This window comes from Cyclopterus lumpus, chromosome 8, assembly GCF_009769545.1.
Source record: "Cyclopterus lumpus isolate fCycLum1 chromosome 8, fCycLum1.pri, whole genome shotgun sequence".
Taxonomy (NCBI): domain Eukaryota; kingdom Metazoa; phylum Chordata; class Actinopteri; order Perciformes; family Cyclopteridae; genus Cyclopterus; species Cyclopterus lumpus.
In genome coordinates, this window is record NC_046973.1 from 4,320,272 (window position 1) to 4,460,556 (window position 140,285).

General features: G+C 44.3%; 9 protein-coding genes and 10 non-coding genes across 33 annotated transcripts; 16 read left to right on the top strand and 3 right to left on the bottom strand.

The window, feature by feature from the left end:
- Nucleotides 1-28,202: 28,202 nt before the first annotated feature.
- Nucleotides 28,203-34,232, bottom strand: arf2a (ADP-ribosylation factor 2a). 2 transcript variants are annotated; one of them, XM_034539146.1, is made up of 6 exons: nucleotides 34,122-34,219; nucleotides 31,078-31,232; nucleotides 30,874-30,984; nucleotides 30,639-30,763; nucleotides 29,903-30,110; nucleotides 29,204-29,422 (listed from the first exon to the last, which is right to left on the bottom strand). In XM_034539146.1, the coding sequence occupies exons 2-5, from the start codon at nucleotides 31,220-31,222 to the stop codon at nucleotides 29,949-29,951; spliced, it is 543 nt and encodes a 180-aa protein (XP_034395037.1). In that variant the 5' UTR covers nucleotides 31,223-31,232; nucleotides 34,122-34,219; the 3' UTR covers nucleotides 29,204-29,422; nucleotides 29,903-29,948. The 2 variants fall into 2 exon arrangements, with proteins under 2 accessions (XP_034395036.1, XP_034395037.1); XM_034539145.1 differs by having other exon boundaries at nucleotides 28,203-30,110; nucleotides 34,122-34,232.
- A 1,216-nt stretch (nucleotides 34,233-35,448) lies between these two features.
- wnt9b (wingless-type MMTV integration site family, member 9B) lies at nucleotides 35,449-40,100 on the top strand. The gene is made up of 4 exons (XM_034539841.1): nucleotides 35,449-35,611; nucleotides 36,186-36,439; nucleotides 37,909-38,174; nucleotides 39,639-40,100. Exons 1-4 carry the CDS (start codon nucleotides 35,526-35,528, stop codon nucleotides 40,098-40,100), a joined length of 1,068 nt encoding a protein of 355 aa, XP_034395732.1. The 5' UTR covers nucleotides 35,449-35,525.
- Nucleotides 40,101-50,534: 10,434 nt separating this feature from the next.
- On the top strand, nucleotides 50,535-53,759 carry gosr2 (golgi SNAP receptor complex member 2). The gene is made up of 6 exons (XM_034538664.1): nucleotides 50,535-50,688; nucleotides 50,866-50,930; nucleotides 51,338-51,446; nucleotides 51,940-52,072; nucleotides 52,348-52,488; nucleotides 53,021-53,759. Exons 1-6 carry the CDS (start codon nucleotides 50,660-50,662, stop codon nucleotides 53,180-53,182), a joined length of 639 nt encoding a protein of 212 aa, XP_034394555.1. The 5' UTR covers nucleotides 50,535-50,659; the 3' UTR covers nucleotides 53,183-53,759.
- Nucleotides 53,760-53,939: 180 nt separating this feature from the next.
- gpatch8 (G patch domain containing 8) lies at nucleotides 53,940-80,658 on the bottom strand. Of its 11 annotated transcripts, none has more exons than XM_034538658.1 (9): nucleotides 80,443-80,489; nucleotides 75,414-76,396; nucleotides 72,043-72,061; nucleotides 69,190-69,262; nucleotides 61,658-64,082; nucleotides 60,086-60,172; nucleotides 59,809-59,952; nucleotides 59,562-59,692; nucleotides 53,940-59,130 (listed from the first exon to the last, which is right to left on the bottom strand). In XM_034538658.1, the coding sequence occupies exons 5-9, from the start codon at nucleotides 61,682-61,684 to the stop codon at nucleotides 55,176-55,178; spliced, it is 4,344 nt and encodes a 1,447-aa protein (XP_034394549.1). In that variant the 5' UTR covers nucleotides 61,685-64,082; nucleotides 69,190-69,262; nucleotides 72,043-72,061; nucleotides 75,414-76,396; nucleotides 80,443-80,489; the 3' UTR covers nucleotides 53,940-55,175. The 11 variants fall into 11 exon arrangements, with proteins under 11 accessions (XP_034394549.1, XP_034394545.1, XP_034394548.1 ...); XM_034538654.1 differs by having other exon boundaries at nucleotides 61,658-61,725; nucleotides 76,319-76,396; nucleotides 80,443-80,482; XM_034538657.1 differs by having other exon boundaries at nucleotides 76,319-76,396; nucleotides 80,443-80,482.
- Nucleotides 80,659-82,258: 1,600 nt separating this feature from the next.
- map3k14a (mitogen-activated protein kinase kinase kinase 14a) lies at nucleotides 82,259-92,782 on the top strand. Of its 4 annotated transcripts, none has more exons than XM_034538448.1 (16): nucleotides 82,259-82,387; nucleotides 86,676-86,955; nucleotides 87,044-87,125; nucleotides 87,213-87,435; nucleotides 87,719-88,108; nucleotides 88,191-88,325; nucleotides 88,410-88,539; nucleotides 88,773-88,901; nucleotides 90,326-90,430; nucleotides 90,529-90,686; nucleotides 90,808-90,958; nucleotides 91,251-91,550; nucleotides 91,650-91,759; nucleotides 91,929-92,067; nucleotides 92,164-92,264; nucleotides 92,363-92,782. In XM_034538448.1, the coding sequence occupies exons 2-16, from the start codon at nucleotides 86,691-86,693 to the stop codon at nucleotides 92,522-92,524; spliced, it is 2,580 nt and encodes an 859-aa protein (XP_034394339.1). In that variant the 5' UTR covers nucleotides 82,259-82,387; nucleotides 86,676-86,690; the 3' UTR covers nucleotides 92,525-92,782. The 4 variants fall into 4 exon arrangements, with proteins under 4 accessions (XP_034394339.1, XP_034394341.1, XP_034394340.1 ...); XM_034538450.1 differs by lacking the exon at nucleotides 82,259-82,387 and adding an exon at nucleotides 82,411-82,517; XM_034538449.1 differs by lacking the exon at nucleotides 82,259-82,387 and adding an exon at nucleotides 85,076-85,240.
- An 800-nt stretch (nucleotides 92,783-93,582) lies between these two features.
- On the bottom strand, nucleotides 93,583-96,979 carry LOC117734463 (apoptosis regulator BAX-like). The gene is made up of 6 exons (XM_034538452.1): nucleotides 96,714-96,979; nucleotides 95,935-95,983; nucleotides 95,693-95,848; nucleotides 95,249-95,384; nucleotides 95,018-95,122; nucleotides 93,583-94,918 (listed from the first exon to the last, which is right to left on the bottom strand). The coding sequence occupies exons 1-6, from the start codon at nucleotides 96,742-96,744 to the stop codon at nucleotides 94,820-94,822; spliced, it is 576 nt and encodes a 191-aa protein (XP_034394343.1). The 5' UTR covers nucleotides 96,745-96,979; the 3' UTR covers nucleotides 93,583-94,819.
- On the top strand, nucleotides 96,978-99,228 carry LOC117734464 (40S ribosomal protein S11). Its single transcript, XM_034538453.1, has 5 exons — nucleotides 96,978-97,109; nucleotides 97,592-97,732; nucleotides 97,961-98,036; nucleotides 98,518-98,647; nucleotides 99,029-99,228. Exons 1-5 carry the CDS (start codon nucleotides 97,011-97,013, stop codon nucleotides 99,150-99,152), a joined length of 570 nt encoding a protein of 189 aa, XP_034394344.1. The 5' UTR covers nucleotides 96,978-97,010; the 3' UTR covers nucleotides 99,153-99,228.
- LOC117735741 lies at nucleotides 97,803-97,886 on the top strand. The gene has a single exon (XR_004609934.1). It is a non-coding gene; the product is annotated as a small nucleolar RNA SNORD35 (small nucleolar RNA).
- LOC117735728 lies at nucleotides 98,338-98,421 on the top strand. Its single transcript, XR_004609922.1, has one exon. It is a non-coding gene; the product is annotated as a small nucleolar RNA SNORD35 (small nucleolar RNA).
- On the top strand, nucleotides 98,842-98,926 carry LOC117735720. Its single transcript, XR_004609915.1, has one exon. It is a non-coding gene; the product is annotated as a small nucleolar RNA SNORD35 (small nucleolar RNA).
- Nucleotides 99,229-100,317: 1,089 nt separating the features above from the next.
- On the top strand, nucleotides 100,318-103,808 carry LOC117734728 (40S ribosomal protein S11-like). The gene is made up of 4 exons (XM_034538990.1): nucleotides 100,318-100,332; nucleotides 101,138-101,359; nucleotides 103,037-103,112; nucleotides 103,594-103,808. Exons 1-4 carry the CDS (start codon nucleotides 100,318-100,320, stop codon nucleotides 103,791-103,793), a joined length of 513 nt encoding a protein of 170 aa, XP_034394881.1. The 3' UTR covers nucleotides 103,794-103,808.
- On the top strand, nucleotides 101,430-101,513 carry LOC117735718. The gene has a single exon (XR_004609913.1). It is a non-coding gene; the product is annotated as a small nucleolar RNA SNORD35 (small nucleolar RNA).
- On the top strand, nucleotides 101,915-101,998 carry LOC117735738. The gene has a single exon (XR_004609931.1). It is a non-coding gene; the product is annotated as a small nucleolar RNA SNORD35 (small nucleolar RNA).
- On the top strand, nucleotides 102,450-102,534 carry LOC117735722. The gene has a single exon (XR_004609916.1). It is a non-coding gene; the product is annotated as a small nucleolar RNA SNORD35 (small nucleolar RNA).
- On the top strand, nucleotides 102,878-102,961 carry LOC117735717. The gene has a single exon (XR_004609912.1). It is a non-coding gene; the product is annotated as a small nucleolar RNA SNORD35 (small nucleolar RNA).
- LOC117735740 lies at nucleotides 103,414-103,497 on the top strand. The gene has a single exon (XR_004609933.1). It is a non-coding gene; the product is annotated as a small nucleolar RNA SNORD35 (small nucleolar RNA).
- A 143-nt stretch (nucleotides 103,809-103,951) lies between the features above and the next one.
- On the top strand, nucleotides 103,952-104,036 carry LOC117735723. Its single transcript, XR_004609917.1, has one exon. It is a non-coding gene; the product is annotated as a small nucleolar RNA SNORD35 (small nucleolar RNA).
- A 344-nt stretch (nucleotides 104,037-104,380) lies between these two features.
- On the top strand, nucleotides 104,381-104,464 carry LOC117735719. The gene has a single exon (XR_004609914.1). It is a non-coding gene; the product is annotated as a small nucleolar RNA SNORD35 (small nucleolar RNA).
- A 24,010-nt stretch (nucleotides 104,465-128,474) lies between these two features.
- Nucleotides 128,475-135,471, top strand: lfng (LFNG O-fucosylpeptide 3-beta-N-acetylglucosaminyltransferase). The gene is made up of 8 exons (XM_034540410.1): nucleotides 128,475-129,049; nucleotides 132,730-132,778; nucleotides 132,958-133,060; nucleotides 133,140-133,293; nucleotides 133,405-133,490; nucleotides 133,645-133,810; nucleotides 133,928-134,013; nucleotides 134,168-135,471. Exons 1-8 carry the CDS (start codon nucleotides 128,648-128,650, stop codon nucleotides 134,232-134,234), a joined length of 1,113 nt encoding a protein of 370 aa, XP_034396301.1. The 5' UTR covers nucleotides 128,475-128,647; the 3' UTR covers nucleotides 134,235-135,471.
- Nucleotides 135,472-140,285: the final 4,814 nt, after the last annotated feature.

Consider the following 140,285-nt stretch of genomic DNA (forward strand, 5'->3'; position numbering starts at 1 on the left):
AAAGTGATTATGTGTCAGAAACGTAAGCGTAATGCGATGATCGCGATAATGACGGTGGTGAAAAACCAGACTTGACTGTGTGAACGAGGCACAGGTGCAAAGCGAGACCCCCGGGAGGCTCCGTCCCGGAAGCGGAGGGGGTTTGTTACCGTGCGGGAGGGGGGGGGGGGGGGGGAGTACATTACCTAAAAATATATAATTTTTACTTAACAGGTGATATAAACAGAGATATGATATGTTATGAATTTAAATTATTATCAGGAAGGCGTGATTCATAGGCCGTCTTAAACCCGATGATGCTTCATTTATATCGATATAAAACAGAAAGAAACGGTGGAACCAGCAAATGTTCAGCATCCTGATGATGAATTGATTATCATAATGATATTCTTGGACTGGCTCAACGAATTATTATCTAATCATTGCAGAATAATAAAATGAAAGTGTGAAAAGACTGAGCAAAAAAGGCGAATACAATTGCTCGGATCTTAAAAATCTTTATATGCTTTAATTTAGAATAGAAAATATGTATATTTACAATACTTTGCTAAACGAGGCATTACAGAAGCAATGCATCAACCAATATTTCCATCAATCCCTGCCTCTAAAAACTGCCTCTCTGACACGTATTGACTACAAAGTGACAGAAAGCCTCACTTTTGCCTCACTGATTTCCCCGACATGACACGCAGTTCTTTCCTATCCCGGCCGCTCGGTGCTGCTTTGTGTGCCGCTCCCCACAACTCCCTACAGACTCCACCATCTTGCAGTGCTGGGAACGTGCCGATCGCTTCTCCCGGCTCACGGGTCGTAAAACGCACATTAAAATAAAAAAGTACGCTTGGCTCGAATCTCGATTCGAGTAACTGTTTTCGACAGCAGCCATTTTAAAGTCCATTAGTGCGCCGCCGAATTTACACATTGTCCCACTGTTTAATATACATGGACTTCCAAGGCGGTCAGTGGGATATATCTCTTAGATTTCCAGGCACCCTGCTGCTCCGGTGCAGAGTGCTGACCTGCGGGCCCACTGTGACCCCAATATGGCGGGCTTTCAGAGGGCGTGGGTCAGAGCGAGGACGTGGAAAAAGTTACAAAGTCCCACAACAACAAAGCCTCGAGTGTCCCTGAACTCTTCCTCCGTCAACAGAGCGGGGGGGGGGAATCGATACCGACTCACGCTACGCCCGGGCAGAACCAGGTACGTTCGACCGTGGAGACTAAAAAACAAGAAAAAGGAGGGGGCAGCGATAGCAAAGGAGGAGAGGAAGAGAGGCACTTTTTGAAGGCCAACGCTGCTCCCTATTGTTATGAGACAGCTCCCCAGCCTCCCTCCACTGCACAACGCTGATGTTCTTTCCGCCCGTGACCTTCTTCTGTTAGATCTTGTTGCACTCTCTTTCCAAACAACTAATCTATTGAAGAGCGCCGGCAGAAATGATTAATCTGTTTTAATCTGGTCCACGTATTGCTTTCAATCACGTCCAAAGTGTCATAAATTACCATAACGGCGCACAAAGTTAGAAAGGTTAAATTAAGTCCGGAACAAATGGGGAATTAAAGAAGTTGCTGCACCGCTTGGCATTTTCACACAAAGCTTCCGTGAGTCGTGAGTCGTGAGAGCGAGAGATGTGCAGGTGACCAACATCCCCGAAGGGCTGAGTGACACCTAAAGGGCACAGCTTGGCTTCCGCGAGACATCTGCAGCACGTCTCATTAGTATTCTGCTATGAATCATTCACAGCCGGCTGTCGTTATCGGCAGAAGGAAGGGGGGACACACGGCGAACCCACACACCCACACAAAAAAAATATATACGAGACAAATGTTCAAAAGAAATTCTGCACAATTATGGATAGTAAGATGCATCTGTGTGCTGCATCTGAAACGGCTGAAGCACACAGATCTCAGCGGAAAATTCATCACGTCTGCCATTTTTTTCAAGCAAAAATGCCAAAGATTCGCTGCTTACCCCCATTTTACATAATTAGAGATTTTAAATATTTTGGTCTTGGGCAGTTGGTTGGAAGAAAAGAGTCTGGGCTCTGGGAAATTGGGGTTGTAATCTTTCCCTATTTAATGACAATTTTGAGACTAAATGATTCATTAAAAATATATATATAATCTCACGATATGTTGATTGATTTTAAAATGATCCCTCAACTATTTCCTCGATAAACCATTTTGTCTATTAAAACATCAGAAAACTGTAAAGATCGTTGATTACAACTTGCTGGAGCTTAAGGTGACGTCTGCAGCAGCAATTAACCATACATTTCCTTTATTGATTAATCAATTGTGTTTTTAGTGAAAAAGGTCAATCACAATATTCTAAGATATCAAATGTCTTATTTGGTCCAACCATCACTCCAGAATCCAAAGATATTCTATTGATGTAATGCAAGGCAAGAACAAGCACCACATGACCTCACAGGAAGCTGAAACCATCAAATGACATTTTCTTTTTTTTGTCCAAACAACAAAAACATTCACGAAAAATATACATTCACTTCACGCTCATGGAAAACTAGGAAAAGCATCAAATCTCTTATTGTTTAGGGGTGCAGACAGCAACCCGCTGGAGAGCAACAGAGAAGCATTTAACACTCTTTGTTTTGCCGACAGCAGGTGAGACCTCGCTCCTCCAGGAACAGTTTGTGGTTCACGTGCACGAGAACCGAACCAGAACCGACTGCTAATGCGGGGACGGATCAACGTCAGATGAGATGGGCAAAAACTACAAAAACGCCACTTTGCGTCCTCCGCGTTTCACCGCCGCCCTCGACATTGATCGTCTATAGGCTCGCACTTTACTAAGGAGAGCTGCTGCGACAAACAACAGCTCGGTCGATGGTAACGTGGTGAGTTGAAACGGATCTGTCGATTTGTGCCGGACTCGGGCGCCGAGTCAGCGTTTACCCACCACTCAAGTCCACCGAGGGCTCTATTCACTTTGTGTTTTTGCGTGCCATGCAAAGTGAGCCAAAGAATATCATTGTTGTTTCATTGTACACACACACACACTTATGTGAACACACAGAATTATCCTTTCTCCTAGCAACGCTTCAAACTGTATCCACGGGTGATTTTTTTTCTTCGCCGTTATATAGTTGCACTCGACACGTGAACGCAGACGGTGGGAGAGAAGCAAAGTGAGCAGTCGTTTAATTTCAAAGATAACAGCGGGGAAGACACAAAGCAATAAGGAGGAGTCCACAGTGGCTTCTGCCAGCTTTTCCACAGCACGTCCTAATGAAACTAGTAAAATACAAACTGCCCCACAATGCATTGATGATTCTTACGCAGATATGAATATTTGAAGCTTTGTTTGTTTGTGGGTGAAACTAAAAATGAGCCGATGCCAAGACACCGCCTTCACAACCTGAGAAGAGGCATCAGATATGGGAATAAATGGATAATAAATACCGTATACAATATTCTTTATAAACACCGACTTATCTCTGACACCCGGCACCCATTTCCATTTAGAAATGATTTCCCTGCACGGATAGATTACTGAACAGGTCACACACAGAGAGAGAGATGCAAAGCGTCCAAAAAGAGACACAAAACACGAATCAGCAAGGCCGGTGTATTATGAAGTCATGTAAATGTAGAAACCGAAGTACAGAAATACCAAAGATGTTTTGAATCAGTCTTTAGTTTGGAGTAGTCAAAGTGACGAGTTGTGGAGTGAACTGAAAAATGTCCTACGTGTTACATTTATTGGTTGCGACTGAACGAAGTTGGTGTGTTATGGGCTGTGAAAGGAAAATGAATATTGACCGATATATTACCAGATTTAGATGCTCAAATGCTAACATTGCCATCTGCATCAGTCAGGTTATAACAACTACCAAGACCACTTCTACACGTCCGTGTCCATAATCTGCTCATGGAATCTGGGCGATATGCAACTCAATGAACAAATCCTCCATTTAGGACAGCGACCCATCTGTGTACCCTCCTCCATCTTCAGAGCATCTGTCTGGAGCTTCTCCCTGCAGCTCTGCAGTGGTGAGTACAACATCCCCGATGCCATCTAGAAGGTGGAGCTGATATTGCACTGTGACGGCCTTTGGCACCCTGGTGTGCCAAGAGGTAAAGGGAGGAGACAGAGCTGCAACACTGGACCGGTATCCATCCCACAGTTCCCGGGCCAAGCAGAAAACACATCTGCCAAAACAGAAAGGAGCCGGCTTAAGGAGCCAAACTACCACCTCTCTGCACGCAGTAATAATGGCCACGGAAATCTTGCACGAGAACTAAAATAAAAGGCAGGCAAATACACATTTATACGCAGATAAACATGCCAATGCACGTTGGCGTGCATCCACAGGGAGACAGAGGCCCAAGATCGCTGCACTGTGACTCCAAACACCTGGAAGATGAGCCGGGTGCTGCAACATGCATGTGCAATGAGGTTCATACGTGGGCACAAGATGAGCGTGAGTCGACACCGTCAGAGACGGGGAAGGTGTGTTCCCAGTGGGCAAAACATACGGAAGGATTGCAGAGTTTAAGAGCTTGTGTGTACATGAGATGAGCTCACCGTCATTAAGGGAAGCGTAAGTCTAAAACAAGAGAGGGAAGCACGCGCACAGGGTGTCGCGCGTCGTGACGCCAGTGATCTCTTTAATGTATGCAGGATCTAGCATTTGCACAGCCTGTAACCCCAGAGCCTCACTCCTCATAATCACGTTAGCGCTCGCTGCCGGTCTGCTTTCCTCGCAGAGACTCCACAGACTCAACAACCGGCTCCGCGAGCCGCCCGTTTCCTAGTAACCGTGGGAGAGAAGTGGAGGGCTTGATGGGCGGAGGTGCTCCTCTAATCGTCGGGGGGGGTCTTCACAGTTGTGTGTGTGCGTGCATTGATTTCTAATTGATTACATCAGTACGTTTGTATACATGGGATTTTTCTTCATTTTCTTCATTTTTCATTAACATCTATGGGAACTTGGGAACATATCCTGTGTTGCCAGCGTACTAGATAGCTAACACAAAAGCAATAGTCCTGCAATGAATTCTAGGTTATGCTGTTCACTTTATGTTTAACTGCTTTAAAGAGACGTTGAATGAACTGTATGGTCATGTTGGCAGCTATAGTTACAGTGCTGTTCAATTATACCGCTTTATCATGAGAAGTGCTTCTGATTTTGTCCACAGCATTAGCATCAATAAGGGTAGACTTTATATTAGAAACACCGTTCAGTATTTATCGGCCAAAATGTCTGCACAGTGGAATGACCACATCTGGAAATATTATGACATTTACTAATTAATTCATCTTTTCTTTATTGCTGGTTCACCTAATAAACTTGTTCATATTATTTATCAAATATATTTGTCAAACGTAGGAGCTCGTCGCCATGGCAACCTTCAAATGCCCTTGTAATAACCTCCAGGCCCGAGCTCAGACTTCAGCCGTGATTACCTCAGTGTGCAGCGCTCAGCAGCGCTCCGGTTATTGACCAAGGTCAAACATTAGCAGGCAACTCCTTGCTGCTGAAATTATGACCACCGAGTGAGTCACCACAACCACCAACCACAACAACAACAACAACGCTTCGCATACATCCAGACATATTCCTCATTTTCTCCTTATCATCCACTGCTCACTACAGTCACAGAGCCAATCCATCCTCACACTTTCTCTGCTCACAATCTTAGAAAATCTGCGCACAGTGTCCATATTTCTCCTCTTTCTGTTGCACACTGGCTGTGCTTCACAAATGCCAATGTCCTCACGCACCGTGCTGGTGCTCTTGGTTTCCCGATAATGCTCGGACTCAGGAGATGGATGCCACCCAGCTAATCGATCAAGGGACACAGGCAGCATCGGATGAACTAGTGGCATACAAGTCTGTCTCAGGGGGTACAAAAGAAAGAATAGAGATGACCTTTTCATGCTCCCCGCTCTAATTGTTCATGGCTCATCCTTGGGTTTCACATGCAATGTTTGCTCCCTATCAAAAGGAGGAATTCTTCTTTTCAGCTGAGCCGAACTTCGGGATAATGCAAATCCGTATCCGCTTCCCAGCCGGTTACAAGCCATTACATGTATATTAGTGGGCGATAAGGTTGGAATTGGTTTCCTTGTCAGAAGGGGAGCTCCGAGTGGGGGGAGAATGAGGAAGGAAATGAAAAGCGATCCACCAGGTTGCAGCAGAGCTTAGCCTTTTTCTTTTACTGCAGAGCACAGGATCCTCACGCGAGGCCGTGCTCAAACAAATGAGTGATTTAAGGAGGAGCGTACCGACGGTAAACACGATTGGGCGGTTTAAATGTTGATTGAGGGCAAAAGATGGGAATCCAAACTGTCGCCGAGCTCCGAAGCGGTGCAGACACATTTGAGGCTTCAGTTCGCAAAGTGATGCAAAATCTCTCATTACGGTTTGATAAATCAACCTTTAGTCCGGGAGTGGAGTGTCAAGCAGAGAAGAAGGGCCGATAGGGAGATGGCGAAGGACTCTATTGAGACCGAGGCCAGAATGAGATGAGGGATATTTGGATCCAGTCAGGAGCGGAAGGAGGCTAATCGGCCTAAAATCAGCGCTGCCTGCTTTGTATTCCGGTCTGAGCAGCTTGGGAATGGAAATCAGAAGTGATGGGAGGAGAACGTACGAGGAAACGGTGGGAAGAGACAAGACCATTGCGGCTTCTTCTAGCGCCATCTTTATTCACTCTCCCCACTTTCTTCGTCGCTCGCTCTCTCTCTCTCCCTCTCGAAGTTTTCAGGAAACGACCGTTTCTCAGTCGCTTCACAGCTCAGCCTCTTTGTGAATGAGTCTTTAGCCCAGAGGCATCTGAAATGGAAGCTAAATCCGGCTCTCCGCCGTAACAAGTGCACTCAGGTGTTGCCGTGTTTCTGAAAGTGATTCACCTCAACTCTCTCTGACCCCTTTTTAAAGCATTCAGCTGTCTTTAAATGGATATTAATAATCACACACACAACAACATACGTCTATGTAACCAACACAACCTTGAGGGAAGGAGAAGAGTGCAACGTGATCTGCATCTGCTATGTTTAGACTACCGATGTCCCGTGAAGGGAGGAAGCAGATGTACTACTGTGCCCCATTTCTACGGAATATTCAAAGCAGAGTGTGTGTGTGCGTGTGTGTGTGTGTGTGTGTGTGTGTGTGTCTGTGTGTGTGTGTGTGTGTGTGTGTGTTTGTGTGTGTATGTCTGTATGCGTATTGCTGACAAAACACCAGGTGAGGCTGAAATGGACGTCAGCCATCTTTTTTCCACCAGAGAGAGACCGGTTGGTTGTCCTCGTATGGACGCATTGGAGAAAGTAGCGTCCCGGTACACAAACTGAACTCATTAGTCTGGGGGGCAAACAAATAATTAGGAAGAAAAGAAATGTCTGTTTTGTAAGGCCCCCAAAAAAACATGCCTTTAGAAATTTTTTTAAATGACGACACTATTAGTATTGAAAAGTGCTTCTGATGTTTTTTCCTCTACATTTTAGAGATAAAGATAAAGAGGTTTTTATTGTCATTGTTATTATACAACGAAATTTCGTTTGGTGGCCCACATCTAGCCAGTAGCAGCAAACAACAGAGGTAGACAATGTACAAGATAAAAATACACAAGAGGAATAAAAAACCGTACTAAAGTAAAATGAAATGTGTGCGTTTGTTTTGATAGTGCAAGAGTATAAAAACACATTTTAATATGATGCAGTCCAACATTACCTGTTTTAGATTAGATTATACTTTATTCATCCCCAGGGGAAACATTTCTTTACGCAGCAGCAAAACATTTTTTACAAAAATACAATACAATAAAATATTCTTCTTCTACAACAGCACCAGCTGACACCTCAATGTTAAACTTACAGTCGCATTAACACCTTTCTGACAACGTCAACAGAAAAACTGTCCATTACAATCTTTTGTAAATGTAGAATTTGTGGCAGATCTGCTGCACTGGATTACATTAAATTCCACAGATGTAATAAAGAGGCCGGGAGTGCGCTTCAAGAAATCCTAATATTGCCCTGGGATTGTATTTAATTATGATATCTTTTCTTGGGTTGTGTGTGAATGAAAATTAAGCTAAAAGGAAAGCTGAAGAGCGAGAGAGCTGTTAGCCTAGCTTAGCATAAAGAATGGACTCCTGGTTTGACATCATGAGTTTCAGAGTTAACGAAGCCACGCCAGAGTGGCATTGATCTTTTTCTCTGCTAAAAAGTAAATAAGTGTATTTCCCAAACCGTCAAACTATTCCTTTAACCTGAATGTAGTCGAATTATTGAACTGACAGTTTAGTTAATTACAAGACTAAAATAAACGGTTAAAAAAAAAATTCTCTACACACACACACATTCTTCAATGAGCAGAAAGTCAGTTTCTAAAACACCGCGGGCAGGATTTATATGTTCAGATTCAGGAACGCTACAACTGTGTGAACATAAATAAGGAAGATGTTACCATCCGGAAAATACGTGGGATTATTCTGCATGCTGTTAATCATCTGTCTGCTGTGGAACGAGAGGAGAAGACGTTCCTATTTTAACATTTACCAAAATCACAATGTCATCATCTAATCAGCCTCACACAGCCTGGATTTTGTAATAAAAGCAAAGATTTTCACTTAAATAAAGTCTGTTAAGTCACGATCGAGCTGATGAAAGCTCTTGCTTTTGCCGTGTCACGGATGCCTGTGCCAACATTCTCGGGAAAAATCCCCAAAAAGATCATTACCCCTTAATGCTGCTGATGCCAACGAGAACCAAACGGAGATCTCGGAGATTGCAACTATAAAAGCCTTTTGTGCAGAAAAACTGACATTTCAAAAATCTGAAAAGGGCAGGAAATGTCATCACTGCAAAAAATAACTACCTCTTGACGACCGAATGTGAATATTTACCTCATTATCACCCAATGGTTTCACAAATTGATCTGCGCTGTAGCAACTGTCACGAAAGCAGAAAACAGATGCCGCTTTCAAATACAGCCCGGACGTGTTGCGATTACTGGTGGGCTACATTTCATAAAACGCATAAACTGTCAAATAGTCACACAAATGTTAGTTAATGTAAGTTAAATTGTTGTCGTTTACAAAACAACGCCACAAATAAATGTGGAAACTGTTCCTCTTCTTTCTCCTGCACAGAGTGCACAGTCAGCAGAAAGCTCCTTTTTCGATTTAGGGCCCATTTTGTTATGCCCGGCTACAAAACAACTTAATACGCGACAAGTTGTTTTTATGACTCACGCGCTGCAGCTTTCAAGGAGCACATTAGAGCAGCGATACTTTTCCAACAGATCGCCGAGGACCAACTGCAGCTTCGTGAGCCGGGAGAATCGAGAGGATAATCAAGTAAATATTGGCCTCCTGGACCCACATTGCAATCACTTTAGGATCGTGTTATACAAGCTGCTGTACAGTAATTACTACATTACATTCTGCCCTTTTTTGGAAGTCTAATCACCCAGATGCAGCCTCCTCTATGCGAGAACACAGGCACAGAATATTTACCAGCAGGCAAGAATATATTTTATATTCTTCTGCACATTCTTGCACTGTGTTGATTGTTGTTGCTTGTTTAATGTTATTGTTCAATGCTGCACCAGCCGCCATGACAAATTCCCTGTGTGTCAAAATATACTTGGCAATAAAAGGTTCTGATTCTGAAGTGAATGTTCCTGATAGCAGCTGGAGGAGAGCAGTTTTCTGGATGTTATTCGTCTTGCAATAAGTTGAAAGTGAGCCGAAGGCCGCAATCAAAATATTCTTCCTACATGTTTTTGTGAGAGACCAACAACCGGTGCCCTCGAAGAGCCCCGAGCGGCCATTGTAATTACGACAGGAGCGAAGTGTTATAGACGGACTATGTTTCCATGGGAAGAAGGAAGTCGGGGTGGACAAAACACGGCACATTAATTAACACACTTTGTTGTTGTTTTACCATGACGTGATCGTTCCCTCGCCTTAACCCAAGGGCTGTTATTGTAGGAAAACCAGGAAACTGAAATGCTCAATTTATGAAGTAACACATAAAGGCAACGTGAATAACGATGCCGAAAAGAACTACTGCATGTTTTTTCCTTAATCAAAGTGTTTTTAAGAGTCGTTTTTGCATGTTTGACTTGATAATAGATGGATAATAGACTAACTTTAACATTTAACAGACCGACCAGTGTGCTTTTAGAGGACAGAAGGTCAACAGTAACCAACTCAAGACTCTCTCTCTTTCCTTTGAAATGTTCTCTGAAAAGGTTGAACTAATTGAAACTGGAGGAGAATTATATTTAATTGTATCAGAGACCAACCAACCCTGTACCACTCTTTTCCCCATAATTTATACATCAATCACTTTCATAAAACAAGCTTTCTTTTCTTTTCTTTTTTACACGAACGGCTCATATTATTCCGCCCGTCATTATGCAGACATCAAACTCGGCCCTGCACGTAACCGTTACGCGGATACAATGACGTTTGATAAATGGATGCAATATTTAAAACGCTTGCATCATTAACGACCTTGAGGGCAAAACTAGTGCGATTACCACTGCAGCATCGAGAGGCTCGTCGTCGAGGCCACAAACCACCGGAGAAAGAGATCAAACCATCCGCAAAGAGTTGGACTCGAGGAATTTCAAAAGTGGAAAAGAGAAAAGACTCTCGAATGAGATGTGATCATTTTGATCACAGAACTATGATGTTCTCTGGAAGCGTGCCTCCGTCGGTTTACCCCCAAGACGTTGGCTCCTCTGTTCACCGTCACATATTTGCACACATACATGCGGCTGCACGTATGTGAGCCAAAGCCCTGGTGCATTTACTGCCTGCCGTGACAAGGACACTGCATGAGGCAAAGCTGACATGAGGACCGGCTTTGCTGGTTTGGAAAGAGAGGGCTGGCGTTTGCCCATCGCCATGCGCTCGACCGCCTTCGTTGCATGTGGGGTTGCGACCCCAGAATGCGTCCATCCTGTGCATCTATGTCACTATTTTGTTTGGTAGATTTACTTTATCATCTGATTCCGTACAACTCTGACAACGCTATATATTCCCAGCAGGGTCAATTTACTTTCGGAAATGTCCTCAGAACATGCAGCTCCTCCTCTGCCACGAAACATTGCATCATCGCCAGCCAATCACGAGGCGGCATTCGTGGGGCTTTGTGTGGCACAGCCGAGCAGGTGCGTAAGTGCAAAACATTGACTTCACAAACACACCGAGCTCCACACTGCCGTCAACGAGAGATGCTTCAAGGATTCGATCAGCTGTGGACATTTACTACTAAAAACTCTGATGTTATGATATATTTTATGACACGTGATCTGATCCTCATTTAAATAGACGTCGACCAAAAGGACACGACATGATTAGTTTGAGGTTGTGTCCTTGCATTAAAGATAAATGTCACACAGGACCATGATGACATAACCAGGGACAGTCCACCTGTCTATTGTTTACACATATTATCCTCTGTAATGAAAAGATAGTGAACAGGGTTCACTATCTATCAGGGACTGGGTTTCCAATCTATTATCCTATCTGCTTATCCTCCGTGATGCTGTCTTTGTGTAGCTTATAAGCAGTTGGGTACGAAGTATTATGACATGAAAATTAATTCATCAGTGTCAGAATTATGAACTCACGAGACAGAGTCTCCAAAGGTTTATCCTCCTTCATCCGTGCCCCTACAGTACATCCATCCGCAGTATTAAATGTGTCATCGTTTTGTGAACATGTCGGAGTCAACGCAAAGACTAAATCCACCACATTTTCTTTAAAATTAAAACATAAGATAGAAAATACAGCGAGCCACTGAGGCAAAGAGGTCATCACAACACCTCACACACTACGTTCAGCCTCAGTCCGAATGTTACAGTTCATATTTAGTCAATCCCAGCGTGTTACCGTACAAATACATCCTATTCTTCATCGCGCCGTCACCTAACACCCACACCATCTGCATGTCTTGGCCAGTGTTCTCCTTCCACGCGGTGGAACATCACCTCACCGTGCAGTGAAAACGGCCTCTCGCTGCCAGACACGGCGCTGCCTTCGCCTCGCCAGAGAGGATCAGCAGATAGATCGACATGTGTGTTGACATAAACCTCGGCTGAACATACGAGGTGTAGCACGGGGGAGGCATAAAGCTACCAGGATCTGCCGTGTCTGCAAAATGGTGACATTACGATAAGCGTTGGCTAATGCCGGGCTCAACGCTTGACTCTGCTTAATCTATTCTCTACGGTTTAGCCTATCAGTTCAACTCTAATGGGCTTATAAAGATGCTTCTTTTGGCTGTGATAGGCTGTGGTTAAAACCAGACTTCTTCACTGGCCAACTTGGCAAAGCTAAACCTGGACTGGATGACTCCCCGGTGGCCTGAGATGAAACAGCTCACACATCAGCATGGCCTTTGGCTGCATTAAGTTGAATTAGTACCACCAACAACATCCTGCATACCACAGGTCCGGACAGGTAGAAATCTTTATATGGTAGAAACCAATTATTAAAAACTGTTTGTTCTTTGATACAAATTAACTCAAGCTTCAACATTCGTGCTACTCCATTCCACACAAATGGCTCAGTATTCAGCCTAATCCACGTCTAAAATAGACATTGACGACAGACAGACCTCCAAGCTTTACAGTGATGAAGCAAAAATAAATCCAATAGACACACAGACCTCTGGCTTTGTGTACAAGGTCTCATGACACTGCAGCTTGTGTTTGCCTCCACCTGAGCCTTGAAACCTCGAAGAGACCTATAAAACAAGTCTTGGAGAATGAAAAAAAAGCCCAAAACTGACCAAAGAAGTTGAGGACATCAATATTCTACTGCAACCACATCTGAGAAGAGGCTCACAAACAAACAGGCGTAAAGAGCCGTTTACTATTCCACTGTTGAGCCTCATCTACACTCAAACACCGATCAAAAAAGAATGATGTTGCTGGCCGACCTCAGCGTCGCAACTTACCGATCCATCTACGAGCCAACCCCTTTTTGGTCTTTTGTTCTTTCACACTTCCTTTCATTCTCTCCCCCTTTTTCATATCCTCTATTTCTCGCCCTGGGCCCTCTCTCCCCCCCCCCCCCGATATAGCTACCAGACTGTCCCTGGGTGAGAGGCAAGCGAGGGACGAGGAGGAGGAGGAAGAGGAGGGGAGGAAGAACAGAGGGAGGAATAGGTGAGGGAGAATGAAGAGATAGTGGGGGGAATTGAATGTTGATGAATTAATTCTGAAAGCTGTGCGGCGGCTCTGCCCTTTTCTCTGAAAGTGAGCGTTCGCCCCCTCTCCCCTCATCTTTATTTCTTCGCATCTTGATAGAAGATACTCTTCCTCTGTTGCACGTCAAGATATATACGCCTTTCGACCCCGGCAGCGTTTCAACACGCCTCATGTATATTTCATCTTTCTCACTTTAACCCCCCATGCTCTTTGCACTCTTTTCTTATCGTTTGCCTCCACGCTTACACTCCCCCTCTCCCTGAAAATGCAGGTGTCACACATGGACACCGATATATACAGTGTAGCGAATGCAGAAATATAGAATATGCATGTGTGCATCGAGCAGCAAATATGCCTCTCACCAGGAAACAGAGACCGTCAGTGCATTTAGAAGCACAACATTGTCAGGCTGCAAGGCTCGCAGCTGGTAGTTAACAAAGGGGGTTGTTAAAGAGAGTGAAATAGAGAGATTAAAATACAGATACAAATAAAAGAGGGAGAGCGAAAGAGAAAGAGATTGGTTGTGGGGCCCCGAAGGGAATATAGAGAGAGCATCAAATGAAGGAGTTGACCCACCCGATAATCATTTACAATATCATCCCCCATTCACTCAAGGCAAAGCTGCCTAGTTCCCTCATTAGGCTCATCGTTAAAGCTACCAATTATTTTATTTGTCTGACTTTATTTCTTCTCTATCTTGTTCTTTTTCTCACACACACACACACACACACACACACACACACATACACACGACCGCTTTGCTTCCAAGAAGTCTTCAATGTGGTTAACAGAGGCAGTTTGCAACCACCACTCCATCACACACAAATAGGGAAGCACAATCACACCTATCTCTCTCTCTCTCACACACACACCCACACACACACACTCACATCCACACCCACAAGCTCCACCTGCTTCACTGATGGTTCTTCTGCTCTACACGCCTCCCCCCCCCCCGTTCTCATTGCTTCAACAAATGGTGCTTCCACCCAGTGTTTCCAGCACCTCATCCTCCGGCCGACTCCCTATTAACCGATGCTACCTAACAGCACCGCTCTCCTTGAGCGATGCTGTGCTCCCCGAGCCCTCAGCCCAACCTCCATCGCTCTGCTCTCACAGAGTGTAACAGGAGGGCAGCCGGCTGGTCGCGGCAGCACAACACGCAGAATCAAACAAGGTACCTGCTACACAAGTATGCAAGGAGAAAAAGGGTTGACATGCCTTGGGATGGTGCATTGCCCATGCTGCGACACGGACCGCTGCAGCTGAAAGTGATCGCGTTTCCTGTTCCCCCTCCTCTTTTTTTTCCCTCTCTCTCTCCTCCTCCCTCCTCCTGTCCCTCGCTTTCTGTTCTTCACAAAGCGCCGGGTCTCTCCTTCCTTGTGCCGGTCCCCGCGCTCCTATTCGTTCCTCTCCTTCTGCCGTCCTCCTTCCCCTTTGTCTCTCTCTCGCTCTGGCTTTCTCTTCCCCTCCGCTGGAAACCTCCTTCGCGAGATGGCTGTGGTCCAGCGGCGGCGGCGCTCCTGACAGCACTGCGCGTGTGTGACTGCGAGCACGTGCGTGAGTGTGTGTGTGTGTTGATGCGGATGTGTGTGAGGGAGAGGTTGAGCGGGAGAGCCTTGAGAGTGTGTGTGAGAGAAAGAGAGAGAGAGATATGGGCGTACTCTTCAGCAATATGAGCCGTGGTAGATTGTGCATGCCGGTGCAGGGATGCTCAGCACACAACCAAGAATGAAGCACACATTTTGCCCATGATAAATTCACACTCCCTCACCCACTCTCTCTCCCTCTCTCACTTGCTCTCTCCATGCCTTATTTCCTCCCCATTACTCATTATATTCTCTCTCTCTCTCTCTCTCGTTCTTTCTTAAAGACACAGGCGGCGCGCTGCATTGCTACACGCCTAGGGCACATCTCATGATATGGTAATAAAGGGGAGTCCAGGGACATGGTCCTGTGTGGGGCTAGGCAGCTGAGCAAGCAGGGGGGGGGAATGCTTTAAGCATCTACTGTACCAGGAACAGGGGGAGGGTGGGGGAGGTTGGTGGTGCAAGGAGGAGAGAGAAAGTGGAAGGGGAGAGAAAAGAGTGAACACTTGAAATATCCCCAGGTGACAACAACAGCTAATGACGAAGCCGTGTCGGGCCTTCAGGCGAGGTTGTAACAGATTGGCATGGCAAGCGGAGTGGCAGGTGAGACCGGCGAGGACGCCGCCAAAGGAGGGCAACCTCAGCATCCGTGTGCCCCCCCTCCCTCTCTAGATGTTTGTTTGTAAGCATAAATTATTGCTCTTGTGAATCCCGACCGACCATCACCTGCGCTCACCAACAATCACACTCCAGCAGTAGGTCAGAGTGCGGCGTTGAGTCAGCTGTTCGTGAATGCCCTTGAAACACAATGAGGAAAGATCCATACCGAGATCAATCATGTGCTATACTGTATCTATACAGTATACTGTATCTGAGAGAGGACAGAAAGGAGCTACAAGAGGCTCAGGGAAGCGAACAGATGTAAAACCCAAGATACATAGCGAGGGTCTGCGCTGTGTTGTGAATGAGAGAATCTTTCTGTAAAACAGAGAGGCTGTTCTTAGCTGTATAGCTCATCGGTGCTGATGAATTAAGAGAGCAAGGGGAGGGGAGAGAGAGGGAGAGAGAGAGAGAGAAAATAAAACGCCAGGAGATGGAGAGATAAAAGAGGATGGAGGTTCTCTTCATGAGGAGAGGGATGAATAATGTATGGTGGGGCTGCACATGACTTACACAGCACCACCGGCCCGTCCGTCATGTCCAGCCGGCTCGCAGGAAGAGGAAACATCAGCCTGTCAGCCGGCGCCGGTCCTCTTGAGCTTAAGAGCAAGTCGGCAAAACCTGCGACGGCAACAAAATGTACACGTTATATTCTTAAGTTGAGTGTTGAGGGTGAAGTTTAAAATACTCTTCCAGATGTCAGTGTCTACCCAAACAAAGACGCTACAAATATAAACACCCCTTTGTTTACAAGCGTCGTGGAATGCATCCCAGCTGATTCAAACCTATAGGTGATCCATGTAATCCCAATCGATTACATGTATCTATAATGGCGCGTGTCTGCTCCCGGTGAAAGCATTCATTCCCTTCGGGGAACGAGCTGCAGCTGTAAAGCCCACGATCCTCGAAGTGTGGAAGTATTTCAGACAGAGGCTCCATAAACTCTGCAACTGCTTTAGAAAGTGAACTACATCGTGAAAGCCCGAACGATGTTCTGAGTGCTGAAAAGAAAATCTCAAAATGTCTTGAATCAAATTAGATTTAATGTGGCAACAAGTTAGATTTAATTTCCCTTAAAGAGGGAAATTAAGTGTTTGCATGGGGCTAATAGGTTTCTTGATAAGTACCTTAATTACAGAATTGGAGGCTATGCTTGGGACAGTCTACTCCTCAAAGGTCGTAAATCTACAGGTATTTACTTACTGCACTTCTTTCTAAACCGGAACCCAATTTCCCCAACATCAGAAATGCTCTTCACTAATCGCATCATCTTGCGTCAGCACTCTTGCACTCTTGCAGTAATATGGCATTCAGTCACAGTTGAAGGAGCCGATGGCTCCGAGCTGCTTTGTCAACACTTTAAAAAGAGAAGCTTCTCTCAGAGACCGAAACCAATGATGCCTTCAGGTGATCCTGGTCAAAAAAGGTACTTGAGTGTTCCCAATCAAGTTTGTCTGATTCTGACTCTTTTATATTGCATATTCGCCGATACCTAAATCTGTTCACTTACAGCGAAAGATATGCAATGTTGATGAATATCTGGACATTGAAATAAACAAATAAGTGCAGCCTACGGACTTTGACACACTGTGTGGCAGTAAATTGCAGCAGAGGTCACATCCTGCTTATGTGCACTTTGACCTCTTTTGCTGGCGGACAACAAACCAACATGAAAAGGTTGCCGCCACCTACTGATCTGTTAGCTATGAGGCGGCTAACACAGCTAGACGGCAAAGAGCCGCGATTAACTTCGTAAGAATACCGAGAAGAAAATACATATTTAATACATCTGTAATGCAAGCAGGCTGAAAATATGAATAAATATGATCTTTTTTTAATCCCTAGCTTCCATTACTTACTTCATGCTGTGGCTCGCTCATTGGTCACATCCATGTCTGTTGACGTTGAGCATGTGCACTTGGCAAGCAATATATATGCCAATTTAGAATTTCATTACATCTCATATGCCATGCTGTGAGGCTGCATTTCATGCTATATAGCCAATAGCCAACAGGTCGAATAGATGATCGGCCCAAGGAGGAAATCGTTGTCATATTGAGATAATTGCTACAATCTGCAGCATTAAACAGCACATTACTGTCCGATACATAGTTTAGGAAAACGACACTGGAGACTGTGCGGTGCTGACGCTTTGCCCGTAGGCTTCTATAGTTTACCAAGAACAACGCTGCTCTTTGCAGAGGTACGACTTGCTGAGTAAGAAGCTTCTGTGGAGCCGATGAGCATGCTCTGCCACTGCTTTCTAATAAAATGACATCTGCTGTTTTATTGTTAGCTCCGGAGCTGACCGTATTGCAGCGTGAAAACAAAATCCTTTTTTTAGATATCATTTTTACAAGTTTTATATTCATGGTCTTGAAGCTATGGTTTGCTCGTCCCCGAGGACACGAAGGGACCCAGTTCATCCTGGTTGTCCTCCTTCTTTCTCTCCATCTCAGCTGTGAGAGCTCATCGACCCAGAAACACTTCAGCACAGTCTGTGGCACAATAGATCTGCCCTCGCTTCACTGGAATCTGGCCATCTGAGGTTATTAGAGGGAGGCAGGGGAGTTGGGAGGAATGTCAATGGCAGCGTGGCTTGGGCTCAGAGAGACAAGACAACCTGGCCGAGGTGTTCTTACTGTATGTGAGACAGCAAAGGTAACCGTCGACCAAATAATAAATAATTAGTCTTTATATTTAAAGCTGACGGTTTCAGTGGGTGGTCGTGGTTTTCATTTCAGGAGATATTTACACTTAGGTTCCCCTAAAGCAGTGGTTCTCAAACTGTGGGGCTCGCCCCTCTAGTGGGGCACAAGGGGAAATGCAGAAATACCTTATTGAGAACTTCACATATTACAAAAGTACACAGACATAAAACTAATAAATACACTGCAAAGTGCCTGTACCTTCGTGTTTACTTACGCCGTTAACAGGTTACGCCTGCGCGACGGACAAGATTCTTGGCGACTCGCCAGGTTCCACCTCCATGAGATCGGCTTTTCTGCTGTTGCCCTTCAAAACAAAAGCTCAACGTTGAGCATGAATTGAGAGTACAGGTTGCACGTTATTGTTGTTTTGAAAAGAGACGCAGTGTAAAACTCTTTATTGACAAATATTTGAACTTGTTTTGTTTAGTTTTTCACAGGTTGCACTTTTTATTATCTTGAAATTATATTTAGTGCAGCCCCAATAAGCAATTTGTTTGCCAAATATTATTTTTTACACATAGTTTTTTGTTCTTGTTTGATGGAGAAATCTGGCTTACTTGAAAGTGATTGTACTTGAAAAGCACAAATGGAGGAGTCACAAAAAGGGATTTCAATAAAAAAAAGTTTGAGAACCACTGTCCTATGGGGTCCTGGTTCTGTTTTGCTCTCCTCAAACCTCAAAGCGCGATGGCAAGGAGGAGGTGAAGTGCAACCGCCACCTCCCTCCTTGTCACCTCCCTCCTTGATGACCTTCGTTAAAGCATGATTGTGTGCTAAAAGTTTAAACATCGTTCTTTGGATCTGGGATCTGTTTACACCACAAGAACAAAAAGCAGCTGCGCCTCTTTTACTCATCTTATTTATTTTTTTTAAAGGACTCATTTGTGCCCCCCAAGAAAAAAGAACAAATTAAAAAGTTTGATTCCAGATGTTACTGCTTTCTGAAAGCAAAAATGTAAATGATTCAATCTTTATTTGATGGTAAACTTCATATCTTTGGGTTCTGGTCGCATAAAACCCCTAGTCTGTCTTTTTGTTATACATATTATGTTTAACATTATTCAAATTAAAATCTTTTGGCTTCCACCCATTATGAAAAAAACAAGATAATTGAGACAAACCTCGTCATGTTTACGATGTGTACTTCCAATTAATTTGTTTACTTGAGCAATAAGTTCTTAATAGATCGGCCTTTGTTCAAAGTAAGTATCGGAGAGAGAAAGGCGATATATTTGATATTTGACTCACCAGTGAAGAGTCCGAACGCACCACTTGGACCTGTAGAGGTCGTACAGGTGACACTCGTGCTTCTTAACCGGGCATCGAACAGTGGAGCCTCCTGAGTCGTCGTCCTGATCGCCGTCTTCCAGCGGGCGCTTCCTCTTCCTCGACTACGTTTGCACTGGAAGACAAAAACACAACAAATAAAACATTTACAAACATTTATTTAATCGTCTCGGATTGTTATTGAAAGGCTGCAGATAAAAATAGGAAAATATTGTCGATTAATTTGATTTAAGCGCTGAAGAAAAGTTGTTTTTAAAAGAATTGCCTCTGAACTCCAACTTATCAGATAATAAATGAGACATTACTTCCTATGTGGAGGTAAAATAAACAAATTTATCAGCACTTTAAAGTCATAAACAGAGCAGATAAATACTTCCACAGTCTGACTACTTGGATTAAAATGATATATATAAATAAATATCAGAACAAATGGATATTATTTGGAAAACTTTGAATTCATACTTGTTTATTATCTTCTTCCACAATATTTGATACCAATTCTATTCACATTTAATCCACCGAGAGACAATAATTTATCAATCTATCAGTTTGTTTTTTGCACAATACATCAAAAGCCCGGTGTGCACCAGGCCGGCGGTGATCCTGAGAGATGAAGGCGCGCGGATGCAGACGGCGGCCTCCTTGGTGACAGGATGGACGGTGTCCGGGCCGTAGACGTTGGCGAAGGACAGGTGGAGGTGCCGGCTTTTCCACAGACTCCGCTCCTCCACCCGGCCCCTGCAGGAAATAACAGAGGGGATTAGAGATGTTCTCTCTCTTGGTGTTGGTTCAGGACTTCTTTCTGCAGACTTTTAATGACATGCTTCTGGGTAACATTAAACTAATTTCTTCAAACGTTTTTGGATCAAAATTAATCACATTCGCACGAGAACTTTAGTCCTCTAGCATCAGAAATTAAATTAACACAAGTGCACCAATGTAAACTTGTATTTTATTTTGAATGTTAAAATGCACCATTTATGACTTAAAATCAAACCTACAGTGCTCCATGTTTGACAGGCTGGACGGATATAGGATTATGGGGTGGATGTATTTGTCTTCACATTAATTAATAGTATACATGCAAGTATGTTACAAAGAATGTGTATTTATACATCATTACTGTTGTTATTTGTTGCACTGAAAATGTTTAACTATTATTATTTTTATAAATACATAATTTTTTTATTTCAACTTTTTAATTACATTTTTATTTCTGACGTGATTTTTTGTGTGTAAATAACTAGACGTTATTGAGTCTTTTGAGTGAAGTCACTAGAATTCGGCCTCCCCTTCACTGCTAGGGTGTGTGTGAAGGGCGCTCAGTCGACACGATGCCAGCAGTGAGAGAGCTGTATTCTGGTTACGGCTCCAGGTGACTGTTAGCACGGCACCAGGGGTCAGCTCAACACAGGAGGGGGTGCTTCCCATTGGAGGAGTGCCATTTTGACTGAAGTTGTTAGCTTAGTGGACTCAATTACCGAATCTCCTCCGCGAACTGCCACCTTAACGTGGTGGAGGAGTTTGAGTGGCTCAGTGATCCCGAGAGCTATGTTGTCCGAGGCACCTAATTAATTTGCAGCGCTTTAAATAATAATAATAATGCATTTGATTTGTAACGCATTTTTCACTCAAAAGAATCTCAGAGTGCCACCGAGCCAGTAAATAGTTAAAACAAACTCTAATAAAAAAAGAAAATAGCTAAGCTGACAGTGATTTAACTGTCACAAAGTCAAAAACGCCTTCCTGAATAAAAAGGGTTTTAGGCCAGTCTTAAAAGAGTCCTGTGTCTGTGTTGCTCCTACGCGGTCAGGGAGCAAAAGGCCCGGTCACCCATCGTGCAGAGCTTGGTGTTGGGGACCCGGAGGAGCGAGCTGTTTGTGGAGCTGAGGGTGCGGGTGGAGGTTTGGGAAGTAATGAGTTCTTGTAGGTATGGAGGTGCATTTATGGGTGAGTAGTAGGACTATGTATGTATATATACATACATACATATACATACATATGTATATAGATAGATAGATGCATAGATAGATGTATATAGATGGAAGAAGTGTCACCCATAATCCCAACATAGATACAGTCAAACACAACACATCCATCATCTTTCAACTCTGCCCCTCGTAACATACCACATATGCATGGACAAGCACTAATGCACGCAGTTGCGTATGTGTAATTGTAACCTTCAGAAAACTACCCAATGACAATGTATGTGTAGAGCTACCAGTGCAGCATGTAGGTCTAGGTACAAAGGGAACCGGTGAGAGGTAATGTGAAGGTCAGGTCTAAATGTCCACAATGATGGATATCACTCCAATACACAGTGAGCCAAGACTTTTCCAATTATGTGACCAACATTTATCATGTAACCATTTTAAACGTTGCAGAAATTCAGCAGAGTTACTGCTACTAAAGCACTTTATATGTCATTTTGTCCAGTGGAGACGATGGAGAAAAATTGTTTATTGTAGCCAATGAGCCATATTCAGTCAACCAGCTCACAAAGAGCCATAATAAACATCTGCTATTAAACTGCATTAAACACAAAACTAGACACCAGATATAATGTGGAATCTATGATTGGCCAGCGTGTCGACTCCTCTGTGGCCATTCCTCTGCACCCCTTAGGTGGGGTGGGGTGGGGTACGAGGCTTAACTGAGAGACCTGCCAGCTTGCCCGGGTCAAAACAAATTTCACTTCAGGTTAGTAAATCTAGCAACTCACTCGCCCGATTGTGGTAGAGCTGAACTGGTCCCCGATCTTTTAGCGGTCCGATGACACGGCTAAGCGTCAACCAACTTAAGTTTTTTTATTTACTCTGTTCCGTCCCGTCTAAAGAAATGGTGTAAGCCAGTTCCCACTGCTATTTAACAACATAACTGCGGACTCTTAGTGAGACTCGTAGTGAGAACATAGCACAAGGGCTGAGCCCTTTTCGCTTCCCTCTTAAATCTGTTGAGGGTGGCACATGGGCAGTACTGATCGGACACTCACGAGAAAAAAAGTGGCGGGTTAAGACAAAGCTTGTGAGCCGAAGCGCAAGCAAGCACTTCAATTACTTTAGAAACAGTTTAATTTACTTAAATAAAGATTAAACAATGGTCATTGTTGTTTGCATACAAAGAAAATTAAAAAAATATTGCGTTTCAACGGCTCTCAACATGGCGACGCCCGAGCCAGCAGCGTGTAGCTAACGGTGCTAATAGCACAAACTCAATCAAACGCGCCGACAGAGCTAACGGGGTTCAACTGAGGGGGAACCAGGAAGATGGCTAGTGGCTGCTTCGCTTACCGAGGTGAAGCTGTCGGTCGGGACAACGTTATCAGTTGTAACCGCCGGATGAGAGCAGTGCAGTGGCGACCGTGAGCGAACCAGTGGGGCACAATCATGCACTAAAAACACGCCTGGCCGGCCCGGCAATGTCAACCAAGTGAGGAGGAGATAACAACACACACATAGAGGAGATCAACACAGATAACAAGTGGAGACCAATGTTTTGCCAGCGGTGTAATGCAACTATGTCCAGATCTGGGACGACATGTATCTACACATTAATAGTACAACATCTTAAGAGATTTAAGTTGACAGAATATAAGAAAACATTGTGATGCTGGTTTTGTTCAGATTAACTGATGCCACGAATTATAAATAGATTTAACGGTCCCACCTGACAAACAACATTGTTAATTCTGCCTTCATGTTCATGCATCAGTAAACATTATTAAAAGGGACATTCTGCTAGTTGCAATTTGCTGATATTACCACATACTTTTCCTTTAGTTAGATATTAAATGCAGGGCTTTTACTTGTAATTAGGTACTTTTACTTTACTTTAAATCATTTAAAAACAAGCAAGTAAAATAAATAAATTCACAATTGCTAAAAACTCAAATATAAGCAAGATAATAGCAGAAGCTAGCATACTGATGTTAGCCTTATAGCTCGCTAAGCTAACGTTAATTTGAACTGTTAACATAAAAGCATGAAGACGTCCACGTGAGTAATGTGACAAACACTTAACTTAGTGTGTTGTAATTAGGTACTTTTACTTTACTTTAAATCATTTAAAAACAAGCAAGTAAAATAAATTAATTCACAATTGCTAAAAACTCAAATATAAGCAAGATAATAGCAGAAGCTAGCATACTGATGTTAGCCTTATAGTTCGCTAAGCTAACGTTAATTTGAACTGTTAACATAAAAGCATGAAGACGTCCACGTGAGTAATGTGACAAACACTTAACTTAGTGTGTTGTAATTAGGTACTTTTACTTTACTTTAAATCATTTAAAAACAAGCAAGTAAAATAAATTAATTCACAATTGCTACAAACTCAAATATAAGGAAGATAATAGCAGAAGCTAGCATACTGATGTTAGCCTTATAGCTCGCTAAGCTAACGTTAATTTGAACTGTTAACATAAAAGCATGAAGACGTCCACGTGAGTAATGTGACAAACACTTAACTTAGTGTGTTGTAATTAGGTACTTTTACTTTACTTTAAATCATTTAAAAACAAGCAAGTAAAATAAATTAATTCACAATTGCTAAAAACTCAAATATAAGCAAGATAATAGCAGAAGCTAGCATACTGATGTTAGCCTTATAGCTCGCTAAGCTAACGTTAATTTGAACTGTTAACGTAAAAGCATGAAGACGTCCACGTGAGTAATGTGACAAACACTTAACTTAGTGTGTTGTAATTAGGTACTTTTACTTTACTTTAAATCATTTAAAAACAAGCAAGTAAAATAAATTAATTCACAATTGCTACAAACTCAAATATAAGGAAGATAATAGCAGAAGCTAGCATACTGATGTTAGCCTTATAGCTCGCTAAGCTAACGTTAATTTGAACTGTTAACATAAAAGCATGAAGACGTCCACGTGAGTAATGTGACAAACACTTAACTTAGTGTGTTGTAATTAGGTACTTTTACTTTACTTTAAATCATTTAAAAACAAGCAAGTAAAATAAATTAATTCACAATTGCTAAAAACTCAAATATAAGCAAGATAATAGCAGAAGCTAGCATACTGATGTTAGCCTTATAGCTCGCTAAGCTAACGTTAATTTGAACTGTTAACATAAAAGCATGAAGACGTCCACGTGAGTAATGTGACAAACACTTAACTTAGTGTGTTGTAATTAGGTACTTTTACTTTACTTTAAATCATTTAAAAACAAGCAAGTAAAATAAATTAATTCACAATTGCTACAAACTCAAATATAAGGAAGATAATAGCAGAGGCTGGCATACTGATGTTAGCCTTATAGCTCGCTAAGCTAACATTCATTTTAACTGTTAACAAACAAAGCGTGAAGACGTCCGCGTGAGTAATGTGACGAACACTTAACTTAGTGTGGTGAAAGTCCTCGTGCCCACTTGACCGTGGGTTTGATGCTGGTTTGAAGCTAACATGAGGGGTGAACGGAGATGGGGAGTGAATAAATGTTAGCAGGTGAGCTATACAGAGCATGAGTCCGAGTGGGGAGGTGTGTTAGATTTATGTTACGGGGTATACCGCATGTCAGGTGAGGGGTGACTTTTTTATATTTATATTTTTAAAAATCCAAACACTGTATGAAATATACAAAATCTGAAATAGTAATATTTTTCGACTGACATTTTATTAAAACAAAATTTGATAGCAAAAAAAACCCAGATTTAGACCCAATTCTAAATGGAAATAAATCGATCTATAAGCAAAGGGTTTGCATGGATCAATTCAACTGGACCCCAGGAATTTAAGGATTTAGTTCAATTTAGGAAGAAACTGTTTGTTTTTTTGCATTTGCAGTTTTGTATGAACAAAGACCACACCATTGGGAAGAATAATATTTGGTTTATTTATTTTTTGCAAAACCCAGGTAATTGAGACGCAGAGTGCAGGGTGAGAGGGGTGCTGATGTTGTCTGCATTGAAAGAGAGAGGGAGAGGGAGAGGGGGGAGATAAATTCAGTATTTTATTGGTCATATTAGATATTTTTTACATCCATATATAAAAATGTGTTCTCTGCATTTAACCCGTCTTTAGGTGCAGTGGGCTGCTGTGAAGCGCCCGGGGTGCAACTGGGGGTTCAGTGTCAGACGACCACTCTCCCCATGAGCTACAGCCGAGCTTGAAATAGAATTAAGAAGAGAGGAAGAAGTACAAGTACCTCAATATTATATATAAGTACAACACTAGAGGGAACGTACTGCGGATGGCGGTGGCGGCTCTTTGGGGTTTAGTGCCTTGCTCAAAGACACATTCATGTGGGAACCTGAGGAGGCAGAGATCAAATCACCAACCCTATGATTAATGTGTGAACTACTACACACTCACAAGTCGAATCAATTGTGTTCACACATTAATACCTCAACGAAAGGATGAAGGGAGTACAGTGAAATGTATATACACCGTGGTAATACATTTGATAGAGTCCAAACTAATACAATACAATGGTGTACTGCGTTTATTGGCAACGATTTATTCATATTTAATTATGTAGGGTTGTTATTTTTTTGTGCACACAGCAGACATCTTTCTCAAACTTGCAAGACCACAGAACCGTGATGAAATGACAGGGTTCTTGGCCTCAGCGTCACTCCACTGCCAATCAACTGGACAAATCCTGTGTTTCCATGGCGATGTGAACTACTAGAGATGACTTGCCTTTATGGAAAGGTGCAGTCACGGGTGAACTCTTTTTTTCCTTTGCCGTGTGTGGGTGGATGGACAGGATTTAAAATACCGGCTCGGCCACCGGCGCACTGCTGAGCACCTTCTGTGGCTTCTGCAAAGCCAAGTAATAAAACTACGTTGCACGCGCTTGTGGATGCAAGATGTTCCAGAGAAAAAGAACAGATCGACCTGCACTGTTGCAGTAAAAGGGACCACATATTTATATTAACACGCATAAAAACCCAGTGTTTTGGTCATTTATTCTCCTCAACATTTACCCCAATTTGTAAAACTGATAAGAGACGACGGAAGACCTTTATGTGGGACTACTTCTTCTTCTTCTTCTCCCTCCCACCTTTTTACAAGTCGTTACCAATGTCCCTCTGATTGATCTTCACGTGGATCGTTGATGCAGCTGGTCGATGGAGAACAATGGAGCTGAGCCTCCGCTCCCCTGGGATGGAGGTCATTGCTGCTGGAAGAAGTACACTTATTTAAGTAAAAGGAGCACTACAACAATGTCAAAGTATTCCACTACAAGGAAAAGCTGTATTCCTAAAACCACGACAGCGGATTTGTTTCATGGATGTAATACTCGACCTTGAAACTGCACCCAAGTACAAGTACATGAGTAAATGTACTTGATTCCTTTGCACCACGGGAGGTCACGGAGAAATACTAACAATTTGAGTGCAAAATGGGGTGCTGAAAAATCGACATCATGATGGGGTGAGCGGAGGGTTAATGTGCTGTAAAGTCACACATCAAGGTGAGATTCAGGGTAAAGCAGCGAACACCTGCTGACAGAGGTCAAGTGTAGCGCAGTGTGTGTGTGTGGGGTGTGGGGGGGGAGTGTGATTCCACATATCCTATTAGAATTATTTCAGGTCATTTCAGCTTTATTTGACGCGTGAGAGAGTGAGGGAGATTATAGCAGGAGGGATGTGATGGTGAATGTGTTGAAGCAGTGAAAGGGATTCAGATCCACGGCTCAAAGCAGGATCTTTCAAATATAAATATATGACCAGATCAGGTCATGGAGCATTGTTGTAATTCCAATATAAAAGGGCAACCTTAAGCTGCTGCAAGGTGAGGGATGATGTGCCTACAGGGAAGTGATCGTAGGATGCCTCTGTTCAATCCAAGAGCCTCGGCAAAATAAAAGACTGTGTCCCCAGAATGTTTGCTCCTATCTGGACGGAAACCTGCATCACCTACATCACAGTCTTGTCTCCATGCTCACCCTTCTCCATGACTACTCAGTTGCTCTCTATAAATACATAAGGTGCTGTTTCCAAGGTAACAACTCTATGGAGAATTGGCCACCTGAAATCTAGATGGGAGGGGGGGGGGAGGGGGGCAGGGGGGGGGGGGAAAGGGCAAGCAGCGGTCTGCTGGCTATGCGATTATTAGGAAAAGACCGTGCAGCTCTGTGGCCCCATCAGTCCTCATTAGCCCAACATGTCATCCTACAAGCTATACCTTAGACCTGAGAGAGAGAGAGAGAGAGAGAGAGAGAAATAGAGAGAGGGGGGTGTCTAAAAATGACTCCCATTAGTATCTGGTGTAATATTCCTGGTCTACCTTGCATATGTTGCCTTCATCATCTGTATTGATAGTAACTGTGTCAATAAAGAGCTGTCCAATCTACCATGTGCATGATAGTATATTATTAAAATAACTAGTATAGCACTACTTTTCTGGTATATGCCTTTTCCTCTTTTGGTTGCTTTATTTTGAAAGTATATCCCTCGCTGCTTCTCCTCTCAAATTACTTTAGAATCATAACTGTTTGCCGCCCTCCAGTGGTTACAGTCAAGAAATGCAAGACAACATTACATTTGTGCATAAAATATATACATATATAAATAAATGTATGTAATCTAATTGTTTACAACATTTTATTAATGTATTTATGTTAGAAATGTAGAGCCTTGTCGAGGCAAGTTGCTTGAGTGAAGAAGTTAAATGATCATCATTCTATAGAGGTATATTTATATAAATTGTATCTGTAAAAATAACCCTGATATCAAACACTATATGTAATACACTCCAATAAACATTGTGGAACAAATACACTCTTTGTGAATCTTTAATTGGATCTCGTTTGACATACTTAGTGGCGGACAGAACATGAGGAACATGAGGATGTAACATCTCTGCACTACTGGAGAGATGATGGTGGGAAACAGAACATCTTCCCTTTGGTTTTGCACGGTCGAAGCAGAATGACTACGATGTTACTGCTGAAATTACCCTCAGAGAAACTAATCATCACAGTTAGTTCACCAAAGGAAGAATGAAATGAAGAGTGAGAGGATGACGACGTGTAAATACTCGACTTTTAAAAAGCTACAGATGCTGCCAGATTATCGTCTCACTTCAAAACAAACGTTCTCATGAACAATCGCAATGTGACGGTGGATTTATCGATATATAACAAAGACAGAACTCTTATTGGAAACACCTGAGGACAGATGTGGGTTGTTTTACTGAGCAGGAAAACAAGACCCGAAAAGGAAACTTACATCTTCGATAATGTCGACAACATTAAGAAAAGAAAAGATGGCTGATTAAACCTAAACTCAAAATTTAACAAGCTTAACAAAATAAAAAATATATAGAGAATTTCACTCTTAAGTATCTGCACAGTGACAAAAGTATTTTCCTAAATTCAAAATGCATTGAGCCCCAATGTCACGTTTCTTTTTTTATGTGAACTTTACTATAAAATAATTTTAAAGGATTATCTGTCAAGGCATTTATAATAAATGTTTTAGTCGAACTTTGGGAGGGGTTATTGTCCACGGGGTCGTTGCAAACGCTGACGGATTAACCGCGTGTTGTGCAAATTAAGGTTACATAATATAAATAAGTGCAGGGGACGCGCCCTAGCCACATGCGGGGGCGGGGGGGCGGGCGGGGGGGGGGGGGGGGGGGGGGGGGGAACTGCTCCGTCGATCTCAGCGAAGCACAATTTTGATCGAGAGCACGTTTAGAAAACACGGCAGGCAGCGGCCTCACGAGCATTGCACTCAAAAGACTGCATACCCTAAAGTAAACCAGTGTGCGTCAGCAGTAACATAAAAACAATTTAATAAATCAGAAAACAGAATCAAAGAAGTACAGACACTAGAAAATAAGACGACTAGTACATGCAAAGAAAAACTCCATTTGGATGCAGCTGAAACCCGCACAGCACCGCGAGGACGCACCTCCATACATGTAAACATACACTCTTTTTATTGGCTTTTTGACACCCAGTCATGGTGGATCTTTGTATAAAACACAAGGCCACCTGAAAAAAAAAAAGAAAAGTATACAGTTATAAAAGAGGGATAACTTGGGGTGGGACTGAATTAATTTTAATTTAAAAAAGCTGGAGACATTTTTTTACGGAATGGTGGAAAATATAGAGTATAAAGCATCTAGTGTTCACTGCAACAGTCGGAACTTAAATGCCCCAAAAAGCATAATTTTCCAAAGAATCTGTACCGATCTGGGACGTCATGAGCAGACGTAAAAACCTGAGTGAAACAGGACTCAACCTCCCGGGTCACTCCTTCCTTTGTGGAGACCAGCGGTTCTGGATGTGCCAACACCGGAGGAATAAGGTGCATGAACGTTACCACAACATGGCTGCTCCCTCTCACGTTCACCCATCCAAAAGTACACACTCCCACAGGACGCTGATGCTTGGGAGCACTGGCCAAAAGGTCAAAGGCTTCAGAGGAAAGAGAGGAAAGGAGAGAAGGAGACCAGGATCAGTGCAGTCTACCGTCACACTGCAGACAGAGGTGACAGGCGGGAGGCGGAGGGACGGATCATTTGGATTTCTTGAGCTGGGCGGAGAGCCAGTCGAGACCCTCGTAGAGACCGTTTCCACCCGTGGCGCACGTGGCCTGGATGTACCAGGAACGCAAGCGCAGGGTTTGCAGACCCAGCTTTTCTGTGACCTCAGCTGCGTTCATGGCGTTGGGAAGGTCCTGAAAGAGCAGCAAGCACAACACTAGATGAACAACAAGAGAACAGAGCAACCGGTATTCCCCCGTTAGCATTAGTAACAGGCCACCTGTTAGAGGCCACCTGCAATCAGCCATTGCTTCATTAGTATCATGAGCATACGACTGATCCCATATACTGGATTTGTATCAGCGCTCATTGCAATATTGCAAATTTATAAAAACAAATAGAATCAGTACTTGTATGTAGATCCAGGCTAATGCTATACAGATTATTATATTTACCTGAATATTGATTAAATATGTATAGATGTAATATCTGACACCATGTGGCCGACTAAGGCTCAAACAACTTATTTTTCAGAAGTTACTAAAAGACATAAATATATTACGTTTATGAACTCAGATTATTGACATCATATGACAGTTTAACAGAGAGTACGACTTCTGAAACTGACGAGGCGCTAAAGAGAAGACCCATCCCTTGATCATAGATCAATGGCTGATTGATCGTCAATAGGTGTCCGGTTCTCCCAATAATAATCAACCCACCTGTTTGTTGGCCAACACGAGCAGCGCCGCGTCATTCAGCTCCTCCTCCGCCAGCATTCGCATCAGCTCATCCTTCGCCTCACCGATCCGCTCCCGGTCATTACTGTCCACGACAAAGATGATGCCTGAAAAGGGAAAACAGGTGAGCTTTGTATGAAGGAAGAGGATGAAGGTCTCCAACCAACAGTGGGCTTGAATACCAGACTTTGACCGGCTACGTTGGGAAGTCTCTCACCGTCTGTGTTCTGGAAGTAATGCCTCCAGAGCGGCCTGATCTTGTCCTGACCGCCGACATCCCACACTGTAAAACTGATGTTCTTGTACGACACCGTCTCGACATTAAAACCTGTGGAAGGAAGGGAAGAACAAAGGAGGTTTGTCATCTTGGCATTGGGGAGTGACAACTCGCGAGGACGAAGAAGAGGAGGAGAGCGCTCACCGATGGTGGGGATTGTGGTAACAACTTCTCCCAGTTTGAGCTTGTACAGGATGGTGGTCTTTCCAGCAGCATCCAGTCCTACCATCAGGATCCTCATTTCCTTCTTGCCAAACATGCCTTTAAACAAGCTGGCAAAACCCCCCATCTTGGCTCAACTGCAGAAGGGAAAGCAATAACGACGTGGTCAGGTCTCTATGAAATATAAAATATGGATGCAACCCTGTAAACCAGGACAGAGGGATCATTAATTAAGAATAAATTAACCTTTAGACACTGATGCTGCCGTTTGGCTGACCTGAGGATTTTGCACAAGCTACCTGATATAAATATTGAAGGTCCTGATTTAAAAAAACGCTGAGTTTGTAAGATTAAATTATTGATGCGATCCACTCGAGAAGACGAATCACTCTGCTGCAACAACGAATACACCCGGCTGCACAGCGCCGGTACAGAGTAAAAGGATCTTTGGGTGCAGTGAGAAAATTAAATTTGGGCTCGTTATCAAGTTGCTCACTTAATTATGGCCTGCTGCCACCACGTCTGTCAGCTCATTACCAAGCTACCGATGGCGAGTGCCGAGGTAACTATTGAATATTACATCAATTAATGTCCAGATACGGTTTACATTTTATTCAATAATTCTACTTCTCTCCAGGGTTTTTGCAGGGTTCACCAAGTCTTTGTTAAAGGGACATTTCACCCCCAAAAATCAAAAATACATATTTATACCTGTCGTGCTATTTATCGGTCTAGATTGTTTTGGTGCGAGCCGTCTAGTTTTGGAGGCATCAGCCTCAGAGATGTCTGCCTTCTCTCCAATATCATGGAACTACATGGCGCCCAAAAGATACATTTGACAAACTCAAAAGCTTTGACTCTTAACAGTAATCATGACCAAGTTACTCAAATTAATCCACAGACCTTGTTGTGAGCAGTTTGGTATGTTTCATATGGATTATCTTTTTGATTTGGGGGTGAACTGTGCCTTTAAGACGTTTAAAGACCTTTTTTTTAAATACCACAAATATACAACACTTCGGATAGAAGAAGAATTTCCGATAACACAATCAATTACAGCATTGCAGAGTCAACTTGGATGCGCAGCAGAAAAGCAATTGTTGGATCGGCAAAATAAAAATGACTACTTCCCGTTTGTTCAGTTTTTGCAAAAGAAAATGATTTAAAAAAAAAAGACATTGTGTACTTTTAATGACATAACCTTCTGAAGAGGGTACTGAATGTTATACCTTTTAAAAGAAACTCAGTCTCTCTCCTGCATGCTCACCTCACTCTCTGGTTTTACCTTGTTATGTAGGAGAGTACTAAAAGACAAGTGTCTATCACCAAATTTAAAATGTCAGAAAACATCAATTATTCAATTATTTTAGTATTTAACGCAATTTATTTGCGTAATTGTAAACAATGATTATCAAAACAGTTCTGTTGATCAAGTAGTTGATCAGCTTTGTCCACCAGGCTGTTTTAGACTCCTCTGTCTTACTGCTGCTAATACAGAAAGATAGTTTTTTATTTTATATATATATATATATATATATATATATATATATATATATATATATCTGGTCTCAAATGTTGTCTATATTTTAGTCACTTTATTATCTGTTATGCCAACAGGAAATGAACCCCCAACATACATTCCACAAGTAGTCCAGTGAGTGCTGTAAATCCTGTTTCTACTTTCCTCAGCCAATCACCTGCTGGTATCTGATTAGACGCTGTTCCAGAGCCCGCCCTCTTCAGCTGCAGCCTGAACACAGCTGGGCAGAACAAGCCGAGGCACGATGTCCATAGATGTCAACAGACAGCGTGTCCTCCTACTTATGTGGCCTCAACTTTAATCTCCTGCTGCCATAATCATGTGGAATCAATCAGCTACTGTGTCCAAATAGTTCATTGTGGGTAATCAATTAATAATTGGAGTAATTAATTACAGGTACAATAAGTAAGGTTCACATGGATCTCCCATCTGGCCGGGCAGGGGAGAGCGGGAGGTGGACAGGATGAGGTAAAGATTAGGAGACTTAAACATGGTCCCTCTCTGGGCAGGTGTCCTTAAAGGCGCGTTTTGTCTGTACACTCATTGCCTCATGTCTAGAGTGTAAAGGGAACCGTTCAAGGCCTGATGTGCACCAAATAACATGCCGGTTTCAGCCTTGGCTTTATACCAATAGAAATGGAGCACCTTTGGCTGGACAATACAAAACAAATGGACTGCAAATATATGATGGGGGTTTGAAAATTGCTCACATTGTGTTGATTCAGATACTGACTAATGCAAGATCCGAACAAACATATTCATGTTGCTCAACGAGGGTTAAGCCGGTGCTGTTTATTAGCTGCTCCTTTAAAGTAAACAGGAATGTCAGGTTCAGGCTTTCGCTAAACAACATGCCGAAGTGTCATTTGAGGTTTTGGGATCATTATAGATAATTAGTTCCTGACGTAGTTCCGGTCGACGCCTGAGATATTTATATAACGTGAATTTATAGTCAAATAAAATGTTTAAAAAAACATAATGCATCTTGTGTTTTTGTCCTGAAGCTCAGCCCCATAAATCAAAAACACTGACGTGAGACTTGTTAGCTGACGTTAGAAGTGACGTTACGTTCGCCCGTTACGTTCGCCGGCTACGCCACTAACGTAACGTTAGTGTGACGTCACTCATTTAAAGCGGTGGCGACGTTAGAAAAGTTGGAAACTGCGAGCGAGATACTTTTTCTTTCTTTTTTTATAAAAAAAGGACGTAACGTTAAATTAGAGATTCACGTTCACAACTCGTGGAAGAAAACTCCGTCAACGAAGACTAAATTAATTATTCAAGGATAAAAAAGCCTTGAAAAAAAAGAAAGAAAAAAAAAAAGAAAGAAACTTCCGAGCGAAACTTTCACTTTAACGTTAAGGGGTCGCGGATTCACAGCAAACTAACGACGTTCACGTGTTTTTTAAATCTCCAGTTTTATTTAAATAAAACTAATGATCTCTATGCCACACTGATGTCACATGTTTATGAATAATAGTCGTACCTTCACTGCGCTTCTCAGTCCGCCTTCCTTCCTGGTCCTGTTCAGCTGCAATGAGGCTTTTTCCGGTGGCATCGCCCTCTGGTTCCTGTCCACTGTGGATATCGGGATTAACATTAAAATTGTGATCGTGCAAAATCAATATCCGTTTGAATCAGCACCGTTCTTCTTAAATACGGAGAACATAAAGTAATGTCCCGAACAATGTGCCTTTAAATAATACTTTTAATCACTCACTTCATACAGTCAGGGCGTTTGACCTAATTAGAGGAGTTTGGGTAAAACATGTTGAAAGTTAAGTCATATAGCTGCTCTACAGCATTGTATTAAAGTTAAAATGTGCTTATGGTGGTCTAGTTGTATTAAATCGTTTTGCGATGATCTATCGGGGGAGATGAGGGGAAGAGAGAGAGAGAGAGATACTTAATTATGGTTGCCTTCACCAACGCGTCACAAAGATAAAATGTAAGATATGTGTGGCACGTGCCATTGAGGACTTTCTGAACCGGATATGTGTTGGATGTGGGTGATTAATAAAGTGCTGCGGGTTCCTCCTGAACACACATGCGTTGCTTCCTTTGTTCCCTGAACCAAACCACCGGGTCTATTTTGTAGTGATTCTTCACAATGTTTAGACATTTTTATCAATCAATCAATCAAAAATAATCTATAATCTCAAACATTAAAAAAAAAAGTACATTGATGTTCAAAGATGTGATTTCTGTTTTGAATCCACTAGATGGGGCTACATCCATGGTTGTTTTTTCTCTGAAGGACCAATGAAGATTGAAAGTGCGCGGAGTGATACCTATACTTTATGAACATGAAGTGTGTGTCCTTTAATCTTTGGCTTTTTGGATTTTTAAAAAACTTTTTCTCTTGAAAACTGTGCTTGTTTGCTAGATTGTTGGATTGTGCTACTTTATTGCAATGATTATAATGCAATAGCTTATTGTTGTGGATATCTCCATGGTCAAGGACACTTCCGCGTGCAGGTGTGCTGTCCTTGCGGGCTAAACGGGGGCTCTGGTGGATCGAGCTGCAGGTTTTGGTTCGACGTGAGCATCCTGGTGACGGGGTACCCGGCTGTACTCGACATCACAGCAGGTAAACGCCGTCGTGTTGCAGCCTCGTCCACCTGGGTGGCGTTACTTACAGTGGGAGGGAACATACAGTAACAATATTGAGGGAATCCAATGAGGATGCAGCAAGATGATGCGCCCCCCTCCCCGTGCCTTCCCCTCGCCCCCAAAGGGCCCTGCCTCCCAGCGGACCAGTGGGCCCAAACGCACCGGATTTGAGAGTCTGTGTGCGCGTGGGGTCGCTTAAAGAGATGCGCCGACCAGACGGCACAGACTTTCTCCGTTGAAGAATCAGCGAGATGAAGAGCAGCGCCAACCCGGCACCATGCGCTCCAGGCTCCCACGGACCGCCTGCCTATTGCGCCTCGCTGCGCTCTGCATCCTCCTCTCGCACACTGCAGCATATTTTGGGTCAGCCGATTTTTACTTTGTTTCACTTGCTTGATTCACTTTGTTGTTTTAACCCCCAAAGAGGGCATCAAAACGGCGCGCACTATACCCGCTCTCGCCAAATTACGCACGCGTAATTGTGCGCAAACTATTGAAGTGCATTGCCATTGCGTTGCTCGAATCCACTACGGGTTTTTTGCAAATTGTCGTGATAATCTGTTGCAATAAACAATAATCATCACCGGTGGTAATTTAAAGATGCATCTCGAACAAGTTCATCTTAATCACGTGGCTTTACTGCGCGTTTTTTCCCCTGGATTTGTTAAACTGCCGTTCATTTGATAATTGTTTATTGTTTAGATATTATCATCAGCCAGTAAAACTCCAATTTAAATAATATTTTTTTTTCATTTACTGACGGAGTAAATTAACAGGTTCAGATGGCAGGACTGAGTAAAAGGAGTAAAACAAAGTCTACAAATTATTTTGAAAACAAATGTAAAACAAAATCAAAGCCTATAACTTGTATGCAACTCCCCGGATTTACCATGTCTCATATGTTCGTTTTCCTTCTTCTTTTCCTTTCCACTCCAAGGCTGACAGGTCGGGAGCCCTTAGTGTTTTTACCCGGTCCGTTTTCAAATGAAGCTCCGACGGGCAAGGCCCACCTGAAGCAGTGCGAGCAGATGACTCTGACCCGGCGGCAGAAGAGGCTGTGTCGCCGGGAGCCGGGTCTGGCCGAGACGCTGCGGGACTCGGTGCGCCTCAGCCTCCTGGAGTGTCGGTATCAGTTCAGGAACGAGCGCTGGAACTGCAGCCTGGACGGCCGGGGAAGCCTTCTGAAGAGAGGTGAGCCCGAACCGGCATCCAGTCAGGCGTTTACGTGTTCTTTTATCTTATTATATTAATGTACTTCAAATGAGACAGGGTTTTCTTTTAACCTCCATCGCTCACTTAGATGACAAGTGTCTATGAGCAGGACAACAATGTGATACATTTGCTCGTGGCAACATACCAATTTATCTCAAATCCGAGTTATTATCTGCAACAACAAAAGTAGCGAGAGAGAGAGAGGGGGGGGGGGGGGGGGGGGGGGGGGGGGCACAATTGTTTCTTTCTTTTTGGGGCCAAGACATGGAGGCACTTATCAAATATGATTGATGTCTATCTTTAATAACTTATTTATACTGATAGTGTATTATTATTAATGGGGCGATGCACAGAGATGTGATGAAATGTATCCGAAGTTACATTTTCATATAAAACCATGGAATATATCACAACAATTATCAGTGTTTTTATTTGGTTACGTCTTTAAGAATAGAAATGTAAACAAAATAATCAGTAGTTTGTGGGCTGTTGCGGCCACACGCTTTATATAACAACTTTAAACGGTTTTAGTCGTGCTGCGTCCGGAGAGATTGCTGGTTTACTTTTTTATATTTATTAGATATTTATAGTTTTTTCGCATATATGAGCAACTGTTTCACCAAAGCATTCAGGACACTAGGTGACTAAATCAGACTAACAGACTCAATTCTTTTATTCTGTTTTACTAAAGAAGTCCCTCGACTTGATACAACCACTAAAAAAAGGTTTTCTAAAAGTTGTGTACTTTAATACTTTTTTAATGACCTGATACAACCATTGATTATAGCTTCACTTGAGAAGAAAAATATATATATAATAAATCACCATATTGGATAACGCTCAAGTCCCTGCAGGTCTGCTGTGCACAGAAAATGCTTTATGCATATGGATATCAGTGTGGGGGAGAACATGAACAGGTCAGCATGGAGGTAATGAGGGAGTAGAAAGCCAAGAAATGTGGTGCGGTGGAGTGCGCTCGGGCCCTGTGGTTATTTTTATCTCGGGAAAGCGCCCATTCCCAGAGGAAAAGGGTGGCACGATTACCCACTTTCATCTGGGGAAAATCCTTCCTAGTCAAAATAATAATTAATTGGATCAAAATATACGGTGGTGACGGCTCCGGGCGAAAGCGAATAACAGTGCTTAACCGAAAAGGAAAAGGTCAGAAGAGGAATTATGACACGAGAAAACTTGCAGAATAATATTGAGGTCGTAAACCTTGACGACGTAATGAGCTCTTTGTAAACATGTTGGCTTAAGGTCTTATTCAGTTTCACCAAAGAGATGTTTCTGGTGGTAAACTATGATTTAATCCCTTAAGATATACCGTTTGGGTTTTGATTGGCACAAATAGCATTTAAACCAATCTAAATGTGTCTTTTTTTTAAAAACCAACCGATGTGCATTTTAATTTGCTTACACAAATTGCCCATTACATCGATCCCCAGCGTTCAAGGAGACGGCCTTCCTGCTGGCCGTGTCCTCGGCGGCGCTGACCCATGCACTCGCCAAAGCGTGCAGCTCGGGCCGAATGGAGAGGTGCACGTGCGACGACTCCCCCGGCATCCAGCACCGAGAAGCGTGGCAGTGGGGGGTCTGCGGTGACAACTTGAAATACAGCACCAAGTTCCTCAAGAAGTTCCTCGGCCAAAAGAAGGTCAGCAAGGACCTGAGGGCTCAAGTCGACGCCCAGAACATCAACGTCGGAATTCGGGTGAGTGTGAACAAAAAGTGCGGAGCAGAAATATCACAGCCAACCCCCCCGATAAACATCATCTGTACCTTAGCCACCATTATCTCAATTAGTTGGGCTGCAATTTTACATAATAATTACACACTCCCGCGCCATCAGAGGGTACAGAATTGTAATCCTCACCTGCATATTTCTCCCAGTGCCCGCCAGACAAACGCCCCCTTATTTGTTGCCCTTGGTGGATAACGCGGAGGCAGAGGGTGAGGCGGCGTAGCGGGGAGACAGGGCGGCGGTGGGATCGCTGGAGCCAGGTGTTCTCAGACATGATAAAGCTTGCTGTGTGGGCCTACACAGAAAATTAAAGGTCTCATGTCGGAGAGAACGATTATAAACGTGGCCCCTTTTTAATATACGAGCAAGCGTTTTTTTCTTCTTCTCCTTCCACTTACTGGATCCCTGTGCTCATCCGCCTAATGTTCATAAGCGCCACTGTGTGTAGCTCTGAGACGGGCAGAGGGCCCCCCCCCCGGGGGTCCTACTCCTGCAGCTCACACCTTTCTGGGTCGAGACGGTGGAGACAAAAAGAAAAGGCACAACAAAAAGAAAAGAAAACAGGAAGAAGCCGAAGGAAGCAATCTTATCTCATCTTCCACCGAAGTTAAATGTTTTCATCGCTTTATGTGTCCGAGAGGAGACCAGCGATCCGGGTTAAACAAAAACATGAAGTGGTCGGCGGCCCCCCTCGCCTCTCGGTAATGGTGCTCTGAAGCCCCTGAGGGGTTCATACCTGCAAAGGGAGGAACTGAGCAGCACTTCTCAACCCAGAAGTACCCTCTGGCTCCCACTGTGTGACCTGTCTCTGGCCCCCGCCAAGACAGCGGCTCTCAGGCTGAGTGATCGCGCTCTCATCACTGACCATCCAGCTTGGTGAACTATTCACCTAAAATCAGGGGCCACCGCTGCTAAAAAAACACGCACAAAAAACGCCGCTACAAATCTGTTTCTTTGGCACTTCTTTGCACAGAAATTCTTATCAATGTTTTCCATGAGCAGGCATGTACAAAGAACAGGGTGGAGAGATTCCACTGTCTGCACCGTTTGTCACCTCTGCCTCGGGCTTTAGGAAGGAGAGACAGGCGAGGAGCAGACAGGAGCTAGTTTCAACACATTGAGAAGAAGGAGAGAAGAAAAAAAAGACATTTTGCAAGAGCTGTCCAAGTGAGAAATGTGCGGTAAATGAAATATGACATTCTGAACAGTCCCCCTCGATCCATTATGTCAAAATTGTTGACTGAGGTGGACTCAAGGCACACTATCCGCAGACCACCACCCCTCACCTCCTACCCAGCCTGCAGGAAACTGTCTCACTCGGTCCAGATAGATCTCCCAGATAAGAGGCCGGGTAATGAATCAAACAAGGACTGACACTTTTTGTTTCCCCCACTCCCTCCTTTGCACCCCCACCCCAACCCCCTCCCATCTCAGGCGGTGAAGAGCGGTCTGAAAACCACCTGCAAGTGTCACGGCGTCTCCGGCTCCTGCGCCGTACGGACTTGCTGGAAGCAGCTGTCTCCTTTCCACGACACGGGGCGGCTGCTGAAGTACAGGTACGACACCGCGGTGCGAGTGCTGAGCGTCACCAACGCGGCCACCGGGGAGACGGAGCTCGCCGGGCCCCGCCGCCACGGCCAGAGCCTCCGCACCACCGACCTGGTCCACCTGGAGGACTCCCCCAGCTTCTGCAGGCCCTCGCGCTACTCCCCGGGTACGGGCGGCCGATCGTGCGCCAAAGACACCAGCTGTCAGAGCCTGTGCTGCGGACGCGGCTACAACACCGCCGTGCGCCTCACCAGCCTGTCCTGCCACTGCCAGGTGCGCTGGTGCTGCCACGTGGAGTGCCAGACGTGTGTGAGAGAGGAGGAGGTGTACACCTGCAAAAACACATAGCGGAAAAAAAGAAAATGTAGGCCGTGTGCAAAGACTTGATCCATTGGACATACTGGCTGAACTCTAAACAGCAAACACACTGAGGGGTCTCCCCTCAGAGGACGAGCTCCGTTCTCACCTGCATGTTATTCGGGGAGGAATACACGACGTGTAACATTGTAATATTGCTGGTTATCTGCTAGCAGCTCACTGTAGGTGAGGATGTTTTTAAACCACTCTGCTTTCCCTCTCGCTGGATGCACTGAAATCCCACTGCTGTGGGCCGGAGGGAAATGAGCCCTTCGAACAGGTACTGGACCGGACTGGATGTCGGCCTCCCCGCCCCAGGGGAGCTCCGGCAGTGACCCTGTTGTGTTGGCCTGTTTCCACTTGACTATTTATTGTATCAGTCATTGTGTCTGTTGTACTGCTGCTTTATACTTTAACCTTCTTGTTATTGCCACTGAGGCTAAAAATGGCCTTAAAAGGAATCCACCTGTCTGTCTTTTTCCGTCTGCTGTGGAGACATTTTAGGAGTTCATCTCTGATTAAACAAGCACTTACTGTAAGTTGCTCTTGCTACATATGATGCAAAGTTCATAATTAATCACAGACACTAGGAGAAGAATATATTTAGGTCTAAATATATACATTTAAACAGAATGGCTTGAGGGGTGCATGGTAACATTAACATTAACAGGGCTGTTGTGCAAGAAGACACAAGCCGGGCGTTTCAGTTGCTCTTATGGAAATGTTTATGGAAATCTCTAATGGAAGTCGCCTAATGTGTGCTCCACAGAACAAAGGGAAATACCCGCGGTAATAGTGAGAGAGGGAAGACCAAACAAAAGAATGATAAACGCTTAATATCTGAAAACACAGCAACCCCGCTCTTATATTTCTTCCACGTGCACTACGCTGTACTTTCATGTTTTAGAAATGGCCCGACTGAACCGTTCGGTCTAATTTAGCCACGTCTTTGTTCTGAATGCCTTTGAAGTGGGCTAATCGTGCTCCTTACTTCCCCCCCCCCCAATTGCTAATCAAAGAAATTCCCCATGTTTACTCACTTATCCTCACATGCAGGACCACTCGCATGTGTCCATGTGCGCGCAGGGGGGGTCAAAAGTGCACGTCGCACCCAAAGGCTTCATTTTATTGGCCAGTTTGTGTTTTGTTTGAGTGCTTCTGAACTGTATATATGATATGAATATAACTCATGCCGGGGCTCCAGGCGTATGTGGAATCGTAATTTTTCTCTACCTCACTTCATCTTTTTTGGCAAATATCAGTAAGATTTATGAGCTATGCAGAGTTATGCCCTGTCTGTCCTTTGTTTTAAAGGTCATCTTTTCGATTTTTTTTTTGTACAGCTCTTTTGAATTTGGTTATGCATATCAACACATCTCAAATGCTTTAAAAAAGAAAAGAAAAAAGTTTTTATCTTGTTGCATTACGCTCTTATTTAAAATAAATAAGATTGATAAACGGACATGCCTTTGTGAGAGCAATGTGTTTTTGTTGTGTCTCTCACTCACTCACACACGCGCACACACACACACGCACACACACACACACACACTCCACACGCCACAGCAATACACCTGCCTGAATCTCTGCACCCGGCATCACTCCAGCAGAAACCTCCTTTTCATCTGAAAGGTCTGTGGTCGCTGCATCAGCCTCAACCGGGCGGGCGGTTGGGTGCAGGACACGCACACAGGTGTTGTGCCTCGAGCCCAGCGCTGCAACCACGATGGCAATCACAATGACGACGACGATGACTCAGCAGAATGCCGAGCAGACCACTTGACCCCCCACCCCGGTCCACCGTTAGGGAGTAACATCGGGCCTCCTCCAGAACGACGATGGGAGACGTTTACGGGGCTATTAAGCGTGAATCATAACTTTCCACTCATTTGCTGTGAACCTGCAGCACACAGAGGGGCTATTGTATGAGGTATTTATAGAGTGTGCTCTTTTGATGTCGCTCTCTAATTACTGCGATTACACGTTATTATTCCTTATTAGAACATCAACCAAATACCCCAAGTATTGGAGGGAATTATAGGACAATTTCTAAAATTACAAAAAGCTTTTTTTTTCCTCAAAGGGAGCAGAAATCAGCAATTGTTATTAAACTGTGAGATGAGCCAAGTGTTAGTACATTTCAGCCATAATAGAAGGGGTTAATGAGAATAAGGCTCAAAGGTTCTCCTCATGTAAAAGAGATAATCAACTTACATCTTTCACATCTATCTTGAAATCAAACATTGTCAATTATGTATAGCTGAAAGTTACTTTTAAACTTTTGATTTATTTTTAAATTTTAAACAGAAGAGCACATTCCCTTGACATGTGATAATAAATAATAAATAAAAAATGACATTTTCACAGGGGGGTGGGGGGGATTTTCACAAATCTGATCATTGCTTGAAAAAAAGAAAATAGAGTGAAACAGAAAATTATTTTCTTTTTCGCACTAAAAATATGAAAATGAAAATCATGTACTTTTAAAATGTGGTTATTTTCAATATTTTCCAATGAATTGATGGATCAAGTATTAATTGATAGGTTGAGATAATTATCACGCTTCTAAAGTTAAATATACTAATTAAAAACTCTCTGCATTGGCTGAAAAACACATTTTCACAAAGAAAACAAGGCTTTTAAAAAAAATTATTTTGGGAAATTCTTTAGATCTGTGGTTTTCACTGGACAGCTACAATATATTGTTGTCTATCTAATAACAGCATTATATTACCAATATAAACCTGTGCTTGTATCTTTATATTCATTTCCCCTCTTAAACAATAAGGTTGAAAACCTCCGTCCAGTGATACATAAATGCGTCAGCCGGCAGGTCAAACGAGTTCATATGCCGAGACTACTGACTCACTATATTAACCTCATATTATAATAGTGCAAATCAATATTTAACTTTATTCAACGTGAATGCTGTATTTAAAAAAAAAAAAGAAAAAAGAAAAAGCCAGGCTGGACCGGGGTTGAGATATTGAGGAACATAAAGGAAAAAGATGAGGATGGAGGGATGAGAAAGGGATAGTTTGCGGCCCCCGGGAGGCCGATCCCCCGCTGCTGCTGTTGTTGTTTTATAATGAACTCCTAAAGCCTTCATTTCCCTCCTACTCTGAGCAGAGGGGGGGCAGCGATGGGGGCTGCTGAGTCCACAGCCGGATTCGCACGCACAAGCCCCGAGGGCGGCTGCTTTGAGCGGGGGGGGGGGGGGGGGCAGTGTGCGAGCTCCTGTGTGTGTGTGTGTGTGTGTGTGTGTGTGTTTGAAACAGTCCTGACAGGAGACAGGTGAGGGCACAGAGTTGTTTTTTTTTTGCATACCTGCCTTGTGCACACCTGTGGTCACTTCAGCAGGAGTGCGTGTTTGTTGTCAGGTTTTCCTGTGCGGGCAGTCGGCCTGCAGGAGCTGCAGGAGCTGCTCCCCTCGTCCTGCTTCCCCTGAGACAATGTAGGGGGACGCTGGTGGTAACACCACCTGTCTGCGTGGGCCTGGTTCAGGTAAAGGTTACCGCGCCGCCGCAGCACACTGGGCTCTGATGGATGAAGATGAATTGGCGTGCCAATTGTTTTGGAGATATGTATTATACTTGCTTTGCTTGGCAAAAGAAATATACAATTAGTATTCAAAGCGACATACATAACTTTCAGGTTTATACATCACTCATTTGCGTAAGAGCAGGAGATGTTAACTGAAGCGTGGTAAGCTCGGTCGATACTTTGCTCAAGGACACAAAGCGCAATCCCGTCCTGTAATCGGAACCTCGGAGCCTCGGGTCAAACATCTAAACCCGACAAGACTTCCGCCTCTGAGGAGCGGTTGCTCAGATAGCATCAGTGCATCAGGGCCTAATCCCGAAAAAAACACAGCACCTCGACACGGCACGGGGAGGACATTAAATGATGAGGAGAAGGATGAGGAGCGGCATTGATTTGGTGCAGGAGAAGAGGGAACAGAGAGAGAGAGAGAGAGACAGAGAGACAGAGTTGTGAATACGGCATGGGGTAGGAATTTGGAATGTGAAATGACTAATGCAATTGCTCAACCCACAACAAGAACATGCACTGCCTAGAGCTATGACAAGGCTGAGTGCATACCTCTATGGGGGGGCCGAGCGCAGAGGCTCCGGACCGGGATGGTGGCTGAGCTCCTCACTACGGCCGTGGAGAAGGGGTCTCCTTGTGTGATGCTCAATGTTAAAATGATGGATTTTCACCTGACGACAGAGATTAGAGAAGAGTACAAATGTATTACTGTATGAATAGTGACGTAATCAAACAAATAAAACCTCTATTTCTAGAAGCGTCCTGTTGCGTCGATCAGAGCTGAAATGATTAGTCGATTGATTGATCAACAGAAAAATCTAGTCGGCTTTTATTTTGATAAGACTTCAGCTCTTGTTGATTTATAATTTATATTTGAGTGAAACAAAGAAACAAAGAAATGGTGCTTCCAGTTTAGCAGTCTCGAGTCTTTTTGTTAATACATGAGCTTCATATTTGTTATATTGTGTGCATTGTTCCATCCAAAAACAGCATGGATAACAGCATTTGTTTTATATCAAGAATGTCGCCACCATCATTTAGGACTTTATTTTATGCCAGTTATTCAAAAAACACAAACATCGGCAGGTTTTCTTTGACTTCTTCAACATTTAACAAAATATCTTTGTGTTTTGGAGTTATTAGAAATAATATTATAAACAAGCAATTTAAAATATGTCAGCTTGGGGCTTTAGGAAATTGGCTCAACAATAAAGGTCATGTTGGTCTCCACAACTGTTGGATGGATCGCCGTAACATTTCAAGCAGACATTCTTGGTCCCCAGATGATGAACCCTACGGACTTTGGTGACCTTATACAAGTTTGTGCAGAGTTCGCTGTGCAGTGCCACTTATTTTGCTGCAGACATTGACCACCTTGACCTTGAGAGATTGATGCCTACATTGTAAACAAGAAACTAAGCACAGACTCAATAAAAGATCAATAAATCATTGTCATCAGGGTCCTGTCAAACTGGAACTTAAAGAGTTTCCTGAGACCAAATAGACGCTGCAGGATTTTAATCTCTAAAGTTAGTTGAATGTCTCGTTTCCAAAAAAACGTATCGGACTCTGTCAGAAGCCGGATGAGACGGCTAAAATCAACACACGTGTCTTTTGTCTTTGACGCCTTCGGCACTAGAAACGATTGCTCAACAACGGGACCGAGGGGAGTTTACCTCTCCAGTTAGCAGTTAGTGTTCGACATGAACAACAGAGGAGCGAGGACGCATCCCCGAGGATGTTTCGGTCAGCGCGGAAAAGTTGACCATTTACTTGCTGCGTCATGCGCGTTAGGAAGTCAAGAGGCCCAACAACAATACCGACGTCCAAGCCAGAGTTGGCCAGATGTGGCCACGCTTAAATAGCCGCCACCGTCCCTTCAGCCACAGCTGAAGCAGCCAATTAGCAAATGCTAAGCATTTAGCTCAAAGCATCTCAGTGCCTCGGTGCAGCCCTGACGAGGTCACGCTGTTGCACGCAGTACGCATTCAATTAGGAAATACTACTTCCTCATAACACCTGCAACTTGAACTTTGATCCCCTTGCTCATATATCCGCCGTGCAAAGGATTGTGGGTCAGATTAGGCAGAAAAGGCCTGCTGGCTCGCATACTGCAAAATGCGACCAGATGCAGTCGTACATCCCGGGAACCTTTGACAGACTACATTTGACGTACCAAGCATACCGAATCTTTATCTGGCACGCTCAGTATTATGGTAGTATTGATATTGGAATGCACCGTTGTTGAGTTGTGAGACATTCTTTGGACCAAATGATGAATCGATGAATCAAAAAAACCTGAATCAACAGTCGCGGCTGCAGCTCTCCAACGTTCACCACCTGGTGCTGTGGCCTTCTCACCAGTTGACTGGTCACATCGACGAGTCGCCAGCTGGCTTTTTTTATTCAACAAAAGTGCATGAAATCCTAAATAAGATGTTTCCAAGAAACACACTTGTCAAGAGGAGCAAAGACCAAAACAGAAAACGGTTCAATGAGGGCTGAACACTCGAGGGATGTGGCTAAAGACGAAGCGCATAGTACAAGAGTGCGCGAGTGCTTGTGAATTGATTTAGCACAGCAAAGATGACACCCCCCCCCCCCCCCCACCCCCATCCCCCCACTGGGAAACTCCTGGGGGAGGCTGTTCCCATGCTGCTCCACAGAAACACCTGCAGCACAAACAGCAGGGTTTACATTGCAGCCGCTGCGATAGGGCACGATAAGACCTCGTGCACCTTCATAACTGCCTCCCTGTGCTCAATATGTGGTACTCCTCTGCCTTTCTCTCAGCTGCACACACACACACACACACACACACACACACACTCCTCTGACCTCCATTACAACCGAAACAAAACTTTCCCAGATCAACAATATCCGATGGAGAGAAAACACAGATAAAGGGGAAGAGCAATGTGTCCTCTCAGGCAGCAACAACTCTAGACAAAAAGAAGGAGGAGAACAAAAAAAGGCTGGAATGTCGTCTGTGATTATTTATTTATCTACAGGCTGCACAATTATTTCACTTCGAGTCCATTCAGCGATCTGACTCATTAAGTCGTCACTGTCATTCAAAGATGTGCAACGATGTGCCATTAGAGGTACGTTGAGCTCCGTTGAACCCCGCACACTTACGAGAGTGCGGTCGCAGGAAGCTGTCAGGCCCGGGGATGCCGAATGCGTGCCGTGTTGCTGTTTGCATTCCCGTCTCGGCTGAGCCCGTCATCCCACCGCAGGGCTGGACGGCATCTCTCATCCCCAGAGGTCTGAGTGTCACAGGTGGTATGGCCACAGGGCTGTGTATGTGTGTGTGTGTGTGTGTGTGTCTGACAGCTGTACGATCACGCTGAGCTCTCCGAGGTCAGACTAAATAAAGCTGGGAGGAAGAACAAGAGCGGGAAACGACGAGGCTGAGCTTCTCTTTTTTTTCCGCGGACGATAAATGAAAAAATGAAAATGAAATAAATAAGGCTAACATTAAAGGAAATCAGTAAATAAATACTATTTGTGTATCCAGACAACCGACAGCCACGGGCAGCTTATGAAACAACGAAAGGCCCCTGGACACAGACATGGAAAAGGGCCCCCACCTCTCCTACACGTATAGGAGCAAGAGAAAACATGTAGTGCACATCTCCTCATGGCTGCTCTGTGTCTTTGTAGTCATTTTGCATCTCTTTATGGTTATTTTGCATCTCTTTTTGGCCTTTTTGCATCTCTTTTTAGTCATTTTGTGTGTTTCTGTAGATTAGCATTTTTGTCCTTTTCAGAGTTGTCGTCATGGCCGTCTTGTGTGACTTGCAGCATCTCTTTGTGGTTGTTTTGCATCTCTACACAGCTGTTTCGTGTCTCTTTGTAGTTGTCTGTAGTGTCTTTGAAGTTGTTTTGCGTCTTTTTGCATCTCTTTAGGTGTGCCACCTGTCTGGCCCCGCCCCTCTGGACCATTTTCCCACCAGAACCCACTGAGACACTGAGCTTATGAGTTTCTCCTGTCATCTCTGACAGGCTCTCATTTGCTTTCATTCTGCGTCTCATCACGGCTTCAAAGACAAGTGGATCATCTCCCCTCGGGGGGGGGGGGGGGAGTGAGAAGATCTGTGTGCCTTCAAAAAATGACTGGCATCCAAAAAATTGTTGACCCAAGGCAGTTTTGGCTCCTCATAATTGGCTTCTTCACTCTGTCTGTCTGTCTTGGGCAATCATTGGAGAGTTATGATGTATTATATTCCCTGGAAAACATCATTAAATAGGTTGTGTCGAAGTGATTTAACAACGTATCATTTTCTCTTGATGAACAAAAGAGTTGAATAGAAGGGGGTAGTTACGCAGCACACTGAGTGCTTTCTTCCTCTCCCCGACTCTTGTTGTCTCACCGGGACCGGGAGACGGAGCCAGCACTTCTTTTTTTGGGGTTCCAGCCGAAGCCCCGAAAGGAGCGACGCACCAGGAAGGAGCATTCTTTGAGGATCCAGTGAGGCGGCCACCAAGGCCGCACAATCCTCTAACAGCATTTCTGCATCTGGAACCTGCATTCAAATATACTTCAAAATCTACAATAACATGTCCCACTTTACGTGTTTTATCATTACAAGAAATGATTACATGTAAAGCACTTAAGTACAAATTCGAGGTACTTGTACTTTATGATACTTTGTATATATATACAGTACTTCAATGCATCACAGAAATAAGAGTATGTTTTCACTCCACTTTTCAGATTAAGATTTTATATGTAAGCATGAGAACAGTTTCTAAAAATATACATTATAGATTAATCATTACTAGAAGAAGGTAGCACTCACTTGACAACATCTGACATCTGACTATGTTCATAAATCAATAATAATATATTAAAATAATATATTATATCGATAATAGGCCTATAGGATATTCACAATACTTTAATTGGGGCCATTGTGCATTTTGCATTTTTATACCTACATTTTTCTGTTAAGTGATATTTCTATTGCATTTTATTTATTATACATTATATATTTATTATTTATTTATTATTTATATAAGTTATTATTGTAGAGCTCTAATTCAAGGGGAAATAGCTAAAAACCTTGCAATACTGGATCTGAACCAACATTTTGTATCTAACTTTACAAAAAGATTAATTTAAATCCCTATAAGAAAACATACACCGCATGCACACAAACGGGACGTCGCTTCCTCGTGGAGGTAACAACCGGACTTTGCACCGTGTACATGCATTAAGCGACAAACTGGGCGTGACCGCGCGCGATCTCTCGGTCAGTCGGAGTGACGTGATCGTGCTCCACACCTGGAGAATGGATTCCAGTTTGCTCAGGTGTGGAGGAAAACCAGTAAGCTCATCTCATCCTTTCCTCAGGGCTGAAAGATAAAGGACAGACATGGAGAACCCCACGACCTTGAGAGAGAGAGAGAGAGAGGGAGGTAAATGTGCCTCATGTACTGTTTGGAAATGGTTTGAAGGGGGAGGCCTTGTCTCTCCCTCTCTCTGCTCTGAGCAACAGGTTAAAGCTGTGCACATCCAGCCACCGCCCCGGGGATGTGTTATGACAACCGAAAACGGTGAACTGCGAGAGCAAGAAGTGGCATGAACAGACCTCAAGGTTTTTCTGACATGTTGGGGTTGGGTGAAAAGGACCTCTGTTGAGAAGTGTCTAGCCTGAAGATACAACCATCAACTCAAGCACCATCAGGCAGCCGAGGGGAAAAACTGTCTGGGCCGACTTGTGATTGCTGCGCTGGATGAGGTAAACAAATACACAGCCACCACTGGCCAACGGGAGCTTGTGACAGCTCACTCCACTAATCAGGTTAGAGGACGCTTGGATCGGGTCTCATCGCGGGTTGATGGAGGGTTCTGGAGGAAGGTGATTGAGATGTGCTTTTGTGACGATGCCAGGCGAGCGCCCCCAGGATGCTTTTCTCTCCACTAAATCACCGAGGAACTGTTGGGAAATGGTCACAGCTTGTTCTGGGAAATCCAATCTCTCCACTTTCACACAGTCCTCGCATGTTCGCAAAAAAAACAAACCTCAGACATCCTCCCCACGGTGACTTTGATTGAAAAGTTTGATATCATTAGTTTCGGCGTCTCTGGCCGCAGGCAAGGAGGAAGCCTCCAGATGGACAGGCAGGAATATTCTGACACCTATCTGTGGAAAAAGAAAAGAGGATAGTCTTATTAGAATGAATCAGGGTGAGCTGACAAAAGCTCGCCCCGGGACATGTTTCACAGAGTCTTTCCTGTCACATGTCTACATGTCAACAGATTATGTTATATGCTCTCAAGAGTCTGTCTTGGGTTAGAGGGGAAAGGATCTCTGCTATCACACCTGTCAGCTACGCATTAGAGAATATCAAATATAATGGAAGACATAGCCTGCAGTCTGGATTAAAATGTGGGAAGTTTCACCATCGATGGAACAACCATGGGCGAAATGTTGACTTGTCCCCAGTGGGGTGTTGTTGAGAGCCACCGGGCCTGGATTCAGTGTCAGTGTCCTGGTTCACCTTACCGATGTAAAACCAAGAAGGTCAATTCATATAGTTAAAAACACACATGATGGGTTGGGGATTTGGTTTCTGACTGAGTGGTGTATCTAGTAGGTTGTGTTTCTTAAGCTTTTTAAACCAGCCAAAGATCGTTAATTAAAAGAAACAAGCCCATATCACAGTTTGCAGTCACAAGAGGGTAGTCACTAACTAACTATGGTATAAACGGCAGGTACAAAAACTTCAAAATGCTTTGCCTCGAAAAGAAATCTGAGAAATAGCCTCAATTTCAGTATCTAAAATTCGAGGCAGAGTGAGCGCTCCTCATTTACGCCCCTCTCTCTCTCTCTCTCTGGTGACGCGGCGCCACTTCCGCTTTCCTACTTCCGTACACAAACTGATGACGTGTACAGTCCACGACCGTTAGCTGGCTAGCCAGCTAGCTGAGCCACCTGTCAGAGCACAAAACAAAAGAGGAATCCAGAAGAGGAGTCAACCGACCAGAGAAGATGGAGACTCTTTACCACCAGACCAACAAGTGAGTGCGTTTCCGGTGTGGCGGAAAACTGTTACAAATCCCCCGCAGGCTAGCCGTAGCGCGCTAATAGCCTCATTAGTGACCATTTAGCTCTCCACGCGAGCAGCTCGTGGACGTTTGTAATGTTCATCTAACCATGTGTGTGTTTTTTAATTGTTTATTATTATCCTGAATTAGGCAAATCCAGGAGGTGCAGTCGTACATGGGAGATCTGGAGAAGACTGACCGTGAGTCGGTGCACTGTGAGTAGACACGTGATTTAAACTCTGTGTAAGATGTGTTTCTTCGGGTCTGTGGTGACAGGAGGGGAAGTGGGTGTGGGTGTGGGTGTGGGTGTGGGTGTGGGTGTGGGTGTGGGTGTGGGTGTGGGCTCAATCAGTCGAGAGCCCGGCTGGTGCCACGACAGGAAGGGGCAGGAATGGGTGCAGTGGCAGCGAACTGGGAGGGCTTCTTCCAGATAATGGTGGGAGCCAGGCAGCAGACACCCCTGACTCTCTTCCTCCTCCCCTTCCCACGTTATGACGTTAACATGTGTTTGAACCCAGAGGAGGATGCAGCATGCTAAGTCTATATGTGGCTTCCTTCCCGTAGTTATATCAAATTAATCATCTCCTCTTGTTTGTGTGTGTCCCTTTTCTCATTATTCAAGTGTTAGAGAATGAGCTGCTGGCCAGAATCGACCAGATCTTCACCCAATTAGAACGCCTGGAGATCCTGGCCAGCAAGGAGCCGCCAAACCGCCGCCAGAACGCCAAAGTGTGAGTCCTCGAGGGGAGTCGGTTGACGGTTGACCCTGAAGCCTCAGAGCTGGCAGGGTGAGCCGTATCTGGCAGAGGGTGGTAGGGTGGCGATGTGGCTCTGTGAAAACATTTACTCAGCAGCCCCGTCATCGCCGGCATTCCTGCTGCTTTGGGCAAAGCCTCGTTTCTGAGCTGGGTAAACAGGCCCGGAGGGACACCGTGCACCTCGTCACCACATCACACCTCTGATGTTAGTCAAGCTCTCGTTGGGGTCTGAGTGAAGCCAAGGAGAGGCTGTGAGAGACCCTTCATTCCAACCCCATGAGATGCGAGGGGAAAGAAATGTTCTCATCGGCCACGACAATCAGGAAGTGTTCGAACTCCGTGTACGATGTGGTGCAATGATGTTTAGTTATGAAAGATGTCGAGGAGGTGAATGGGAGAATGTTTACCTCCACTTCATATTAAAAGGTGAATCAACAGTTCCACCGTTTCCTTTGCGTTCCCTCAGACGAGTGGACCAGCTGAAGTACGATGTCCAACACCTTCGGACCGCTCTGCAGAATTTTCAGCACCGACGCTACGCCAGAGAGGCCCAGGACCGAGAGAGGGAGGAACTCATGAGCCGGACCTTCACGACCAACGTAGGTCAAATTTACCTCGTAAACCGCGTAATTATTGCTGCTCCAAAGCTCAGGTCGGTTGGAGGGAAGGTGGCACTTTATTAGGTATGAATCCAACATGCAGAGGTCCAAGTCTTCTGATTAAAAAGAGGGTTGGTACAAATGTGATAGGCCTCCGTGAACTTTGAGTCTCTGTCTGGTTGTCACGCTGGCTGGTTTATCAGGATAAAATACACATGTCTCGAGTTGAACGTGGAATAAAAAATACAAATAAAATGTTTGTTCTTGTCCGATAGGACGCCGATACCTCCATACCCATGGATGAGACCCTGCAGTTAAACTCCAACTTGCACAACGCACACAGAGGCATGGATGACATCCTGTGCAGCGGCAGTGGCATCCTCAACGGTCTCCGAGACCAGAGATCTACACTGAAGGTGCGTGCGTATGATTTAATACAAGACCCCGTTTTGCCAAATTAAAACCCCTCAAAATACGAGTGTAGGGAGGTGGAGAGAAGCTGTAACCATAATAGTACAAAAATCACGATTCAAGAGCTCATTTGTGTATAATGATCAGTAATTTCTACCCCTGATAGGAGGGTTCATTCCCTGGATAGTTACGGGTTAAATTGCACGCTCCCTGACCCGGTTCTCTGGCGTTGACGTTGATCACAATAGTCTTATTGTTGCTCAGCTGGAGGGTGAGTCTGGTTTCCAGGGAGGAGATGGTCTTCCTGGTTTTGCTCTGGGCCTCCTCTTATCAGGGTGCGTCCGTGTTTATCAGCCCGCTTGTCTAGCTGCGAGAAAAAAACCCTCTGACGGAGCGGCGTGTCAGGGGAGGGCGTTGGCGTGCAACCTCTCTCGAAAATCCACCAAATTAGTTTGGATAATTGCAATGCGTTCACGTGAAGCCAAAACACTGATCTATCTATAATTTAACGCGTGATCTTCCCTCCGCTCGGCACAGGGGACCCACAAGAAGATGCTGGACGTGGCCAACATGTTGGGGCTGTCCAACACGGTGATGAGACTGATCGAAAGGCGAGCCACCACGGATAAGTTGATCATGGTCGGAGGCATGCTGGCGACCTGCGTCTTCATGTTCCTGGTGGTCCGGTACCTGGGCTGACCGGCCACTGAGATCAGTCGTGGACATTTCTGCAGCGCGGCGTCCCTCATGATATGAAAAGTGGCAGAATGGATCTTTGGTTCTGTACAAATCGTGTCATTAGTTTGTTTACCACCATTTAAATTATGTTTGGCACTTTTTGCAAAATGGTAACGGTTGATGAAGAGAGTCATAAGTCAGTATTTTATTCCACTTGAAGCTCCGATAGAGCAGTGAACTTTGATAACTGCTCTCCTCAAGATTACAGATCCAGAATCTAGTCTCTCAAATCCACTCGGACTGTAAATCACTCTCGACTGTTTCTGGAAAAAAACAAACTGAATTATTCTCAGATTCTTCCTCCAGTGACCAGCTGTCTGTTTTGTCATTCTGCCTACTTTGTTCATAGAGAAATAGAAATACTCACAATGCTCCATGTTTCTTTACATTTTAACTCTGTTAGTCCCCAAAGAATCGTTTGTTTGTTCTGATTTGTATCATTTCTGAATAATTTCTCTTGGCTTTAAGCTTTGGTCTGTCTCACTATGTGAGTGACTTAACTCTTGATAGAATAAAACATGTTTCATTTCCTCCGTAACTTCCTCAAATCTTTCTGCTGGTATCGGGTTGTCAACGCTGGTTCCACAAGACTATTCAGGGCAACAAGGGCGCCATCTAGGGTTCAATCTGTGTCACTGTCCCCTCCAGATGGAGCGAGAGTTGTTAGATGAAATGTTGCGGTATGAATGTGACGACCGACATATTACAGTACAACACATGAACTCAAGATTTTATTTGCTGAAACAGTAAGTTCTTAGAAAATACAGAGTTGCTACTGTTTGACAGATCACGATCCTTCGCCTCAGCCCATCTTCAGCGGGCTAATTTATAAACAAACGTGATAAAATACGTACACTTGACCGTCGCCCATACGTCTCATCTTTTGCTTTTTTTGTTTGTTTTTTTCCAATACCAAAACCTCTAGAATGTTAATAGGTTAATCTACAGCAGTTGTATTTACAAAATTACACAAAAGCAACACAAAAAAAAAAACACAGCTCTTCTTCTGAAGAGCATTTTGGAAAATAATTTAAAAACAGAAAAATACAATTATTGCAGCATTCTACAATCTTATTGTTACATGATGCAAACGCACCATCTCGATGTACAGATTTTCAGTGCAATTTATTCAGGTGCACCCTCACCACAGGGAACAGGCGCTTTGCCTCACAGTGTCGGGGTGTCCCCGCCCCCACCCACAGCCCCCGCCCCCGCCCACAGCCCACATCACATTTCCCCTCAAACCAGAGAGAGGGCGTTCTTATGTCATACCGATTCGGAACCCCACAGCTGGAATTTCATATGGTCATCATTGGTGGGATTCTTCACATTACACACTGATATATGTACAAGTTACTGCATTACAAATTATGAGACCAAGGAGCCAATAGAGAGCAAGTAGTCATATGAAAAACATGAACGATATCAGTGAATATAAGTACGTTTCATTCGCCCATCACGTACTTCCCCTCGCAGCGGGATTCGGCCGTTACGTCTTTGGCTGCCAAAATGAGAAAAACACTGAATATTTCGTCTGTGGGAAAACAAAAGGAAACTCCAGTGGTTTCGCCGATTTATCATTGAAACATAAATAGATATTATTATTAATATTATTATACCTCAAGCTGGAACAGAAACTAAAGTATCGAGGAATTTTTTTTTTTAAATCTACCCCACCGGTTTAGAAATTTGGGACAAAACATGAAAAAAGAAAGAAAACTCACGAGGCAGAAGAAAATGTTAATGTCACAACACAGGCAGCACCACTTTGTGGCTACAATTCCTGCGCCGTGTTGGCCGGTAAAAGGGTAGTTTACCAACAGCTTCCTGTCTCACTGCCTGCATGTTGCTGCAAAGACTTCATCTTAAAATCCTGAACCAGGCCGGTTCAGGTCGAGTCTTTCTTCCAGTGGTTGGGTGCTGCGACTAGAACTCCTTCACTTTGTATCATAACTCAGGAGCCATGGTTAGGTGGGTGCTGGAGGTCCTGCCCTGAGAAGATTGGGTGTAGCAGTGGGTGGAGTTGGAGAGCTGCTGCTGCAGCAGCCTGTGAGGGACGTTGTGCGAAAAGTGTGGGGTAGAGGGCTGCATGAGGAACATGGTGGAGCGCTAAGGGAGTGTGGTGAAGTGCAGAGGCCGGGATAATGTGGATAGGCTGACCGGAGAGGAAGGCTGTGTGGTGGGCAGGAATCAGCCCGGCGTGTCCTAGTGAGTGTCCCAGAGAATGACCTAGGGAGTGACCTAGGGAGTGGCTCAGGGAGTGGCCCAGGGAGTGTCCGAGAGAGTGGCTCAGGGAGTGGCCCAGGGGAGACAGGGAGATGGGGGTAAGGTGGTGCTGGGGAATGTGGTGTACCTGGGCCAACTGGGCATGTGGGTGTTGGTGGTGGGCATGTGCCGGGTGGAGCCCCATGGCTGCAGCAGTGGCGGCGTGGTGCTGCAGGATGGCGTGCTGCACCGTGGTGATAGACGCACCGGAGCCCATGGACATGGTGGGCTGCTGGATGTGGATCTGCTGCATGGTCGGGGGAGGCGGAGCCGGGGCCATGTTGGCGGCCGCTGCGGCGGCGGCTGCTGCTGCTGCGGCGGCCGAGGGAAACGCCTTCACCTGCTTGGCCATGAGCTGCTGCTGGATGTGCTGCTGAGCGGCCTGCTGCAGCTTGCCGTACTTCTCCATTTCCTCCGGCGTGAACGTGATGGGCTGACTCTCCAGAGGAGCCAGTCCGTCCTCCTCCGCCTCCATGCAGTCCTCCTCCATGTTGGGCGGTGGGTAAGCAGGGTAGGCATGCATTGGCGGCTGCTGCATCTCTGTCATGAGGGAGTCCATCATGGGATTTTGAGAGGGGTCCTGTCCCGATTCTTCTTGGTACTGGGGCATTGTCATGGAAGAGTCCTGTTCAAACAACAGCTGGGGTTCCTGGAGCAGTTGGGCCTCGGTGGTGGGATGTGGCGTCTCCTCTTGCACCACTGTGATCTGTGGGGCCTCTTCCACCTTCTGGACCGGTGGAGCTGGAGGTGGAGGGGGGAACTCCCTGATGGGCTCTACCAGGATAACCTCTGCCTCAGAGCACTTCCCTGCTCCCGACTTCTCCCCCTCAACAGGTCTGGTGAGGGGAAACATTGGTCTCTTCCCGGCCTGCAGCTTACCAAAAAGCGGCAGCATGGTTTTGCTTCCCAGAGTCGGCGGTAGTTTGGGACCAAAGTATCCCTGTGGTGGGTCTTTGATCTTAATCCCAGATTTTGCTCCTGTGGTAGAATCATCAGAGCTTTTCTTAGACTGAACCTTCTCCAGCAGCTGGCGAGCGGTGAGGCTGTTCTTCTGCTCCCCTGCATCTCGCGAGCCCCCTAGCCTCAGAGACTGCGAGCTGGATGAATGGGCGTTGCGGTTAAGGCCTCGTGATGAAGATGAACGTGGCGACTGGGAGCGGTAGATGCAAGAGCGGTTAAAGTCTCTGCGCTGCGCGTCGGTTTCAACTCGAGCCTTCGGGGCTCGTCGGCGAGAGGAGCCTTTGGTGGAACTGGAGGAGCGGCTGGCAGAGCTGTGGCTCCGGCTGTAGCTGCGCCTCCAGGATCTCGCGCTGGTGCTTCGGCTCCAGCTACTAGAGCTCCTGGAGCTGCTCCGGTGGTGCCGTCGGTGCCTCTTCCTGCGGCTGTAGCTGCGTGAACGTGAGCGGGAGTCTTCCGAGGAGGAGGAAGAGGACTGGCGTCTCCTGGATCGTCTCCGCCCTCGGCTTCCCCTCCGCTCGTACTCGGAGTCTGACGACCGCTTGGAGTGCCTCCGCCTGCGACCCTCTTTGCTGTAGTCGCTGTCGCTGTCCGAGTAGCTCCGGCTGCGGTGGCTGTAGGCGCTGCTGCCCACGGAGGAGCGCTCAGAGCTGCTGGAGTACGAGTGACTGCGGGAGGTCTGGCCTCGGCGGCGCCGGTGACTGCTGCCCCGTCTCTCCTCCCGCCTCGAGGAGCGGCTGCAGGACCGCCGCGACTCTTCACTGCGGTGGCGGCGTTGCTCCCGAGGACTTGACCTGTGATGACGTGAGCGCTGAGTATTGGAGCCCCCTTCTTCCTCACTCTCGCTGCTGGGAGGTCGAACAGGACCGGGACTCTTCTGGGCTGAGGTGGAGCAGGAGGCACTTTGAGGTGCACTGGAGTCGGTCTTTTGTCGCTTGGCTCCGCTGTGCTCCTCTGAGGAGTTGACCTTGTCGGTGCCTTTTCCGACTCCTCCTTCCTCTGCTCCAGACTTGCAAGGCACTTCCTTCGTAGCGCGTTTTCTCTTCCTCGACTCTACTCCTGTATTTCCCGTAGCACCTCCCCCTCCGGTTGTCAGCGTAACAGAGGAGGCAACGGCTTTATCCTCCGACTTTGGTTTTTCTTTTTCCTTTTCACCACCTGTCGCCTCCTCTTGATCCGGAGCCTTGTTTTTGCTCTTCTTCCGTTTGTGTTTCTTCTTCTTTTTGGGCTTCTCTTGCGTGGCCTCGGTCTCGCCCTCCGCATCCTCTTTTGCTCCCTTGTCTTTTCCTTTGCGCTTTGAGCTCTTTGCAGACTTCTTATGCTTCTTCTTTTTCTTTTTCTTCTTGGCACTACTGCTGCCAGCCGCAAGCTTTTGCTCCTCACCTTCAGGTTGGCCGGGCTGTCCCGCCACCGTTGGCTTGTCTTTGTCAGTGCTGGTCCCAGGTTTATTCGTCTTCTCTACTTCAGCTGTTGAGGCAGCCAACTCTTTCCTCTTGCCATCAGATTCTTCACAAGTCTTCGGGGACTTTGCCACTTTCCCACCGCGCACCCCTTTGTTGCGGGACAGCTTGAAGTCAAAGTAGAGGGGATTACAGCTGTAAGACAGGGAGGGCTGGGCTTTTGTGAACTCGAGGAGCTCAGAGGGCCACTGCAGGGTGGTGCTCTCATCTTTACTCAGCACTGGGAAGAAGGGCCCTGTGGGGATTTTAGGACCCGAGTTGGAATCAAGAGTATCCTGTGCACTCTCGGCTTTCTGTTTAGGGGAACTGGGTACAATGGGAGCCGTTTCTGCTTCTAACGCAGAGACCTCCTCCGTCTTTACTTTAGGCGACGGAGGAGCTGGCTCAGGGTCCGGGGATGAAGGGACATTATCTTGTTCTTTTTCAGTCTTGCACTCTTTGACGTCGGGCTCCGTCTGTTCAGGACTATCTTCATCCTTCTTCTCTTCTTCCTCCTCGTCGTCGTCGTCGTCGTCCTCCTCGTCGTCGTCCTTCTCCTCGTCGTTCTTCTCCTGCACCTCCTCCTCGTCTTCGTCTTCCTCATCTTTGGTTGGACACTGATCAGTGGCCTTCATGAACAGCAAAAACTGGAAGTGAGGCTTTACCCGGCAGTGAGCTGGAGGTATGTAGTGATAGTACTGAGGCTCCTGTCCAGCATATCCTTCCTCTTTTTTCATCATCATCTTCAGTTTGTTGAGAGTGGAGGCTAAAGAGGCTCCGTCATCAGGCGGCTGCACCTCTTCCTCCACAACAGCGGCCTCTCCTTCATCACCTCCTCCTGATCCGGATCCTTCCTTAGGGCTGTTTGTGCTGCTGCCCGACGTCTCCTCTTGCCCTCCAGCCTTTTCTCCCTCCTGGCTCTCCTCTTCCTCCATAGCTTCCTCTCCATGATCTGCAAACACTGCCGCAGCCGTCTCCAGCTTCACGGGGGCTTTCTTGGCAAAAGAGAAGGACACGCTGACTTTGGACGCTCCACTCGGGGTCGGGGAGGTGGCGCTGTTCTTCCCCAGAGAGAAGCTGATGGTTGGTACCGGCTTCGGGGAGGTCTCCTCACTTTTATCTGCAAAAGATCCTTCCAGGACACAGTCTGTTAAAGCCGTGTTCTCCGGCGTCAGGTCGCCATCTTCTGGCATCTCGCCATCTACGGCCACCGTCGTAGGTTTGAACATGGGCCCACTTCCTGGAGTGCTGAAACACAAGCGCATGACAACAATGAGTCAAAAAAAGTTTGCGAATGAAAAGATACCAGGCGTGATTGACCCTTTGATAAGCCCCACCGGTACTCATCACGCTGTCAGAGCTACGTTACCATGGAACCCACACTATCACTGACTGCACTCACTGAATAAATATCTCATTTTTGCAAAAGCAATCTCAGAGAGAAGCAAACAGAGGGATCTACAATATGCATTTGTAAAATATATCCAGGATCTAAAACCGATTCAGTAAAAACAAATTGGTAAAATATGAAATCTATATTTTTGTTTGAATGTGTGATATTTCTTTTGCCTGACAGAATGCACAGTGACGCTTCAACACACAGCAGACATGCAATGCAACAGCTACAGACATGTTATGAAACCCAGCCTGCAGAGGGCGGTACAGGAACAAATTCTTACCGGTCCTGTTGTTTCCTCTGCTCAGCCAGCTCATGCAATCGACGCAGCATCTTTTCATGCTTCTTCCCACCTTTACGGGTACGGGATGAGACATTACGAGCAAACTCCCTCTGCTTGAGCTCTTTGAGCCGCTGCATCACATGAAAGACAGGGAGAAACAAAGCCCATCAGGATCTCTTCTCTCACAGAAAACCAAAAGACAAGACGGATCCCCGTTAGGAGTGCGAGAATTGATATTCAGAAGTACCTGCTTGTGAGCGTGGTCGTAAGAGTTAATGTGGTTGTCAAATTCCTGGTGTTTGGTGTACTGTTTGTCACATAGCTCACAGTAGAAATTGGCTCTCAGGTCTTCCAGAGCCTTTGCAATGGCTGCCTCCTTTTCCATCTGGTCCTGTTGTTGATAGGAAATACAGAAAGGAATCAGTGAGTGTGTTTTAATTCCACGTTTTAGATGCACTTCACGAGTATGTGTGACAGAAACCAGCACCAAACTATCAGAATGACACACGGCTGACGGGCCTCACCTTGTATTTTTGCCGCAGTTCTTCTGTGTCCTCCTTCTCCACTTCGAGAACTCTTCTCTTCTCTGTGGCGTCCTCTGCATAGTCCAGCTAAAAAAAGAAAAAAAGGACAGACACAGCAATTACAGCACTCGCAGAAAACTAAAACACTCCTGGATCAAAGTCCAGTTTCATCTTATATTCCATTCATGGTTGTATTAATCTGTGTGGACATATGGGGTACAGGGGCTGTGATTGGTCCGTTTGTGTTTTCTTTCCTACATGTTTCTGATGCCGACAGATTAATTAAGTCCAACTGAAGTCCTACTTAATCAGTTGGCTGTATCAAAACAAGTCCTCAGTCTACAAAAAACGCATCAATGCAAAAGTAGGGGAGAACACAGGACACGTGATTTACAGAGCAGATATTCATCCTGCGACAGTTGGATTTTAATCATGCAGACGTGATGGATTGTGGGAGGGCATTCCTCCACAATCCTCCTTAAGATAGATGAATGATGCTCAGCAGGAACTTTGAAGGTCAAACGCAATTTACGGGCAAGAACTGAAATTCCAGGAACGTTTGCGTTCTGCAGATTTAAGGCATCTTCATGTTTATCGAGGCAGCGAGTGTTACTTCATCATATGATAATTCACGTTTGATGGGCTGTCTGTACCTATCCATGAAGGCGTTTCTTTTGGGGTCACGGCTCGGCATGCAGCAGAAGTCAAGATCTTTAACAGCCATCTTGACGAAAGGATCATGGTCATGTTGCAGCATTGAGACTTGAGCTAAGGGACATAACCTGTACCATGAATCTCTCTCTACTGACAGATTAACATTTGGCACCTATAAATTCATTCAGGCGAGTGCTCTTCTGGCACCCGCCCACCGCACTGAAATTGGTCCGTCAGGCTGGTGAAGCGTGATTGATCATTTCAGAGAATGATCTTTTTATCTGCTCGACAGTTTGATGCTGCCGAGCTTTACACGACTCCAGATGAAACTTGTCTCTCTGTGTTTTCTTCATGGATTTAAAAGCACCCGATAATTCTTCCAGAGACGGTTTGCAATGTCAGCCCATCGGTGAATGATCAATGGTTGCGTTACCACATGTTCCCGATTTCAAATAACATCCCGGCAATCGTTGGAGCGAATTTAGGTTAAAGCGTGAAGGAGAACTACGCGAGTCCAACGCAGAACCAGTAAGAGGCCCCATCGAGAGCCCGTCATTGGTTTGTCTACTGTAGAAACATGGTGGCCGTATGTGGACATAAACAGCTCATTTAAAAAAGTATTACAACAACAATACATATTTTAAAAGGTGATTATAGATTAAAGAAAACATACTTATTAATATTAAATTAAATTTCTGCTCATATATTCGCCTTCTTTTCTGTTCAATAACAGGGGGGAAAAGCTAAAAGAGCTTTTGGAAGGAAGTTGGGAAATGTTTAAATGTCGCCCAACCCTGCTGGACACTGATGATGTGGAGCAGCAACCAGAACCGTTGAAAGCTGCCTGATGCGTCTACTACGCCCTCATTGAGAACAATGTAAAAACAGCTGACGGGGGTAAAATAAACAGCGTCTCACCTCCATCTCCATCCGTCCCATCCCCATGACATCATACTTGAGGGTGATGGGCACAGGGTCGGTGCGTCCTGAGGGAAAAGAGACAGAGAGAGGACGAGGTGAGTTTCTGAGGCGGGGACGGGGGGCCAGCTTGGAGACAGCCTGCTTTTAGAGCATAGGGTGCTGGGGTTAGAGAATTTTGCCTTGAAGTGCAAAGAGACCAGAAAGCTACAGTGAACCAAACACCAGCCATTCTCACAGCTTACTGCAAACACGGAGACCCAATTTATCTTTCAACGTTACGTTAGACCTGGCTGCCGATTTGCATTTTTGAATGGAGTCACATTAGCTGCAATTAAGGGCAACAGAGACAGTTAAAGTTCTACTAGAAACTAAACTGTCAGCTTGACGGCAATCTGATTACGTATCTTCTCAGTGTAGGCGCACAACGCACCACCCCTCCTCCACCCGTTCACTGCTGCAGTCCTGTTAAACCAGAATGCAGAATTTATCAAGGACGCTACAGCTTGAGGGGCTGCGTGTGGTGCGTTAGTGTGCGTTTGTGTGTGTGAGAAGGGACTTGCAACAGGCCAAGCAGCTGCTGCCACTGCTCACTGAGCACCACTGCGACACCCTCCATGGAGAGTGTCCCAATATTATCTCGGGCCTATTGCACCATCTCTTTCTGAACTGTCCGCAGGCGGACTGACACTTGCACCCTTCAACTGTCCTGACGTCCAAATTCACTCCCCGCCCCCATCCTATTTAAATTTACATTACGTAAGCTGTGAAAAGAGCTGGATCGGAAGGAAATTAACTGTAGGAAAATAAACAAACCAAAGACAACCAAAAAAACAGAATGAAACATTAAAGATATAAAATATATATATAAAAAAATCAAAACTACTTTGGAGATTGACACAGAATTGCTTAATCCACTCATAAATCAGCCAAACAAAGCAGAGAGAAAGACAGTAAAAATTAAAAAAGGACACAAGCACTGAACTACAGCAGAGTGACGTCACAGGCCAGGTATCGCCATGGTGACAGTGCAAGGGATGGGGATACTTACCTGGTAAAACATGGGGATGGGAAGGGGGGGGAGGAGAAGGAAGGGGGGGACAGACAGACAGATAGATAGACAGGGGGAGAGGGGTGGGGAGGGGGGGTCTCAAAACAAAAAGGCATACAAATAATTTGGACTAGTTCTGCTGCTCCTGTTGCCAGCCAGATACAATAATCAATCTTACTGATAGTGATTATCAATTAAGTTTGGTTTCAGTTTTTTTTTTTTTTCCCCACATATTCAAGTTTCTTATGAATTATTATTTTATGTATACCATTGGGCATATGGAATAACAACAAGCATTGGGCTTGAAAATATACATATCAAAGTTTAACTGCTGTGCTGTCTGAGCCAAGTTGGGCTAGTGGTTTATTTTCAAATTAGACTCAAAATTAAGATACATTTTCCACTGGCGTTGCCAAAATAATTAATACTTGGAGCCAAAAAAAGAGCCCAAAGTCAGTCAACATGTATAATGCACTAAATATTAATGCATTTGGAAGCTTTGAGCTTTTCCTTAAACTATTACTTTAAACTTCCTGACACATTCTTGGACGGAGGAAGGTAAAAATTATTATTAATTCAATTCCAATATCTGTGTCATTCCTGTGCTTTCACTGAGTAATTTAGTCATCACAGCCCAATGACATATTCATTCTGAAATCATAAATGCATGGGCATTGTAACACATAATGGCCTAGCTGGACTCTCAGTCCCACTGCAGTGTCCGTCAGCCGGGTGGACTTTTAGCTGGAAAACCGAACTCTTTTATTTCATGATTGCGTAATTGTTGAGGCCGCATTCCATTAGGATTTTTGTGACGTCTAGATCACGAGACCATCTACTGATAGACGCTCTTTGCCCAACTTGCGATAGAGAAGTGAACCCCCCCCCTCAAAAAACAGGTGCTGGGTCTGTTCGTCGGCCACTGCAGTGGTCTGTCTGAGTGGAGTCGCAAGCATGGCCCAGAATTAAAGATTAATGAACAATTACAGTCATCCCAAACTATCACCAATCTTTAAACACAGTGACAATACTTCCACATTACCCATTCCAGTGGAAAAGAAAGGGACCAGACAAAAACAATGTGCATCTAAATCACAGGGTGTGAATCACAAGGTTTAAAAAAAAAGAAAAAACTGAAAACAAACAAAATGACAATGTTCTAAGAGTAATACATACGCATGATAATATACAAGCAGCAGAATGAGGACTAATACAGAGAGAATTGAAAGCCTATGTGGCATTGGTGCTCTGATGAGAGGAAAACAAATAAAAATGGGAGAAATTAAAATAAAATAAAAAAACAATCCAATTGGGGGATAAAATAACATTTACCACTAAGTTTACCATCAGCACAACATGGGCAGGATCAAATCACTGTAAAAAAGAAACACCAATTGGTTAAGCAGGAAGATTGAGGCACATAGAGAAGGGAGGGTGGGGTTGGGAGTGTGGTTTAGGGGGGTTTAATACCAGAGGGGCTTCAGTGTGTGTCCCCCCCCCCATCCCTTCACTCAGGGCTAAGTGCTTACAGGGATTTTTCCTCTCACCACTCTCTCCCAACCACTGGTCCCCGTCCCCCAGCTCTTAGCCTGGCGTCGTCTCAACCAGCATGCGACCCCAAGTTACCAAACTAGCCCCCCTTTACATAGTACGAGTCCCGAATCAGTAAAAAAAAAATTTTAAAACTAAAAAAATGTCACTTTTTTCACCGTCACCAAGCAGAAACAATTAGGAATCCCATCAGAATCCCTCCAAAGTGTCTTTGGAGGAGCTGAGGTGATGATTAACAAAACACTGCATATTCTGATGGGATATTGAGTCAGACAGGTAAAGGGGAAAAAAGAAGAAGCGTATCTTTAATAAATCAAAAGTAACATCTACTTTTGGAGTCTGTTACAGGGAAAGTGTCTTTTTGTATATATTTTTTAAAAAACGTGTCCAAAATCACTCGCTACTCACTATAGAGGATTTAGATAGTGAGTTCGCCATTTTTTTACTGCCCGAATGTCGAGTGAGAATTATTATTACACCCTATAGTGGACTCAAAGTACCTATAATGTGGAGCACAACCGATGGTCACGAACCAAGCACTAGGTCCCATCATGCATTGCACCGAAGTAAAAATGGCAGGCAGACAGACGAGAGGAGAGAGAGAGAGAGAGAGAGAGAGAGAGAGAGAGAGAGAGAGAGAGAGAGAGAGAGAGAGAGAGAGAGAGAGAGAGAGAGAGAGAGAGAGAGAGAGAGAGAGAGAGAGAGAGAGAGAGAGAGAGAGAGAGAGAGAGAGAGAGAGAGAGAGAGAGAGAGCATCACCACAGAAACACCCACAAAGTATTTAGTAATTTGGGGAAATACGCCCCCACATAACAGCATATACCGCTTTACTGCTTCCGCTTTTTTACGTTTCACAATAAAAGCTCTCAAGAGCATTTTGCTCAAACAGGCAACTCAACAACGATATGTATTTATCACAAACATGCACGTCGGTATTTAGGATGCATTTCCCCACCAGCTGACGGTGATCGGACAGTTATGACGTAATCGACGACGCAGAGGAAAACCGAGGAGTGTCCGGTAGAGTTTTTTCATTTAGCTGGTGAGCTCACTAGATAGTCCTCTACACAGAGGTGGGCTGGGAGTGAATGAGTGAATGATTTCAGACACAGCTGTGGTTTAATCTAGTCCTAGATGACAGATGCCTCGAGGGACGACCACCATTTCCCCCTTTGAGCTTTTATATTTTGCCCCGCAGACTCTTGTCAGCCCAGTTAGCAAATCCCCCCACCCCCTGAGATTCTTTCATTTCCTGGCTCTCCTACGGCCAGCGAGCTTGTTTTGGGATGTGCTTAACCCCGGAAACAAGTGAACACATGACCCACATAAGAATGTACCTGAGGAAAGAGCCAGCAAGGCTTTAAGCAGTGCTTAGAGTGGGGTCTGCGTCGCCATGTGGCAGCAGTTTTACCAAAGTACACTTTGAAAATGTGAACTATGCAACCCGTCTGGAGGGTTTAATTTCACTCCATCATGTGAAAGTAGTCGTTCAGCGCGTTACCTCCAACACTGCTTAAAGCCCCCAGGTGAGTGTGACGGTTTGGAGGCAGGCAGGAGTGCACCTCTGGGACAAACATGCTGTGCAGGAGGGGTGGGGGGAGGAAGGGAGCGTGTAACCATGGGGACAGAGACATTCGGGTGGGGTGGTGGTGGTGGTGGTGGTGGTGGTGAGATTTTCCCTGTAAGTTGACTCTATGGCCCGGTCAGTAACAGACACACACATCTCAGTCCCACATAACGACCACACACACACAGACAAGTTTCACAGGTTTGGAGGTAGAAACAGGCAAACAAGCAGAGGGGAGAAAACTCGTCTACTCTGCAAGCCATTCAAAGTCTTAGCCGTGGTTACAGCCAATCAGATACCCGACAGCAGCAACGGAAACTCAAAGAGGAAAAAATAAAACACGTGGAGACGATGATTCTAAGGGATGTGATGGAATCATGGCTTCCTAAATCTACCTCGATTTAAAATGGATTGTTGTTATTTGTTCAAATCGAAGCACTTCGTACTCTTTGTGCAGATTGAAATAAAGGTTTAGTGATTATGAAGCAAAGAGGAGGAAGCTGACAGAGGCCATTAGCCTACGGTACACTGTAAAAGGGGTGTTACATTGAGGTCAACTGCAGAGTGGGAGAAAGAAAACACACCCACACACACACACACACACACACACACACACACACACATACTGACATACAGAGGGGATCCAACAAACCTTACCTAAAAAGGGGCAAAAGGACAAAAAGAAGAATAAGAACAAAGTCAATACAGTGAAAAACTTAAAAAAGGGGACACAATTCTTTCACTTCAAAAATGTTTTTAAAAAAAGAAAGTAAACCTTCTCTTTTTGTAAGGACAGGAAAGGAGAGGAAGATTATATTTGATTATCCAGCAAACTTCAATGCAATTCAAGGGTGCAACAACTGTGTTGTGGGTCTACTCCTGCATCAAGCAAATTAGAGCAGAGACAGTGGGCTCCAGCAGTGAGCCGTTAATTCCTACAAAACAACTGGACACACTTTGCCGCAGTCTCATCTGCCCACGAAGCCGGACGCTTACATAACAACACATCAGCGGTGCCAGCAGGCAAAAACAAGAGCCCAGTCAGCCCCTGCAACTTGCTCTCTCCTCCACACAAAGCACACATCCTTAGCACATCAAATAGATCCCCTACTCAGCTGTTCGAGGCCAGATGGAAAGATACAAATTGGTGGACACCAAACGCCACGCTGGCAAATTACTGCCGTGGTGTCACCCTTCATACAGCCTGCGCAGAATGAAGCGGCGTCCTGGTCATCATCAGGCCAAGAATACCTACGAGACGACACCGGGAGCCAAGGCCATATATGCACATGCAGAAGAGGTGCTAGGGCACCCAGGGAGCAGCTCAACAGCTCACCAATAGACGCAATAAACATTTAATGTCTAAATGTCCAAACACAATATATCAAGGCTCTTTAAATAAGATAATGTGGAGAGCAGATATAAACAAAGATACAAGTTATTTACTGCGAAACCTGCCTCTCGGACTATTTCCCCACTGAGGCAAATAAATCGGATACCACCCGAGGCGCTAAAGGAGGAAATGGGATAGATTCCTTCTTCCTCCTTCTCGTTTGGTCATGAAAAAATAAATAATTTACCACCACAGCAGTCATCTGATAAAGTAGGGACTTGTCTCGGCAACGATAAACCACCTTTTTGTTAACACCTACTCCGAATGGGCATGTAAACAACGCTGTGTGTTAATATAGTAGAGCACGTCCAGAGTTCTCAAACACAGTTTTCTGTCTTTCCGTCTGCACAGACAACTGGAAATCTCATAACCCGACCCACAAACACGAGGATGACATGGACTTTTCAGTAATCTGACTATGCTGCCTACAAGTTGAATTAAGCAGCGCGTGGACAACATGGATAACTTGTGTCTTTAGATTTACCGTGTGCATTTAAGCAATTCACTCACTTTGCTAGCTCTGCATCGACTCCTTTTTGTTCATGTGTTGTAAGACTGTAACTTGTCGAGTTTGGGTGTGTGCTTGCTTCTCATTAAAATGTCTGATATTGAGCATGCTACAGCTAACACGACAGTGTTAAAGGAATGAAAGATCTGAGGTTAAAATGGTACGAGCCGAGAGGATAGAAGGAAAAACAAACTCGGTGGAGGAGGAAAGACAGAAATGATGCACACAAAAAAAGCTCTTATCTTAGCAAACTGCAAGGACACATTGGCCTGCCAGCGATGGTATCACTCACGGACAATGCTATTCATCACCCTCTGTGGAGAAAGTGCAGCAGGGAGGGGTGAGGCTATGAAGAGGGAGTTACAAAAGTAAGGAGGAAAGAGAGAAATCCGATGAGGAGACAGGAACAGGCTCAGCAGGCTCTGCACCACTGCCTCAGAGCCAATGAGCCTCTGAGCACAGCAGGGTTGAGCTAATGAGGTGCTGACGTTAGCCAAGACCAACCTACACACTCCGCTGTGTTCAGCCCCGCAGCAAGCCGATATCAACGGGGCCATCGGACTGCAGAGGTCTTCAGAAAGTAAACCTCTTTCTAGTTGAAAGCGTCTTATCTAATTCTACGTGCAGATCTTACGGAGCATTTTCCTGGTAGTGCTTTCACTACACTCCAAAGAGACGGCAAACCTTGATCTTAAAATAAAAAGAGGAAACTTCTAGTGCACAAATAATATTAATAGATTTGAGTAAATATGACAGACTACAGAGATTTGGACTGAGAGGACAAGTCTTGTAAAACTTGGTTCTGGATGGGGTTTGTTGTTTTCAGAGTAAACCATGTGCTTTTCATTATCACTTCTGGGGCACCGCCCCCCCTATACAAAGTAAGCGACCCATGCCTCAGAAGAGGAACAACATTTCGCTCCTGTAACCAAAACATAAACCCGGCAATGTCAGCTGATCAGAGGGCGTTTTGTTTGTAAGCAGGCGTTCAGAGTAAGATCTGGAGAAGGTCCCAGACTTATGTGCTGGCACATCAGCGATCCAAGTCCATAACCCCTCGGCTAAAACAGGAAGTAAACACAACTGTGTACTAATTTTTGAAGGGGGAAAAGGCTAACTTGAATCTGGATTGCTGTTAACTAAACGGATAAATGAAAGACAAATAAACGCTTCACTTCCATCTCCAAACCCCCAGGAATCCCCTGTCTTAATCCTTTACAAGGCCTCTGAATCATTCTCTTCAACAGCAACAGGAACGACATTTGTTTACATCATATTTACCCAGCAACAGACACAAAAAGGGAAAGATCAGACAGAGAAAGAAAATGAAAGAGAAAAGCTGCTGCTAAAAATATAAAAAATAAAAAACCTGGAAATGTGAGGGGGAAAACAAATGACAGCGTGGAGGCTCAGTACCACCAGCATACATTGAACATAGGTGCACGGAAGAGGGATTCCTTACCCTGCATGCTTTTGCCGAGACCTTGCCCCAACTTCCAGCCATGTTTCTGAAGCAGCCGGTGTCCGATGTTATCCTAGCAGAGAGAACAGAGGAGAAAAAAACCAAAGATATTCCAATAATAAGAGGAGCATTTCCCCGTTTGGGTACTGATCAAATAACAAACAAAACAAAAGCTAAATAAAAAAACACTCAAATCACACTATCATCATCAGCACAACCACCACCACCACCATCATCATTATCATCATCCACATCACCTACAGCGTGTAATATCAGTGTCTTCCAGCACAAGGGGTGTAAGGGCGGGTAGGGGTGAGGGGGTAGAGGGTGGGCGACTGAGAGAAAGGGTAGGCTTTCTACTACGTTGTATACATGAGGCTATGTGTAGCCTGTAATCTACAGGACAACCTCCTTCAATAGGAGTTCAGAGTTATTTATTTTTAAAGCAAAGAAATTGGGCATGAGCATTTCTATTTTTGTTTTTGTTGGGATGACTAAAATAACACATAAAGTCACATCCACTAACTTGAGAAGTTAAGGAGGAGTGGGAGGAAGGAGGGGACAATATATGTATCACACACGCATACATATATGAACCACTACAGAGCAAGGTCTTTGCACACAAAAGTGACACAGAAACGAGGTATGGAAATCTTGCATTAACAAAACGAAGACCAGAAACTCCAAGCTTGCTGTGATTCCGTAAAACCATGAAACATATGCAGCTATCACAAAAATATAGCGAGAGGAAGAGACAGAAGTGGAGCTAGTGGGCCTTGGATTACCATTACAAGGCCCAGGGTGGACAGAATATGCACAAGTGAGGGGGTATGTGGGTGTGCAGGTGAAGAGAGGGAGACACTATGTGCATGTAGCCCCATTCGATGCGCTACAAATAGCTTTTGTGCAGGTTTTTGGACACCTCAAGCATCTCTGGTCTGTTATCAATGGCCTGGTCCTAACCATGTGCACACTTTTGATTTAAAATCATTATTAAAAAGACACCAATGTATGCCTCTTTCAATACTAATGATTGCTATGACAACGTGTACAAACACTGTAGATGTGGACAAGATCAGGCGACTGACAATACACCAAAGAGGCAAGAGGAGGAGCGCAAGAACAAGCACAACAAGGAAAATCTCTGGGGCCAAATGTACATGTCTGAGACCGTTATATCACTAGTATGGGTCAGAAAACAAAAACATTTAAGTGAAATGCAAGACCGTCCCACCACTGCACACTACATCCTCAAGCACAAATAAACGATGATTTTCTTAATAAGCAGTGTTTTTTTTTTCTGTTGTGATTATAACTATTCCAAGCTTGTCTAACATTCACCAGAGTGCTGCATTCTACCAAAAAAAAAAAACAAACATACAAACCAAAAAAAATAAAAAGGATATTTATAATCACAAAGAGATTGACATCAACTTTCACAAACAGAAAGTGGAGGGGTTGGAACAAAACAGCATGCAGCTTTTTGTTAAAGAGCTTTAACAAAAAGGATCGTCGGTGTTAGTAGCGCACTGTGAATGGTACACATACAGAAGGGTGGGGCGAGTTGGTGGTGGAGGGCGGGTGAAACACAACTCCAATTTGTGTTAGTTTCGGGTGGATCAGGCACAGAGAGAAAGGTGATGGCTCAACAGGGCTCAATTAGTTCTCTTTGGCAAAAGAGGAGGTCTGGACAGAGGGGGGTCGGGGGGGGGGGGGCAGAACAGAGCAGGCTGAGCCATGGTGGAGGTGACTTTCTGGGGTGGTGGAGGTGAGCTGGGCTTGAATGGGTTAGTGCATGTGAAGGGGAGTGGTAGTCGCACACACAGCACACACTGCATCTCCACTTACAAGGTCTTTTGATTTTGATTTTTTTAAATATTCTCAACTGTTGCCTTCCTTTGCCCCATTTGTTAGAAAAAAATAAAATAAAATAAATAAATGAGTATGTCGGTTGTAAAAACAACAACTGATCGCTATCACAGACACCGGAATAAATCTATCCAAAAACATCTGGCTGATGCTCGCCTCCCAAGATAGGGAGAGGCTTCACTTCCTGTTTGGTATTTTCTTTCATCCTCTCCATTTCATGGACGTATGAGCTGTGCTTTACTCTGCGAGACAGTCAGATCCCTTCCGCCGCGGGAAGAGATAAGAAAGGAATCTGTGCCGGGCCGAGGCAGCCTCCCTGTATCAACTCAGAACTGTGCAGGCTAAATGGCTGATCGTGGGTGTCGCCTCCTGCCTGGTGAACATGAAAGGACAACCCGATATTCATTGTGTAGGAAAACGCTGCAGAATCTGCTGCAGTGAAAGCCTCCCCTCCCACCGGCATTGGCTATGCTTCTGTCCCTTACTGCAGCATTATGCTGCAACGCTCATAGTGAACATGTATATTGATTTTGGGGATTAGCTGATCTATGAGTCTTGGAGAAAGGAGGAGAATAAAATGCTCCCTAAAGCAGCCGCCTGTGAAACACTCGCTGATTTGTTTATTTTTCCAGAGAAGTCTGACTAAAGGCTGTGTAATGAAATGGTCTGAAAGCTTAGAGAACATAAGCCCTGCCTTAAATTAAACCTGTTTCCTCTTCCAATCCTTTTATTTCTTGATCTCAGAGAGATTAAAAAAAAAATAATATCAAAAACAAGGGCAGGTTGGATGAGGCATCAGTCGCAACTAATAAGAGAGATTAGTCAAAATGGGCTCAGTAAAGGTTAGAGAGCGGAGATGAGGCGCAGACTGTGTGTTAACCAACAGATGAGTGCACCAAAAGAATAGAGACAGACAGACGGATGGAAGCAACGACGGCGAGTCCAACAGCAGTGCAAGTGGAGTGAAGGCATTTCCATACGAACCTGGCTTTAAAATACTGGGCTGTCAAAAAAACAGTCACACGTGACACAACGTAAGAAACCGGCCAAACGCTTTCAACTGCAGTTCTGCTAGCTTCTCTTTAAGTTCTTTAAAAATGCTAAATCTCTCTCTCTTTTAAACAAACACAATATTGTATTCAAAACAGAAAAAAAGGTAGGCATGTCAATAAATTCACCAACTGTCTGTTAATACAGGAGAAAGAAAAGTAGAAAATGTTATCCAAACAAAAAGGAGCTCTACGAGAAGGGATGTTTTCTAAAAGAAATATGGGGAAGGGGAAGTGATATGCAGGGGACCCCACCTAGAGACCTCAGAGTATTTAGGAACCGGATTGCATTAGTCTATGCAGCTGTGTGTATGTGCACAGTATGGCTGTGTTTGTGTGTCCCTGTGAACAGGCATATTAATCCACATAAGTGACTAAACCTAAATGAACCCACATGACATATTTTATGTAATTTTCTTTGGATGACAGCAGATCTAAGCTTTTTGCATGTTTTGAAAAGAAAACCGAGACAAACCCCTCGAGGGAAGTGGGCTTCTGCAGTTACTCATCACCTCTCTTGCGTCCCTGAGGAATCTCTTTTTGGTAAGTGCTGGTGGAGGGCACGGCCCGCTGACTGCTGCTCCTCATTAACTCTCGCAGATCGGCACATTCCCGTCGTCAAGCTCAGCTAATGCCGGTGTGACTAAATGGAAACAGCACTGTCCCGGTGCATCAAGAACCACACGACTAAGAACAGAAGGCTCCTACTTCCCAGCATATGGAGATGAAAGTGTGGATGCGTCAGATTGAATGTGAGGGGATTCAATATTTCATCAACCAAGTGATGGGAAAAAAGACAGAAGCAAAGTCCAATTAATAAAACTGTTAATACATACTTACCTCCACTCTGAAGGCTCAAATCATCAACCGGATGTCAACCGGATGTTTACCAAAGTTAATCAAAGTTCTCCAACGTCTTAAATTAAAACAGAGACCACTAACACTCGCATTCCCATTGAGTTTGAAGCAAGGTGGTCAGGCGAATGTTTATTTTTTGTTAAGTTACTCCATTGCCAACTTGAAAAAGAACCCTTGGAGGGCCTCAGCAATGACCTTGAACCCCCCCCCCCCCTCCCGCTGCTCACTGGATTAAGACTGGTGCCAACTAGAGAGCTTGCTGTGTTGTAAGAAATGTGGGTGAGGATTAAATAAAACCATAATTTTTTCTTTTATTTGCACAATATAGAATAGAGGATTATCAGTGACAAACAGCTGTGTCATAATGCCTGGCTATAATGCAAAAGGATGCACGCTTAATTCAGTAACAGCTGATGCACTACGATCCTAAAGTGTCTCCCGCCCTGTGCCATTTAAGGCAACCAAGTTAGATCAAAACAAACTTTTTGCTATGGAAGAATATGTCCTGTATACTGGCGTGTCTTAGATTTCTGGTGCGTATGCGTTGTTTCTGTGGCTCTGAGGCTGCCCGCTGCATATCGGGTCGGGGAGGAAGGGAGGGAGGTTGGAGGGACTGGAAGGGGGCAGAGGACGTGGGAGGGATGAGTCTGGGAGGAAAACTGTAGTAGTGATTAGGACAGACTGTTGAGATATAATAGTACTGAATGCTACCAAGTTAACACATGCAATGCAAAAACAATGTTAGAGAGAAAGAGCAAAGGCCAGAGGGAAAAGACAGAAAGAGAAAAAAGATCCCAATAAAAGTACCACAGACCTCTAGCTGCCTATAGATCACACACAATAAGTGGCAGGGGAGGGGCACCGAGAAGCTGGGCTGAAGCGTCCACCAACAGGTCACGGATGGAACACGTGTCGACAACTACCAGAAGTTTGCACTACGGAGGTCTGTGTCTCTAACAACATGGTCACATGCTATATGTTTTAATATTGAATGCAACGTTTAAGTTATGCATTTAACTGCAGTGTAAGTAAGTCACTGCATGCTGCCTTTCAAAGAGGAGCTTTGTCATTTGTCATAGCGCACCCAATCCTCTAGAATTATCTTCAGAATTAACAGTTTTTTAAAATCGGTGGCAAACTTTCGTGGTTACTTGCCTGCGGATGAAAAAGTCTGCCACCTTCTTCTTTGGGCATGCACTTTCCAAAGAGATTGGTTTGTGTTATTTTTGGTGACTAAGTGACGGCACCTCTGATGTGGCCTTTTTTTTCCTCCTTTTTTCACAGCTTTGTGAAGAGCTGTGTCACGCTGCAGCGCGGCCCTCAGCGCCCCTCCACAAATAATAGCGCAGGAGCCAAAGAGCCACTCAAGCCAGGTGAGCAGGCCACCTCTCTCCTCCTCCTCCTCCTCCTCCTCCACCCGCACAGTGGGAGGTTTGTGTGCCTGTGACAAAGTATGACTACATCAAACTCATCCATTTTAAATATTCTTGGTTCTTAAGATTCTAGCTCTAGAAAGCACATGGTAAATGGTGTTTTTCCTTTCAAGTAGGACATGTCATTTTTAAAGTAATGTTTATATGGTCAGCTCGGGTGACTATTTATTTCTGCTGTTGCTTAGAAACACAGACATTCATTTGTAGGCTACAGCTCTTTTTTACTGACATAAATATAACAAATATATACATTCTTATAAATATGTATTTAAATGTAAAACAAGATTGGAAGTTGTTAGTCTAATCTACTTTAAATTGTAACATACATGTTTATTGTTTTGAATTTTACTTACATAATTTTATCTACAATAGCAATAATTTACTTTAGTTTAGTCATGCTGCAAATTTGTCACATGAATTGTTTAAATAGAGAAGAAAAACATGCATTTATTTTATTTTATAAGCTCTTAATGATTAACCTATCATTGCTCATTACCATGGCTGACAACTGATATACAAATGTTCAATGCATCGGTTTCAGATTGGGAAAACTACACCATTATTTTGTATTGATACCAGGTTGCTGATGCTATCCGATTGGCTCACAAAGCACATCCATAACGTTGAGGAGAGGTGACCCGACACTGTGTAGGTAAGAGGAGTTTGGGCCTGCTCACCACAGTGCTTCAGTGGCAGAGAGGGAGGGGGAGAGGGGGATGGAAAGAGTAGGAAAGACAGAAAGACGTGAACTTCCTGCGCTATTATCTTTGTGCCTCTTCAGCGAAAAATGCAGTCCCAGTTGCACAAGCACCATGCCAGCACAGAATGACAGAGGGTACTGTACACCGAATCACTGTGTAGTAGGGAGGGAGCGAGAGAGAGAGAAAGAGAGGGAGAATAGAGGTAGAGTGTGACAGTAGTGAAACAGAGAGAGAGAGAGAGAGAAAGACAGTAAGAGAAGCGTTACAAGGACCCTAAAGATAGGAGTAAGAAAGCAGAGCGTGCAAATACAAACCGGGTCATTGCTGCTTAGCTAATAGGGGCCAATTCGCTGCAGGAGAGAAATGTCGAACACCCCAAGTTGTGTACAATAAGATAACTGTCCTATAGACACAAACACATGAATTCTAAAGCTACATAGACACACTCATTCAAACACAAATGTAGCCATTCACACCATCTTATGTGCACTAGCTTGTTTGCTAAATGGAGTGGAATAAGCACTGCACACTTGTTTTTTTTGTCACAGAAAAATTAAAGCAACGGCGTAAAAGTAAGATGTATAAATGTCAACTACCAAATCCGGCTGCTTTTAAATGTAAATCTGCCCTGCGACATGAGCTTATTCTTGTTTAAGTAGGTATTTATTTATGATTATTTATGAGTTGTTGAATAAGTAAATTACATAATAAATATAACAAGACTGCAGGGCTCCCTACAGCAAAACTCCCTCAAATCAATATCCAGAATAAAATATTACCACATACCTAATTTCTTCTAAATGACAGCAAACAGCCATCAATGGCAGTGCTTTATCCACTCCATGCTTTCAGAGTCATCTCATCTCATAGTGCTAAGATGGCTAACAATGATAATGAGAGACTGATCAAATGTTTATCAGTTATCTGGACATTAAAAACAGGAGGATCTAGCATATACATAATCATTATAACTGTCACACAGGAAATGGGAGTAGGCAGAGGACATAGGAAGTGTGGGGAGGGGGAGGGGGGCTTAAAGAGGGCATTAATGGGCATGAGATTCTACAGGTTAGGTGGCAAGTGTGTTCAAGAAAACACTGGATGCATCTAGACAGAATGAATGGAGTAAAAAAAAAAAGGTGTGGTTCTTATTCCTCCCTGGACCAATCATCCACTCTCACAGCTGGTCCAATGGTGCGGATGATGGATGCGGCCTTACCGATTCGATGGGCTTGTCCAAGGACGCCTGCTCCAGCTCCAACTGGCCCTCTTCATAATGATCAAAGTGACTCCCACCCTGAGAACACACACATTTGAAAGATTATTTTAGACATATTTGCTGGATTGTAGGGCAGCGCAATGTATTGATATTATTATCAATATTGTGATACGAGATATGGTTGTTGATAGAAACGTTGTCTTTTCCTGGTTTTAAAGACTGCATCACAGCAAAGTGATGACACTTTCTGATCTTACCAGACCGTTCTGCCAATATGAAGACATCTGGAAAATCGTAAATGAAAATGTTTCCCTATTTTATGAACATCTTTTAATAACAAAACAAAAGAAAAATCAACAGATTCCTATAAAATACAAACATCATTAGTTGCAGCCATAATTGGTAGCAATTACAGAAATACATTTCTGAGAAAGATCCTTCAGTAAACACTAGTTTACACAAGCATTCTAACACAAGACACTGACACAGGTTTATTTATGAAAAAGCACTGACGTCATTAGTCTAATTATAGTCAATCACACCAAATAATTTTAAGCGGTTAATTTAGCTACAACACAAGATAGCATGCTCAACAAGAGCCTTATAAAGAAATATTTTTGATTTATATTTAAACATACACAACAGAAACATCACAATAAAACATAGCAAAGCTAAGCTCCATGCACCAGAGGAAAGAAGTAAACCCAGCAGGTATATGCTACAACAGGAAATATGTGACTATGTTAGTCCCATTCTCCAGTTATTATAATATTTTTTTTAAGCCTTCAAGCATTAGTTTATTAAAAGATTTGATTGAAAATGTTCTTGACAGAGTTAAGTTTTCTGTCTCTTTATTTCCTGGCAAATGTATTCCAGGAGTGACAGCAGTGATGTACGACTTCCTCTTCAGGCCATTTGTTGTGTCAATTTGAAGCACGGCTTTACTTATACAAATGTATTTTTAAGTCAGTGCCCTGGGTGGGACAGAGAGTGAGTAATGGGCTTGCTACCACAACCAAAACTAGTGTGTGTGTGAACAGCAGTGGAGAGACGAAGGTCATGTTTGTGAGTTCGTTTTCTCCTGACCTTAACACAAGCAGAAAACTGAAAAATCCCAAAAATAGTCTGGGGTGTATTATTTACTAGATGCTTGCAGCTACGAGCCAGAGGACATGTCTATTTGAGAGATGGAACATGCACAGCAGGTTACTTTCTTGCGTCATTGTGGACTTCTTGTTCTACTGCAAAATATTCTACAGTCTACAGCTACAGCACAGCCAACAATTACTGTACACCAAATGTAACATGGGCTGGGCCATACAAGAGGCTTACACCCAGGGAAATCTGGTTTTGCAGAGATAAGCAACTACTCACATCAGCCCACAATAATGAGGCGATTTAATGCCACACTGGCAGTTATTAATCCAGATGAGACAGGACCCCTCATCAGCGTGAGTGAAACCGGGGATTATGACAAGGGGAGATGCGAGGAAAAAGCAAAGGATTTACTTATAAACAACTCAATGGCTCCCTGCTCTTCCACCACCATCTCTCCTTCTGCTGACTCTCGGCTCAGCCCCCCCATCCACCACGATGACTTCTCATTTTCATTGCTGCTTCCTCATTGCCCAGAATCTGGTACACAAACACTACAGTAATGCTGCATAGAAGTGATCATCGTTCTGTCTTCGGATGAAGAGCAAATTTGCAGCGAAAAAAGTGCCTAAACAGTGAAATGGATGCTCCATACAACCTCAAATTAGGAAGGGAGAGAGCAACAGCCAGCCAGTTCATAAATAGCCTGGTGTGTTTCTGAAACTCAAGATTAGCTGCATGCTAAAGCTCCAACAACAATGTTAATCAGTAGAGCAGAGCAAGCTGTTGGACTGGTTGGGCTGTAGATATTAGGTGGATCGTCTGTGGGTGTTTCCTGCGCCCTGCTGCTTGGCAGCAGGCTTTAGTCCTTAGAGTCAGAGAGAAACTTTCTGAATACTGAGCATATGAATGCCTATGCAGCCAATCTCACACACACAGAGCTCCACTGTGCTGAGCCGGAGCTGTCCTCAACAGACTCAGTCAGACCACACAGCGATTCACCTCTCTGTGACCAAAGAAAAAGAGCAGAATACTGGAGTTCCCATTGGGCAGCAACACAGTGCATTTAGAGAGTAATTTCACAGGCAATTATACATGCTTACACTTGTAATGGGTTTCATTGTATGTCTGGTAATTCACCTATTTCAAAATAGTATTTCTTACAAGAAAAAACTGACTGCTTCTACAACAAACAACTACAGCGATTGTAGCAAAGTTCACAGCTATTCTCTACAATACCAAAAGACGCCCAAAAATCTTTCAAACCAAGCCAGAGCATCACCGGCTCCTTGTTCAAAAACACTTGCCATCTTATGATGAGGGGACAAGTAAAAGAACAAAAAATACTAGGAGCAACTCATTTATTCTTTCTATGCCTTCCTCTGACCCTGAACATCACTGTTGATTTGTCAATTCTGGACTTCCTTTACAAAACTACGAGGGAAAAAAGACCACAAGGTCAAACAGATCAATGAAAATGCTACGATGGGCAGACATTTTTGTCACCATATATGTTCACTATCTATTATCATTTCGACATTGATAGTTCTGATTATGTTTATACAATACCATGACAACTTTTCTAATTGATAAAAGTGTTGTTTTGAAAACGTTAGATAAATGATAAATAAAACAGCTCTCAGGTAATCCCAAAAAAAGGATGATTCCAATAACTGCATAAAACTGTACTGTACTAATTATCTTGCTTCTGAGACAGCGCGTGTAGCAGAATGACACCACTATACTTAAAATGTTTCACTTGTTCCGCCAGTTGGTAGATTACACAATAACAATAAATGTCAAACCAAAAACATGTTTGGCGGTTTAAAAATAAATAATTATGGACAGAGTATGAGTGATGCTGCGTAAAGCAAGGAGGTTATAATGTCATCAGAGGAATTTTTATGAATATAACTGATGAGTGACAGAATTGTTCTAGGGAGAAAAAAAACTAAAAAGCTAATGTATTTTAATCTTACTTATGTCTAATCAGTAATATTGTGTTTGGTTTTACTGGGTGTGGTCACAGATAATAGGCAAATGAAAGACACACAGCTTAGCAAGTGAAAGACAAACAGCTGATATGTGGGCTTGGGCCATTCAGCTTTGGTACTACAGTTGTAAATATACAACCAGAAATAACGTCTTATGACAACAATAACAATGTTATTAATGTGCATTAGAGAGAGATGCATTTGCACACACAAAAATGCTTAAATTCACACAACTTCTCACACATCCCCATGTCACTAGCTGCTTTGTTTCCAGAAAATAAATACATTTAAGGTCGCATTATAGAAACAAACAACATCCAGGTGAGCAAAATCAGCCTGGCAACGTTACAACAACTAAAGCAACGATGACATGGTGTTTCCTTCACAGTAGCAAAACACACAAGTTATAAAAACAGATATACCGTTTTGGAAAATCTGCGAATTGGTGGCGAATGACGTTCAAGCGATATTTAAGCCTCACATATCAGGTGCCGTTGCACAGTTAAATATATTCACCAACATGTAGATATAACTGTTAACAGGTTAATTAAACCGCCATAGCTAAGTATAATCGTTGTATTCTAGCTGTCAAAATGAAACAGCCGTTTCTTGCTAGTGCTACAAATGTGCGCACCAGCTATCTACGTGCTAACGTTTAGCTAGCTAGCCACAGTTAGCGTATGTCGATAAATAACCAAGGTCACTAACAAGCAAGTTGTAATTAAATATCCATTTTGTTTCTGTTGCGTTGTTTACATAACGGTGCAGCTCGCCACCCACGACGGGAACCAAACGTGGCGCACAGACAAAACACCGAGACGTAAGTTAAAAGCCAAAAGAGCCGCAGTGCACTAGCGTTAGCTTAGCTAGCTTGCGGTGCTAGCGGGCGTCATCTGGGACTGAAATGCGCGACTGCAGTTTGAAGTAACGCGAATATGCACGTGACGTTTTATTCCCGTGTTTCAGTGCTAAAAAACACCCGGACGTGATATTAAAAAAATATATCCAAACCGTGAATCGTCTTACATGCATTACCTGGAAATCACGCTCTTCGTTAAACCTAGAAAATCTGTCGGCCATTTTCTGAACAGAGCAGCAGCTTCTCTGTCGCTCCGTCTGTGTCCAACTGAATCGCGCTGTGCTGCTGCTGCTGCTGCTGAAGATGTGATGATGATGATGGTGATGTGCACTTCGCAGAGACCGATGCGGTCACTGTGAATTGACCTCTCCCCAAACAATCTCCTTCGAGATGACACAATTTCACATGAGGGAAAGAAGTGAAGTGAATACTGTAATGTCAGTAATTCATTTGTATGATGCAGATCATTTGCACTTATTTGGACATTTACATTTTACACTTGTTTACAATCTTGGTTTGCTGACAGCTGTTTTTTGTTTTTGTTTACAGGAAAATAAGTGGCATGAATAGCATGGCATGAGCTCCAGGACCCACAGATGCACAGTACTTATTTCACTGGCCGTCACTTGTTTTTGTTAATTTTATTAATTGCAGAATTGTCTGGAAAATTGCACCAGTAAAGCACAATAGCAACTAATGCAGGTCCTGCATTATTGTGCAATTATATATCTAGTGTTTAAATCTTTGTTATTCTATTCCATATTGTGCTAAACTATTTTACATTTTCAAATGAAATATAAGCTTATTCAAACAAATTAACTGACAGACCTTCGTAGCCTATTACTCTAAACCTTCTAACATTGTATTTATTTTCTATTATTTGTTAGAGGGCCCATGTCCAATACACATCATCATGTGTGGTCCTTTATGTGACAGGAAGATATCCACGGATTTTACTTGGTATTTCCACATCATCAATATCTTCTTTGATGCAGACTCGGAACTTGCAGCACATTTCTGGATGAAGCACTTAAACAACTTACATTATATATATTACATTACATTTTATATATATATATATACATTGATGTATTTTAATCCAGTGTTAATGCCATTGTCTGATTAATACTTGTGGGCAAACAAAGCAAAGTCCATTTAAAAACCATTGTAGGTTATGGTATGTTGTTTTATATGATCAAACCTGCACATATTTTATATAATTCCATAAACAGTTAGTTTCAAACAGACCGTATTATGCCTTTATCAAAAGTGGTACTAGTGTGAATGGGAATGAATGTCTTTTACATTTTATTTTCCGACACATGTTGGTGCTGTCCTTCTTTAAATCACAGTGCCCAGGTCAACAGTTTATCTTATTGTACAGCCGTGTTTTTAAAATGACAAAAAACAACAAAGGATCATGAATGTAATCCCAGTACGGTATGATTACCATTAGGCAACCTATAATGTCAGCTACATGTCAGTATAGACAATAATACAGCAATGCCTGTTGTCAGTAGTTTAGGACTCCATCTTGTGGTGAATCTGTGTCAGTACAGATGCTCCTGTTTAGTGTGTTATATTTAAAGTTAGATCTATGTAGCCCAGTCTAACTTTATTTAAAGTAAGGAATCGTTATTGTGGGACCAGACAGCGAGCAACACTCGAAGAAAAACATTAAGGCATATTGGATTGGACAGAAAAACATTTTTAAAGTACTAGAACATAAATCACAATGATACTTTTAGCATGGGATTCAAGTGGGTAATTTGTATAATGCATTACAGCGCTGGGGCATTAAATCTCTTCCGTGTTCACACCTCCTCTCGCGAGGCGCTTACAGGAAGTCCGGAAATTTCAGTTTCAAAATAAAAACATAACTGCCATTTACAAAGAAATGTTTCCAGTACTCAAGTAGCACTAAAATATTATTAAAGTAAACAATTATTATGAATAATAATAATATTAGTGATAAATACATTGTATATTGTAGCATTCGGATACATTTGTTGTAAAATTGAGGGGATGTAAGACTTACTTTGAAAATAAAACCGGAAATCATTATCCTCGCTAAACACTGATCGGATCGCCATCGGCCGACGCCTACTAATTGGAAGATCGGTAAGTAAAACATCTACAGTACATTTATGTTTCAATATGATAGTTTCTCTTTGTTTTATGACCCCAGTCTTTATAATCTCCTTTGAGACGACGACTTTGTAAAGTCCCGACTTCTTCACGAACGACAAAGGTGACCTAAGTTTCATGTGAAATGGCGGTGAATCTACAAGGAAGTTATTTAATTCTTTGCGCCCGTGGAATCCAGATGTCTCCGATTAAAACAACCCTTTGTCCTTTTCGACTGTTGGTCGATGTTATGTAATGTCGGCTGTAAGAAGTTTCAGAAAAGTAGTACAACTTTGAAGATAAACCTAGCATGTTACAACTAGTGCTATACACATGTAATACCAAGGAAAACAAAGGAAATGTGTTATTACCAACTGCATCTAGCAGTTGCCATAACCATTATACAGCTTATATCCTCATTTCATGTCGCCTATTATTTAAATATGTCATGCCATTGTCTGCTCTTTTCGGCCTAGTTGACATATTAAACATGACGCCATTATTTACTCAGATATAATAGCTGTACATGTATCAGCCTTGCCAGGTGATGTAACTATGTGTTGAGTGGAAGTCCTGCTGTTTCTCCACGCTGCACACACATTGTTGGCCTGGTGTCAAACTCCTGGCCTGCATTTATAGCTCAGCCGTCGTGCAATGTCCTTTTTACTTATAGAGAAAGAAAGGGCAGAAAATACTTTTCACTGCACCAGGGTGTATATGACGACACTATAGAGGAGTTTACGACATGGCTGTAGTAGAACACAACATACAATGTGTATAATGAAGGGCAGATTTAAAGTTCAATATGCTTCTTCTTCCTCTGTGTCAGAACATGTGTATTTTACATAATTACCTAGCATTCACAACAGTAATATTTGAGGGGACGAATGCCTTCGGTTGACGATTAAGATGTATTTTTTATTGTCGATTCATCTGCAGAGACTTAATTGCTGGATGAATCAATGCATCTTTTGATTATAAACTGTCAGAAAATGGTGAGAAATGTGCGTTATGATGTCTCAAAGTTCAAGCGGATGCCTTCAAATTTCTTGTTTTGTCAGATCAAAACAGTTCAAAACCCGAATAAATTCACTACACGCTGATATAAGGCGTACAAGGCGGATCACACCGCAGCCTATGTAACGTAACGTACAAAACATGATGAAACGAATTAAGATTTGCAGAAAAAAAGGTGGGAACACAGGACTCAATGACATGTTCTTCATTCTAGTTAATAATTGAAGAAACCCCCAAAAAAGGGGAAGTAAGAAGAGACACAGCATGTTTTCTTAAATGCTCTGGACATGTGTAGTCCAGGTCTGGGACACTTTCCTGAGAAGCAGCCTGCGTTTCCCTGAAGGAATGCTCGGCTGTGTGTTTTCTGTGGCCGACTTCAGGTTCAGACCCTTTTCCCTGTCCTTACTAAAGGCTTTGGAATTTCATTAATCTGTGTGGGTGTGCAGTAGAAGTCGGCTCAATATAGCCACTGACTATGTGGAGTTTAGCTCCGAGTTTCTCTGCAGAACTAGATTAAAATGTATTGTACCACAATATATATATATATTAGGACGTATGTTTGTGTACTTATTAGGTACATGTGTACAACCTCATGTAGTCCAACGCAACCGCTCATAACTGAGTTGAGATGATTCACTTCCTGTTAAAGCTGGAGAGAAATCACAAACATTCATTGGTTCAAGTTTTTCAATTGCTACTTTTCAATTATTTTTAATTGAATATTTTCAGACAAAACATTACTGTGGGAAATTGGTATTCCCTTTTATTGTTTCTGATATTTTATAGCTTAAAATAGAGCTGCAAATAATGATTATGTCCCTTATTGATTAATCTTCTATATATTTTTTCAGACTAACAAAAACCCAAAGTTATTTAGTCTACTATTCCAGATGGTTTTATAGGCTGTATCTTTTGACCACGTTTGGGATTTGAGAGTCACTGCTTTAAGAAATCTGCCGTACGACTTCTTTTCCAGCAAAGTTTTGAAACCAGTCGTGCAAACCAAAGCCTTTACTGCTTCGGCCTAATTCTACCAGCGTTTCTGAGATACCGTTGCCATGACATGACGCCGTCGCCTCTCAAGCGGTGCTCTGAATTTCCTGTTTGCTGCTGCATGCGTCGTTTTTTTACACGAGTACGTTTGTTTTGCTGCCGAGAAGAAAAGCAAGTGAGATTATTTTCAAGACATGTCATATAGTGGAGAGTGTGTGTGGGACTCAGATATTTGGCTCCAGGGGCACACGTGCTCTGTAGGAGGTGAGAGCCCACGAGAGGTCACAAAACTATTTCTACTACTTCTGTCCTGGAGTTAGAAAAAACATCTTGTTGGTCCCTCTTCTGCTTGTTATTGGACTTCGATGCCACGCTGTGACGATCACGTCCATTAATGTCCAAGTTTATCTTGACATAGTGTTTTTTTTTAACTGCCTGTAGTTCACAGTTGGTCATCAAAAGCATAACCAAACATGTTATCCTTTAATCTAGTCAAATGGAAGAGCAAGCCCTGTTGAATGGAGGGAGGGAGGGAGGGGACGGGGGAGTATGGGGAAGTGGAGATGCATTTTCCATAAATCCTTGTCTGTAAGCTCTCCCCCCCCCCACACCGAGAGAGAGAGTTTACGTCTACACGCCTCCCATCCTCTCACACACACAGAGTTGTTTTTGTGGTTGTGTTGATCGCAGTCGGGTTTTCTCCATTTCCTTTCCACGTAAAGTCCTCGGGGTGTGGTGTCAACGCGGCCGTAGAAGGAAGTGACAGTTGAACCGCTCTGTGTAGTGGCTCCTGCAGTGCATGAAGTCGGCACACACACACACACACGCGCACACCAGGTAATGACACCACCAAACAGGCTTTCATTGAAGCTCGACTCCGGTTTGATGTCAGGCTCGTGTCGGTATTGTCAAAAGCGAGAATGAGTAGAAACAACCGGGGACATGTGTTTTAGCTGCCAAGCAACTGTTTTTCGTCAAGATATCAGGATGGATGTCGGTATTGAGCTTTTTATTATTAACCAGCATGTTTACGGACCTGCAGATAAGCGCTGCAAATGTAGTTTGCGCTTTTCAACCGGCATTGAATGCACCATGTGACCATGTGCGGAAGAGGAAAGAGTGTCGGTTGAGACAGTCGCGCACACCCGGGGTCGTACATTTAGCCCCGGCCAATGCGCTGCAGAGGACTTCCTCTGAGCTCCGTGCATTTTACGACACGGTTGCACCTGTCAAAACAAGGCCAGGGTTGAGCTTCCGGGTCTCGAAAGTTTCGGTCCAAGTGATCATCGTTGTCCCGAACGCACTTGACTTCCAACCCCACCGGTAAAGAAGCCTGCTAGTGTGTGTATTTACCTGTTGAGTCAAGTGTATGAGCTCCTCCACAGGCGAGCCAGGCAATAACTAATTGAACGTGTTATCCCTCTTAAAAAAATGAACCTAAACAATATTAGGAGCTAGTTTTAGAATGAAATGAAAACCAATGAAATCTATATAAAAGTTAGTCGAGCTTTTAGCTTGAAAAATAAGACTTGTCTTTGGTTTGTCACTGTCTAGTTTGTCCTCTTTTTTTGGGCCACTCTGACATTATCAGAACAAAAGTCTGTTGTTGCGTTATGTGGAGGCACAAACTTCACACCATTTAAAGGCCAGTCACCAGTAGCGACCATGTGACTTGTGGACGTGTTGCAGTCACATTCATTGTGTGGGATCACATGCCGCTAAATGTTGTTTGTAAAGGAGACAAATGCATTGCCATTGATTGCTGCTGGAGAATATACAATATTATGAATTGGAGTCGATTCATAGAATATTAATCAGCAACAATTTAGATTTTTTTTAAAGCAAAAATGCCAACGTTTTGCTGGTCCCAGCTTCCAGTAAGGATTTCATTCAATGGTCAGTCAGATGAATATTTTTTTGGGCCGGTGGCCGGACAGAACGTGACATTTTGAAGATGTCCACTTGGGCTGGGGGTAATTACAATGGGAATTTATGTAGATAAAAGGATTAATCAAGAAAATAATCTGCAGATGAATTTGCGGCCTTATAATAAACTCTCATCAGGCAACGTGTCGTCAATCAACTCCATTAATCTACAAACGTGTTTGATCAAGTCGTTCTCAGACACACGGTGCCATTGGGGGTTTCAGAGCTGCTTCCGCCTTATATGATCAGTTATAACTACAGAATATTACTTATTTGACATTAATGACTGATGACAAAGCACTCGACTCATCGGTTGCTTGCTGTGATGTTCTTGTTCTCTCTTCAGATTCAAGCAGTTGAAATGGCGGTGAGGCAAAGGATTTTCAACTCGACGGCACCCTTCTCCGGGTCGCCCAAAGCGGAGCTGAAGGGGTCTTACCCATCCTGCTCGGCTGCAGACCAGGAGGCGGAAGAGGAGGAGGAGGAGGGGGAGGAGGGGAAGGACAGCAAAATGGGGTACATAGCCTGCCTCAGCCCTTTGATAAATAAACTCCTTACACATGGGACTGCGGAGCAAGTGGGAGAAATGCCACTGAAGACCTCGACCTTCATTGCCCAAGCGGAATGTAAATATTGTCTTTTTAATTTCTTTTTAATCATAATGGATGAAACGACTGTCTGGACAGAGGGTCTAACACACTGTGCTCTCCTCAGGTGAAACCCAGGACTCTCAAGAGTTCAGTCCGTCCTGCTTCGAGCGCTCCTTTTTTCCCTCCCCGAACTGCTTCACCAGCAGGTATGACCTTATTGCGTCTGCATTTCGCACTCCGTTAGTTTTGCAGAGTTTTTTTTCCTTTAATTTGACATCGTTGCCACACTTCAGTCTTCCCTCAGAGTACAACAATGTGGCGTGGCCAACCGCGGCCTGCATGCAGGAGCTGGGCATCTCGTCGGCACAGCTCACCCCGAGAAAGAAGGCCAGGAAGAGACAGAAGCGCAAGGGGAGGAAGAAACTGGAGAAGAAGAAGGAGAGGCAGCGGCACAGACACCGAATGCGCTCCGGAGTCCCTGAACAGGAGAGTGGAAGTTCTCTGGTCCGGGTCCTGGTAAGAACTCGAGTTATTCTCCACATCTCGTTGAGTCTCGCATATGAAAAACACATAGAAACTGCCAATAAGTCAAACTTGAGAGAATGTTTTCCTTGTGAATCATCTCCGAGGGGAAAAAGTGCCACATTCTCGCCATTCCAATGCAAACATCAGCTTTTCTGTGTTGTGGAAGGGAATCGTCGAATTCCGACGACGCTGCCCCTCACGGCCTTGAGAGCTCTCCTGAGAATGTAAACACCGTGGAGTCTGATCCGCCATGCTTTTTGCTTGTGTCTCGTAGGATGAGTTGTCCCTGGGAGGGAGAAGCGGCCTCAGCACTTCTTGCTCTAGCAGCTTTGAAAGCTCCGAGGAGCAGCACGGGGGGCCTTCTCCCTACAGCCGACAGATCTACAACACAGGCTCCAGCTGTTCTCCCCTCAACTGGGGGGACCCGGTCTGCAAGCCCCTCTCCAGTCTCCATTCCTACGGCCAGGACAGCGTCTCGGACTCCCTCAGCAGTCTGGGAGACTGTTTTCTGGCTCTTGCTGGCCTCAGGGGCAGCGTCAGTCAGGGGGACCCGTGCTACGCCGGGCCCTTTTTCAAAGATGTGGAGAGGGACGTAAGAGAAGAGGAAGAGAAGCGCTCGGCAGCCGGCTCTGTCAGCACTGAGGGAATCATCTTTTACAATGAAGTACGCTCTGCTTTACGTCCGTCTACTCTCTGTCTTGCTTTGAAATGCGGCTCCGCCAAACTAACTTGTATTGTTCTGTCAGAAAATCCAGCCGGTGGACTCCGAGTACAAGGAAGGGAGGGAGTATGTCCTCACACAGTTTATCAAGGAGGGCTCCTTCGGGGAAGTACACAGCGCTCAAGATGTCAACACAGGCTTCAAATTCGCTGTCAAAAAGGTAACGGGGTCTCTTTTTGTTCATTTTGTTTCCTGCCTGGTTTTAAAGTGTGCTCACCCTCTTGTCCTGCCCCTTTCCCCACAGATCGCCCTGAAGAGGTTCAGCAGTGAGGAGGTGGGTGCGTGGAGTGCCCTCAGATCTCCTCGCGTGGTGGAACTCTTTGGAGTGGTCCGCGAGGGGCCGAACGTTGTCCTCATCATGGACCACAAATCTGGTAAACGAGCCTTTCACCCTTTTTTTTTTTTTTTATGCCGATGTTTCCGTGAGACGCGAATGAGTGTTGAGCCTCCTTGAAGTGCTACGATGGGTTAATAAACACGATGACAGATATTTTCCTTTGTCAGCCAATTCCAGGCTTCAACAATTGAATCAGACAATGCGCATCTGTAAATATGAAGAAGATATCCCTCAGTGTTGGTCCTGGTCTCACCGTACCTGTTATTCCAGGCTCCCTGGGCCAGCTGATAGCGGAGCGCGGCCGGCTGCCAGAGGACCTGAGTCTCCACTACCACTCGCAAATCCTAACAGCGCTGGAGTACCTGCGGAAGAAAAAAGTGGTGCATCTAGACATTAAAGGTATGTTATACATACACACATACATTATAAATCATTTAGGTTAAAAAGGTTATATTGAAAAGTCAAAACACGATGAGGAAAACTGATTTGAACTCTTGAATGTCCCTAAGCCACGTAGTAACTGATGTGTGACGTATTCAAGTCGGTTCTCTAAAGACAGATAGACACAAGAAGGAATTACATTTCTTAAATAAAACCAGATGCCTCCGGTGAAAAGTTGAAACTGAATTAACTTTTTGGAGAGAAGCCGCCCGACGTCACGCTGCGGTAGCCAATCACATCAGCGGCAATCCAAAAAGTGCACAACCCAGCCATGAAGGGGGGCGGGGCGGGGTGGGGGTGGCATGGGGTGACTGCCAACCTCCTCCAACCTGGCAGAGGTCATTTTAGGTCTCAATAACGATATGTATCGCAATGGAGCATGTCTTCTGGTATATCGATAAGTAGTCGAGTACTTGGTTGAGCTGTTGGCAGTAGATAATTAACAAAGTATAACGTTTTTTCTCATTCAATTAAGAACTTAAGTACAAAATAATCAGATTTTCTAAGAAATTTGTGCTTGTTATCATCAATTTAAACGTACATAACAAAATATTAAATAATTCTGAAACGATTTTGATACCACCCCCTCCCCTCCCCCCCACAGTAAACAGTCCAACTAAATGTGTCATTTTTTACTTGTTAGTGGAAAACAAACACACACACAGAGAGAGATTTGTAATTCGTTCTCATCATAGGATTTTGTGTGCAGCTGTTGTGTGGAACACAAGTGTCATAGATACAGTAGATTTGATCCTCTGCACCTGTGTTGTGAAACCAGACTACCACAGTGAAGACGACGGGCTGGGAATTTCCCACAGTGTGACTCACCGCTGATCTTTTAGAGGCGGCGCATGAGCACAGAATCAGGAGAGCAAGAAAGAAAGGGAGAACGAAACCGAGCGGGGGGATGGGACGAGGAGCAGGAAGTAGTTGGCGAGAGAGAAGAGAGACAAAAAGAACAAAGTGCAATGACAGAAAGAAAGAAAGAAAGCAGAAGATGAAAATAAAGTGGAAAGAAGTGTACAAATGAAAAAAGAACAGGGAAAGAGAAACACAAAAAATGAGAACCGAGTTAGAGGAAGAGAATAAAAAGACTGAAACAGGAAGACAACACAATGGCGCCGTCGCTGCTCAGACGCCACCTGGTGTCTGTTTGCTGCTAGACGCCACATTCATTCCTCATTAAAGTGTTTTCTGCAGCAGCTGTCCCTCGGTGACGTCATATCTCCCTCTCACTTGTTGCCTCTTTTTATCTGGAGGCTGCTTTGTGTCTGTGCACAGCTGCCCTGTTTCTATTTATGTCATTCCACAAACTACACAGCACAAGTCATGGAAATCAGCGGCAATGCAGTAGATTATTTATTGTGCTCGTTTTCCCACAGCTGACAATGTGTTGCTGTCGGAGGACGGTCGAGACACCTTCCTGTGCGACTTTGGACACGCGGAGAGACTCGACACTCGAGGCCAGAGCCTCAGCGGGTCCAACGGTAAATACTGTTGCAACACTAGCGATTTCAGTTGTGAAGATCAAATGTGTCCACCCGCGTGTCATATTTCACGGTTTTCCCAATGTGACGCGATGCAGATCTGAAGGGCACGGAGACCCACATGGCCCCCGAGATCGTGAAAGGGGAACCCCGCGGGGCCAAAGCAGATGTGTGGAGCAGCTGCTGTACGTTACTGCACATGCTCAATGCGTGTCAGCCGTGGACCAGATACTACACCTGTAGACTTTACCTGAAGGTACGCTTCACAGCGACACACAGAGAGCACAGTCGGCGGGTTTCCGTCGCAGACGTTCACGTCGGCTCGTCGCCGTATTCAGATCAGCCTTTGACCGAGTGCGTCTTTGCGATGGTAACAGATTGCCAACGAGCCGCCGCCGCTGAGGGAGATTCCGCCCAACTGCAGCCCTCTCACAGCGGAGGTTCTCAAGGCGGGTCTTCAGAAGGATCCGGCCAAGAGGGCGTCGGCGTCTGAACTCAAAGGAAAAGCTGCCAGAGCTCTGAGAGAAGGTAACGAAGCCTGCACGGTGCATCCACACACACATCCATAAACAGTCAAATCCACTATGTAAGTAACCAATTAGGGCAAATTTGGTTATTGTCCATAGCTTAAAAACATCACATATGTTGAAGTTAGCGAGCTAATGGCAGCAGCTCATAGGCAAGACAAAAATAATTTTTAAACGCAAACAAATTGTTGTTGGTAATGTTTAGGGAGACTTTAGAAAGTAATCGAGCCCCGTGAGTGCATCATCGTCTTCCAATTGTGAAGCCTCATTGTTTCGTGTCTGTGTGACTGCAGTGGGAGGACTCACCAGTCCAGTGAGGGGGCCTTTCACGGAGCCCTTGTACATCGCCGACAAACCTCCGGACCGTCTGCAACTTGTCAACAGCAGCGTGAAGTATGAGGACGAGCATCAAGAGCCTGTCGGGAAAGGGATCCCAGCAGGCAGCGGGCCGGAGGACCTGGAGGACGACCACGGAGAAGAGACAAAGCGAGACTCGCCTTCCCGTCCACAAACGCTGATCTCTGAGCCGAGCTACAAGAGGGGCAACAGGGTCACCACTGTGCCTGAACTTGAGCTGCGTAAACTGGAGCGAGGTGAGCCCCCCCCCCCCCCCCCTCTCAGAGGTCTGCTTCGCTTTCTTCTGTTAAATGTTCGATCTCCGCTCATCGTTTTCCCCCCCTCTCGTTTGGCAGATTTCTACCTGAGCAGTCTGTCCCAGCTGCACTCTGTCGAGATGCAGGAGCAGCTCTTGTCGTGTCTCAGCAGTGACCCGTATTCCACCTGGGAGCCGTGGGACAAAAAGGTGACCCAGCATTCACGTACATGTCTGATCTAGTGTGGTGAATGAGGATCTGCGGTATCAGTTTGGGCCCAAGTCATCGCTTTGATTGCCATCACAGATGTAGACATTTTAAGACCTTTTTATAGAAATGTATTCATTTGTTCATCCAGCTTCCTCTTTCTTATTCCAGGACTCCGGCCGCTGGTCTCTGAGTCCAGGAGACGACTTCAGCTCCGGTGTCTTCTCCTACAACAGTCAGCCAGACGTGCCGGTCTCCAGTCTGGATTTGTTGAGTCACACCCAGATGCCACCGCCCAGCTGCTTCGAAGGTGAGAAAACATTAAACTTGTCTCTCTTTTTAAAAAACTATTTAGTGCCGCACCAAACTGTAACATGTGCACCTCTCTGCTCTGCGATTGGCTCAGGGGTGGACGTCTGCATCAGAGACTTCAACAGGAGGAGCATCCGCATCAGGGAGACGCGGCGGGTGAAGGTGGGCCACATCGCCACAGGAATCAGTGATCAGGTTAGGGCAAGCCGCCTCCCACACTCTTATGTGTCTGTTTCTGTTTTTTTGTTTTTTTTAAAGCATCTGTTTAATGCTGACGGGTGCTCCTTTTTTAGATCACCGAGAGGGTTTTCACCCTGGAAACCCAGCGGGGCGGGCAGGTTGCTCACGATGAGGAGGTGCAGGAGTCCGGTCTGGAGCTCAGCTGCGTTCCTGCTCCCGACTTCAGCTCAGCCTGGAGGTGGAGGATCCGAGACGGAGTGCTGGAGACGAGATAGAGACTCCCCTCCGGCTGCTCAGCCGTCCTGCACGTGGCCTTATGTAGCGTCGGTTCAAATATTTGCCTTGAGTTTGTCTCGATGTGCGAGGTGCTTTCACACGGGCCAAGAATAAATCCACCCCGTGTCTCATGTTTTAAATGCCATGAAGGGGCGTGGATGCGTGGATGCGTTTGTTTTGTTGTTGTTTTTGTTCACTGTGACGCAGCCTTTCTTATTGCGTGTGTGCATTGAGTCAATAAACAGCATCGTAAGCTACGCAGCGTGTGATTACATTATTGATCGCACTGATTCACCATGCAGTCTATACTACAGTATTCAATAACTCAGTGACTATGAATATTTCTGCTGTATTCTAACTACTCAATAACCTTGTTTGATGTTACATTTAACTGCAGTTTCTAGGTTATAAATACAATCTGAACACTATTTTCACCTGCTGGCGAACTTCTGGTCAAATTGTCATATGTGATACAGTAAATCACTATTGGATGCCCTTCTGACCTTTCCACCATCGCCACTGAGAACAGAAATCCCCCCCAAAAAAACACAAACCACAATTTAACAGTTGAAAGTTGCCGTCTTACTGCAATGCCAGGATGTTCATGACATTTGCAGGGGACATTCTTGAGGTTAAATCTCAGGGGTTTTAGTGACCCCTGACCTTTCCACCAGCACTGTCCCCAGGCTGTATTTTCCACTTGTAATATCAAAAGCAAACCATTACAATTTACTAAGCATATGAATACTTTAGAGTCTTAAAACACTTCCAACAAGCTAAAATATACACTTTGCTGACTGTGATTTCATTTCAGCAGAAAAGTACCAAATGTACATATTTTAGCAAAGCATTTAATACCTCCCTCAAGACATATTTTATATGTATTGCTCCGATAGTGTAAATGAAGTTAAACAACTCTCTTGACTCTACTGATGCCAGCGTCAGACATGTTGATTTGCAGCCTCGAGGAGTCTCGCTTGTGTAAAGATCAGTTTCATTTTTATATTGATGCCACGGCAAACCCATTAAATATCCTCCACTTATTACACATAGCTACAGTCAGCGTTAAAAGATTTATTTCTCATATTACAACAGACAAGATCACAGCAAAAATGATTTTCAGGGGGACTGGAAACTAATTTCAGCCTTACAGATGTGATAGAAAACCGTGAAAATTGGAGAATATCAAAGTGATTCCAGAGTAAAAAAAAACACCAAAAGGCACTGACAAACAAGAAGAATGTATAAAAAGCTGTTTGCTGTGTTTGAATATCGCCAGTAGACGTACAGTACTTTGAATCTGTGTGACGTGAGGTAAGCATCTCATCTTCCACCGGAAACGTCATGAGATGTCGCACCACAAACACCACCACGCAGGGTTGGCTTCTTCAGAGTGGGCGCCACATTAAGGTCACGATGCTGGTCGAAACGCCCAAAAAGTAGCATATGATTAAATGTTGCACAGGATTTTTGCTTGAGTTCATGCGACCGTCTTACCATAAGAATGATTCATGTTGAATGTAAACATAACTTTGTACATAAATCCCTGTTGTGGCACTTAAAGTTATCCACTGAAAAGAAGGTTGAGCTGTGCATTCATTTGAGCCCAAATATTATTGTAGATGATTTGTCTTCGTCTTTCTGCTTAATCAAATAATTGTTCGCGAGTAATATCTGTTCTTAACTCCAACATTTGCCAGCAGAGCGTTGCAGATTTACACCAGTTGACACTCACAAATACATATGAAAATGGATTCTCTAGCACCCTGATGAGGCGGATGAAGCGAGTGGGGAGATCAGAAAAGCAATCTGAGTGGAAGAAAAAACGAAATAATGCAAAAGAAAACCGATAAAATTGAAGTCAAATATTTTTGCTCCATATATCTTTCAGGGCCGATAACAGAATGCAATTACTTTTTTTGGGTGTCTATACCGAGTACAAAATAAATTACATAAAAAGGCATTCCCTGTTCAAGTCACCCAATCTCGCCACCTCAACCCTAGCCCCCCACACACACACTTTGTGCATGTAATCATGCTGCGGCCATCTTCCTCAGTGGCGTCGGGATTATGGGTGTGACAATGCGTTCAGTCTAACTCCCAGTCCTTGGAAATGAACGGGAGGCAGAAACGAAGAGTGGCTCTTCGTGTCCGAATACAAGCTCCTTCTCCACAACTTGTTCACTCTGCCGTAACTTCTTTCTGCTCACATTCAGATGTTCTTGTTCCTGTCCCCGTGAATCTCAGGCGTACTTCTTCCTTCCATCTTTCACACGTCCGCTCACACAAACGCCTCACATCTTGCGAATAACTAAAACAGTGGTGAGAACACCGGCCAGGAAAACTCCCACCGTCTGCCATGTGGGTGTGCCCAGGTGGGATCGGATACCCTCCTAAAAATCATCAACGACAGACACAAATATTAGCCATGCAAGCCAGCAATCAGGAGCGTATTTACTTATACATTATGAGTTCGATAGCTAGCTTCTTACCCAGCCACCTTGATCCCTGATCCAGTTGATCACATTTTCCTGGAGGTAGTCCATCGTCCAGTTGATTATTGTTCTGATGATATCAGGAATGTGGGTCACAAGAGCCTGAGAAGGTGTGAAAAGCGAGATGCTTCAGACGTTGGTCAGGTCTTTACTATTTAATCATAATACAGATACGTCTAAACTTTGTTTTGATTGCGAGGTGAAATACAAGCACGCTGCTGAACTCACCTTGATGACGAGTCGACAGGCAAAGTAGAACAGTGCAACCACCCTGCCCCAGTTGAATTTTCCATCTGAAAAGATCTCAACGCTAACTTTCATGAATATTTCTTTTGTGGGACTGAGCGAAGAGTCGTTTAACATTCTGGGGGGAAAAGAACATTCAGTGATTAGGGACAGGCTGATTAGACTGGTAAATACACGCTCATGAAGAACTCTTCAGGCCTCACACACACACACACACACACACACACACACACACACACACACACACACACACACACACACACACACACACACACACACACACACACACACACACACACACACACACACACACACACACACACACACACACACACACACACACACACACACACACACACACACACACACACACACACACACACACACACACACACACACACACACACACACACACACACAGCTCACTTGTGCAGCTCTACATTTCCATCCAACTCGTCTCCAATCTGCTGCAGGCACTGGGCCAGCTTCTTGTGGTTGGGGTCACACAGCTCTACTCCACCCAGCTGGGTCCTGGTCACCTCAGTATTGCCTCCATGTCGCTGAACCCGCTTGTAGATGAAACTACAACAGGGAGACACAAAATCTTAATAAAGTACGCTCTGACTTTGTTCAGTAATGAGGAGCCCAGCTGTAAACTACATACTCACTCTTTTAACAAAACAGCTCCTAGTTCCAGTAGCTGGTCTTTGTTATTGCCTGAAAGACAAAGGTCGGTGTTAAATTATCCGGATACCGTTTTACAGCCACTCATCCCGAATTTGAAATAAAAAAGGAGTGACATTTTGAGTATGTGCAGCTCCAATCTGAATATGATGCCACATTTTACAGTAGCCCCACTTGAAATAACGGAAAAGAAAGCTTGACATGTTGTTGATTATTCGTAGTTAACCTTAAAATGTACTCCCCGTGCTTTACTTTTGATATCCGCTGTGTCGGTCCGTCTGTTACGGAGACATTAGCAGTCGCGTTACATAAAGCCAGAACCTCATTTCCACAGTCTGTTACCGCCAGTTGTTTGCTAAGTTAATTGGGCTAACGTTAAGTCCATTTTGTCGAAGTTAGTGTTGTGGCTTCAAGATAATTGACGTGTGTCGAGCCCGAGAGCCCCGGCGGACTTTTAACGTTTTCTGAGTGAAACGACACAACCGTCGTTTCCCGTTGTGTTTGTTTCGGTTTTGTTCGCACATATTTGCTAACTCACTCCTGTAATAGCTATCGGCTAACCGAGCTAACGACCCAACGCTACAACAAACGGAGCAGAGTAACGGCTAATGTCTGGTTAGGTTAGACACCAAGAAAACGAGCTACAGAGGCAAAACAAAAAGCTACATATTCAAGTGTGAGATTATCTTTGTCTGAAACACTATTGGGGACGCTGTCACGGTCGATTTAATTTAAAAAGCATATTGCGGATGCTAGCTGGTACCTTCATCGCCTCCTCCCGGGTGTGATGCCATCTTGTTGTCTGTTTAGATCGCTCGCGAAGCACTTCCGTATAGTCATGTGACAGAATGATATCTGAGGTAACTGTTTTTCAGATGAGCTAATCTTCAAACACCCGACGGGAGTGATACAATAAGATGACATCATATAATTTTCATTGTTTTATTCTATTTATTTTTAAAACAATTTAAGACTTACATTACACGTCTATCGGTTGGTAAAGTAACGTTAAACGATATAAAACAAGAGTGTGTGCATTTTCAAGCCTCGCCTTTTTTGTATGTGCATACGTCACTTCCCGTGTCTCGAGCTCTTCCGTCCGCCGCGCGCACTATCAGGCCTCTTTACGACTCGGCAGGCAAAGATGGCGGATGTACAAGTACGTTTAGGAAAACGGCGTGGTGAATTTAAGTCGACATTTTTACATTTAAATTAACACATTTAGCGGTATATATTAAGTATGTGCCTTTACGTGGTCTTCATACACAACCACGAGCCATTTTGAACTACAGAGGGTTTTATTTCGGGCTTTTTTTGTTGTTGCCGTTCTGCATACCCTCGTGTAACGTTAAACTAGCTGAAATGCTAACTGGGATAGCTTAGCCTGCTACCACTTAACATTAACTTCTAGCAGAACATTGCTTTGTATACAATGTAAATAATGACCGTTTAATACATTCCCCATCAATTTTATTTATCGATGTATCGTTTGAGCTAAAGGTGGTCTTAAGTCCTTAATTATGGGAAGTAGGTAGTTAGCTAGTCATCTTTGCGAGGCCGGGCGGAGTTATGTGATGTGTCCTCCCAGCGCGTGGAAGTGTGACTGGCCATGTTAATGTCGATTATGTCTTTGTTCCACAGACCGAGAAGGCTTACCAGAAACAGCCCACCATCTTCCAGAACAAGAAGCGTGTTCTGGTCGCAGATGGGGGCAAGGAGGTCAAGGAAAAGCTCCCCCGCTACCACAAAAGTGTGGGGCTGGGCTTCAAAACCCCAAGAGAGGTAACTTGAATTATTCTGAAAAGTATCCAAACTAATGTAGAATAAGTTGGCGTTTATGTTACTTGTAAGTTGCAAATGATGTATTTCTCACGATGGTCTTCCAAGCCTTCATGGTTCTGACGATAGTGCCTTTTGGCAATGCTGATGCAGTTACAAATATTTCCTTATTTTATAGCAACGCAGCGTGCACGATGTGACTAACCATATTTAATTTTTTTTTTTTACCAGGCTATTGACGGCACTTACATTGACAAGAAATGCCCATTTACTGGAAATGTCTCCATTCGTGGCCGTATCCTCTCTGGTGAGTGTAACATTTTACAGTATGATTAAACTCTTGACCATTGACACTGGCTTGGGATGCTGCAACAGATACCTTGTCATTTAAAACCACAACAATATTATACTTTTGATATTTAGTGTACAGGAAACTTAAATTGTATTGTAATAGTGAAAATGATTTAATTCCAGCATTAGGTTAGTAATTTTCCTGACTGCAAATCAACATATCCTTGTGCAGGTGAAGCAACCCAAGCCAGAACCAGTCTTTACAGGGTAACTTATTACAAACTTTACATTGAATTTCCCTTTGCTTGTCACCGTCCAGCAAATGATGTTTTACTCACGATGGTCTTCCAAGCCCTCTGGGTTCTGACGACAATGCCTCATGGCAACACTGATGCATTGGCGTGACGATCCTATTGAAGATTGAGAGTTCACTGCAATGTCCAGGGTAAATTACAACACGATAATATTTACGTTCCTTCTGTGTGTTTGGTCTTCAGGTGTGGTGACCAAAATGAAGATGCAGAGGACCATTGTTATCAGACGTGACTACCTGCATTACATCCGCAAGTACAACCGCTTTGAGAAGAGGCACAAGAACATCTCTGTCCATCTGTCACCGTGCTTCAGGTAAGACACCGCTCGCAGGCTTTTAATTCAAAACATGCAACAGTCAGAAATTCAGTTTCAAGGAAAGTAATGCTGGTAATGGTTTAAAAAATAGTGCCGTTATTTCTATTCCCATATATACCAAATTGTCTTAATATATAGATCTGTTCAGATGTCAGTTTGTGTGGTTCTGTCCAAACAAGTTGATAACTTGCTGCAAATGATGATTTTCTCACGATGGTCTTCCAAGCTCAAGAAGCTTTGACGATAACTGCCTTTGGCAAACACTGATGCAGCTTCTCTTTACACCTCCTGCTCAAACATAGCTGAATCTTTATCGGCTTGGTCTTTAACAGATGTACCCCAATCACATGTTGATGTATTTGTTGTGTATTTCTACAGAGACGTCACCGTTGGAGACATTGTCACTGTCGGAGAGTGCCGACCACTCAGCAAGACCGTGAGGTTCAACGTCCTCAAAGTGACAAAGGCTGCCGGAGCCAAGAAGCAGTTTCAGAAGTTTTAGGTGGGATGGTGAACAGGAAGGCTGCTGTTGGCTAACTTGTCCCACTGTCAAATAAAGGAAATCTTGTTTAAATGACTTTCTGTGTTTTGTTGTCCTCAATCCTTAAATTGTTAAGCACCAAACCAGCTCTGCACCCTCTTCTTTTTTTTATGTGCAACTTATTAATCGGTGGGTGGTTGCCAAGGAGTTCTAGTTGGCCTCATTGGAACAGATGATTTATTAAATCTAGATATAATTAAGACGGATGGAATGGAACGTCTGGGGAAAAAAACCTGCCTTTGTTTTAGTAGAGTTGTGATTTTAGACAGTTATCAAAATCAGTGGGGACTATTAAAGTGGTTATTTTAAATCCTAATTTGTAAATATGTAATGATGTGTAACTGGATCATTGTTTTTTACGAGACAGTGATCATGCAATGTTTCTTGTGGTTTTTCTACGACTAATTTACTCGTAGATCTGATATCCGGTCAAATGAAACCTGGCAGCTATTATGTAATTGTTGACCTGCAGTCTGACTATTAAACAAGAGTAGAAGCATTACCAAGACCACAGTTAAGCTCAGCATTCGCTAGTAAATACAAAAGGTCCCTCACTTGTTCTGTCCAGATACCCATTGACTAGTCTTTCTATAATAAACACTACCAATTAAGGTGAATCTGAATACTTGATTGAGTTATTTTTTCTTAGGTTAGACACTATTGTAGAAAAAAGACTAGTAAATAGCAACTGGAGTACATACAAGATTCTTCACCTGTCATTTGTACACCTGTGAGCAAAGTGATCTAAAGGAAATGTGTTAAATAAACCCACCACCTACAGACCAATTGCACTGTCATCTAATATGCGGAAGATAACAGAAAGATGTTCATATAAGCTTGAGAAGAGAGGAATGCCGGCATGTTTTCAGAGTGGTTTTAGGAAGGGAAGGAACACCATGGACCCAGTGATAAGGCCAGAGAGTGAAATAAGGAAGGCCCAGGCAAATAAAGAGTCTGTCATTGCAGTGTTTGACCTATGACATGATCTGGAAGGAAGGTTTGCTATTTAAGATGCACACAATGGGAATTGATGGGAGAGTTTATAACTGGGTAAAGGATTTTCTTTTAGGAAGAAAAATTCAAGTACGGATTGGGTCAGACATGTCAAATCAATACTTAGTTAATAATGGTACGCCTCAAGGTAGTGTGATTGGCCCGCTACACTTCATTATGATTAATGACATATTCCCAAAGGTACTAGTAGATATAGGTAGATCTCTGTTTTCTGATGGGGCTTTTCGGAAAGTTAAAAAAACACAAAGGGTCTTTTTAACCAGGACAATAATCAAGGATGGGATGAAGCTAACAATGTATGGGAAAGGGTTGGAACATTTACATTTCTGGGAGTTCTTTTTGATTAACGGTTAACATTGGCAGACCATATCAGGAGAATATAGGAAAAATGCTAAAAAAAGTAATAAATACGACGATGTGTGTGACTTGTAGGGAATGGGGAGCCAGTTCATTACTGAAAACCATTTATGTGGCCTTGATAAGATCGGTGTTGGATTACGGAGGCATAGCATATGGGTCAGCAGCCAGGCACAGGCATTAAGAGTAGTGGAGCTTTTAAAACATCGAAATAGGAGAAATGCCACTGGATCAAAGGAGAAAACACCTAATGGCAAACTACTGGGCCAATTTACAGGGACACTTGTGTGGCCTGAAATCGATTGGTATTTATTAGAATTCAAAAGAAAAGGTATCAGGGATTTGTTAAGTGCATTTGAATATCAGGTAATGAAAGTATACAGTTAATTTACACAGATATATACGGATGGTGCTAAGAAGTAAGTATATTGTCTGATCCATACTCCGGAGCGGAAGGTGGCGGTAATGCGCCAATAAGATAAATGCCAAACCGCCGTTAAACTACAAGAAGAAGAAGAACCCTGGACAGCGAGAGATCCGATTGGCCCATTCCGTTACCGGAAGTAACTCGTTAGCTCGTCATCTTCACGAGGCCGGGCGGAACACGTGGAAGTGTGAATGGCCATGTTAACGTCGATGATGTCCTCGTGCCACAGACCGAGAAGGCTTTCCAGAAACAGCCCACCATCTTCCAGAACAAGAAGCGTGTTCTGGTCGCAGATGGGGGCAAGGAGGTCAAGGAAAAGCTCCCCCGCTACCACAAAAGTGTGGGGCTGGGCTTCAAAACCCCAAGAGAGGTAACTGGAATTATTCTGAAAAGTATCCAAACTAATGTAGAATAAGTTAGCGTTTATGTTACTTGTAAGTTGCAAATGATGTATTTCTCACGATGGTCTTCCAAGCCTTCATGGTTCTGACGATAGTGCCTTTTGGCAATGCTGATGCAGTCACAAGAGTGTCAAATATGTCCATATTTTATTATAGCAAAGCAGCGTGCACGATGTGACACTAACCATATTTTATTATTTTTTTTTACCAGGCGATTGACGGCACTTGCATTGACACGAAATGCCCATTTACTGGAAATGTCTCCATTCGTGGCCGTATCCTCTCTGGTGAGTGTAACACTTTACAGTATGATTAAACTCTTGACCATTGACACTGGCTTGGGATGCTGCTTTTGCCATTTACTGTACAGGAGACTTAAATTGTAAAATGCATTAGGCTAGTAATTTTCCTGACTGCAAATCAACATATCCTTGTGCAGGTGAAGCAACCCAAGCCAGAACCAGTCTTTACAGGGTAACTTATTACAAACGTTACATTGAATTTCCCTTTGCTTGTCACCGTCCAGCAAATGATGTTTTACTCACGATGGTCTTCCAAGCCCTCTGGGTTCTGACGACAATGCCTCATGGCAACACTGATGCATTGGCGTGACGATCCTATTGAAGATTGAGAGTTCACTGCAATGTCCAGGGGAGATTACAACACGATAATATTTACATTCCTTCTGTGTGTTTGGTCTTCAGGTGTGGTGACCAAAATGAAGATGCAGAGGACCATTGTTATCAGACGTGACTACCTGCATTACATCCGCAAGTACAACCGCTTTGAGAAGAGGCACAAGAACATCTCTGTCCATCTGTCACCGTGCTTCAGGTACGACGCCGCTCGCAGGCTTTTAATTCAAAACATGCAACAGTCAGAAATTCAGTTTCAAGGAAAGTAATGCTATTCAGTTTCGAGGACATCTAATTTATAAGCAAATGGTTTGATAAAAAGTGCCGTCATTTGTATTCCCATATATAACAAATTGTCCTAATGTATAAATCTCTTCAGATGTCAGTTTGTGTGGTTCTCTGTCCAAACAAGTTGATAACTTGCTGCAAATGATGATTTTCTCACGATGGTCTTCCAAGCTCAAGAAGCTTTGACGATAACTGCCTTTGGCAAACACTGATGCAGCTTCTCTTTACACCTCCTGCTCAAACATGGCTGAATATTTTATTGATGTGTAGTTTCAGCTACAGGTGGTTTTCAGTCCTTAATTAGAGGAAGTAGCTCGTCATCGTGGAAGTGTGAATGGCCATGTTAACGTTGATGATGTCCTCGTTCCACAGGCCGAGAAGGCTTACCAGAAACAGCCCACCATCTTCCAGAACAAGAAGCGTGTTCTGAGGTCAAGGAAAAGCTCCCCCGCTACCACAAAAGTGTGGGGCTGGGCTTCAAAACCCCAAGAGAGGTAACTTGAATTATTCAGAAAAGTATCCAAACTAATGTAGAATAAGTTAGCGTTTATGTTATTTGTAAGCTGCAAATGATGTATTTCTCACGATGGTCTTCCAAGCCTTCATGGTTCTGACGATAGTGCCTTTTGGCAATGCTGATGCAGTTACAAATATTTCCTTATTTTATAGCAACGCAGCATGCACGATGTGACTAACCATATTTAATTTTTTTTTTTTTACCAGGCTATTGACGGCACTTACATTGACAAGAAATGCCCATTTACTGGAAATGTCTCCATTCGTGGCCGTATCCTCTCTGGTGAGTGTAACATTTTACAGTATGATTAAACTCTTGACCATTGACACTGGCTTGGGATGCTGCAACAGATACCTTGTCATTTAAAACCACGACAATATTATACTTTTGACATTTAGTGTACAGGAAACTTAAATTGTATTGTAATAGTGAAAATAATTTAATTCCAGCATTAGGTTAGTAATTTTCCTGACTGCAAATCAACATATCCTTGTGCAGGTGAAGCAACCCAAGCCAGAACCAGTCTTTACAGGGTAACTTATTACAAACTTTACATTGAATTTCCCTTTGCTTGTCACCGTCCAGCAAATGATGTTTTACTCACGATGGTCTTCCAAGCCCTCTGGGTTCTGACGACAATGCCTCATGGCAACACTGATGCATTGGCGTGACGATCCTATTGAAGATTGAGAGTTCACTGCAATGTCCAGGGGAGATTACAACACGATAATATTTACATTCCTTCTGTGTGTTTGGTCTTCAGGTGTGGTGACCAAAATGAAGATGCAGAGGACCATTGTTATCAGACGTGACTACCTGCATTACATCCGCAAGTACAACCGCTTTGAGAAGAGGCACAAGAACATCTCTGTCCATCTGTCACCGTGCTTCAGGTACGACGCCGCTCGCAGGCTTTTAATTCAAAACATGCAACAGTCAGAAATTCAGTTTCAAGGAAAGTAATGCTATTCAGTTTCGAGGACAACATCTAATTTATAAGCAAATGGTTTGATAAAAAGTGCCGTTATTTGTATTCCCATATATAACAAATTGTCCTAATGTATAAATCTCTTCAGATGTCAGTTTGTGTGGTTCTCTGTCCAAACAAGTTGATAACTTGCTGCAAATGATGATTTTCTCACGATGGTCTTCCAAGCTCAAGAAGCTTTGACGATAACTGCCTTTGGCAAACACTGATGCAGCTTCTCTTTACACCTCCTGCTCAAACATGGCAAAATATTTTATTGATGTGTAGTTTCAGCTACAGGTGGTTTTTAGTCCTTAATTAGAGGAAGTAGCTTGTCATCGTAGAAGTGTGAATGGCCATGTTAACGTTGATGATGTCCTCGTTCCACAGGCCGAGAAGGCTTACCAGAAACAGCCCACCATCTTCCCGAACAAGAAGCGTGTTCTGAGGTCAAGGAAAAGCTCCCCCGCTACCACAAAAGTGTGGGGCTGGGCTTCAAAACCCCAAGAGAGGTAACTTTTAATTATTCAGAAAAGTATCCAAACTAATGTAGAATAAGTTAGCGTTTATGTTATTTGTAAGCTGCAAATGATGTATTTCTCACGATGGTCTTCCAAGCCTTCATGGTTCTGACGATAGTGCCTTTTGGCAATGCTGATGCAGTCACAAGAGTTCCAAATATTTCCATATTTTATTATAGCAAAGCAACGTGCACGATGTGACACTAACCATATTTAATGTATTATTTTACCAGGCGATTGACGGCACTTGCATTGAGTAGCAGTTTCAGGTGGGACGGTGAACAGGAAGGCTGCTGTTGGCGAACTTGTCCCACTGTCAAATAAAGGAAATGTTGTTTTTAAATGACTTTCTGTGTTTTGTTCTCAATTTCTAAAATAGTTTAGCACCAAAGAATCCATACACCAATCCAGCTCTGCGCCCTCTTTTTTTTTTCTTAGTGCAACTTGGTGGATGACGGAGTTCTAGATGGCTTCATTGGAACAGAAATTATCTGCTTAATTAAATCTAGATATATTTAAGACTGAAAGGGAATGTTTGGAGAAAAACCTGCCTTTTTGTTTTAGTAGTTATGATTTTAGACAAAGTTATTCAAATCAGTGGGGACTATTTAAAATCCTAATTTGTAAGTCATGTAAATATTTAATAATGAAATTGTAACCGGATCTATATTTTCTACGAGATAGTGACCAGGAAAGTTGCAATGTGTCTTGTGGTCAAACTTTTTCAAAGATTAATTCACTCGTATATCTGATATCCAGTGTTAAATAAAAGCTCAGTTGACAGACCATTGGCTGTTTATTGGTCCAGGCTGCATGGCGACCCCTCAGCGCCTCCCAATGTTTCACACTATATATTGTTCCCATAGATGAAAGTTGTCCAGCAGATGGCGACAGATAACTGTTTGAGTTGAGTCCAACACTGACGATGCATCTGCAGAGTTTGTTTGTTAATCCTTGTGAACTAGAAGTAAAGCTCCTTTGGCTACAGTGATGCATTAGATATATTTTAATTAGTATTTGGGATCACGCCTACTACTCTACATGTAGTCAGTATGCCTGTGTAAATGACCCAATTCTATGAATTTATTTACTTATTGTCAGGGCTGTCTTTTATGAATCTAAAACAGCTGATTAACTCAACAATCAGGAACGTGATTGGATGTCCAGCATTAACCAGTTAGTTTGGGTACTTAAAATCCTTTTAAGTATTATGAGATGTATTTCATCTCAGTGAAATAAAGATGCACAAATATGATGGAAGCAAACCAAATGTGTGGGTCTAAAGAAGAGCATAATGCAAGATTTAACAATTAGTACGACTATCTACTAAAAACACAGCAGTTATTCATCAGAGTTATTGTTGTTGTGAACACAATTGTCATATTGGAATTTATATTCCAATGCTTTTAAATATCCTCAATGCTTAATAAAAGTCTGCTGGACACGGTGGTCAGAAAAGAAGAGAAACATACCAGAACATGTGACCTCTTTACTTTATATCATGATGCGCAGAGTCTCACATCCAAATAAACACAAGCGAATAGTCGGTCTGCATCAGCTGAGTCATTTGCATATGTCCTTATTTCAGCCCGAGAAGATGACAGCTTTTCTCTGTGGGAATAAATGCGCACCCCCTCTTTCTCTACATCCATCCTCCCCTCAGCCTGGGCCTCTTGTCTGCTGAGAGCATTAACATAATGATGCTGTACATGTTGCTCCAGTGAATGTGGAGCATATGGTGATGACGTGAAGAGGAGAAAGTGGTTAATGTGAGCTGGGCCGTGTCAGTAGTCCCATCGTTTGATGATTAGCAGGCGAAGCAGCCGTCGTCTGAGAGTTTGCTTTCAAACAACCAAGCATTTCCCTCAATTACAGTTTTCATTTTTTGTTTTGTGGTGCGAACAAAGATCCCGGCTCTCCACAAATGCTTCAATATTTACATAAGCAGCAGTGTCCCATTTTCGAACCACAAACTGTCATCTTTTGTACTGGGGCTTTCCCAGCTCCTTCCCTCCATGGACACTACGGGAGGCTGGGAGGGCCTCACGATGGGCTCCGAATAACAGGCCCTCTCATGGGCAGACACCCCAGGGAGCAAAGCGGCCCAGCAGGCCACCCAGGCCACATGAGTGTTTGTCTGAGGGCAGACTTCTGATCCCTCAAAAAGTCCAAGCAACTATAATAAACCCAAGCTGACGGTGTTGAACTGTGATGAATATGTGCTGTTAGAAAAGCCTGTAAGTATAGCTGGTTATCAGCTAATCTCTATATGTGTGTGTGTGTGTTTCTTGTTGTACCTACTTTTTTTTCCTACTCATTGATAAGCTTCAAACAAAATTCATCATTTTTTAAAGAACTGTGGCACAAACGGGATGTTTGTCAAACCCCAAATACTTGGCTCCAGTAGGCTACATCTGAACTGTTGTGACACAGCAGCGTTGTTATCTCTCAAGCCACATTCAGCGGTTGTAGTTTAACCAACGTCGTGACCCCCCATCAGATCTGCGACTCAGCGAATATTGACCGACGTCTTTATCTACTCCTCTAACACCTCCGTTGAAACATTATTCGTCAGTTCTCTTTCATTTAAGCTGTTCTGCGATTGTTGGTTTAGTTTTTCCGAGACCAGCTTAGCGAACTAAGCTAGCTTATGATAGCTGGCTGTGGCTAATGTTGCTATTGCATCATCTGAAAGTAGTTTATTTAGCTAATGTTGGGCCTATGAATATTGCTCTCTTCCTACTTTTACCTTTGTGGACTCAACGTGTCCTCGATCGGTCACTGAGCTGCCTTCCTTGGAGCTCATTTGAAAGCTATGTTATGTACTTTTTAGCTATCCTACTAGCATAACACTATTTTGTATTTTATTTATTTTTAATAAAACTTTATTTTATAAAACTCAATTCATAAATGTTTTCGTCTCAACATCAACTGGACGTTGGTAACAGCAGTGAGCCTGTTAGCATTCTGACATCAGTATTGAGCTCACAGCTCAGACTCACAGGGCTGCTATGGTCATGTTTCTGGTTTCTCTGCTAATTCAGAACAGATCTTTAAGTCCAACTCTGCTTTATGGAATCTCAATTTTATGATTGAATCACTATCGTTGAAATTGTTCAATACGATTATCATAGTTTCACTGTTTTATTGGAAATGTGTTTAGCTCACTCGCACCACTGCAATAACAATCATGTTATAACAGATTATGATTTAGATGATTCAAACAGCACACTTCCTCCCTCAGTCCTGGAAGACGGGCCCCACGCGACCCTCCAGCTGGTGATGTGAGTTTCGGTGATGGAGAAGCCAGTCTCTTCTCTTTCCCGTCTCCCGGCTCTGCTTTATAACTCTCGATTCTCCATTTGGAGGTATCGCCAAAAGGTGAAGGTGATCAGTGCAGGTTGAGATTAAGAGCTCCATCCGCCACATGGCCGACGACCCGCCCGGCCCAGCGAGGTCAGAGAGGGCCCAGCTCCGTGGACACAAAATCAGTCTCTTCTGTAAAGAGGGAGTGAAAAAAATGCCCGAAACATATTTTTTTTGTTTTTGGCACTCATGTGTCGTGTATCAAAACTGTGACTGAGGCAGCAGACAAACAGTCTTTTGAACTGTCTCACTCGACATTCCTCCAATTTGCCAACATGTTTTACCCAGTGTCACGGCGCATACTTGGAGTCGTGCTTACTTGTGTATCTAATGGCAGGGATGTTAGCTCAGAAGGTCAGCCCGATGAGGGTAATGGCCACTATCAAAACAGAGGCCTTCTGGTGGCCCAGCAGGAGGTTTGGGCAGCAGGAGGGGGGTGGGGGGTCGTATAGTCCCATGCTGGACCCTTGTTCTGGGTTGTTTGGAGGCAGTCAGCAGCTCTCACACTGTTTTCCAGCAGAAGCAGCAGCAGTAGACCTGATGGGCTGAACAGATGGAGGCCGTGCTATGAGTAGAGGAGCCTGAGCTGTAACAGATAAAGCCCCCCCGTCCTCTGGTCTGTTTGTCAGCGGTCAACAACAGGAGTTTATTGCGTGTTTATCAAGTGTGTAGTCCATTCAGAAGAAGAAGTATGAATGTATTAACAGCACAATGCACTTAAAAGTGCATTATGCAAAGAACAATATATTGTTGGATTATGGCGATTCAATCTGTAAGCATCAATTAAATGTTGCAGCTGTTAAAGGTGGGACACATTTTAATTACTGTGTATACTGCTGGGTAGCTTAATCTATGATAATACCGTAACTTATGTTTTGATTGTGTTGCGTTTTTAACACCCAGAATCTCTAAAGTGACCCTAAAGCCCGCTGATCTAGAACAATTATTCGCGAAATCCATTCAATGTCATAAAAAGATGGACCAGCTCAAATGGGATTAAGTTCTATAGTGTCACGCTTTCCTTACCACATATTTTTATCTTGCTGGTTTGTTTGACTGCAGTATAATACGCAACCATCAAACCCATCACCATCAGCACCCTCACTGCCGGGGTGCACAACAGGAACCCTGTGGGCTCCATTCAGGGTCAGCGTGGGGTCACTCTCCACATCTGGACATGTCATCAGCCCAACAGATCTGCACAAAGACGGCCAATGTTCCTGCACTGAAGGCAGACGGGTGTCTGACAACATCATATTAAAAAAAAACATGAAGCGTCCCATTCAGTCACAAGCGACACTGCACATTAAAAACGTGGTTTAGTGAGGCCTCCTGTCTCGATCTTGGTGCCTCGATCTTGTGAAAGTAGATATGGAGGATAATCAGCATGTCAAGATCTATTACTATCAGGTTAGAGGTTGCGGTCACAGTCATCAGGATCAGATATCGGCAGCTTCTTAACTGATTTTAAGTGATTTAACAGATGTGGCTCCTGCTCTTGACTCTCACACCTTTATGGAAAGATTGTTTTCTTTCCAACTGCTGCTTTTGATTCACGTGTGAATGAAAACAATCCGGGGGATATCCAAGACTATCGCTGACAAAATCTCAATTGCCCGTCGCTCACCTGTCCTGTCCGGTGAGCCTGCGAGCATCGTCGTGTTGCACGGCAGCTCCTAATTCAATATTCTCGTGTTCAGCTGCCTTCACGCCTGTCTGTCTCTGGCATGTGTGTGAGTGTGGTGGGCATCTTCAATTTTACACCGCGTTGTCAGATCAAAGAGCGGGCTGGCGCTGGCAGGTCGCTGGCAGGTCGCTGGACGGTGTGTTGCATGCAAGCAGCGCTCTCGGGTCATGTGCGAAGCATCCAGCATGGCTGTCATCGGAGCATCCCTGGGGTGTGCTCTCGCTGACTGATGGTCTCACACTGGAGCCCAGGAGCCGACCAGCCAAGAAAACAGGCCCAGATCTGGACTGCATATCTAACGAGGGATCGTTTTATTTCCTGACGGTGACTTTGGTCCGCAGATGGAGTACGTTTGTACACACAGACGTGCTCTGTTATAGCTATAACAAGCAGAAGTTTAAACCCTAAAGCACAGAATTAGTACAAAAATACCAGACGTTTTCAGTCTTTTGTTTTGCGAGGCATTCTTGGAGCTTGTGTTTGAGACTGTGACAAAGGAACTTGTAAAGTGTGACACGTCTCTCCGTAAACAGTAACACAGAAAGTCAAAGCAACGCCCCGCAGCAACAGTTTGCGCCGATATCGAGCAGTTCCTCTCCAGCAGGAGGAATTCACCCTGGCAGATGGTAGGGCCGAGGCCCCCGAGGCCCCGCGGCAATGCTACACCCTGGGACCCGGATACCTAATCGCGCCCTGTTGAGCCTCTCACCTGCTGCTCCGCCGCTCACAATGTTATCTCATCTCCCTGACCTATTGTGGCTCCCATCGGTGATAATGACAGTTGAGAGACCCACGCAGCGCCGCAGCGGAGACTCGCTCTCCCCGGAGAGAGGCCGGATCATGGGAAAGTAATCGATCTCTCCATCTCGCCTCCTCTGGTGGATCTCGTTTCTTATCATGACCTGCAGACAGCGTCTGTGTTGTTTGTGTTTAAGGCACAGATTGCTTTCATTTCAGGGAAGCTATTCTCAGAGTTGCATGCTTGGCTATTATTTTTTATGAACTAGGTGCGGTTGGGTCACTTAACCTCTTCGCCCTTGTGCACTGCAGTGGATGTAAAGAGGACGTTTGAGAGCAGCGGGCTTTTGTGAGTTAGCTACTGTACTTTCTTTTCAGGCGGCAGAACAAATCACAGTCTGCTATGACACGTTTACTGTGTTTTTTCTAATGTTCTCTGGTGTTATTTCTCAATGGGAGAACATTTTCGCTCCGCGACCACGACTCCCCACATGAGTTCATAAACTGTCCATAGATGTGCTGCCTCGGTTCAACCAGTTCTTGCAAACAAACAGCGTCGTGGAGAATCTTGATGTCGTCGTCGTCTTTTGTTGTTGTTGTTGCTCTGCACAGTTTTAATTTTCCCTGAGGAAACACCCTCCAGTTCCCATGTGACCTCGGTTCCCACCAGCTCAGTCAGATATTGTCACTGCGGCCCAGTTCTCACTGAGGTCTGCTGAATTATTAATTAGACTTTTATTGCTTTATTCTGAATAAATGGGAGACTTCAACTGCTTCTTGTAATGAGGGTCAGAGATAATGGACAGCACAATTAGGCCCAGTAAATTACGACCGTCTATTGTTGCTGTATAACATTAATCCTCACCTTAAAGGTGTGTAAAACAACTAGACCTGTGTTGTGTATTTTGCTGAGCGGCGTACTTAAATAATGCCAAATTCTTAAAAAAACGTTAAAAGAAAATCTGTAATTGGAATCAAGGTAATTTGTTTTTTTATACCGGGTTTAATCACCTGGCGTGTTTTTCGGGACTCCCATGATCCCACACTACACAACGCTGTCAAACTCCGTGTTTTGTCATCGTTTTGATTGAGAGACCCCCTACGGCAGAATATTACGTATAGTGTGTTTAAAGGGGGACTCGTTTTGGGTCAAGCACCTCTATAAAGTTGGAGAACTCACAAGAGACGGATTAAAAAAGGATGACAAAAATGAAAGCAACGAATAATGGCCATCATTTCCCATAATGCAATTCAGTGGCTCAACCGCTTCAACGTGGGGATAAAAGCATGCGTCGGCCACAAATCATAACCCCGACAATCCAATTAAATGAGGAGGTGTTTTAAACCCTGTCGTCCTTACGTGCTGCAAATACAAAAGGAGCGTAAGTGAAGAGAGTTTCACTATGATCTGTTTCATTGCCAGTTTCTATATGAAGAGAAAAGAAAAAGAGTATCTTCTTGCCTCGGCCAATTGCATCTGAGGGGCGAACAAAAGAGACCAAAAGGAAGGAGCACACCCAATCACTGTCTGTGCGACTTAGACTGCGTTCCCTTTGTCATCGAACAATCAATATGAAGCCCAGAAAAAGGGACATGGAGTTCTTTACATGTCGGAAAATGCAAAGAGAAACTGTGTGTTTTGTTCTCACATTATAACTCAAAGAGATTTGACCTACTAACCTTCTAACTTTTCCTCTTCTGCTTTTGGTTTCAATGTATGAACTTTGTGATTCAAGAAATCTGGAAGATATTTTCTGCCTCCCCAGCTTGGCAGACCCACATACTCTAAATCGAATGTATATGTTATGTGTAATAATAAAAAATAAAAAAGTCTTTCCATAATCATGAGATTACAAGTATTTATTTCAGTATGGAAAAGGCTCAACTGTAGTCTCTGACAAATTTAGAAAGCAGAGACGATGAATCAGAGCTCACATTTCACTGTCAAAAGAAAGTTTCTTCTTAATTTCAAACTCTGATTCAAAGTTTTAAGTGAGTTATCCCTGTCAGTTGTTTTGGATGTATTTTATTGGAGACATTATATAGTAAAGGGTCACAGATCTCCATTAGAAGACGATCTAAATTGTGTCTTTGTGTGAAAAATGGAAGTGGAAGTTATGGCCTCTTGCTAACATGCCTTTTCTGCTGGCAAAACATATTTTGCCCTCAACCCCCCCCCCCTCTGAGAAACATGGTGGGGGGTTTCACCGCGAGAGGAGCTGAAGCAGTGACACTGCTGATAACCCGGTGCCATCGTGTGTCTGGCTGCCAGAACATCTCTGTTTCACTGCTGTGTGTAAAACATGAGGGAGATAACAGCAAATCCCAAACATTCTCCAAAAGAAAAAAAACAAATCATACATTTTTCCCCCTCCGACTAAAGCAAACATTAAATGACCTTATCTTAAGATAGATTGCATCTGTGAAGACCACCACAATTCAAAGAGAGGCTATGCAGATTGTTTGTATTGTTAGGCCTCTAGGGACAAAACGGCCTTTTGTAACCTTTATGAAAATACACTTTGTTAAAATAGATAAGACTGATACGTGTTTACAGACTTATAATACAGCCTAAATGCACACACGTTATGAAAAATCCTTAAGGGCTATTAACTGCATCATACAATGGCAAGTTGCAGCTTTAAGCTAGATCCGCTTTAACTAACGTTAGCCAACTAATTAAGCTAACGTTGGCTCGGTTAGTTCAACACCAGTAGTCCTCAATGAATTCCTCCCAAATGCCGGATTGTTGCTCAGTAGGTCATATTGTATACCATAATATGAGAAAAAGTAAGCCTACCTGTTCAGTATATGCTTAAGTATACATGTTTCGTTGTTACCCTCTTATTCCCTAACTCCACATCTTGTTCCCTTGTGCCTGTCGGTATGGAGGTTATTGTACTTTTGCCGTTGTTTGCAATGTCAGCTACGAGCCGCCGGCTCATCCGTCTCCAATGTTTTGAAAGCTGTTGAGGGAACAGATATGCACCCCATCTCTTATTCTGCACCTTTAACAACCCAGCGTTGCTCTTATCTGTCTCTTAGTACGCTGCATACTAAAGGTTGGCTTCGAGGTGATTCAGTTACATTAGCTGACCAAATGCCCAAACTCAAGTGAATCAGTGTATCACCTGTGCAAATAACCTCAACACTGGCATCTGACGACACTGCAGTCACAGAGGAGGCTTCCCCTCCATCAAACCCATCTCTGTGCTTTATCCAAGAGCCACATCCTGCGCTCCATCAATAATAACAAAAACAATTTGTTTGCTTTGCACTTAACTCATTTAATGACACACACATGGAAAGAAAAAGAAAATTAAAGCCGCTCCGCATCCCGGCGAGTTGGCCCCAACATAAACAGAGATCTGTGGAGCGGGAATAAACTTCCTTTGCTTGCACTGCTGCGCACACTTCCTGAGGGGATTGAGCGATGCATCAGATTGAACCGCGTTCCCCGTGAAGGCTGGAAGTGTTTGACTCTGCTGGCAAATGAGCCAACCAGGCAAATTCAAGCCACATGCTGATCCACGGCCTCCTGTTCCCGTATGTACAAAACAAATGGGTGTTTTATCAACGGCTCTAGGGAGGGAGCACTAGACTGAACTATCTCAACAACTATTTGATGGATGGCTACAGATAGATGGCTACAGGTCCCTAGAGGATACATACTATTGATTTATGATCTTTATGACTCGTCCTGTAGCGCCACCAGCAGGTCAAAACTTTCTCTTATTCAGTGAAATACGTCGGCATCTACTGAAAGCATATTTTGCGTAGACATTCATGGTTCCCAGATGATATATTCAAATGATTGTTGGTGATCGGCTGGCTTTTCATTAAGCACCACCATCAGGTTGACATGTTTATTCTGCCAATATCTCAACAAATGTTGGAAGGATTTGATTTCATGGTCCCATCTCCTGGCCTTTCTAGTGCTGTTATTGGGTCAGCATTTCAATTGGTCCAATACTTTGGCTTATGACTAAATACCTGCAAAACTAATGACATTGCTGTCTGCCATCTGTTCCTGTTTGCTTAAATTAAAGCAGCCAATGAAACACAGCCCTGGCTCGGTTTCCCACAATGACGATTTTCCTCTCTAAAGCATGAGCTCAGAACTGAGATGTTTGCTGAGAAACATGTCTGTTACTTTATTGTTATGGTAGAAAGCGGATTATCTATCTGTTTCTACTAATTCAGCATGTTCTTCAGCTTATTTTTGATTTCCTGCTCCATCACTGCAGATTATTATCGCCGGTGGCAGCAGCCCAACCGCAACAAACCCTCTGCGACCAGGATCTCTAACCTCAGCACCCTGAGAAACACTATGTCCAGTCTGAGAAGGCATACTGAATCATTTGAGATATGATTGGGGAACAGTAGATATGTGTGAGTTTTAGCGGCCTGGGGGGAAAGTCCCACCCAGGGAGACTGGAAAGGAAGCTTTGCAGATGGAGGTCAGAGTTGGGCTGCACACATCCTACTCACTATTTGTCCTGTTATTCCAATCTCCGCCAACACACGGACAGGATTGAGGATACGGTCCAGGGAAGGATCTCAAAAAGCCATTTTTTACCCTCAAAGCTCTGCAGGAGATTGTTTTTACAATTCATGAGGATAAAAGCATGAAATGACACTTAGTACACCACAGGATTTTAAGTAGAGCTGTGAAATTGTGGTTATTGGAGTAAACCTTAGTTCTGATACAAGTCAAATACAGCTGTACAATTAGAAATAGTGGTTTGTCATGTACAAAGGACTCCAGATGCAACATTACAGCATGATTTGGCAAATGATAACGTCCTCAAAGGCTTTGAAGACTGTCAAACCGATGTTCATCGTTTTCCATACATGACGTCCTCCTGGGATTTCTTTGTATTATGTTATTTCCAGGCCGCTGCTGAATTTGGCTAGCCGGAGATAAAGTTGGCCAATGTCATGTTTTTCATGGCTTAAATGGGCCTTTCCCAGATGTTAAATGTAGTGAAAAAAACTGTGTCTGTAATGATTGAGAGGTCATTAACTAATGCTGCGTTTTCACATTTCTCTTTGTGCGTATGCAAGTCAACCGAAAGTCCATTCGTTCCTTTGGGAACCTCCGTGATCTTCGAATGTTTGTCCTTACGTTTGAGTTGTTTTTTTAAAATCTGGAATTTGCCTTGCGTTGGATGAAAAATGGAAAACATTTATGGAAGATTTCGGATGAATACCTAAATGGTTACTTCCTGTGGAATAACCCAATTCATAATTGATTGATGAATGCAATACAGCTCTATTTATACATTTCTTAGCCAATTTTGTGAAATAAGAGACGTGTGATTCACCATCCATGCATGTATATCATTGCATTAGCTAGTGTGCTACTGATGTTAAATATGCCGTTGAACCTTTCACAAAGAAATCTTTTTATGAATGGGACTCGAAAAAGACAAAATGCATTCATTTCCATGCATTGAAAATTAAGGGTACACTTTATAGACCTACTACACAAAAACAAACTGTGGTAACAAGGCTAATTAATGCCTCTATGATATGTAATGTTATCCCTGGAAGTAAAAAACAATCATCTAGCATGATATTTTAAGACACGCAGCTACAAAAACAAAATCCCAGTCTCTTCCTGGTGACGTGACTGCGTCCATTTTGTCCCGGCCGAGGTCATGGTGAGACAAGTCATGCTACCTTATCGTGTCAACGCCGACGACCCGGAAAACCAAGAGCTCTTCCGTCAACACCGCAGAGACAAAGAGATGTCAGAGGACGACGACCCTTTCCTGCTAATCAGAGGGAGGAAGAGACTCCGCCCTTCACCTCTGCTCAGACAGTGATGAGGTTTCCATGTTTGTGTCGGGAGGTATGACGGTATACCTGTATCCTTTCTGGCAGAAGACAGGGACACAGGCACATATCTTCAGGCATGCAGGCAAGTTTGTTTATCATCCCCTAAAAGTTCTTTTGTGAATTTCCTTTTCTGTCCCCGATGTTCTATTTGTTTAGGCAAGGCGCTAAGATAATTGTCGGTGTACAATGAGTGCTGTTATAATATAGTTTCCTGCCACATTGTTTTGCCAACTTTCTTGCATAATTTAACCCATCAACAAAGTTCTACACACTCAAGCCATACGGTCCAAAAATCTGTGTCACACCCTCGTGATTTACCTGCTGGCTTGGCTCCACCACTTTGGTCAAGACTGAAATACCTCGACAAGTACAGGAAACCAATGCAGTGGCCTTCAAGGACCCTGAGAACGAAGACGCCATGTCTAGACAACTAGTGGATGGATTGCCAAGATATTTGGTGGTTGCTTCATTACATAATTTATGACTTAATACCTGGAAAACTAGTGACATTCCCATCAGCCCCAGTGGCCCCTTTGTGTTTAGTGCTAATTAGCCAACGTTAGCACGCTAACATTAAACATGAAAACTACAGAAATGTAGTTCAAACCCAGCCATTTTTTTCATGGCACAAAAAGCTTTGAGAAATTGAGAACATGTTCATACTCTTTGAATCCCTTGATTTATTCACTGATATGATATGAATCTCTTTGTGTCCTCTCTCTGTTAACAATAGCTCTATAGAGAGGCGACCAGAGACTTTGAGGAGTTCTTTTCAAACATTATGGTCAACCATTGGCTGAAGATGCATATCTAAGTATGATTTGACCCGTGCTTTTCTTCAAGATTTTTTTTTTCTTTCATTCCACCCGATCAGCTCGGCCATGGGCTGTGACCCCCGGTAATGTTATACAAATGTCATGCGTCACAGGACTGACGGGCGGGCCTTTGGCCTGGGACCATTATCGCAGAGAGGGCCCTTTGTAGAAACACAGAGACCCCTAGCAGAATGAACAATGGTGTTTTACGGACAAGGTCAGGAAGAAAAAGAAACACAGAGACTGGTGGGGAAGGTTTTGTGCCCACAAACTCGTCTTACATGCAGAACGTTTGTAATCTCGGATGCAGGCTATATTTATTACTTGAGTTAGCTCTTCTTTTAGGCGATGTTTGAGAGGAACAACGTTCTTTTTGTTGTAATTCTGTGTGGTTTATTAATTATAATACTGTGTGAGGATTTATCACATGCCCTTCATGGCCATTTGTTCGGTAAGCTTTGATGTTCAAGGTCAGATGTAGGAAAGTTGGGACTGTGTGAAGCTCGTGGGAGTACGTTGTCTCCAACATGCTCGGCGTAAGATGTTGCCTCAAGGATGACGTACAATCCTGTCCAGTAAGGATTTCAGATGCAGTACGCCTGTATTAAATATATATCAGGCCCTCCTAACATATTGGTGCAAGGGATATCCATAAACCAATTGAAGCGAATGCTTTATTGCCCATTTAGTGACTTAACTAACTATAACTGTTGATCAAAGACTTTAGCAGAAAGTCACATTCCTCTGCAGCCGTCACCTCAAAGGAAATGACTCACAGTCCAGCTCCAGTAAACAGCGAGGGCAACGAGCTGTGCTTTTTATCTCGTCTTATTTATGCTGCACCCTGAGGCTTTGAAGCTCCGCAGCTGAAACCGTCCCCAGACGTTAAAGTTTCTTATTATAGTCCCTGTTTATTGGACAAGATTTAGCATTGTGTTTGTGCGGCCTGCAGAAGAGTAGACCAGAAAAGAAACAGCGTGAGCGAGGACTGATGGGAATGATGCCAGAATATTGTTCTTAAAAAAACACGGACAAATAAAAAAAAGCACGGTTTACTGGTGCTGCGCTTCAGTGATGGACGAAGTATCCAGATTCTTTGTACAAGTGAAATCCTGCAATTTCTCTCTGACGTATATATCTGTTTCGCGTGTTTCCCTGGAAGTTAGAGCTAAAGTTTGATATCTCATTTTCATGAAACTGAATTCCTGCTTTGTTTGTTTGTTTACTTTGGAACCATCTTATAGTGTCGTCAAATGAAACTAAATCTGATCCGGACTCTGATTCTGAAGCAGATTTTGGAGTTGCTGTGCTATCAGAAGCAGAATAGAGGCTTGTTATGTCAGTGATCCCAGAGCCTCAAGTCTTATTTCACGTCCTCAAGAACAGACGGCTTAGTGATGCAGCGAGCTGCCATGGAAACCAGAGTGGTCTGTTGTGCTGTTTGTGTCAAAGATCCGCCCTTTTGCCATGACCCCTTCCCTCGGTGGCGGCACACTTTCCCCCGGGGGCATTCACATACAACATCTGCCCCGTCTCCCCCTCTCCCCCTGACCCCCCCCCCCCCACACTACAAAAGCCACAGAGCTTCTGGACTGGCTTTTCTCAATAAAGGCCATCCACACACACCTGCTGAGAGGGTCAGAGGTCACGATCCAGGCACACTAATGTGACCTGACAGGACATTCTTATACAACTTGCCTCCACTTACTGAGAAAGAAACAAACTAACAAATACATCTCATATGCGAATGAATATCTGCTTCTCAAAACACTTTCCCTCATCATTCTTTTCCCCGGGTCGCAGCGTCTGGCTGCTGCGTCATGCGACTGCTGAATGAGGAGACAGAAGGAGAGGGAGTTGCCGGCGGTGTCTACTCGGGCTCACGGTGCTGCCGGCTGCCTCGCCGGGCCCTAAAGGAATCACCCGGCCCTCATCAATCTGCCTCCACATTCCACAATAGCTGACAAAGGGACTCCACTCTCTCCGTGGCAGATGGCTTCGCCTCGGGCTGTCCACGCCAAGCTCCCATTGTTTAGGCTCCGGGGTTTGATGCAGGGACCTTTGCTCCTCCTCCTCCTCCTCCTCCTCCAGTGTCACACAAGGATACCGGGGTGCAGAAGTTGAGTCAAACCTCTCTGCGTTTGGATGGAATCAACAAAAAACATCTGCTTTTTTAAAAAATGTATCACAATATATGTTTTGATATAAGCTGCACGGCAGGTTGCTCTAAAAATGTCATAAGAAGTTAATGTAAAAATCCATTTGGTTAAAATGAATGAAGCATCTGTGCTCCGACAAAAAAAGCTGTGATCTCCCCCCGGATTATCCTGGTTCCCACAGGAATACGGGAGGTGAGCGCGGCCCCCTGCAAACTGCAACAGGGTCCCACAGTTTGCTTTCACACTGGAAGGAACGTCGAGCCAAAATACAGCAATTCTCGTTAGGAAAAAAAACGTATTTAAAGTAAAGTGTTTTTTGGTTGTTGTTTTCTTTCAATCCGATCCCACGGCCAGAATCGTGATCTTAGATGAATCGTGTTTTTTGTCATTGTACCATCAATCATAATGAAGCAATAAGCCTTATTAGTATTAGGTCTGCCTTTCTATATATCGTAAGTGCAAACAACCCAAACCTTTTGGGTTTTACACAGATGAAGTTACTCTGTTTTTTTTTTTTTTGGGGGGATCTTTGATTAAATGTCTTGTAACAATTTTACGGCCTTTTCTTTGCAGCGCTTCTCTTCCTGAAGTCTGAAGTCTTCTTTATGAAGTGGGATTGATCCCTGAACGGGTTCACTAAAAGCATGCAGGGGCTTTGACCGACTCCATTCAGCAATTAACATAAAGCTGCCTATCCATTAGAGAGCATGCAGCCCCAGTTTCTTCTCTTTTTGTGAGGGAGCTGGCTTGGTTTAACACATCTGTTGTCACCCATGTCTGAGCAGCCCACAGACAGGTCTGTTCACAGTGATCCTTTTATTCATCTCTTGAAAAGACCTATAGGGGCTCCTGATAGATGGCCTTCATTCCAATGAAAATGGCAAGCCGGATAATGGGAAGAATGGGGAACCAGCACTCCCCCCCCCCCCCCCCCCCCCCCCCCCATCTCCGAGCCCCTAAACTTCCTTTTATAGGGCTCCTTTTTAAACAGTCTGATGCTGAGCCTAATCACGTTGAAAGGAGAAACCGTGTTGAGCAACTCTTATCTCCCGCTTCTGGAGCTGGTGCTTTTTCCTTTAACATCTCGATGATTTCAAGTCCTTTGTGTGCAAAAAGCTCATCAAAGAGCAACTTTTAAATAATAAAATAATAAAATAAAGGGCCAGTGTGTAGCTTTTCGGTGGATCTATCAGGATAATATTTACTACGTTTTTTAATTAGCATTAGAATGAGCTCTTCATATCTACATAGGGAGCTCTTCATGGAGGCCGCCATGTTTCTACAGCAGCCCAGAGCGGACAAACCACACCGTAGGCCACCGTAGTTCTCTGACATGGTTGAGTGGAACAAACCAGGGTACCGCATTCGTTGCTCCTACAGATAAACAATGCTAACGCAGTCTTGAAAAGGGAGGGATGCAGCCACACAGATGCCACCAAATCCTACAAACTGTCTCATTAATCCGCGTTTCTATATTTCACAAATATTAGGAATGAAGCGCATCAGGAGAAACATGTATTCATTAGTTTCCATGAGTGTTTATCAGATTTTTAATTTTGTCGATACACCAACTTTTAGGGAGCAACCAAAAATAGAAAAGGTTTTTGTTCAAATTAAAACAGGTGGATGGGAAAATACTTGTATATATAATTAGTTTTCACTGGATCAAAAAGGGCAAAGGGTTGATTGTGAAAACATGTCCCCATTCAAAAAATACCGGTCACATTGTTCCGGCCCGGTTCTAAAACCGAGGCCTGCGTAGTGTAACTGAGGGATTAAGCACATGAGGTCAGTGTCGATGGGAGTGGAGGGCTCTGAGGGTCAGAGGATGTTTACCGCAGCGCTTCAGCATCAGTGATCAGGACAGCTCTGGGATGGAAAGACAATAGACCAAACAATGTCCTATTTAAAGATGGGTCACTGTTATTTATAAACCAGCGAAGAGGTCAGAGGAGGTGGGGCAGAACTTGAAGACCACGCTTTTTGTTTTCAAGATTTGTTCAGTTTATTGTCACTGCTACACCCAGTTTCTAAATATATTGGATTAAAGATATCACAAATTGCATTTTCAGGGTGATTTCATGACGCTTATCTCGCTCACTAACGAGCGCTCTAATGCTCTTATCAGAGTAAATCCAGGGATCCGGCGGTCTCATCCATTTATCATACTAAGCTCTTATTTTGACATCTCTAAGGGGCCCAATAGAGCTTGTTACACCAGATAAAAACAGAGATAAATCCGACCTGTCAAAACAGTTTCAGGGGACGTTACCGTGCGGCCCCGATATCGGATATCAGCTGATATCTTTACTTCTTTGATGTCTCTTATGTCGAGGATGATCCCGACACGCGGGGCTTGTTCGTCTTCACGTTGGTGTGCAGACCCCGAATGTGTCCTGTGTCTTCTTCCTGCAGACCGAGATATTCTCCTCATTGTCTATCTTCTTGTGAGATCTCCTTTTAAATCAAAATAGACACTTGTGGCCGGACACAATGGGCGCCATTGTTTCTCCGTGAAAGGAGAGCATGTGCTTTGCTAATGCCGCACTTGCAGCAGCCAACCTCCGGGACAACTTGGAACATTCAGCCTTTGATTAAGCAGCAACGTTATGCACGGATGACTTCCTCCAAGGTGCCTGGAGGTTGTGGGAAAGGGCCAGTGAGTAAGTGTGGCCTCAATCGGGGGGGCCGGTCCCGCCTCGCTGAATGGACTACACAGACTTTAATGATACTGGGCCCAGTTCAGCTGAGCCGGAGGACAGCCGGGGGGCTCACTGGGGCTCATATGACCCAGGCTATTGGAACCTGACGGGAGGGACGTAACTCTGTTTGTGTGTGTTTAAACAGACGTGTAACCTAACTGCCGAGCCCACCCAACAAACACATTCACGTAAGCACACATGCAAAGCACACACATTCACACAGTTGGGTGCATTGCATGTTGACTTACCGAGACAAATTGATATCAAGTTGACGAGGAAAAGCTTATCTACACTATAAACTGGTGCTGCGTCCACGTCAGTGTGAGTAAATGTGGACATTTTGAAGGTTTGAAGATGACACTGAAGCCTCTGGAAGATCATTTTCATCGTTTTTTTGATGCCAAAACTTTAGTGAAACACAGTTCCACATCAAACGTTGCTGAGGACTTTCAGGGAAATGTTCTGCTCTTGTTGTTTACACGGCAAGGTGAGAATCATCAGTGGTTAATGAATGCAGTCACGTGAATATAGATGCAGCCTGTAAATCTGGGTTATGTACGAAGTGTAAAAAGAAATGACTCTTTCAGCAGAGAAAGAAACTCAAACACCCTCCAAGTAAGTAGGGAGGGGGGGGGGGGGGGGAGAGAATAAATGAATGAGGCCAAATGAGGCTTTCTGCCGAAACATCCAATAGAGCCCAAATTCCTGATATCTGCGACCACATCGTAGAGATTCACACTAAGGCCTGTTGGCTGCAAACAGACCAACTCAAGCTAACAGCGGTCCTGGAGCAGGGGGCTGGTTTGGGTTCATATCTGCGGTGGCGCCACAGACGGCCTCCCGTTAAACTGCGTGATTAGCGCGGCGCCCGTGCGGAGGCCTGAGAGGGTGACGAATCTGCGGGCCTTCTGAAGGAGATTAATCCAGCAGCGCACGCCGAGAGCAGCGCCTGCCGTCTGTTTATTCAAAGGCCGGTTGAGCACGAGAAAAACGACGTGAAATAACTTGATACATTCTTGGCAGAGGTACAACAGTGATGTTCTATCTGAGAATAAAACCTCACAGCCACCATGTGATTCACCCCCCCCCCTGATATCTGTGACATGATCTCCTCAATCCCAGCCTTTGGGTCCCAACCTAACCTGCTGCTGTCATGGATGTGTCCCATGGGAAATCAAAAAGGCTTGTAAGCAGCACTAATGCGGCGGTTTCCCACGGATCCTGAGAGCTGTAGACGCGGCCGATACTCTGAGAGGTCAGCTACGAATCGTGTTCCTGAACCTAGTCTGGGGAAACACTTCACGTTTCAGAAGCCCCACTGATGGCAGGCTGCAGGATTTCTCTTTCAATGAGCACACGATTTACGTTTACAGTTTGAAATGTTGGCAGAAAAGCAAAATGCCGACATGCTTAATCCCTGTTGTTTTCACAAGCTCCTGACATTGGAACAAGGACTCCGCTAATCCATTTAATATGAGAGGATCAGCCCAGTTGGACCCACTGCGAGGGATAAACCGCTGCTCTGTGGGACGGAGGCCGCTCTCGTTCCCCCGCGGCTGGAGCCGGGCCAAACCCGGGGCCGGGAATTAATCCGGGCCATAAAAAGAAGAGATTCAACTAACCAGGTTGGACAGTCTGGGAGGAAGGTGCGTGTTTGCAGAGTCTGTAATGATGCAGGATTTCCTGACAGGTGTTGCATTCAACACACACACACACACACACACACACCGCATGTGGCGGCCACTGGCTTGGCCCATTTACCCATTATCCTTTAATACCGAGCCCTGCTGTTGTCGTTTAACAGCAGATATTAAGAGCAATTTAGGGATCATGAGAATAAATAACAGCCCGGAAAAGCTGGAGGAAAAACGATGAGAGTTCCGTAAGCAAAAATGACACGAGATAAGAAGAAAAGGAAGAAAAAAACAAAAAAACACATCTGTTCCAACTTCAACGACGAGTCGGCGTTCATCACATTGTCTCTCAGTGATTTCTGCCCCACATCTGCTTTTCGTTATCATGGCTCCCTAAATTTGCCTCGCCTCCTATATGTAGCAGTATATCACCCCTCCTATGTAGCAGTATATCACCCCTCCTATGTAGCAGTATATCACCCCAGCGTCCCGCGGCGCTCACTCCCCGTAAGCAATGAGCCTTAAAAACAACAAGTGAGAAGGTTGAACTCCTAAATAGATGCAGATGGTTGACAGTGGGTGTCACAGTGTCAGAAGAGCATCATGTGGTAAAAGCTCGGTGTGGGGTGGAGGGGGGGGGGGGGCTTTTTCTGGTGGGGAATGTTTGTTTGTAGTTTCCTTTCGGACCGCTGGGACCCGACCACAGAGCCCCCGAGGCCCGGGAAGCGAGGAGGTCGATTCTACACAGATTAGGTGGCGGGACGCTCTGTTGTGGGAGACCCGAGGGAGTCCCCCTGTTTACCTGTGGAAGAAGAAATGGAGTATGAATATGAGTTGCAAAAAGCCTCCGTGCACTGACGCTCCGTTTTTATCTCTCCTTCGACATGACTCATTCATTCTTTTACACAAGATTTAGAGCGTTATCGCTGGTTAACCGCTCAGCCCATAGAGGATTATAAGTCTTTTCTTATTTCATAACTCTGCAGCTCAATGGTTCACCTCTGTAAATATTTGACTCTCTTGATAAAAGCAAGGAGGCATCTGGATTCAAACCAGAGGCGTCGTGACCTTCAGTCCAACACTCTACCGCCCATGATAACCTCCCTGCGATAAAGGGACTTGAATTAGGACAAATACCCCCCCCCTAAAACTTTATTTTAGAATGTCGGGGCATGTTCAGTTAAAGCCGCTCAGATCTCCTTCTGGGGAAAAAATATCAATGTGTCGATATCACACTCAGTGTAACCTCGGTAGATTCCCATCAGAGTCTCTCTCTCTCTCTCTCTCTCTCTCTGCTTTACTCTGCCTGCCGTCCCGTGAGAGTCTGACACATCCGACTGCTCTGTCATTTTCACAGTATCAGATCCCACAGCTCTATTCTTCCACCATAATACACACACAGATCAGATCTCTGCACCTCTAAAGCCCCCCCCCCCTCCCCCCACACAAAACAGAAAAGAAACAACAACCAAGCCAGGGCCTATTTTCCCACTAAAAGCACCTCCGTTAGGGGGACCTCCACGTGGAATGAGTGGATCGCTCTCCGACCCCAGAACAACGAGAGGCGGCACAAAGAGGGAAAGTGCTGGGAAGCATTAGGCCGACGGAGTGGAAGTAGGGCAGGAGCAGGGGGCGATGAGCAGGTCTGAACAGTTATGCAAATAGCTCGTGTTCGCCTGGTTATGGAGAGAAGAGTGAAAAGGGAACAATTATAATGGAGGGGGGGGGGGGCTTTACAATAGGACATCACCAACCAGCCGTGAGTTTCCTGTTTTCTTTTGGATTTGCAGGATCGTGTCTTTCTCTTCGCCTCGGCTCGTTTATTTAGCCAAGAAATTCAGAGTGAACTTCATCGCCACTGATACATCCTCGGAAATATCTGAAGCCGTGTAACTGTGACTCGGTACTTACAGAGAAAAAAAAACAAGTCACATGATGCAGCGGCTCACACATGTCTATTTAAATCAGAAAGGGCCCGATGAGAGAACAATTAAAAGTACCTCAACGCCCCTTTTCTTTGTCTCAAACCTCCTATTGTACATCCCAGCAAGGTAGCTACACACAAACAAGAAGAGCCTGTGTACTGGTGGAGAAAGGTGGCCTTTACTTCAACACTAGGACCCTTTTCACAGGCTTTTTTTCACACACCACCAACCTCCCACCTCTTCAAATTAACAGTATGATATGGAAATAAGTCAAAGTTGTCAGCAGCTAGAGGTCCCTTGAGTTCCGTGAGCTCTTAGTGGAAATCTAAACCCGAAAGGGTCTCCGGTGAATATCCGGTTTCCAACAACACGTGGTTCTAGTGTCGAGAAGTTGGAGCTGTCGTGAGACAAAGAAGACCGATTTGTTTTAGAAAGGCCCGGGACTCAGATAAATCACAAGCTATCGGTGGTTTACATGTCTTATTATATCATTATTGAATAGAAGAACATGTCCAGGCTTGTCTGCATGTACGGACACTCGGCTCCTGGTGGATCATTTACAGTTTCACTAAATCAAGCTTGAGTGTGTCGAGTATATTATATATATATATATATATATATATATATATATATATATATATATATATATAAAGTACTTAAATGACACTTTCAATGCAGGACTTGTACTTCAAATTGAGTATTTTTCCAATAGCAGTTTATATCTAAGTTTCTGAATACTTCCTCCACTGCAGCACGATACCATACAATATTGTGCCAGTGTCAATACTTCAGAGAGAAAGAAGAATATGCATCATCGTTATTAATCCCTTATGAAGTTTGATGTCAACTCAAGTCTACTTGTGTATTTATTTGTGTCTCGGGCAGCTGAAGCGTTCTCAGCCTTCGGCCCTCGGAGAGTTTCCTCTAATGTTGCACCGAGGAGGGAAACTGAAACCGAGATCTGAGGAGGACGCCCGGGTCCCCCCGGCTCTCGCTTCTGGTGTGAGCTGTAATCCAATCGGGAGCCGGTGTGTCTGAGATGGGAAAGCAAACAGAACCGCAGACTGATCCCAGGTCTCATTCAATTTGTTTCTTTAATATACGGCTCTTGCGTCTTGTTGCTTTGGTTACGATGAAGAAGAAACCACCATGACGTCTCTGAACATGTATTAAAGACACACAGCGCGGAACTACCTTGAAATGAATACAACGTATACGTTACATAGTTAGTGACACTGAATCCTCCTTTTGCATTCAGTTTGACGCCCTGAAACACTCATGTGATCCCATATGAAGGAAGGAGATATGAATACATTGAGGATATGATCCAAGAGTCCGCCCGCTGACTTTGCACAGCTGCATCTCATATTACAATACCAAAGGCTGCCGTGGAGTGGATACACATTGGAATCAGTCATAAACAAAGTTCAAAGAAGCAGAAAACACACACGGGGGACCATCCTGCATGAGGAATGTCATACGGACCGAAATACAAGATCAATGGAAACACTCGTGAGTCCAAAACAAAGATGTGGCTTGGAGCTAATGTCTTCCATGTTGGATCCACAGAGTCTGGAGCTGACATGTGGTTTCTGCTCTCGTGGCGTACATCAGCGGATAAAAAGGGAAATGAGGCTTTCTGGACAGTTTGTGGGATGTTGTGACACCGTGGTCACAGTGCATGCTGGGATTGTTTACCGGCTGTAGGCTATATGTGCATCTTATACATACTCGTCTTTGTAGAAGCAGGGACTATAAATATCTGCACCGACCGCTCAGATACCCCAGCGTACTGATATGATCTGGGGGGGGGGGGCTGTGGTTTTTATTTGTGGGTTTGTGGGCATTTTGGTGAGGAAGTGGGCTCCTCTGAAGACGCTGGATTTAATCCAGCAGTAATGTCAGCGATGAGGTGGGGTGATTTCCAGAAAACGGCTTTTTTTTCTTCCTCTTCCTGTTGGCGTCCGTGGAAGAAGCGAAAAGGCTGAAATAAAGCGAACATTGAGGGAGGTTGGAGCGGCCGCCGCCGGACATTTTACACAACTGACATTGTCCAAAGGAAAAAAAGAGTTTCTGAGCTGCGACGAACGCCCTGCAAGAAAGAGGGCGGTTGATGGAAGAAGAATGAAGGCCTCGGAGACAACCCCCTCTGCCTGGTTTCTTACACTCGCCTTTAGACGCCTTTCTGTGCACCGTTTTTAAAGGGGCACAAAAGAGCTTGTCAGAAGGGACAAAGCAAAGAGGTAACTTATGTCCCACATGTCCCAGAATGAGAAAGAATCAAACACCTGCAGTGGGAAAACTCATTGATTTCTCTTGCTAAAAGTTTGCTGCTGCAAGTAAAGACGGCGTTAAGACGTGAAAGGCGTGACTCGGCCTCTGCGTCGACTTTTTAGGTGTTCATCCCCAAAATCTGGATAAATCATATTGTGTGTTTTCTGCAGCTTTTTTTTTTTGGGGTCTTGTGCCAAATTGAAAGACGTCTGTTTAACCGGACGTTTGTTCGATACTAAGCGGTCTGTATCTGGCGGTCGCCACCGTCGTTATGGAGGCTATGGAGGCTCCACCTGCTGCCTGCTGGTCTAAATGGACTGTTGTGCCTTCTGCTCGGCCTCCCGGGCACCAGACGGAGGTCGGATGTGAGAGACAGAATTTGAATAACAAGTGTTTCCAGGAATGGCCAACTGTTCAGAGTCCTCACAAGGTCAGTGAAGAACTATAGAGCCCGTTTCTCTGGTGAACACCCGGCTGAATTCAAATAGCTTCATAAAAGAAAAAAATCTGTCTGAAGTCTGATTGCAAATTTAGATCTGCAAGGATAAAGCTGCAGCTTTTCCTTCAGGTGCATTTTTGAAACACACCTTTCCTCGTGTTCCTTGGGTTTTACTCTTATAATAATAATAATAATACTTGATATAATACTTACTCCACTGAATTTATATAGCGCTTTTCTAGACACTCAAAGACGCTTTACATGAGGCATGGACAAACCAGAACAAAACTAAATAGAAAGACAAGGAGCAAACAAAACAAACAAACAGAACATTTCGGGTAAAAAAGGAATAAAACAAAACCAAACAAAAAAGACCTTAAAAAAAAAGACTATTATGAAACTGAACTCTTCATATCAGAGTCCCCCACACACACACGCACGCACACACACACTCTCACACACACACACAGACACTGAAACCACGCCCCATTTCTGCTTCACTGCATTCAAGGCCCTCCCAGGGGGCGTGGCCAGCCTGGAAGCTCATATAGTTCCCCTTCTCACAAACTGCCTACTTGCACTCAGCGATGCTCGCGCACGGATGCGTCCGCCCTGTCATCTTCTATTGAGGAGAAACACACCATATGGACTTTGCATTGGGGATTTGTGGCGCTGCTTCATAGATTCTTTTTTTTTTGTTGAGTCTTTTCGATTTTTTTTTTTTTAATTTAAAACAAGTTTGAATCATGTTGTCAACTAGCAATAAGAAGACCGCCGTCTCCGTGGGCAGCGCGGCGGGCCTCTGCCTGCTGCTGCTGCTGCTGCTGGTCGCCGCGCAGCATCACCGCGTCCAGGTGCAGGACGACGCGTCCGCGGCGGCGGCGGACGCCGGCACGCGCTCTCTGCTCCAGGATGCCGCGCAGGAGGAGCACACCAAGAAGGGCTTCTCGGCGTACTTCACCAAACTGACCCGGGCACGCCGGGAGGTGGAGAAGCCCGGGCGCTCCTCCGCGTACGGCGCCGACCCGCCTCCGGCCGAGGACATCGGCGCCGATGACGTCTTCATCGCGGTGAAGACCACCAAGAAGTTCCATCAGTCCAGGCTGAATCTGCTCCTGGACACGTGGATCTCGAGAAACGTGCAACAGGTAAAGGAAAAGTGCAAAAGAATGCGGTGTTTAATTCATATGGGGGTGGGTGGGTGGGGGGACATTCAGATGTGGTGACGCGCCGGCTTGTGGGTGCTGCAGAGCGGAACAGGTGATGCCGGTTTGATGGCAGTGCTGCATTGGGCCCCCCTGTCCCCAGATGACGCACTAAAGTAGCCGCAGTACCCCTGTTAGCAATGCGGAATCTCCTGGGCTCTGTCACTTTTTATTCTCCTGAGTGATGTCCCTGAGAACGGAGGGAGCACTTTCAGGACTCTCTCAGCCCCCCTCTCACCCCCCCCCCCCCCCTCTCTCTCTCTCTCTCTCTCTCTTTCCCACTCTCTATTATCCCTCCTCTCTTTGGGTGTCCCTGTGAATGCCCCCGGTGCAATGGATGCTTCACAGCAGCGACTCCAGCGCTGTCCCCCTTCCAGCACTAACAAAGCGTCTTTCTGATGGGGGAAGAAAAGGCTTTCCCAGCCCCTTGTCTCCCCTCTCTCCATGGGAACGTGGGAGCCGAGTCTGGGTCAAGCTCACTGCGGGGATGGGGGGCTTCGGTGAAGGGGATGCCTGGGACAAAGGGGTGCATCTATAGCCGAGTCTAAGCGGCACGCTGAGTGTGAAAATGTGGCCTTGAGAACCAAGCTCCTTCAGAGGGTGCACAAAGACACGCACGGCCACAATGTGGAGGAAACGGTGGCTATTCACACTGATTTCATCCGGCACCCAGATGTGCTTTTTCAAAAGTCCTTTTAATTTGCCTTGGGCGCTGACACAGGGTTAGGGTTAGGATTCTCCTCACTAGTGGAGATTGGGGAGAGGTTTTCTTCTTCTTCTTCTTCTTGTGTTTGATGTCGGTATAAAATTGTAAAGATAACAGGCTGTCACACGTTAATGCACCGCAACATCTGCTTGGACGTCCGATGAGCGTGCTAATTGGTTGTAATCACTGCACTGGATGATGTTAGTGAACCCATCCAGCAGAGCTAACAGCAGGGCTTGCGGGCGGGGGGCAGCTGGTGGGTGGCTGCGTGGTGGACAAAAAAAAAAAAAAAAAAAAAAGGACAGAGCGGGCCCACAATGCAAGAGGGAGTTCCTGGAGGAAGGGTGCCAGGTGGTCAGGGGGAGACGCAACAAAGGACGGCCCTAATGCCAGCCATATGATGCTCCGAGTTCCCACCATGTACATATGGCTGTCCTCGGAGCTCAGGGCTGATTCTCACGCTCAGCTGATGGGACATCTGTGGAGTTTGGACCACTTTTTATTTTTTTGCAGCGGCACGCTCGAGGGACGAAAAGTTTTTATTCGCGTAAAACGCCAACATTTGAAAAGACTTTCCGTCGCTCTTCCGCTCAAAGTGAGACGCCTTTCCCTCGTATGCCGATGGAGCTGCTATCTGCTGCCGTTTACATGAGAACAGAGAGGGGAGATTATCTCTGCCATAGACGTGTTGAAAACAATAGCGCCTGTGGCCTACCCTTAATCTTTGAGCCCTTTCAGACCCTAAATAGCATTTGTGTGGTGTCTTTCTAGAAGTTTCCCTTTGAGGCTTTCAAAATGCTTTTGAAACGCAAGGCCTCTTTTTTTTTTTTTTTTTTTTTTTTTTTTTCATCTTAAGTCATGATATCTTTATTTGTTGAACAAAACTCCTTCCTGTTTGCTATCAATCACCCTTGAGCAGGATCTTAAATCCAAATGGATCACAATAATTCCCGCTCCAGGGGAGCCGATCGGCGGAGAACCGATTGGTGAAACTGGCACGTCGCCGCTCTAGATGAATGTAGCAGCTGGCACCGGCGTCTTGATGGTGTGCCATGCATTCCTCTCTTATGATAATTAGCCAGCGCTCCCAACAATGGGCACTTTAAAAAAAAATGTCTTGGCTGTGAAGTACAAGTGGTCAGAAAGTGGGTGGGAGTCACTGAAGAGGACAGATGGTTTTTAAGATGTGACTAATATGTGGATGCCATTTAACCCCATCCGGTACAGTGGTAGGACAAATAATGTGTCCTGATGAAATAGACTACACAGGCTTTGATTTAGAAAGGGAGGAGGGGAGGGGAGGGGAAGTGGGGCTGCAGGAGGGCGGGGGGCCTGATGCCCTTCCTTCCCGTGGAGCTGGAGACAGCCAGCCAGGCACCACGTTCGGCTCAGACAGGACCGTGCCGGGCCTTCCTGTGGTCAGGAGTGCAGCTCTCATCTCCCTCCTCTCCTCGCCTCTTATCTCTGCCTCACAGACAGACATCTGTTTTTTTAAATTAGTATTCTGTGAAAGTAATTGTTCTATTTAAGTTTCAGTTAAGAAACAAAGAAGGAGAAGAAAAAAAGAAAGGGGAACAAAAAAAAGCCTTCCCAGGCAGGTCTCTCTTTAGTTAACTCCTGCAGCTGTATGCAAATGCTGGCAAACATACTTAGACTTTACCCAGTGGAGACTTTACCCAGCATGAAAACTCACAGCATTGTTCTATTCAAGAGGCCCTGGCCGTGTACGTGGCCCTAAGAAGAAGAAGAAGGAGGAGGGGGGGGGGGGGGGCAGGATGGGGGATGGAGGATGGGGGGGAATGGCCACACACAGTTTTCAATTTACTAATCAGCAGTGAGATTCCTCCCCTCTCCCTCCCTCCCTCTTTCTGTCAGTGCCCTTGCAGCTCCGGCAGCTGCCTCTGTGATTAGGCCGCCTATTCAGCGGGCTTTAAAGCAAACAGCGCCAGCCTCTGATCCCTTCTCCACCAAAACCACCTCTTCCTTAAACAAATACAGGCTTGCGGCTGCAGCATCGAGCAGCATCTGCTTCCACGAACTGCTCACTCGGTGTCGGCTTTGTTCTCGAAAAAAAAAAAAAGTAGAACTGGAGTCCAAGTGAAGCCGTTTCTGGATGCAACACACACACACACACACACACACACACACACACACACGCACACACACACACACGAGTCACCGTTGACACAAAGGTCCCCCCCCCTTCCCCCCCGCGACCCGGCGTGTAGAGGCACGTGGCGCAGATAAGGTAGCGTGATGTTCGGCAGGTGCTTGCCTCACCTGAGGTGAAGAGCAAACAGGCTGCCAGCGGCGGTCACGGGGTGGGGGCCCTTTTCATCGCCACCGTTCAGCGGCCTGCACCTGCTCGGCGTGAGCAGGCGTCATAAAGAGGAGTCTAATCCTTTTGTTGTGCACTCCTTTTATGAGTAACTGCTACATTTAACAAGCGCCTGCAGTCTCGTGGCTGCACTCCCGACTCTTGTCAGTCACACGGCAGCGTGGATTGCGTCGGTACTTTTATCTGCTGCTTGCTCCGGTTGTGGCTGCATTCAACACGTTGAAGCCTGGCAGCAGGTCCGAGAGGGGGGGCTCGGCCAAGGGATGGGATGCATGAATGGGGTGTGTGGGGGCGGACAGTCTGCCTCCTCCATTGTTTTCTATGTCTGGGATGCTTCGGGGCGGTGGCCCAGTTGCCATGGAGAGGGTGAAACGTGGGACAAAAGGCCTTTTTATTGGAGAGTTGTTTAACTGGACGTGTTTTCCACTGCATAAAAGGCACGTCGAGTGATGCTAATCACACCGGACGTGAGGAAGAAGAACTTTGGACCGGCGCCTCACGAGATCATCGCATGATCCGCCGGAGCTGTGTTTGATTTTAAAGGCCACTGATCTGAATTGTCCCTCTTTGTGTTTACAGACGTACATCTTCACAGACGGGGAGGATGCAGAGCTAAAAAAGAAAATTGGTACGTATCACGTTGGGAACTGAGATGCTCTTTGTTTGAATTAGAACGGGCACTCTGGATTAATGAGGACTCTTGTTTTTTAAAAGGTCATACACATTCTGACGGTGTTGAAATGCATAAAGCCTCCATTCATAATGTGATCTTTAAATTAATGAGCGTCCCGTTTCTTGTTGCCACAGGGAGTCACGCAATCAACACAAACTGCTCTGCAGCTCACAGTCGACAAGCTCTCTCCTGCAAGATGGCGGTGGAATATGATAAATTCATAGAGTCAGGGAAAAAGTAAGTACTTGATATTTCAATTGATTTTTTTTTAAAATTTGAGAATATCTCAGGATCTAATGATTCTTCTGTTTCGTAGGTGGTTCTGTCACGTCGACGACGACAACTACGTGAACGTTCGGACCCTGGTGAAGCACCTGTCCCAGTACCCCCACACCCAGGACATGTACATCGGTAAACCCAGTCTGGACCGGCCCATCGAGGCCACGGAGAGGCTGGGGGACAACAAGATGGTACGCAGGAGATTCTCGTATCCGCAGAGTCACATTTTTTTCACTTTTTTCAAGATCGCGCTCTTTGTCGGATGATTCGGTATATTGACCAACGCTTCTGTGTCCTTCCAGAAACCGGTGAACTTCTGGTTCGCTACCGGGGGAGCCGGCTTCTGTGTGAGCCGAGGGCTGGCGCTGAAGATGAGCCCGTGGGCCAGGTGAGCTCCAGAGACACACACACACACACACACACACATCCTGCATTATCTACAGGGCGCTCAGTCTTGAGGGGGGAAATAGCAAAACTAAAATAAAAAAATGTCACATCAGCACTGACCCAGTGTGTTTTTTCTTTTCTTCCCATCCCTCCAGCGGCGGCCACTTCATGAACACAGCGGAGAAGATCCGTCTGCCCGACGACTGCACTGTGGGTTACATCATCGAGTCGGTTCTAGGGGTTCCTCTGACCCGCAGCAACCTGTTTCACTCCCACCTGGAGAACCTGCAACAAGTGTCCAGAACGGAGATACACAAGCAGGTGAGGCGCTTATTAAAATACACGACCCATAGCCAGTGTTCTTGGTGAGCTTTTTCAATATATATGTTGTTGTTTTTTCTATGATGCTCACGTTTCCCCCTGTCATCTTTGTTCCAGATCACCCTCAGTTATGGGATGTTCGAAAACAAGAGTAACATCATCAATTTCAAAGGGGCTTTTCCTGTGGAGGAGGATCCATCAAGGTGAGAGATCGTTCCGCGTTTAGCGACGTCGATTTTAAAATCCGCTTTAATAATAATAATAATAATAATGCATTGAACTTATATAGCGCTTTTGATGATACTCAAAGACACTTAAAACAAGTCTGACTCCGGCCTTCTTCTCGCTGTCTTCCAGGTTCAAGTCGGTGCACTGTCTCCTGTACCCGGACACCCCCTGGTGTCCCCCTCAGGTTGCCTTCTAGGGCGACCGCTCCTTTTTCTCATCCTCGTCCCCGTCGCGCCTCGGTATCTGAAAGGCTGGCGGGGACCCGTGTTTTGGTATGCGACCGCGCGGCTGCAGTGTTGTTGCTGCAGTTTGTGCGCGGTCTTTAATAGTTTTACTGGGCTGCTGTGCGGCCCGCCTCGGGACTATTCCTTCCTGTACCGGAGCAGGGACCTCGCCCCATTATGTTCTGGTGCGGGACCCCAGCTCTCGGGCAGGAAGTAGCTTTCAGCGTTAAGCTTTGCAGGCAATCAGTTGAGCTTTTTGTGATGTATATATTGCTTGTAAATGTATTTGCAATTCTCATAGAATGTATTGACATATATTCAAGCCTTTTTGCCAGCTTTACATTAACATTTTCTTTCTTTTTTTTTTTTTTTTCTTTTCTTTAAAAAAAAAAGAAGCTTTTTTTATTGTCTTTCCTCACATATAATTGGCATTTTTGTTCAGAATTTTTTTACTACGATGACTCCGGACAAATGCTCTAATATGAAGATATTGTTGTGCTTTTAAGTGAACTGTGTTATTTCTCCCATTAACTGAGCTGGCAGTCGGCAGATTCCCTAATGCATCCTTTGGGGGACCTAATCTGAGGTATATCAGGACTAAGCACTTTTTCCCGTTGCGATTATATATTTCGGTCAACTGACCTAATTTACGTCCTTTTTAATGACATGCTTCAGATTTGTGTCCAAACTGTAACAAAGAAAAATAACCTCGCCAAAATCTCCTCATCTATTCATGTTTTTTATATATATATATATATATAAAATAATGAGTAGGAAGAGATTTTGACTCCGGGTTACAATCAGCTTTTGAAATGTTTCTTATTTGTTGTTGAAAAAAAATTGCACAGCTGAGTTTCAAATGAGCTGATGTTTGCTCCTGAAAAGACGCTCGCCTCACGCGGTTCGACAGTGACAAATTAGTGAAAAGTAAAAAAACAATCCATTTGAAACCAAGGCATCGGAACAATAACCGCGTGTGTAATATGAGCCACGGCTTCTTAATGGTTTGCACAAAAGACTCTGCTGTCGTTCCGTCTTCACACAGAACTGAGGCCTGCGAGGCTTCCCAGGAGCAACATGAGTGTTTCCACATGGAGGCGTCTGCGCCCTCCGTGTGTCGTCTCTCGCCCATATTGGGTCGCATTGTACATTTTGATGGCAGTATTGTGTACTGTGTCTTTTGTTTTTAAACGAGTAGTTTCCCTCTTATTTTTTGTGGTTTACGTCCGCTTGTCATGATCTTTGTGCTGCTTTGCACTGTGGTGTTTATTCTCCAGTATCTGGAGGGTTCATTCCCAATACTGGCTCCTCAGGGATTATGAGCTGATCCTGGTATTAACTACCATGGGACCTACAACTTTGAATAAAAAAAAAAAAAAAAGTGCATAACCACTGAGAAACATTACATTGTCTTCCTTTTTTTGAATGTTCAAAATAACAGATCTTCTTTTTAGTGTCACTGCTTTATTAATGCGGTGACGGTAGCATACGTTTATTCAACCACTGTTAAGTATTTGTACTTGAGTTTCTCCATTTCATGCTACTTTGTCTACTCCACTACTTAAATGGGATGTGTATGTATATATATATATATATATATATATATATATATATATTCTCGTTTCATTTAAATAACTAGGTAAACCTCCCACATATTTCATATTGTGACCTAACTTCTGGGTTGGGAACCACTGGACTAAAATATATTGCAATATAAAGCAGTTAAAACATTTTATGAAATATGATTATTCACTTTCTTTCATTCTGGTTGCCAGAACTTTATAATATTTTATGCTGTCCAATTATGGAAATATTGTACTATTTACTCCATTTATATTTATCTGACAGCTGTAGTCGCAAATGAATTCACTGCATAAGAGTTGAAATATCTGTATTGAACATATATGATGGTTATTATACAGTAGAGTGAAGCAGATCTGCTTCACGGCAGCCGACTAACAATAAAAATGCTGCTTACGTGTAAACGCATCAATCTTATTATATAATACATGATAAACGTCCTTTTTGACCTTTTGAATTCTAGGGTATAATTTGGGCAAAAAAATAAATACAAAAGCCTCTCAGGATTCAACACCGTCGAGAAAATAATTCTGACAAAAAGGCATTTTGACAAATTCTCAGTATTTAAAAGAGTGCAGTTTAAAACATTATCGTCGTGCCGACTGACATCCATCACCAAAAGCATGGGAGACAAATTACTCGCAGCCAACATCCTCACCGCGACCACAGCGCTGCCTTCCAGACGTGGAGTGGGAAACAATGCCGTCTTTCATGTGTCTAGATCTCATGTTCACACAGACCTCCCTCTCTCTGCAGACGTTTCCAATCATATTTTATACGAAATGGAACAATCAAAGCAGTTTTGAGATGTAATAACCAGACGCTTGATCAGAGAGAGAGAGAGCACTGCACCCATGGGAAAAAAGGGCATGTGGCTTAAGAATAAAACTCTTGTGTTATTAAACTGGCACGCTGTGGATGTGAAAACAGTAATCAGAGCTGCAGCACATTGATCTTTTCCTACAAAAGATAAAGGTGTTTACATACATAACAAATCATTAAAGTGTCGGTCTAACACGCCTCTAATCTTTTTAAACTCTCAAAACCGACACTTGTGCGTAACATTTAATACAAAAAAAAGAATCACAACAGAGGAGATGTGCACATAACACATAACACTGCTCACTGGTAAAGCAGTAAGAAGACAAGTTTGTTTGTGCACATATCCTACGAGAGGAAATAAAGGAGGTAGCACGAGATCTTAAAAGAGCCTAAAACCGTCTCCTCCTGCTCTTTTCTGATCCCTCAGTGATCCGTCAAACACAATAATCTGTCACATCGACGAGTGAATGAGTCGTTACATGTGATTACTGTACTCTGCTGCTCTTTCCACTGTTTACCTTCCCTTCACGTTTGCTATTGCAATTATGACTGTTCCCATACCAGCAGAGTAATATACACCGTGGGGCCGAGCTCTGGAGCTAACGCCGTTAGCGTAGCAACGGAGGCTGAGACTTCAGCTTCACAGGACAGAGAAGAGGAACCACTCGAGGCGCTGAATGTGGCTTCGTACCGACAGCTTTTCCATAACAGGGGAATCAATTTATGTTTAATTCATACAAACTTATTTTTTTGTTCTGGGCCTCGTTACCCGTTGCCCTGCTGCACGTCACCCAACAAAAAACAACCTATTGTCGTCTTTACATTCCTATTTTTATGGCGATCTAACAAGAAAGATACAACGTGTTACTTAGCAACTAGCCGATGCCCCTGTTTCATGATGTTAAGCTAAACAGTTGCTAGCTTTAACAGTTAGCTTAGCACTTAACTGACAAATGTGAAAGAGGTATCTTCCTGTTTCACGTTACGCTACCATGATGAGCTATTCATTGAGGTATTAAAGGGCGTTCAGTAGTCCTTCCACAGTACACTGTATTGTTTTAATATAATCAGACTGTAAATTATGGACGTGATCTCTCAGAGTGGGTTAACTCCATCTTGGCAGAGAGGCCACGCCCATAATTATGCCTAACTTTAAGCCTTTGTTTCATTTAAACGGGGGAAGTTTTATAAAACTTCAGCCCCCACCCACGTACGGTTGTCATGAACGGGTACATTGGTCATAGAGACCCTAACCTTTTGTTGGCCATTTTCACATGGGGATCTATGGGGACTGACTCGCTTTTGGAGCCAGCCCCAAGTGGCCATGGGAGGAACTGCAGTTGTTGGCACTTGCACGCCATCTTCCCTTTTCAGCACAGTGCGACGTGGTAAAAAGTTAGTGTAACGGCTCAAAGCACAACTCGGGTGTAACGTCTCCAGAGATCTGCCATTCAATGGAAGGACTTCAGCAGTTTCAGCTGTTTTGCATACGAGGCAGGTAAGAGATTACAAGAACACAAACATCCAACTGCAGACATGGCTGACCACCCAACTGCCAGCGAGCCGTGAAATACGACTGGAGGCTGTTGCTGATTATCTTCCACTGATAAAGGATCCGGTATCCAAAATGTCGTCCATGTTCTGTTTACAAAACATTAAAAAAGTCCCGCATGACTTGTGTCTGTCTCAGCTCGAGTCATACTTGAGGAGAAATCTGCCCGCCTGCAGTTTTCGGCCTCAGGGCGAAACCGCGTCTTGTCGCCCATGTGATGACCCGGCAGCCTGAAAGCCGTTGAGGGTTTCAGGCTTGTTGAGACGGGTTCTAACCCATTTTAACATTTCATTTTAAATCCGACAACGGGCTGTTGTCAATACAACTATACATTTTGTTTGTGTAAATACCAAAAGGGGAAAGGCCCGCCCTCCCAGAGTCAGGTGAGATGAGGTGGCTTGTTCATAGGTTCACCAGACCCCGGGACCAGAGTCTCTTTATGAGGTGTCTGTTGCTGGAAAGTCACTCAAACAACCACAAAAACATGCAAAGCCAAATGAAAAAACGAAAAAATCGTGCAAAAATGACTACGAATAAACGCTAAATTAAAAAAAATATTAAATGATTGCAAAAAGGATTGGAAAGAAAAGCAAAATGACTAAAGAGCAACGTAAAAAACACCACCAACTAACACAAAATAATCACAAAGAGGCGCAAAACATCTAGAAAGACTACAAATATCTTTATATTAAATATCTTTCTGTCCGTTCCACAATGAGCCTCCTTCACAGCACACATTTCGAGCGGTCGTAGAAGGATCCGGATCTGTTTGAGTCGCCGTGCGCCCTGAAATGTGTGCCGTAGTAATATTTCACACATATTAACATACAGAAACATCTCTTTAGACTTCAGAGGCCTTTATTGCAGCCCTGCCTTCAGGGGGACTGACAGGAAACACTTAAGTCTGTTAACGCTGCGTCTCCTGCTGATTGAACACAAACACCTGGGTGTGCTTTCTTGCACCTCCCATCAGTGCTCCGAGTGCGACATGTGAAAATTCACAACTCACCCAAAGTAGCTGTCTTATTTGTTTGTTTGACTCCCACCCCCAGGAAGAAAAGAAAAAAAAAAGAAACGGCGACTCTCAACCGCCAGTGAACTGGACCCCCGTCCCCCCTGAGTGGGAGGTGAGGGGCTGGAGTGGATGTGGTGAAGTGTGTGGATGGCTGCCACTGAGGGACATTCCTCAGAGTGCTGGAGGATTACAGCGCCGCCGGCCACTCGCACATTGTCTTCATGACTGCCCCTCTGCTGTATCAGTCGGCCTCCAATTAACAGGCGGCATTGTCTGCGGGATTAGTAGCGGCGGGACACGTCCCACAGCAACTGGCACGGGCCTTAATCCTGCTCGACATGTGCTCTGAGAGCGGGCGCTCGCCCTAATCCAGGTATCACGTATCCCCTGATGAAGAAGGACTTGAACTTCGGTAGAAGCAGCACTTGAGTGAAGGACTTTTAATGTTTATTCTCAGTTGGATGAGGCACAAAATGCTTTCCCAGAAGACTTTTTAACAGAACGGATGCCAAAATATGAAAAAATATACTGTTTCTGCATGTTAAATAGGGACGAGGGGTAAAAATGACATGTTAACTGATTGTAACCAATGCCAGGTTTTTATATAAAACAACTTTTAGTTCTAATGTCAACACCTTTGCGCCGTGTTTCAGAAGCATAAACAGTGATCGACTCAACCGGGGTGAAACATTCCTCATCCTGATGGTTTGTTTGCATAGGAAGAGGTCAAACATGAAGATAACATGATACATTGTTATTTAATGAGATCCCTCCATGAATCACAGTTTACGTTGTCTATAAAATGTTGTTTTATGATGGTAATTTGCATAAAATGCAAATGAGGATGCAAATGTGAGGAATACAGATGAAAGCTCCTCCGCTCCGTCCTGCTATTGGATCTCGGCTTCTTTCAGTGGGTTTAGTGCAAGCTTAGACTTGAGTCAGGACCCTCTGCATCCTGGCTCATGGAGACGTGGAGGTCTGCAAGAGTCAGGACCCTCTGCATCCTGACTCATGGAGACGTGGTGGTCTGCATGAGTCAGGACCCTCTGC

Bases quoted from the DNA above. Each gene is read 5' to 3' on its own strand.
- arf2a (XM_034539145.1), bottom strand. From the start codon at position 31,222: ATGGGGGGTTTTGCCAGCTTGTTTAAAGGCATGTTTGGCAAGAAGGAA. The intron at 30,985-31,077 runs GTGAGCGCTCTC...TTCCTTCCACAG, and splicing joins TACCACAATCCCCACCATCG to GTTTTAATGTCGAGACGGTG. The intron at 30,111-30,638 runs GTGGGTTGATTA...CTGCTCTTTCAG, and splicing joins TCGTGTTGGCCAACAAACAG to GACCTTCCCAACGCCATGAA.
- wnt9b (XM_034539841.1), top strand. From the start codon at position 35,526: ATGCGCTCCAGGCTCCCACGGACCGCCTGCCTATTGCGCCTCGCTGCG. The intron at 36,440-37,908 runs GTGAGCCCGAAC...ATCGATCCCCAG, and splicing joins GGGAAGCCTTCTGAAGAGAG to CGTTCAAGGAGACGGCCTTC. The intron at 38,175-39,638 runs GTGAGTGTGAAC...CTCCCATCTCAG, and splicing joins ACATCAACGTCGGAATTCGG to GCGGTGAAGAGCGGTCTGAA.
- gosr2 (XM_034538664.1), top strand. From the start codon at position 50,660: ATGGAGACTCTTTACCACCAGACCAACAA. The intron at 51,447-51,939 runs GTGAGTCCTCGA...GCGTTCCCTCAG, and splicing joins CGCCGCCAGAACGCCAAAGT to ACGAGTGGACCAGCTGAAGT. The intron at 52,073-52,347 runs GTAGGTCAAATT...CTTGTCCGATAG, and splicing joins GCCGGACCTTCACGACCAAC to GACGCCGATACCTCCATACC.
- gpatch8 (XM_034538652.1), bottom strand. From the start codon at position 80,487: ATGGCCGACAGATTTTCTAGGTTTAACGAAGAGCGTGATTTCCAGGTA. The intron at 76,397-80,433 runs GTAAGACGATTC...GTGTGTTCTCAG, and splicing joins GTGATTTCCAGGTAATGCAT to GGTGGGAGTCACTTTGATCA. The intron at 61,726-69,189 runs GTAAGGAATCCC...CTTTTCCCTCAG, and splicing joins TCTCGGCAAAAGCATGCAGG to GACGCACCGACCCTGTGCCC.
- map3k14a (XM_034538448.1), top strand. From the start codon at position 86,691: ATGGCGGTGAGGCAAAGGATTTTCAACTCGACGGCACCCTTCTCCGGG. The intron at 87,126-87,212 runs GTATGACCTTAT...GCCACACTTCAG, and splicing joins CCGAACTGCTTCACCAGCAG to TCTTCCCTCAGAGTACAACA. The intron at 88,902-90,325 runs GTATGTTATACA...GTTTTCCCACAG, and splicing joins GGTGCATCTAGACATTAAAG to CTGACAATGTGTTGCTGTCG.
- LOC117734463 (XM_034538452.1), bottom strand. From the start codon at position 96,744: ATGGCATCACACCCGGGAGGAGGCGATGAAG. The intron at 95,984-96,713 runs GTACCAGCTAGC...TTTGTCTTTCAG, and splicing joins CCCGGGAGGAGGCGATGAAG to GCAATAACAAAGACCAGCTA. The intron at 95,123-95,248 runs GTGAGTTCAGCA...ACACCTTCTCAG, and splicing joins CCTGTCGACTCGTCATCAAG to GCTCTTGTGACCCACATTCC.
- LOC117734464 (XM_034538453.1), top strand. From the start codon at position 97,011: ATGTGCATACGTCACTTCCCGTGTCTCGAGCTCTTCCGTCCGCCGCGC. The intron at 97,110-97,591 runs GTACGTTTAGGA...TTTGTTCCACAG, and splicing joins CAAAGATGGCGGATGTACAA to ACCGAGAAGGCTTACCAGAA. The intron at 97,733-97,960 runs GTAACTTGAATT...TTTTTTTACCAG, and splicing joins GCTTCAAAACCCCAAGAGAG to GCTATTGACGGCACTTACAT.
- LOC117734728 (XM_034538990.1), top strand. The intron at 101,360-103,036 runs GTAACTGGAATT...TTTTTTTACCAG, and splicing joins GCTTCAAAACCCCAAGAGAG to GCTATTGACGGCACTTACAT. The intron at 103,113-103,593 runs GTGAGTGTAACA...TTTGGTCTTCAG, and splicing joins TCGTGGCCGTATCCTCTCTG to GTGTGGTGACCAAAATGAAG.
- lfng (XM_034540410.1), top strand. From the start codon at position 128,648: ATGTTGTCAACTAGCAATAAGAAGACCGCCGTCTCCGTGGGCAGCGCG. The intron at 132,779-132,957 runs GTACGTATCACG...TTGTTGCCACAG, and splicing joins AGAGCTAAAAAAGAAAATTG to GGAGTCACGCAATCAACACA. The intron at 133,811-133,927 runs GTGAGGCGCTTA...TCTTTGTTCCAG, and splicing joins GAACGGAGATACACAAGCAG to ATCACCCTCAGTTATGGGAT.